This window comes from Chrysemys picta, chromosome 5 (assembly GCF_011386835.1).
Source record: "Chrysemys picta bellii isolate R12L10 chromosome 5, ASM1138683v2, whole genome shotgun sequence".
Taxonomy (NCBI): domain Eukaryota; kingdom Metazoa; phylum Chordata; order Testudines; family Emydidae; genus Chrysemys; species Chrysemys picta.
This window is the reverse complement of record NC_088795.1, coordinates 107,885,594-108,029,772: the sequence shown is the minus strand read 5'-3', so window position 1 is coordinate 108,029,772 and position 144,179 is coordinate 107,885,594. Positions and strand designations below refer to the sequence as shown.

Sequence of the window (144,179 nt, the reverse complement as noted above, 5' to 3'; positions counted from 1 at the left end):
AAGTGATTAGATAAAAATCACAGGATTGACCATTCCTTCAATCTGAAAACTCCTGAAATTCTTAGGATATTTTATAGTAGCTGCAGTCTCTTCACCAAGTACTGCCAGTAGACTTGAATGTTCCATGGAAAAATCGCTTAGCTGTGTTCATTGTGATAATAAACACAGAAATGTTTACATTTTAATTCCACTTAAACTATGGGATGCTTCAGAAAGTACAGGGTTTGTTCCAAAATGAGGTGTGTAGATGACCCTCTGATCATATGATGGGGTAAATTATCAAAGCAAAGCATGGGGATACATAGACAGATCAAATGGTTTTAGAAGGCTTTTGCTTTAAATTATGGCAGGCATCACAGCATTCAAAAGAATAATGGAGAAAATTAGAAAAATACACATTGTATGTGGCCCAAACGACATATTGTATCCTTATGTGGTAGGACTGGATAATTCTTTCCATAAAAATCCTATTACTAGTTCTTCATTATAATGCAAAGTTCTTCAGTTGTTTTCTCTTCAATGTCTTATTTCCTGATGTTTTCAATACACAGTATTTAAATATTTTTTTCTTTAATACAGTGGGACTACTTATATAGTGAATTAGTTAAATTCTTTTTATAGAGAATTGGAAGAACAGTCCCAAATAGCCTAAGTGCAGTGCAATGTGCATGGTGATATTTGGGTTAGAGTGAACATCTGGTTATAGGGAAGTGCCTCTGTTATAAAAAATAGTCCATTATGGACAAACAGGAGAGTTTTACAGGGCATAGTTATGGACTCGTGCTTGGAGGTAATGGGACTTGGTGACTGGCGTGATTAGCCTACCTGTTGATTGTTTGTCTCTGTGTGGCTTGGGTTTCAGGCCCCTGAATGGGACCAGTAAGAGAGTTCTGTTTGTTTGTGTCTCTGTGAGGAATGTGTGGTTTTGACCCTGGGGTCTTTGAACAGACCTAGTTTTTGAAGTCTCTGAATGACTGATCCCTCCTTGACAGCATGGGGGTGGAGCTTAGCAGCAAGATTTAATATACAAATCAGTCACCACGCAACATCGTGAGTGGGCAAACAGGAGTGGCAAACAGGGTTGTTTCTGTATTTGGTCCCAGTGCGACCACCACTGGAATACTATGTTCCCTTCTGGTATCCACAATTTAAAAGGGATGTTGATAAATTGGGAAGGGTGCAGAAAAGAACCACAACAATGAATAAAGGATTGGAAAATATGCCTTATAAGCAATAGACTCAAGGAATTCAATCTGTTTAGCTTATCAAAGAGATGGTAAAGGAGTTACTTGATCAGACTATAAGTACCTAGGTGGGGAGCAGATATATGATAATAGAAGGCTCTTCAATCTAGCAGACAAAGGAATAACATGATCCAACGGCTGTAAATTGAAGCTAGACAAATTCAGACTCAAAATAAGGTACACTTTTTGTATCAGTGAGGGTAATTAACCTTTGGAACAATATATCAAGGGTTGTATGGATTCTCCATCTTTGGAAACTTTTAAATCAAGATTGGAAAATATCCTTAAGGATACACCCTAGTTCAGCAGTTCTCAAACTGTGGGTTGGGACCCCAAAGTGGGTCGTAACCCCATTTTTGGGTTACCAGGGCTGGCTTAGACTTCCTGGGGCCCCAAGCCAAAGCTCAAGCCCCACCGCCCAGGACCAAAGCCCGAAGCTTGAGCCCCACCACCTGTGGTCGAAGTGGAAGCCTGAGGGCTTCAGCTCTGGGTGGCGGGGCTCACGTTACGGCCCCCGGTATGGGACTGAAGCCCTTAGGTCTGGCCCCGCAGTTCAGGGCGGTGGAGCTCAGGCTTTGGCCCCTTCCTCCCCACCCAGAGCGGTGGGGCTCGGGTGGGCTCAGGCTTCAGTCCCCCCTCCTGGAGTTGTGTAGTAATTTTTGTTGTCAGAAGAGGGTCATGGTGCAATGAAGTTTGAGAACCCCTACTCTAGTTTAACCACAGATATTGGACTTCACACAGCAATTAATTTAGAGAAGTTCTATGGCCTGTGTTATGCTGGAGTTCAGACTAGATGATCACAATGGTACCTTCTGGCCTTAAAATATATGAATCTATATTTACACTTTAAGGCCCTTTTAGACTGCCAGAGTGGTTTAAATCAGTGGTTTAAATAGTATAAATGAGAATCAGACCCTATGCTTTTAACACTTCAGTTATATTATGAAGTCTCCTTGATTATCTTCCTTCTCATAGTTTGATTTCATATGTGATAATATCATGAAAACAGGCAGAGTAAAAGCTGCTGCTAGTTCACAATAGTAGATTACATTCCATTATTTGATGTGTAACTTCCTTTGCTGAGGAGGCCAGACTCTAGGTTAACTTTCAGAAGTAACTTTGGAAACTTTCAGGCATAGCTCCAAGAAAAAGAGGCACAAGTTGAGGAACTGACATAATTTTTTAACACCACAACCTGCATATTTCTGCAGGCAAACACAGCCAAAGCCTGTTGCCAAAACCAATATTGATCTAGTCCTTCATCCAATCAACAAATGCCATTGTTTAGGAGATATAACTTTTCTTGGTTAAAGTTCAAAGCTAAACTCCAAGGATTTTCAAAACTATAAAAAAGAAAGGTTTTAGGTTTCCAAAAATCCCTGGCTTGCTTTCAGTCTCAGTGGGTATTGTAAGTCATTAGAAAAAGTGTCCAAATAACCTCTATAGTTTTTAGATCTAACCCAACCCCAGAACAGCAGCAAAGCATATATATATATATATATATATAAATGTAATGTGTTCTACAAAATTTATGTCCCAAAAAGCAACTAAAAGTTTCTGGATCACTGGGATTCCTTTTGAATCTAAGGAAAGAGAATTGTATGGTAGGATTAAATGAAATTTGCAGGATCTCTGAGATACTGATAACTGTCTGCTGTTCCACTCCAGCAGAATAATTCATTGTTGGATGCAGAATTCCATGATCTTATATATGGTAGTTGTAAATCTTTGGAATCACTTCATAAGCATGAGATTTATATAACCTTTTCTTGTACAGTGTGTGTCCAAAGTAACAGGTGTGTGTCACGATAACAATACACAGCCAGAAATAGACAAACCCACAAGATTAAACACAGAGGTGTCAATGGTTTTATTCACTTAAAGGGTCTAAAGAATCTTCCCATTTCAAACCAAGCATAGGATTCTGTATCCAGCCTCCATTTAGGTCAGTGTCAGATGCTAAACAAGCTTTGGACAATGCATTTATTAATCTTCTGGGGCATGAGTAGGGATTTAGGGGGAACTGCTGCTAAAAACAGTTTAGAATGATATTCTATATTCCTAACCTTCTAAAGAAAGTCTCTTTAGAAAGCAGCCATTTCTATTGGCCTGCCTTGGAAGAGCATTACGTAGTTAGGATGCATCTTGCCCACCCAATTGGATTATTTTTTATTGCCTGTTCAACTGCTGGAAATGAGATGCACCATAATGCCAGGAAGTTCAATTTATAACTGATATACGGGCACCTCATTTAAAGACTGCTGCTGCTCTAGGATTTGGGATTTTGCATTGCTTGATGATGAAGTGGTTGGAATCAGCCATCACCTCCAATGTTAATACCAGACACCAGCCTAAATTCATATTTGATGAAGAATCTCTCTACTAGTGGCTGCTTACTGTATTGAGTTGGGATAGTATTTCCATCCAACCGCCATTCTCCTGTTTCAGGGCCAAGATAGTCCCTACAGAATTGAAGCACTTTTTCTCTTTGTGTGTGTGCATGCATGCGCATCCACATGTGACGGGGGGGGGGGGGGGGGGACTTTCCATTTAGTCCATCTACAGAACAATAGTTGGGATTATCCCTCAACAGTACAGGAATCCTAGATCTAACTGGCTGTTTGGATCAAGATGAAACACTCCATGATGTGACCTGTAGTCTCTGTGGGATGCACAATCTGATTAAAAGTATTCAAATCTAATCTATTTTCAGTAAAGTAGATGTGGCCCTTGATGTGGCAAAGTGTGAGCACCACTGCCTTAGATTTACTCCTAACTTCAACCAGATCCAGTTTTCTTGCTTAAAAGACACTTGAGTGACCTACAGTACTTAGTAACCAGGATGAAAATATGAAAAATCTAGTGTATTACTGAATGGGGACCTGGTACAAAGTGTGAAAAGGATATTTGCCTTTTAAAAATATGTTAGAGTCCCTAGTGCCTCTTTTAAGTGGAAAAATGAGAACTTGTGCTGTTTACTGCTGAACACACACACAAACTAGCCCTTCATTTTTCCATAAATTAATCATTATTGTGGTCACGCAGTACGCTGGATTTTAACTTTGGGGTTTTAATAGTTCCAGCATGGAATCTGTGAGACATACATTTCATGCAGTTATTTTTATTATTTATACAACAGAGAACTGATTTCCCTTTAAGTGAGTCTCCAGTCCCTTTGAGGCTCCTGCTGTCTAGCTAAAATCCATCATTTTAGAGTTAGAGGATGATTTCAGGAGCACAATCCTATGAATGTGCAACCAAAATATGAGTGGACACAGAGTAATTTGCTCCTAAGCCTTTTTATGGATTATCTTTCCTTTGTTAGAGGTGACTTGTATTTTATTCACTAGAAAACCAGAGCAAGGGCTGCTCAGTGCTTGTGATCCCTCCAATTCTACTCTGGGTGTCAGCCCTTTCAAAAGGGATGGGGAGGACATGGGGCCATTGACCCAACCTCCTCCACTCTAGCCAGTAGAGTCAGCTATCTATCCATGTCCTTACATGGCATTCGTTTGTGAGCTCTTTGACTAGCTATCAAGTGGAGCACATGGTGTAACTTCTAAAGGGATGGTATGGCAGGTGTGCTCCTCAGGAGTTTCAGGGTGCCACGATTCTCCCAGAATTCCCCATACTCAGGGCAGGCCTCACTGGCACAATTGGGCCCTTGGTGTGTTCATTCTCATCTTTCACTTTGGCAAAGGTTCATTTTTTTATATTTATGCTTAAAAAAATTCATTGAGGGTCTATTCTCTGCACATTGAAATCTAACTCCCATGAAGATGAATGAGTTTAGAAGGTATTTTCATGATGAGACCTCCTCTGTCCCCCACTAAAATGTATATTCTTCGTTTTTTCAGTGGTATCTGAATGAGCTGTATTTTCTATATGCATCAAACACAATAGTGATTTCTATCAAAGGAGAAAAACTTTGTATATGACAGGAGTATCCTGCACATACTGGATCTATCTGTACCAAGTTTTGCAGGTTTTATATATTTAATGTGCATCACTAGCACATTTCATTTCACATTTCTTTGGGACAGAATAGAATTCCATGATATACCCACTGGCCCTCTGCTTAATAGAATGGACGAAATTCATCTCTGGTGTAAGCCGTAGACTTCAGTATTCAGGGATGCATTTGGCCCAATATCTTAAAGGTGAACCAGGTTAATCTATTTTATGTGATTTAGGCTATAAGACTTTTACTGGAAAGCAACACTCCCACTGAATAATATAAGCTCGTCAAGACAGACATAATGTTTTCATATGATTTTGTACAGAGTGTGGCACAGTAGGGCCCGGATCCTGATTATGGCCTCTGGATTCTACTATAATATATTTCATTTTCACCAGCATTAATACATAGAAATGGCACACAAATCTGGCCAAATAAAATATCTATCTAGATACTTATATGGCCCTGTATTTATCCTAATAGTAGCTAAAATATACAGGAGATTTTTTTTCAATATTCCAACATTTACAGATTTGTTTGCACTGGGCATTTGTTGAATAATGTAGAATAGTGAACAAATGTGTAAAAATCAGTCTATGAACAAATGGCTAAGTTTGTCATATAAATTGTTGACTAAAATCCATCTCCCGGCTCTAATCATAATCAGCCCCTCAAAATGCTCAAGCTGTAGCCAGATCAGTGTGGCACGTACCAAAGTAAAAGACTCACAACACTCTTCCACTCCCTCCCGTTCCGGGGAGTAAGCATTGCATTCTGCACCAGCTGGTTTCCAGATGCTCATCAAGGCACCAAGTAGATTGCATGGCAGTAATCTAGCCTGAAAGTGTCCCAGGAGTGTGCATGGTGGGGCCAGGCCTGTACCCTAGAGAAGGCATTGGAGTCGTCTAATGAAATACGCATTTTGTCCTTGTGAGAACTGTGAAGCAGTGATGGATTGGGTACAAACTAGAAGGCACACTTAACTTTGAAAAAAAACGAGGAGTCCTTGTGGCACCTTAGAGACTAACAAATTTATTTGGGCATAAGCTTTTGTGGGCTAGAACCCACTTCATCAGATGTATCATGAGTTTTTTCATGAAGTTGATGGATTTCCACTTCATATGGTTAAATTCAGTGCCTTGCATGGTTTCAGTGATAACTGTGTTAGTCTGTATCAGCAAAAAAACCTGAAAGCTTTCAAAAGCTTATGCCCAAATAAATTTGTTAGTCTCTAAGGTGCCACAAGGACTCCCCATTATTTTTGCTGATACAGACTAACACGGCTACCACTGAAACTTAACTTTGAGTCATCTGTTACAATAACATTTTCTGTTTTGTCTATTTGTTTTTATTTGACCCAAAAAATTCGAATGGGTTTTATGGACATGCTGGATTAGCAATTGCTCTGAATGAGACTTTATACTAGTACATTGGATTCACTGGTGCATCAGCCTTGGAGCCATTGATTCACAATTGCCTAAAGGACTGTTCCTGTACTCCCAAAATTGAAATACATTGTTTTCTTGCAGTCTTTGATTTCTTGCAAAACTTCAAGATTTTTTTAAAATTAAAAGTGGATGCATCTTCAGATTTGTCTTTCCTCAGATGTAACAAGCCATTCTGGAGTGGCTATTCTATTGTGTGATTTATTCCAATCTCCCTTTCAGGGAGAGATTTCACAATATTTGGAATAATAATCTATTGCCAGTAAATACTCATGCTCATTCCCTGTGGAAAGTTTGTTCCCAGAGTTTGCCACAGGTGACATGGACATTTGTGAATGATAAATGTTTCTTTTTGTTGTGATTTTCACATTTTCTTTTTGCTGTTGGCATTTAGACAATTTTTTCTGCTGATATTAGGTGACAATTTCTTCTCTCTGCCAAAACATAACTTGTTGTGCTTGCTTTTACATTGTTCAATTCCCAGTTTTCCTAGATGAATTCTTTGTTAGATCTAATGATTACTAGTTTGAAATTATACCTGGTCATTCTTTCACTCTTATGTCTCATTTCTGTAGTTCCAGCATTCTTGTGTGAGATGACTGAAATGTCACATTTTTGGAAGGTCAGTTTTGTTTTAGTATTTTTAATAGGTTATAGACTCATAGAAATGTAGGGCTGGAAGGGACCTTGATAGGTCATCAAGTCCAGCCCCCTGCACTGAGGCAGGACCAAGTAAACCTAGACCATCCCTGACAGGTGTTTGTCCAACCCGCTCTTAAAAACCTCCAGTGATGGGGATTCCACAACCTCCCTTGGAAGCCTTTTCCAGAACTTAATTATCCTTATAGTTACAAAGTTTTCCCTAATATCTAACCTAAATCTCCCTTCCTGTAGATTAAACCCATTACCCCTTGCCTCTCCTTCAGTGGACATGGAGAACAATTGATCACCATCCTCTTTATAGCAGCCCTTAACATATTTGAAGACTGATATCGTGTCCGCCCCTTCAATCTTCTGTTCTCAGAACTAAACATACCCATTTTTTTAACCTTTCTTCATGAGTCATATTTTCTAAACCTTATATCATTTTTGTTGCTCTCCTCTGGACTTTCTCCAATTTATCAACATCTTTGCTAAAGTGCAGCGCTCAGAATTGGACACAGTACTCCAGCTGAGGCCTGACTAGCTGAGGAGAGTGGGACAGTTACCTCCTCGCATACGACACTCCTGTTAATATACCCCAAAATGATAGTAGCCTTATTTTGCAACTACTTCACATTGTTGACTCATATTCACTTTGTGATCCACTATTACCCCCAGATACTGCCTAGCCAATTATTTCCAATTTCGTGGCTTTTGATTTTTCCTTTCTAAGTGAAGTACTTTGCACTTGTTATTACTGAACTTCATCTTGTGGGTTTCAAACCAATTCTCTAATTTGTCAAGGTTGTTTTGAAATCTAATTCTGTCCTCCAAAGAACTTGCAATCCCTTCCAAGTTGACATCATCTGCAAATTGTATAAATGTACTCTGCCTTCTATTATCAAAGTCATTAATGAAAATATTGGCCCAGGACTGATGCCTGTAGAACCCCACTAGATACGTCCTCCCACTATGACAATGAACAATTGGTAACTACTCTTTGAGTAAGATCTCTCAATCAGTTGTGCACCCCTCTGATAGTAATTTCATCTACACCAGTTTCCCTAGTTTTGAGACTGTCACATGGGCAAAAGCCTTAATGAAAACAAGATGTGTCACATATACTGGTTCCTCCCTATCCACCAGGCCAGTAACCCTGTCAAAAGAGGAAATTAGGTTGGTTTGGCAAGATTTGTTCTTGATAAATACATGTTGGTTATCCCTTATAGCCCTATTGTCCTATAGGTGCTTACAAATGGATTGTTTAATCACTTGTTCCAGTATTTTTCCAGGTATCAAAGTCAGGCTGACTGATCTATCATTCCCTGGGTCCTCTTTGTCCCCTTTTTAAAAAAAATCTTTAGTATAATGTAATATGATATTGGTTTAACTGGTTTTTGTTCACAACATGTCAGATTGCTGTTGATTTACAATTTCCTTTTCCCTTTTGCAATCTGAGTCTATAACATTTTTCATTCAGGTGTGCTTGAAAGTGGATCTGCCTCATGCATTTGTTGCCATTGTTTACATGTTGTTCTGAGACAATATGATTGAAATTTCATTAACAGATTATTAGTTTTTCTACTTTAGTAATCACTCTTAGCTTTTTCTAGTCTCCTCAGTTCTGGTTAGATATGTCTCTTAACATCAGAGTCTGACAGAATTTGACATCTCCTGTTTGTAGCCCTGACATGCTGAATATCTACAGGTTTGAAGGTGCCTTGCCTTCCATTAAGTCTCTGCCTGAGATAAAGTACAAAAGCTGAAAGGATGTACAACATGTGGAAGCCACATAGGTAACAAAAGGATTGTGCTGTTATGGATGCAGAGGACACTTTCCAAAGGAATTTTGGAGCTATCTGTGGAAAAAATAAGAGAGCCTGTTCCAAAAAATAGTCATCCAGTGGGTCTAATTTTGCTGTATGTTATGCCTCTGCAGCCCCTGATGAGGTCAATGGAGTTGCACAGGTGTAACTAAGAGCAGAACTGGTCCAGTAGGGTTTGTGAAACACAATTTCTATATAAACTTGAAAACATGACACCTTCACATTAGGTAGCAAAGAGTGCTACATGAATAACAGGATGTTTCCTGTTGAGGCAGGAAACTATTTTAAAAAACTGTCAAAGCCCACTGCACAATTGTAATTACAAAATAGTGATGGTTTGCTTTTTTTTTTCTGGTGGTCTGGCATAGCATACTGACTACAGGGACTTCCTGTTTTTGAACTCCAGAGAGCCCTAGAATCGAAGATTCTAAAAATATATGTTGTTTTTTTTAAATGCAAGGTGTCAGAAACACAAAGCAGCACTAACAAATACATGCTTGATGAGAGGGTCAAATGTTAGCTTTGCAGAATTTGATATTTCTAAAACTACACTTGGGCTGCCTGGCATATTCTCAAGCTAGAGAGTAATCCCTAACTCAGACAGGTACCAGTGGGAATGTTCTTTCCTTCTCAACACAATTCTATATTGTTCGACTATATAAGCACAGGAAGTTTAAGAATCAGGAAGCTGTGGATTTTTATTTTTGATTATAGATTGATAGGGTACTTATTGATGTAGCACTTAATTATACGCTTAAAAAGCATATGACTACCCTCCTCCCCTTAGATAGTATTAAAAATTACTATGGCTGCCTCCAGAAATGTCTTCAACCATCTTACCATTTTGTCCATGAGAGAGGGCCAGGATCTGACTGGCTAGAAAGAAAGCGGTGCTCTTTCACAGGAGGCCCTATTTAAGCAGAAAAGTCTCTGAGTTATTCATGAGGTCCTTGTTCACCTAAACAAACACAAACCAGCAAAGTCTCTGTCTACATTCCCTTCATGTAACTTAACTATCTGTAAACTCCAAACATAAAAAAAAGGCAGCTCTGGTGTCTCTGGAGCTCTATATTCTGACTTCTGGTCAGCAAATCTCTGCCTCTCAGGCTATAAGAGGAACCCTTAGCTGCACCTGCCTGCTACAGTCCTCAGCTGGGACTCTGAAACTCCTGTTGGGATTTTACTCAAGACCTATGCCACTCTTTGGCTTGATGGGCCTGTTCCTAGGGGCATCACTGGGACAGGCTGTATACCAGGACTATGGAGTGATAGCTTGTACATCCCATCACAGTCAGGAATAAAAACATGCAGCCCAAATCAGACAAATAATACAGCTTACTTCCTGTCTTGAAGCCTACTAGGCTTTGGAATTTGCTTCCCTCCATGGCCTTTCAGAGCCAAAGAGCAGGGAGCTCAACTATGAAAGCCCTGACATTAATCCTACTGATTCTAATTCCAGGAAATGGAAGTGAAACCTACCCAGTTGATCTTAATTGTCATTTTAGGGTAGAGATTGAGATGTTGTTTCTCAGATAATCCTGTCCCAGCACACGCAGAGCATTAACACCAGTACCTTGAGTTGATAAAAAGAGACATGATATGGCCAAACTCAGACAGTGCAAGGAGGTGTGAAATCCTGGCCCCATTGAAATCAAAGAGAGTTTTGCCATTGACTTCAATGGGGACAGGATTTCACCTGAGGTAAAAATCTGTTGATTTCAGTGAGTAAGTGTCCAATTAAATCAGGATTGAATTTTGACCAAAGAACTGAGCATCATCTGAATTATGACTAGATTGATCAGTGTTACCAGCAAACTAGAGAAGACCTGAAGAAGAGCTCTGTGTAAGCTCAAAAGTTTCTCGCTCACACCAACAGAAGATGGTCCAATAAAAGATATTACCTCACCCTTCTTGTTTCTCCAGCAAACTAGGCTGGCATGCAAGAAACATCTCAATTACTAAGTTGAGGTAGTTGTACACATTGTGATTACTAAACGCTATAGCACAATAAACATTGTATGTAGGTATTATAATACTAGACAGACTGGTTCAATTTAACGCTACTTATTTATGGGCATTTTTGTAATGCTTATCTCTGTAGGATCTAAGTGCCTGGTCCATCTAGCCCAGTATCTTATCCCTGAAAGAAGGCAAAACCAGATTCTTTGAAGGTATTGTCATTAAGTTTATATTGCTATAACATTAGAAGGAATTTTGTCCCAACTCCAAAGTTAACAGGTAATCATTTTATTTCTGAACCACACTGGTAGTCCTGTGATCTTATCTGGCAGAATGCAACTGCAGATTCAAATGCAAAGAATTTCAGAATCTAACATCCCTCACTTTAGTGAATCAGCTCTGTCCCTTTGGTACTATATATGAATGTGGGGGAAGAGCATGGGGCTGGCTGTGGAGCAGTAGGAGGGGTGTATGTGTGGAGCAGGGGGAAGAGTGTGGGTCTGGATGCACGTGCAGTGTGAGAGAGCTCAGAACTGGGGGAGCAGCAGGGGATGAGTTCAGGACAGGCTGTGGGGTGATGTGGGTGGGGAGCACAGGGCTGGCTGTGGGGCTCGGAGGCTTCAGGGTTGAGTGCAGTGGGAGAACTCAAAGCTGGGTGCAGAGGCAGCGGGTGGGGTGCAGGTTGGGTGCAGGGGGAGAGTGTAGGGGAGAGGAACTTTGGTCCTCTCCTTAGGAATATTCTGTTTGCGACCCTGGCAGGAGTCATGTGTGGAATGAAGATCAAAGATGGCTTTTCTGAGAAATAATTAACTACACTGGTTCCATTTGCCTACTCTCATAGAAATACCCTGGGATTTGAGAGAACCTCAGATGTTCCTAATATCTCCCTTGATAAATGACCAGGGGAATGAGGATACCCCCCATCCAGTGTTGGCTCATCTGACCCCTTACTTATATTTCTGGTCTGTAAACTCCTATGTCTTGGTGTCTCCATGGACCCAGGTGACCTGAATAGGTGCTGCTATCTGCAGTAGCTCAGATTTGATTCAACTCTCCTCTACTGACAGTTGGGCACACTCTGAATCCATTTATCCAGACACTATCTCTCATTCCAGCTGCTCAGACATAGTATACTCCCTGGGAGCCCCAAACGCCGTAGCCTCAGCAATAGCACATTCCGCCATTGTCATGTTCCATACAGCGTAGAATTTCTTTGTTCCTCTGACAACAAGAAAAACAGAGAATAGAAAAATCTGGCTGAGCATCTTTATTCCTTTTGACTTCCCTTTGCAGTCTTTGAATCCCTTCCTTTCATTTTTCTTTGATCGTTCCTCTGTCTGTCCCATGGAATGTCCCTGGCTGTGGTGGCCTCTCTGGCAGCTCCGCCTACAGGTATTCTCCTGTTTGTTGTACAGCCTTGGCCACTTTTGACAGCTAGTCCCAGCACACCCAAGTCTGCAGGCTCCTAGCCAGAGTTTCTAAATTAACTTCCAATACGATGATGTCCCTTGGTTACTGTCCAGAATTTCAGACGAGCTGGATTTTTAATTTTTAATTTTGGAAAATGGCCTTTAAAAATTGTGCTTTTGTTTGTTTAGTTTTATTGCTTTCTAAGATTATATGGACTCTGTTAAGTAAAGATCCATAATGCTTCTGTCTAAACTTCTGATTCTTGAAACACCAACAAAGTGAATTATCTTAAATAATGGCTTTTCTTGTGCCCACAATGACAGAAGATAAATTTGTATTTTAGATTTTCATATGGAAACTGACATTGCAACAGAATTCAATGTGAAGTAAATTTGTCATAGCACCATTTCTACTGTAGCATTACAACGGCTCTATTTGCGCTTGCTGATTACTGTTTTGTTTAATGGAATGCTGATATTAATGTCTGTGACAATGAGATTTTGCATCTGTTGTACTTCCTGGGACAGAGTTAATGTTGTGGTTGTTCTCAGAGTGCGAGTCGTTGTCTTTGAGAACCTTAGGTCCCAGTTCAGCAAGACGCTTAAGCACATACATATTCTGAGACTTGAAGTCAATTTATGTACTCCAAATTGTATGTGTACTTAAGTAATTTAGTGAGTCAGGGCTTTAACTCTGTACTGGCTAGATTTCTAGCATTTGAGGTTTTATGTAACTCCAACCTTCTTGTACTCAGACCACTGATACATATCTGCAACTTCACCTTACTGATTTGTTTGTGAGTGACAGAATAGATACTATCTAGTTGATACAGCACAGACTTTACTATAAAAGGTCTTGGTCACATGATACAATTTGGGCTGGATCCTGGCCCCTCGTATCACTTTGGCTTCAGTGATGCAAAACAGCCATAATGCTGACTTAGAGTGTTCATTCTGCAATTAAAAACTAAGCCTGTTCACTGAAAATGATCATAATGTGACTCCGGCCCCTACCAGATGTCTGGGGCAACCTGTTTTTCCTTTCCTGGCTATTTCTCTGGTAAGGTGTATAAACAATTAGTAGAACACTTCAGAAGGTCTCTCTCTTATGCTTAAGTAGGACCACCACCGTAGAGGACAGGTACCATTTAGGATGATGAAACCTATTCCACCAGACACATGACTCATTCTGCCTATCATATTGACTTGCATTTGTGTGGTGATGAAGCTGATTGGTGATATGCAGAACTAGTTGCAATAGAGGAGGAAGTGAGGTGCTGAGGACAGAGCTTGATTAAGGCAATCTGGTGTCCTAGGCACACCATGACATGTGGGGGCATGTGGCTCCATCCTGTAATCCGACCCTCTGACATAGCTCCTTCAGTCTCCTTCCTGGTGTGGTTGAGGCAGCAGTGGCAGCAATGGGCCCCCCCAATAACTACCTCAGCAGCTGGGTTTATCTGGGTGGGCCAGGTCCTTTTCACTCTTATGCTCTGGCCACATGGACGCCTCTGATGGATGGTGTGGTGGGACCTTCAGAGCAGTGGGACTAGGACTTAATACATCATTGGCATGCACTGTACAGTTCACACCTCTCAGAACTATTGTTTCAAGCAGTCAGCAGACTCAGGCAGGTATCACTGCTTTGATTACACATATCATGCTTCCAAACTTCTCTTCACCAAGATTTACTTTTTATTTTTAAATGAAAACTGAGATGTGATGTAATCATATGACTCCAGGAGCCATAGTCTTCCTTAAGAGGTCATGGCTTCCAGTCTTGTGCTCAGTCTGTTAATGGAAGTGATGAGTAAGATGGTACGTTAGCCTTTTTCCCACCCTCCATCCTCCTTTCAGTATCATACACATGGTTAGACTCTCTCAGACCTTCTTGCCCTTGCCACTGTACCAATGTGTATAAGGGACCCTAATTTACATCACATCTGAATTTGGCCCAATAAGTAGAGAGGACAATATGGTCTAAAGAGACAAAATAGACATATGGGGATAGTAGAAACTACTGGTGAAAAACAGAAGAGTGCACAGTAAGAAAAACAGAAAATCCACCCTTCTAAAATATCTCATCAACCACAGCACATTGTAACCTAAGGGATACAAGGTGATTACTATGCCTGCTAGTTGGTCAACTGTAAATTTATTAATTAATTACTATTATTATTATTATTGTAAAGTATTGTATCCAAATATTTTGTAGGCTTTGGACACTGAAAGTATTAATTGACAATGGGGGATGTTATACAATATAGTGTTTACCAGCTTTTTCTTTTCTCCAACAATGTCAGTGATGGAGAAATGTGTCTAATTTGCAGATAGCCTGATTATCCATTGCATTGGACTTGTATAAAGGGGAAGTTAATGCTACCATTCTCATTTGGTAGAAGTTAATCTTTATCCAGAGAATGTTATTGAATGAGTAAATTAAACAGAAAGAAGTCCATACTGAGAAATCTGTCGGGGTTTAAACAACATTTGTTTACCTTGTAAGTTGTTTGGAGTGTGGAGTGGATAAATGGCAGAATGCTGTGTAACTGCCAGGACAGATTGGCAATATTGCTTATCACTTCTGTATCTACAAAGCACTGTTCAGCCATTCACTAATTCTTACATATTATTCCCGCTCCCTCTCCATATAACAGATGGGAAAGATGGGATACAGAAAGATTGACTGAGGTTTTTAAAACCACCTAAGGGATATGGGTGTTGTGTCCATATCTTCTAGGCCAATGGTTCTCAACCAGGGGTACATGTACCCCTGGGGGTACTCAGAGGTCTTCCAGGGAGTACATCAACTCATCTAGATATTTGCCTAGCTTTACAAAGGCTACATAAAAAGCACTAGCGTAGTCATTACAAACTAAAATTTCATAGACAATGATTTGTTTATATTGCTCTGTATAGTATACACTGAAATGTAAATACAATGTTTATATTCCAATTGATTTATTTTATAATTATATGGTAAAAATGAGAAAGTCAGCAATTTTTCAGTAATAGTGTGCTATGACACTTGTGTATTTTTATGTCTGATTTTGTAAATTTTTAAGTGAGGTGAAACTGAGGGATACACAAGACAAATCAGACTCTTGAAAGGGTTACAGTAGTCTAGAAAGGTTGAGAGCCACTGTTCTAGGCAGCTTGCAAAAATATTTCATCCAAAGCCACATGGCATATCAGTGGTGGAGCCATGGACAGGATTCAAGACCTCATGGCTCTTGGGCCCATGCACATTCCACAGGTCATGCTGCCCCACGTACTGATGAGATTTTCCCATTTGCTGTTTCTTTACATAATCCTCATCACAAAACCATGCTTTTTACATGTGTACTTTTCACTTATTTTTAAATCTAGCATGCTATAAGATGTTTCTGTAAAAGCCTTCAAACTGTCTGCTTTACTCTATAAGGTAAGAGTAGAGAAAAGTCAGTAAAGTTAGCCTGTTTTCATTTAATTTCTGCAAACTGACTCATACTCTCCAATCCCTTCCCCTTAGGGAAGATACAAGGAAATGATGTAATTCTTTTTGGATTTTTCGTGCCTTGAACTTTTTCTTTTGGCATAAGCTGTACGGGGCCTGTTTTGTAATTAGTCTGTGCTAAACTAAAATGCAGCCCTTTCTCTCCCTCTCTGTGTACACACACACACACACACACAAACACACACACGTACATAAATGAAGCACACAATGTTTGTGATTAAAAAGCATTGATTTTAATGACTTATTGGATCACCCATTCATTGTACGCCCACTTTACAAATCTAACTTTAATAAACTGGCTGCGGCCTACATGTAACATACAGCTATTGTAGGTCTTGCAATTGTGACGTGATTATTGCAGTTTAGAGACATTTTACCCTTTTGTGTTTTGTTGACTAGAGAGAAGCACAAATCAAACTACAGATCCAAACACTCAGCCAGATTGCAGGTATTCCAGATCTGGATCTGAATTTTGCTAACAGCCCCCTTGCCTTTTATTGGGTTGAAGTGAAACAGCAGATCTGCCCCGTGAACCATCTGAAATCCAGATCCAAAGTGTGGCTTGAGGCTGTATCTGGTGTTTGATTCTGGGTGCATGTCAGTGGGTATGGAGGTCTTACATGAACTTTTCTCAATGTTTTTGGACTAGAAATTAGGCTGGGAATGTCAGAAGAACAGGTTTTGGCAGGGAAAGAAATATTCTTCTCTCCTGATCTCTAGGTAATAATAATAAGCCATAAAAGCACATTGGTTCCAATCCTGCTCACAGTGGGATACATGGCCAAGCTCTCAGTGACTTCAATGGGAGCATGTGACTGAGTGCTATCAGCAGCACCCTGATCACTGACATTGCTGCAGCCAGTCAAGGCCAATTATATGCTGTCTGTTGGGGGGGGGTCTGGGATTGTGAGCACCTGGGTGACAATCACAGGGCTAACAAGGTTGTTGGGGAGAATATAAGGGGAAGAAACAGGAAGTAAGGGGGCAGCTCAAGAGGTGCTCACAGGGTGAGCTGGGGAGTGAGGACTGCAGGGAAGCCAGTCCTTGCTGTAAGTCTGTGTTGTTATGTCAGAGGGAAATAAATGCACATCTTGGTGAAGGATAAACAGTCCAGTTAGCATTTGTGACTGTGAAACCATTTGAACTGACCAGGCAGTGAGGTCACTGAATAGCGACAGAGGCGCCCCCTGACATGTGGGGGCTTCTCCAGGATCAGTAAGTCCCTCCGCAGAAGAGGATACATGAGGGGGGACCTGCACGAAGGCAGGAGATCTGGGCTGGCTAGTGGAGCAACAAAAGGAGATTCAGCAGACCCAGCAGGCAGAGAGGCAAGTATTCCTGAGTTGACAGGCAGAGCAACAAATAAATGCTGCAGGAATTCATCGAAGGGCAGGCCCAGGTACAGCAATAGCTCCTGCAGAGGCTGGTGAATGCCAGTGAGGGGACTGGGAATGGAACAATGGGCCTGGAACTATGTAAAACTATGTAAAATGGTGCCGGGGATGACCCTGATGCCTTTTTATTAACTTTTGAGCGGTGGCTACTAGCACCGGATGGCACAAGGGTGAATGGGCACTTCGGCTGGCTCCTTATCTGGCCAGTGAGGCTCAGTCAGCCTATACGGCCCTGAGTGAACATCAGGCGAAAGACTATGATACACCAAAAGCTGCTATTTTGGACAAGGTCAGCCTGTCAGCTGAGAAATGCCGCCAAAAGATCAGGGCGGCCAGATGGGATGACGGGATACGCCCCAGAGCCTTTGTGCAAAAATTGTTGGACTGGGCAACTCGATGGTTGCAGCCAAATAAAGACGACATTGAAACCCCAATGGACTCCATTATTCTGGAGCAGTTTATACAGAGTATTCCCAAGACTACAAGGATCTGGGTTTGGAGGCAGCAGCCAGAATGACTTGGTGTGGCCATGAAATTAATGAAGTATGTGGAGGTGAACTTTCCACGAAAAGAGCTCTGTCCTCTGATGACTATGGGTGGGGGAGAGAGGGCTGAAGAACCCCAGACAGCAAAGTCCAGGAAGGAGATGCAGGGGGCAAAAGAGGGTGCCCCAGCTGCCCAAGTGGTAGTCTGCTACCTGGCAAAGGTCACATAAGGCAGAACTGTCCCTACATGGACTGTGAGTTTGTGGAGTTCTGAGGGTGTAAAAGGGGTGCTAGGGAGAAAAATGATTACGATCTTTAGGAACCCTGACTGGTGGATCCGCTTGAAGGGCCCATGAGTACAGACAGAGCAGTATCAAACTCATTAATGAATCCTTACAACACCTTTGTGAGAACGTTAAGTATGAGTAGCTATAAGAGCTGAGCAAATACTGCAAAACTACTTTTTGTAAACTTGTTTGAATTTTTAAACAAATTCACTTTGGCTGAGTTTTTGCACCCTTTTTGTGTTTGCTGTGTGTAAACATGTGGGCACTCGAGCTTTAAAACCACAAATACTTGTGGAAAGCAAATGTGATGGCCACACCCTGAAGTATTCACTGACACTGAATTTTAAACTTCTTTCCATGAGCAATTGCATTAGAAAACTGTTTGAGTTATGGTCATCCAGTCAGAGAACTTAAATGGCACTTCCTGTCTTGTGTGACCAATCACAATAAAGCTACTCAATTCAAAGAGTAAGCCATCAAGAAGATGAAATTCAGGACAAATTTTTAATACATTAATGAAAGAAAATCAGAATTTATTCAAATACATTCCATGGAGAGAAAGAGGCAAAATGAATTAAATTGTTAATTATTCTCTCCCTTCCTGGAAGCATTAATATCTCTGTTTCTCAGATGGGGGGGACCGAGACATAGAAAATTGAAATAACTTGTCCAAGGCCACAGAGCAACCCATTGGCAAAGCCAGAATAGGCATTCGGGCGTTCCTGATTTCTAGACCCATGCTCAATGCCTGTACTTTCTTTGCCCTGTGCTGTGCTCTCACAGACTGTCACCTAAGTTTCACTTCCTATCAGTCCCTCTTCTCCCCAGCCCTCCTTGCCTCCTGCTTTACCCTTTTCTTCCCATTTTCATTAATCCTCTGCTCACTAAACCCACCCTCCCAATACATAAATACATTTTTAAAAAATTGTAGAACTAACATGATGTTTGCTTCCATACAACTGACTGCTCTGCTTCTGTGTTCTACCCTTCCACGCCACCTTGTGCCTGTCCTAGTTACATTGTAAGCTCTTCGGGGCAGTGACTATTATTGCGTGTTTGTACAGTTCCTAGTACAATGGGGCCCTGCTTTTGGTTGGGCCTTAGGCACTACCATAATAAACACGTTAAATAATAATTTATTAGTGCACACTCTTTTCCAAGCATATGGTACCTGCATTTCTAATAGTACCTGAAATTGCCACTGGTAGAGATGAGTAAAAACAAATGAAGAGTTAACCACACTTTTTTTTTTTTCCTGACTTCAAATTCTGATTTGGGTCGATTCAAATTTTGAATGATGGCTTTGGCTAATTAATATTTTTTTCGGAACCCTTTTGTTGACACATGACACATTTTACACTGTTCAACTTACACTCTTCATGAGCTTTAGAATACCTCAACTTGCTTTTCAGAATCAAACACCAGGCTAAGTTGGTGTATTACAGGAAACGCCCTGTTTTGTTCAGCTTCTAAAATTTGTTTACATGGTGTTTTCATTACTTAAAACCATAAATAAAACCAGAAGCCTGTGATAAAATCTAAGATGTGAAACAGAAACCTTGATCCAAGCAACAAAGAGAACTCTTCATGCAGGTGAATTTTTAAATGTCAACCTCTTATAAAACCCAAGTATTATCATTATTAGAGGTACTTGTGCAGATTTTTTCTGAAGATTGCCCTTCATAGGGCAATAGGTAATAGGTGCAGATTTTCAGCTGATGCAAATTGTCATAGCTCCATAGAAGTCAATAAAGTAGCTGTGGATTCTCCCCATAATTTTTTGCTTCTAAAACTGGCCAAATCAAATTTTATATTTCCCTGAAGAAATAAAAGAAACATCAGACTGAGAGGGGCAAGTGTGTGGTATTTACTGAATTTAACATTCCTTTACTTGAATACTGAAGGTTTTTCATACAAATTGTTTTCATTAAGTTTACATAATATTAGATTTTTTTCTTCTCCTCTCCCTCTGTCTCTTTGAAATCTCATTTTCTGACGAAAGACAGTTATTCACATTTCCTCATTGGCAAACCTTTTTTTTTTTTTTTTTTTTTTTTTTAATTTGGGTAAAACTTCCTCAATCAACACTGCAGTTTCCTCACGAAATAGCTTGATAGGAAAATAGCTTTTTATATTTAATTATATAAGGACCCCACTAGCTACCACTTTATAAAATACAAGTTACTTTTTTAAACTGCCCATTGAAGTACATGTTTAGGACCTCCATGACTATGTGATGATTCAGTATAGATGGTCTAGCTCAGGGGTGAGCAAACTACGGCCCGGGGGCCACATCCGGCCCATCAGGCATTTTAATACGGCCCTCAAGCTCCCGTGGGGGAGCGGGATCTGGGGCTTGACCTGCTCCAGCTGGGGAGCGGGGTCTGGGGCTTGACCCACTCCAGCTGGGGAGCAGGATCGGGGGCTTGCCCCGCTCTGTGCGTGCCATAGATCCGCGTGGCTCCCAAAAGCAGTGGCATGTTCCCCCTCCGGCTCCAATGCATAGGGGCAGCCAGGGGGCTCCGCACACTGCCCCACCCCAAGCGCTGCCCCCGTAACTCCCATTGGCTGGGAACCACAGCCAGTGGGAGAGGCAGGGTCAGCACCTGCGGAGGAGCAGCGCGCAGAGCCGCCTGGCCGCGCCTCCATGTAGGAGCCGGAGGAGGGACATGCCACTGTTTACGGGAGCTGCTTGAGGTAAGCACCGCCCGGAGCCTGCACCCCGACCCCCTCCCACATCCCAACCCCCTGCCCCAGTCCTGATCCCCCCCTGCCCTCTGAACCCCTCAGTCCCAGCCTGGAGCACCCTCCTGCACCCCCAACCCCTCATCCCCAGCCCCATCCCAGAGCCCTCACCCACCCGCATCCCAACCCCCTGCCCCAGCCCAGAGCCCCCTCCCATATCCTGAACTCCTCATTTCTGGCCCCACCCCAGAGTCCACTCCCCCAGTCAGATCCCTCCCCCCACCCCAACCCCCAATTTCGTGAGCATTCATGGCCCACCATACAATTTCCATACCCAGATGTGGCCCACGGGCCAAAAAGTTTGCCCACCCCAGTCTAGCTGGGCCTTGGCAGTCATTAAGTATGAAGAACTTTCCAGAGTTTGCTGGCCGGTAAGGAATACAAGCCAAAAAATAAATTCATGAAAAATTTTTGCAATTTGGAAAAATCAAAACACAAAACAAACAAAAGATAATAAATGCTGATGACTCCAAAATGCCATTATGAAGCCATTCGATAAATACGTGATGCAAAGGAAAACCCCCAAAAGAATCAAAGGTTTTAGCACCTACGTTTTTGAGAAACTTCTCAATAGATTTGTGTTTATCATGTTGACAATTTTTCTGCTCCCCATGCTCCACATAGGTTTATTTTCTTCTCATGAGCAGAAGTGGGTGGCACTCTACATTAATGTAATCATTACATATTAGAGTTACTAACAAGTCAGAAGGACAGGACCTGAAATGCTTGTGGATAAATGTACTAACTGATAAATCACATAACAGAATACTGGTAGAGGTCTGCCATAGCCAAGGCATCAAGATGAGCAAATCCTGAAATATCTATGTACAGTGTGCAGAAAGAAAAAATGCATTTTATTGGGGGATTTCAGTCTGAGGGACATATGCAGAAAGTCTCATGCTGTCACTGGTAAAAATCATTGGAGTTTTTAAAAATGATAGAAAATAACTTTCTAACATTAAAAAGTGTTGCAACCATCTTGGTAACGCTACATTAGATCCTCATTCTGACAAATAAAGATGAACTGATCATTGAAATAAACATTGATGTTACCTAGGTATAAGTGATGACTATGTACTTTAACTTGCTATGTACAAACAGAATATATCCCAAACTAGTTATACATATATAATATGTGGTGCTTTAAAAAGGGTACTTTCCCAAAGCTGAAAACAATCATGAACAAAATTGACTGGGGGGAAATATTTGTCACATTTTTATGTTTAATCAAGAATTTTTTCAGATGCTTTATTAGCTGCCTAAGAAACCACAATCATGAACGAAGGCTTCTTTGATTTAAATAAAATCTTGGTTCAGAGAGGCAAAGGCAGAATTTTTTTAAAATATATGAAACCCCACACCAAATAAAAAAATGGAGAAACTGAAAGAAACAAGTACAAGTACAAATTGACAGGAAATGCAGACATTTGATAAGGGCAGCTACAGGTATCAATGAACACTCTATGGCCAGTATGATTAAGGACAATAAGAAGCATTTCTTTAAATATATCACCAAAATTCTAGCAATGGTATAGTCTCAATACTAGACAAGTATGGTAAAATTATCAATCCAGATGTAGAAAAGGTAGAAACATTCAACAGATTTCTGTTCTGTATTCAGAAAGAACCAGGATGATGAATCCTTATCTTACAGTGACAAAAAAATATGTTCTTACTTCTATCAGTAATTAGGGAGGATGTTAACAGCAGCTATTAAAGTTAAACAGATCGCTTGCATTCTAGAGTATTAAAAGAATTGGCTGAAGAACTCTCTGAACCATTAATGCTGATTTTTTTTAAAGAAATATTGGAATGGTGGGGTGATTCCAGAGGACTGGGGACAGGGGGAGCTAATGTTGTATTAACAGCGGTGGCTCCAGGCACCAGCGCTCCAAGCGTGTGCCTGGGGCGGCAAGCCGCGGGGGGCGGCCTGCCGGTCGCTGTGAGGGCAGCAGTGAGGCAGCCTTCAGCGGCATGCCTACGGGAGGTCTGCCGGTCCCGTGGCTTTGGCGGCAATTTGGCGGTGGGTACGCCGAATTCGCGGGACCGGCGGACCTCCCAGAGGCATGCTGCCGAAGGCAGACTGCCTGCTATGCTTGGGGCAGCAAAAAATCTAGAGCCGCCCCTGTGTACTAATATTTTAAAAGGGTAATTGGGGTGGTCCAGGAAACTATAGGTCAGCTAGCCTGACATCAATCCTGGGCAAAATCACAGAAAAGTTGATACAGGACACAATCACAAAACAATTAAAAGATTGTAGGATGATTAATGCCACTCAACATAGTTTATGGTATTCTAATAGAGGGGTTTCTATAGTGAGGTCCCACAGGGACCTGTTCTCAGCACAGTCCTATTCAATATCTTTACCAATGACCTAGAAAAAATGGGTACCTACCTTTCGTAACTGTTGTTCTTCAAGATGTGTTGCTCATGTCCATTCCATTCTAGGTGTGCATGCGCCTGCATGCACAGGGCCAGATTAACCTTTCGTGGATCCAGCGTCAAACATATCTGTGGGCCCCCATGGAGGCAATGGTGCATAGCATGGGGAGGTTGGTCCCCAGAGTGAGGGGCCAGTCAAGGCAATGGGGCATGACATGGCAGGGCAGCCCCGCTCTGCCAAGCCCAGTGCAGGGTACTATGTACAAACTGGCAGTTGCCAGACGCACAGTGCCCAGCCCGGCCCTGTGCTGCTAGCATGCCCCTTGCCCTTGGGGGCGGGCCCATGCCATGCCACACAGCCCCCTTCTCCCCCCACAACATCCTATCTGTGCCAACTCCATGAGTGCTCTGGGGCTGGAGCACCCACAGAAAAAAAATAGTGTGTGCTGAGCACTCACCAGCAGGCCCACCTATCAGCTCCTCCCCCTTGCCCCCAGCACCTCCTGCCCACTGCTGATCAGCTGTTCAGCGGTGGGCAGGAAATGCTGGATGGGAGGGGGAGGGGAAGGAGCAGGGGCAGGAAGAGGCAGAGCGGGCGGCGCTCGGGGGAGGGTGCAAAAGAGGCGGGGTGGGATTGGGGTGGTAAGAGGCAGGGCGGGGTGGGGTCTTGGGGGACAGGTGGGGTCGGGGCAGGGCCTGGGGCAGGGTGGGGTGGGGCCTTGGGGGAAAGGATGGAGTGGGGGCGGGGCCTGGGACAGAGCAGGGGTCAAGGACACCTGGGGAAATCAGAAAGTTGGAGACTTTTTGCCTTAGCGGTATCCGTAGGGTCAGCTGTAGCACCCTCTTGAGTGCCAGTCCCAGGCGTTGGTATATTAGGCGCTACGCCCTCTCAGTTCCTTTTTGCCAGCAACTCTGACAGAGGGGCAGGAGGGCGGGTAATGGAATGGACATGAGCAACATATCTCGAAGAACAACAGTTATGAAAGGTAGGTAACCATTTTTTCTTCTTCGAGTGCTTGCTCATGTTGATTCCATTCTAGCTGATTCACAAGCAGTATCCCAGGTGGCAGGCTCGGAGTTCAGTCATGTGGCTTGCAACACTGCTCTGCCAAAGCCAGCATCGTCTCGGGCTTACTGGGTGAGCGCATAATGAGACGTAAACATGTGCATAGACGACCAAGTAGGGGCCCTGCAGATAGCCTGAATCAGTACTGGGCAGGATGGCTGCTGATGAAGCCTGCGCCCTAATCAAGTGGGCAGTCATGGTCGCCAGTCGAGGCACTTTTGACAGGTCATAGCAGTATTGGATGCAGACCGTGATCCAGGACGAAATCCTCTGCACAGACACTGGGCGACCTTTCATCCTGTCTGCCACCGCAACGAACAACTGCATTGACTTACGAAACGGCTTGGTCCTGTCAATGTAGAGGGCAAGCACCCTCCTGACATCCAGGGTGTGCAATTTGCATTCCTCTTTTGATTTATGGGGCTTCGGAAAAAAGACAGGTAAGTATATGTCTTGGCCAGTATGAAACTGTAAAACTGCCTTGGGCAGGAACGCTGGATGCAGCCACAGCTGCACCTTGTCCTTCTGGAACACCATATAGGGCGGCTCTAAAGTAAGCGCCCTCATCTCAGAGACCCTACAGGCGGACATTATTGCAACCAGGAAATAAACTTTCCGGGAGAGGAGGAGAAGGGAACAGGAACCTAGAGGCTTGAAGGGAGGACCCAGGAGCCGCGACAGCATGAGATTCAGGTCCCAGAGGGGGACAGGATCCCTGATGTGTGGGTAGAGACGCTCCAGACCTTTCAAAAACTGGACCATCATGTCGTGAGTGAAGACCGACCTACCCTGGAGTGGAGGATTGAAGGCCGAAATAGCGGCCAAGTGGACTTTGATAGATGACAAGGACAAGCCCTGGAGTTTGAGGTGCAGAAGATAGTCCAGGATCACCTGCAGCGAGGCCTGCTCAGCCCAGATACCCCATTCTGAGGCCCAGCACATGAACCTCTTCCACTTGGCCAGGTAGGTTGCTCTGGTGGAGGGCTTTCTGCTACCCAACAAGACCTGTTAGACCCGGGCCAAGCATTCCCATTCTGCATTTAGCCATACAGAAGCCACACTGTCAAGTGCAGCGCCACCAGGTTCAGATACAGAAGACTGCCATGGTTCTGGGACAGCAGGTCCAACCAGAGAGGCAGCTACAGTGGGGCAGCTACTGAAAGGTCCATCAGCATGCTGAACCAGTGCTGCTGAGGCCATGCAGGAGCTATCAGGATCACCTTTGCCTTGTCCTGTTTGATCTTCATAAGGACCTTGTGGATTAGCAGCACTGGCGGGAAGGCATACATCAAAGCTCCCGACCACGGGAGCAGAAAGACGTCTGACAGGGAGCCCCGTCCAATCCCCAGAACGAGCAGACCATGTGGCATTTCCTGTTCTGATGGGACGTGAAAAGGTCCACCTGGGGAGTCCCCCACTTCCAGAAGATCACACTGACCGCCTCCGGGTGGAGCGAGCACTCATGGCAAGATGAGAACATCCTGTTGAGGTGATCTGCTAACACTTTCTTGGCCCCAGGCAGATGTGCGGCCACCAGATGGTTGGCATGCTGCACACAGAAACCCCAAAGGCGGAGAGCTTCTTGGCAAAGGGCCGATGACCTGGCTCTGCCATGCCTGTTTATGTAATACATCTCTGCAGTATTGTCTGTCAGGACTTGCACCACCTTGACCTTCACGTGGGGCAGGAAAGCCTGGCAGGCCAGGCAAACCGCATTGAGCTCCCTGATGTTTATGTGGAGGGACAGATCGTCCCGTGACCAGTGGCCTTCCATGCTGAGCTCACCCAGGTGGGATCCCAACCCAGGACTGAGGCATTGGAAATCAGGGACAGAGCCATGAAGGGAACTACCTCCAATCCAGGGATGATCGGATGTGAACTGGCACCCTAGCCACCTGATCTAGATCAAGTCTGTTGGGGATGTAGACCAACACCAACCATGCTTGCAGTGGCCAGAGATGGAGCCAGGCATGCTGGACCACATATTTACATGCGGCCTAACAACCACAGGCAAGTGTGAGCAGTGGTGAGCAAGTAGTTTTTCACATGGGAGATCAGGTCCGACATGGCCTGGAAATGCGCCTCCAGAAGGAAGGCTCTGGCTTGTGTGGAGTTGAGAACCTCCCCAGTGAACTCTATTTGTTGCACCAGCCTTAAGGTCAATTTCTTTTCATTTATCAACAGGCCCAGGTCATGGCAGATGGAACATACCAGATTGAGGGCCTTTGCACCTGTTCCAGAGATCTGCCCTTGATGAGCCAATCGTCAAGTTACGTGGTGCAGGTGGTGCTGGTAGAGGCCTCTGCTCTCTGGGCGCCAGGAGAGCCTGGGAAAGCGTTGGCACTGCCACCTGTCTGCCACCCGTCTGAGTCCCCTACCACTCCCTGGAGTCGGTGGTGGATCCCTCATGGAGCTTGGGGGCAACATCAGGGGGGCATCCCCATGTGGCTCCAATGTGGGCTGTTGTCTTGAACTGGGTCCTTTTCCCTTCTTGCTCGGTACCGGGGTATCACTCTTCTTCGACCTCTTCTTAGGCACCGGTGACAGGAAGCAGTGATGGGCGGAGCCTGGTGACAGGGATGAGCTGCGCACCGAGGCTGAAGTGCTCGGGGCAGAGTCTGGCAAGGAAGGCTCGGACGCATACTTACTAACTAACTACTGTAAACAAACTATTTACAAGGCCTTAAGGCTCAAAGACTGAAGTAGAAGAACCGCTAGCCCTTGCAAGGCAAGGGAAAGGTGCTCCAACTAGCCGCCACAGGCAGTAAGAAGCAACTGAGAGGCATAGGGCCAGTGGCGCCTAATATACCGACGCATGGGCGTGGCACTCAAAAGGGCGCTACAGCCAACCCTACGGATACCGCTATGGCAAAAAATCTCCGACGGCCGCACGTGTGCGTGTGCGCACACCTAGAATGGAATCAACATGAGCAAGCACTCGAAGAAGAAAAAATATATGCTAAATATACTGGTAAAATTTGCAGATGGCACAAAATGAGGAAAATGGTAGTCTGGTAAAAAATTGGGACAGGTTAGTTATACAGACCACCCTGGATTGCTTGGTAAAGTGAGCTCATTGAACATGTGTTTAACACAGCCAAATGTAAGGTCATATATCTAGGAACAAAGTGTCTACGTAGAAATCATACTTAGAAGATGGCGGGGGGGGGGGGGGGGTATACCCTGCAAAGCAGAAAGCAGTTATTCTGAAAAGGACTTGAGGGATGATGGTGGGTAACCAATTGAACATGGACTCCCAGTGTGATGCTATAGCTAAGAGGATGGATGTGATCCTTGGATGTATATGTGGGGAATATCAAATAGGAGTCAGGAGGTGGTATTACCTCTGTATGGGAATGCCTACACTGCAGCTGGGAGCAAGCCTCCTAGTGCAGGTAGACAGACTCTCGCTAGTGAGGCTTGAGCTAGTGTGCTAAAAATAGCAGCATGGACAATGTGGCTCAGGCTCTCAAGCCCACTCAATCCCCTGAGTCCGAACTCGGGTAGCTGGAGTCCACCAGAGCCTAGATGTGTCCACACTGCTCTTTTCAGTGCCCTAGCTCAAGCCTCACTAATATGAGTGTAGACCAGAGGTCCCCAAATTGTGGGGTGCGCTCCCCTTGGGGGGCATGGAGGAACATTTTGGGTGGCACAGAGGGCCCATGCCAGCCACCAAAGAGGGGCATGGACGGAGCGCTGCCCAGCCCTGCCTGTCCCCAGCTCTGCTCCTGCCCCACCCCCAGCTGCGGCCTGGCCCTAGCACCAGCCTCGGTCATGGGCCCAGCTGCCAGCCCCCAGCCCCTGGCTGCAGCTCCATTCCTGACCCCAGATCCACTCCCAGCTGAGGCCCAAGCCTCAGCCGCCTTACCTCGGCCAAATTTCCTCTTCTGGAGCTGAAGCCCCAGTTCCAGGGTAGGGTGCAGGGGCACAGACGGGGTTGGGGAGGGTGCAACCCTCAAAAGTTTGTGGACCACTGGTGTAGACCCTCCCAGCTGCAGTGTAGACATACCCTATATGGCCCTACTGAGACAATTTCTTGAATATTGATCCCAGCTATAGTATCTACATTTCATGACAAAAAATTTGAGAGGGTTCAGGAAAGAACTACAAGAATGATTTGAAGTCTGGAAAATGTGCCATATAGTAAAGAAGTTCAATCTGTTTAATTTATCTGATAGAAGGTTAATGGCCAACTTGATCACTGTCTGCAACTATCTACATGGTGAAAAGATTTTTGATAGTAGGTGGCTCTTTAATCTAGCAGAAAAAGGCATAACAAGATCCATTGGCTGGAAGCTGAAGTTAGATAAATTCAGGCTAAAAATAAGGTGCACGTTTTTAACAGTGAGGGTAATTATCCATTGAAACAACTTACATAGGGATATGGTGGAGTCTCCATCACTTGAAATCTTTAAATCAAGCTGGATATCTTCTTAAAAGATACATAGCTTAAACAGAAGTTGTGGGCTTTATGCAGAAATTATTAGGTGATGTACTTCATCCTGTGTTATGTAGAAGGTCAGATTAGATGATCGTAATGGCCCCTGTGATCTTAAAGTCTATGAAGTCGTATACTTGTATGAAGCATAACACCCACCAGAAGAACACTGCATCTACAGGTTTCACTGCCTATTGGAACCAGCCCTAAACTGATTTTCAATTTACGGGTTTACATAGCTCTCAACACCATCTTATTGGAGTGCCTCAGAATCAGTAATTAATTTTAATCTCGCCACACCCCTGGGAATTAGGGAAGTATTATCCCTAATATACAGATGAACAGAACCACTGTGAAACTTGCTCAAAAAAACCTATAGCAGAGCCAGGAATTGAACATAAATGACCTGAGTCCCCATCCATTGCCTTAATCCTTTCTCCAAGTGGTATCCTGCTTCACCAGGCCATTTCTTTATTTGCTATATTATCATGGAAGGAGGGTGTGGCAGAATATACCCCTGTGTTCACACCCTGCACACTATTGTAGGTTTTTTTGTATAAAGCATGTCTTGTAAGGTCTCACTTGAAAACTCATAATTTGCAGATCCATATTGCACTGAAAAAATGTGTGGCAACATTGTATGTAATGTTATAGGATTTCCCTGTATCATATTAACACATGTTCCAAACCCCACAGTGCTGCCCAAACAGAAGTCGGGAAACAGGTCAGTCCTAAACAAAGGAATGTGAGCTTCCTGTAATTTGTATTTAAGCAGCAAATAGTCATGAAGCAGGGAGGGAAACAAAGACAGCTCAAACAGGTGAGGAAAAAGCCAGCAGGGAACATCTTTCCATATAGAATCTTTGTTCCCTAGTACCCAGCTAGAAATGTTTTTCAAGAGGGAGACTGAAACTATAAAAAGGAGGGACAAACACCCCAAGGCACCCTCCTTCTCTCCCCGCCTCTAGCATTCACTACATCTGAAGAGACACAAGAAGTAGGTGTTGGACTTTGGGGGAGGGGTCCTGACCTGAGAGTTTGATTAATAATCTGCTGGAGTACATGGTAAGAAACTTTGGTGGAATCTAATATAGTTTGTTAGGCATTGGTAAATATCTCATCTTTATTTTTCTTGTAACTGTTTTCTGACTTTTATACCTTCTTACTTGTTCTCATTTTAAAATCTATCTCACTGTAGTTAAACTTCTTTTACTGTTTCATCTAATCCAGTGTCTTTTAAACTGGTGTGTCTGAATAACTATTTGAGATAATAAACTGGCATATTATTCCCTTAAAGGAATAATGGATTTAAAATATCTGAACTGTCCACGGGAGGGCTGGGCAACACAGGACATACCTTTCTGGGGGGAAATCTAAGACTGGGGGTGTGTTGGGGTGGCCCTGCAGTATAACCAAGGCTGATGAGAGCCAGAGTGTAACCCAAGTGTGGCTGGCAGGCTGCAGTTACACACAAACACTCAGGGTGTGGCTTGCATGCTGGAAGGCTGTTCATGAGTGGCCCACATGGGAGTTCCTTCTGCAAGGCATCATGAGGCACCCAAGGTTGCAGGGCAGGGATGACACAGTCCCCCACTGGTCTGCACTGTACCCTGGTATGTCACAAAGGATGAGTCTATTTTGAATGTCTCAAAGCTGTTTGCAACACTTTGGGGTTCAACCCAGAGCAGTAAGGGGTTGTCACCATCTGCCCTGCAACTCTGGGTGCCTTAAATGGTATGCTGTAGCTCACAGCCCTGACACCAACAGCCAGCCTACAAGAATGCAAGTCACACCCTAGCTTCCAACGTCCAGTTGCTTTTTGCAGGGTGACCCCAACACCCTCCACAAAACTATATCCCTACAACGTCTAGCCCCCTACTGCACACTTATAGAAATTGTAAACGTTGTTGTTCCTTAAAGAAATGATACACTGCAGCCTGTTAACTTAAATGGGATTAACACACACTTTCCTTTAGTCAGTGCACTGAACTGGCTTACAGTAAAAGTAAAACAAGTTTATTTAACAAAAGGACATAGGGTTAAGTGATACCAAGGATAAGGAATAAAGAGAGAAAGGGTTACAAGCAAACAAAAGTAAAAATACATTTCTAAAACCAAAACCTGATTTAACAAATTAGACACTCTTGTGTCTCCTTTACAGTATGGCTGACCAAACTCTCTGGCCATGCCGCTTCACAGATCTCAAAGTGCTTGGTTCCTTTGTCTCTTTAGGTGAAGGAAGCCAAAATGGCTTTTTCTCTCTGCTTATATCTTCCCAAAGTTCATAGACCCTGCTTCAAGAGGCAACAAGGCCTCCTGGGGTTGCAGTCTCCATCCCACATTGAGATTAGGTGGTCATCTTCCCCCCCTTGCTCTTCTGATGGCTTTATTTACCTCACATGTAAATGTGCTTTTCTTTGTCTTTGGGTCACACCTTGCTAAACTTACATTGGCGACAGGCACACAGCTGCATTCACTGCTGTCTGGGAGAGAACAAGTTTCTCCCTTTGTTTGGTCATAGAATATCAGGGTTGGAAGGGACATTAGGAGGTCATCTAGTCCAACCCCCTGCTCAAAGCAGGACCAATCCCGCACTAAATCCCCAAATGCCCCCTCAAGGATTGAACTCACAACCCTGGGTTTAGCAGGCTAATGCTCAAACCACTGAGCTATCCCTCCCCCAAAAAACTGGTCACAAACTTTAAAGCTTAATATCAGTGAATAGCCATAATTCCTCCTATAATGTTAATACACACATTTCACAATGATATTAATCACCAGTGTGTCATCAGTTTTCAAATGATATATTACATGCCACATTTTAGATACAGATAATGACATCAGTGTGTTAGGTGTAGTGAGTATCTCAGGCCTGACAAGAGTTGCTGATACAGAGTTGTGACTAACCAATGGGCTTCTGTATCACAGAAGCAGACTCCTTTGTGTCTTCATAGCCAAGTTCTCCTCTCAACGGCGCCCATGCAGCCCCATTGATTTTAAAGGCGCTTTACTAGTGTAACTCATAGGAGAATTTGGCCTTAATCATACGTGGAAAAATAATCCAACTAAACAGCTGAAACTTGTGGAAAACTTGGCATGCCAATTGTTATGTTTATATTTTAAAAATCTCAACCGTGTGCTCTGGCATTACACAGCATCAGTTTCTGGAGAGTGTTGGGAGGTGGAAAGTTTGCTTCTATGTATTCAGCCAATTCAGACTTGGATAGACATGTACAGCTCCCATTGAAGTAAATGGGTGCATTTCTACTTCTATCTGTTTCTGATTTTTGTTGCAAGCGTCTCTTGACCCCTCCAAGAAGTGCTGAAGGACCTAGTAAAAACTGTAGAAATACAACACTTTATCAAGCAGTATTAACTCCTCTGTGTGCTCTGATCCCATCTTAAAAGGCTCACAGAGCAGAGAGCACCCAGGCAGCCAGTGGCAATATAGCTACTTATCTAGCCATGCTGCTGTAGTTGGTAGAGGAGATGGAGTCCCTCTGGATGGCTTTGCAATGTTGGGGCTTGGTCTATCTGTAATTCCCTGGCCTCTGCTGCTTTTGCTTACCCTGTTGACATTCTGGTCCCCCTTCCTATGACTGGGGAGGGAAGGCGAGAATGAGCCAATTCCATGGCCTTGTTTTCTGTTAGTTTGTTCCTCTCTGCACTTTTCTATGCAGGAGCGGCATATATTGGTCTTTGTGTTTCATAGATTTCTTCAATTATTTCTGCTTCTCTCTGGAACTAGACAATGTGTGCGGCATGCGGCTAGAAGCTGGGAATTCCTACATTCTATTCCTGTCATTGACTCACTATGTGGCCTGGGGTAAGTCACTTAATTGCTTTGTGTTCCTTTTCTCCATGTGTAAAGTGGTGATTATAATACATATTCACCTATGTTGCAGAGGTGCAGTGAGGATGACCGTCTGTAAAGCATTGCATTAAAGGTGAATTTCCTTATTATGATTATTTAATTTTATTAAGTTTAGGGCAATTCTTTTTCTTCTGACTGTGCTCTTTTACTTTGTTTGCTCCCACACTCCCATTTCATCTTCCCCCTCTATTCTTCTCTCTGCCTCTCTCAGGTCTCTTTCATTGTCACATTCTGTTCCCTCAAATGCAGCACACACTTTGTCAATGGTGCTTCTGTCATGGCTTGAAACTAACAAGACAGTGAACTGCTGCTTGCCTGGCAATAAGAGACAGCTTTTTTGTCAGTTTTCAGCTGCTCTGGAGACAGTGTCCGTTAGTTTCTCTCTCTGCTACAGAAAAGACTGGCACATGGTGGGTAACAAATTCTGGCCTGTTTTCAGAGCAGAGACTGGAACCAATTTAATGCTGTCTCCTCAGCCAACCCCCATACTGTTTATTGCAGTGACAGTCTCTCACTCTACCTTTCCACCTCCTTTTCTTTCCTGCCTCTCCATTTCTCTCCTATAACATCTCTTCCCTCTCACTAGATTGTCGCCCCTTCCATCACTGCTGCTCCAAAATAGCCACTGTTTTTGTAGGACTTTAAAAACAATATTTTCTTTTCTTATGCTCCTGCAATAAAATTTAAACAGATGATGAGCAAACTCTATTCCATAGCTGTCTGTGTTCATACTAACAGCAGTTAAAGTGGTGCGTGAATAAGGAAGTAAATAAACTAGTATTGGCGTCTTTTCCATTTTTACATAAAGGGAAAAAGCAAATGTTACAAAACTGATCAAAACAAAACAACTAGAGTTTTTTCCCCAAAAGGATTCTACAAACAATGAAGGATAAAAAATATGGAAAATAAGAGGATAAAACTATGTCAAGGTGTTGATTGGGGAATGGCTGTTTAGTATGTTTAATACTCTACAACCTTTTTTTCCTTCCAGTGTTTTATTTATTTATTTATTTATTTTTAGTATCCTGAAACCCCAGTCACAATGGCGGACTCTTTGGGCCAAGTGTTGTGCAGACATACAAAGTAAGAGGTGGTACCTGTCCTGAAAAGCTTTCCATTTAATTAAGACAAGATGCAACAAGTGGGTATAATAATCAGTTGGGAAGAACAAGCAATAGTAGCACGTGGTTACATATTATACACAAAGTGTGCTCTTAGCTGGTTTTGAATCATTCAGAATTGTCTGTTTTTAAAATTACAAGATATCCATATGATTTTTCATTTGTTTTGTTATTTCAGTATTCCCTACTGGCCATTCACCAAGCCATTACCTGATGGCATTCTTCTGTAGGCATTGTGGTAGAAGTGGGTCTTGCAAAGGGATTTGAAGGACAGGGTAGTGACATTTTGAATTAGTTCAGGGAGGGTGCAAAAGTATTGGCATAAGAGCAGCAAAAGGTGGTTGGGGAAAGAATGTGTGATCAAGGCTGATGCTGGCAAAACAATGAGGCAATACAAATTCCGGGCCAGATTTTCAAAAATGCACAACATGCACACTTTATGCTAGATTTTTTTTAAACGCCTCAGCTCCCATTTAGGTGCCTAAATGAATTGTTTTCAATGGGACTGCTGAGAACTGAGCTCTTTTGAAAATCTGATTACTTCATTTAGGTGCCTATGTGGAGCTCTTCTGAAAATCTATCCCTAGATTTATAAAATGGAGCCCTATCATATGGTTCAGCCACAACATGAAACTTTGTAAGTTATTTTTATTTAGATTCCTTTTAAGAGCAGACAAAGATGAAAGAGAACTTCACTGAAAACCTCATAAAAGAAAAAAATAGAACAGTTTAGCAGGAGTGCACACAAACATCCCCACACACATCTGTGCATGAGCACGCACACATACTTTGTTTATTGTTTGCAGATATTTCAATTTTTATATGTAAAATTATTTTATGAATCCAGAATGCATTCTTGCGTTAGCTTGTTTTGTTAGTTAATTTAGCACTCATGAAGTATTCCTGGATTGTTAAGTCCTACATTTATCTGAAGAACAGGTAACAGTAATCCTTGTTTCCCACAACATTGTCTGTCTGACAAATGTGCCTGAACTCTGTTCAGGAGGCATCACTTATGGGAGTGAGAATGTGATCTGTTCTCCACGCTCATTCAGTCCTTGGCCTCTCCGCTGAGGCTGCCAATAAGAGTGCAAGTGAGTGCCAAATGGGATGATTTCCATGACGTGGACACCTGTCTTCTAGGAACTAGATTGAGAGAACAACAAATAATGTCTCATAGGCTACTGGACAGTTATCAGATGGTCATGACTTTCAGTCTCTCACACTTCGACCAGATTTAGATCACTGACCTAGAGGTGAAAGGCTCTTCCTCCCTTTATCCCATTAGTAGTCCTCTGAAACATCCAGTCTGTCAGCTTTTTGTTGTTGTTGTTTTAATTTAAGGGGCACTCAAATTATTTACACTTTAAATGTTCAGCACTATCATATACAATCTATAAATGAACTACTGTTCTGACTCCATGTAGCTTTTATTTTTAAAATCAGTCCTTATAACATTGATATTTTTTTAAAAACAAATCCTGTCTTTAGCTCTGGCTACTAACATAAAAGCTACATGAATAGAACATGAACTTTGTGGAGCCCAATTCAGGACTGAGATATGCAGGTGCTTCATCGGTGCATCTCCTGAGCTAGTGCCAACGTGCACTGCTTCTGGTGAAATTTTGCAGAGTGGAGTAAGTGCTTCTCCACATTCAGCAAAAGGCTGCAGAACCAGCTTCAGAGCTCCTGCACCATCTGGTGTGTACTACTGCATGTTAAGCCAACTGGGTGGAGCCAGCTACTGCTACATATTATGTTCCAGGCAAAAATAGTGCACAGTGGAAACAGCAGGCACCACCAACCTTATAGCTGTTGCATAGGTGTAACCAGGGCCGGTTCCAGGTACCAGCCCACCAAGCTTGTGCTTGGGGCGGCACCTGGAGGGGGGCGGCGCGGTGCGGTGCTCTGGCTCCGGCCACCGGGGAGAGCGGGGCCACGGCCGGGCTCGCTGCCCTCCCCCCAGGGCTCTGGCCGCCCTCCCCGCCACGCCCTCCCCTGCCGCGCTGGGGTGTGCGGCCGGAGGCTTTTTTGCCTGGGGCGGCAAAAAAGCCAGAGCCGGCCCTGGGTGTAACAGGCGTATGTGGACTTACCTCTGCCAAGGCTCAGGCAGGTGCAGCTAAGGAGGATTCCATCAGTATCTGGCCTGCATGGGTCCAGGCTAACGATTTGCTAACAAGACCATGCAGCTCAGATGAAATGTCAAGGTGGAATGTGAAAAACACTGTGTAGCAACACAAGACAGACTACAACCATTCCCACAGGCAAGGCTGTATATTCTCAAAGGATGGATATGTGGGTGTTATAGTTTTTGTACCGGGGCACTGGAAAGCCCTGTATGTATGTTTTGCAACGATCACCATTATGCTATCTAGTGAGCCATGTTGCCACTCCTGCATCAGAAAGGTTTTTTTTTTAGGTGAAAGTCAGTTTCTCACTGGCTGCCTTTGGGGCTGAAGAACGGTTTAGGCTATGGCTACATTAAAGAGCTTAGAGCAGCACAGCTGCTCAGATGCAGATGCACTGCTGTAAGCACTCTAATGTAGCCGTTCTAAGCCAAAGGGGGGGAGCTCTCCCGTCGGCTTAATTACTCCAGTCCCCATTAGCAGCAATAGCTATGTCGGTGGGTGAAGCTGTCCTACTATGTTGGTGCTTAAGTCGGCATAAATTATGTGTCTCAGGGGAGTGGCTAAATTATGTCGACTTAAGCTGTCGTGTAGCCATAGCCTTAAACTCTTAGATTCCTCAGAAGTACCCTGGTTGAAAAGCCTGACATGAAAAGCAGAGACACCTGGCCAGACTGAGGGGCATCACTCTAACACAAGAGAAGAAGTTATTTGTTTTCCCCCTCAGCCATCTCTGCTTTATGAGACATTTATTACACTCCCTGCTGGAAACCGAACTAAACTCAGCTTGGAAAAGCAGGCGAAAGGAAATTGTTAGTGAGAGCTAAACTCTGAGTTCACTCTGTGCAAAGCAGATTGTAAATTGGGAAGCTCAAAGGATCCTCTAGATAACATGCATTGCCACACAAAAATTCTGTTACTCCATTAGTTACTGGAGCTTGTTAAAGTGTGAAATAAGCAAAAATCCATCTAGTTAGAGACTGTGCACTTAAAGAAAGAGTCACAGATTGAACTATACAGACATACATGCAGATCAATGCACAGAAAGATATAGAGATGCATGAAAAGGTCTCGTTCTTTTTTTTAAATTATGGAGAGCTTTCTGCCCGAGGCATCTTTTTCAAGGTCTCATGTCTCTGAATCCTTTACTATGTCTGACACAAATACACTGCTACGATCACTATTTTTTCAGCTGACTGGTGACAGTTTCACTCCACCCCCATTTGTGTTAGCAGCCTGAAATTACAAAGATGAGATCCCCAGTACGTCTTTTGTGATGCATATCAACTTTTGTTGTGTTCCTTTGTTTGGAATGTGACACAGTATTGTGTTGCCTGTGTCTAGGGAGCAGGTTTGCTTTATTGTTCTTGTAAATATGTACTGCCGGGTGCAGCTCAGTGGTAAGCATTTAGTTTGTGCATGACTGACGCCGACCCGGACAACTGCTCTGACCTCAAGCAGATGGTGGTGCAGGGACTCCAGTGATCTGGAACTAATAGCATGTGCCATTTCTTTTTGTTTTGAGCAGACAGCCAGGCCTTACATTTCCCTCCCCTATGCAGCAACAGCTGTATATACAGTACAAGCTGGCAAAACCCTAACTGTCACTTCAGTGCTCCTCCTCTGTCATTAATCATAGGTCCTAGGGTGATGAAACTTCATCAAAATGAACACTGCATGTACACAGCATGGCTCTTTCTACCATTAATAAAAATGATGTGGGCTGGAGGATAATTCAGACCTCTAGCTGCCCAATTCAATTGAAATTTTCCTGGAAAAAGAAGTAAAATGGGTAATAAATATAAAAATCCTGCATAGGAAATAACACTCTAACTTTCATATATATCCTTAAAAGGACAGAGAAGTGGGTCAGGATTAATTATACCATTTGATTTTTCCAGCATGCAAACAAGAGACACTATGATTTCATTAATTTTTCATCTCCATTTATTGTTGTTTTTGTCAATGGGTCAAAATGAAGGACTATTTTGAAAATGATACATAGAACTGATGAAAGTCTCCAAACTGAAGTTTCTTTCCAGGGCCACAGAGGATTTATTTCTTCCAAATGACAGCAAAGCAGTGGTGTCTGTTTTTATAAATGAGGAGCTGCATTTTATATAAACTAGTGTCATTCATAGTGTGCAGGGCATCTTGTAGGCCTGCAAACAACCTCCCTTCCTCTCCTTCCCCATTCCACATCCCTCCCCACCCCAACAGGTTTATAGCTCATTCAAGGCTTGATAGACAGGGTCCAATTTATGTTTGCCCAATGGTGTAAAGGGGTAATAGTTCTGGTGTAACTGGACACCAGGGAATTCCTCTGGTGTGGGAGGACTCCTGCCTCAGTGTAGGGGTCTGGACTAGATGACTTCTCAAGCTCTTTTCCATCCCTACATTTCTATAATTCTATGACTACCTGGATCATACAGAGAAAGAGTAACCGCTCCCTGCTACTCCCCAATATAAGCAGGTATTTCAGAGAAAGGGTTTATGGCTGAAGTGCAGCTGCACTCTAAATATTCCTGGCTGCCGCAATGTCTCCCTGGGGCCCTTGACAGCCAGGCAGAGGTAAAGCAGATCCTCAAGCTGCTCTAATTTTGCTAGGGGTCTATATAAATATTGTCAAGCCCCAGAATTTGGGAGATGCAAAGGTGATGTGAAGTGACCTTTCCACCCCCTCACGTTGGAGTCAGCCTCAGCTCAGGCAATACTGATGAACTGGATCCTATGGATGACAAAATTAAAAATAAAGAAACCTGTTCCATACTCATAAACAGGGGAAGAAGGTAGCGCAGCTGAAAAGCAGACTAACGTTAAATTCAAGTGATAATGTCCATTTATAGGGAACTATAGACCTTATCCTTAAAGATGCTGAGCACCTGTAACTCCCATTGGAACTGAAAGTGCTCCCCATCTATCAGGATTAGGCCCAAGAGAAATTGTGTGAATGTATCTACATGTGAATGGCAAAGAAAATGATTCTGCTCAGTCTGAACTCCTTCCAGGAAAGGTTTCACAATCTTGACTAAATAAAGGTCGCTAGTGATACCGGGCCCAAACCTGCAGACACTTAACCACGTAAGTAGCTTTACTCCTGAGACTAGTCCCATTAGTTTCAATAGGGTCTACTCACTTGAGTAAAATGATGCATGTGACTTAACTGCTAGCAGGATCTGGGCCAGAAATGAGCAGAAAAGAAAACTGACAATTAAGCAATGAGTAATATGGGTGGCAGTCTACAAGGTGCTGTAGAAAGGAGTATAGCTTGCTAGGCCATTTAAAAACTGAAAAGACAGAGTTAAGTGTAAAGAGCAAATAATGTTAGGTTAATTCTGAAACAAATATTGAGATAAACATTCACTAGAATTTCATTTAAAACTAATCAAAATGAATGACCTTTCCACTCACTTCAGCAATAAATATAAAGTCAGTACCTCAGCCACTAATGTGCTAGACAGTTACCAAATCATATTTCAGTCACTCCCCAAAGGGTTATTTTAATCATGAATGTCATAAACATTGCATAAAAGCAGTAAGATATTCTTATGTGTTTTGGAATTTACTTCCACTAATAGCTATTTCAGAGTCCAGTGGATTATCATTGATACACATTTTGTCGGGATGGGATGTAAGCAAAAGCGATACAGAAAAATAGAGATTCAAAATGAAAAAGTTATGGCATAAAAGTTAGATAGGCCCTGGAAAGGTCAAATTCGTACAACTATCCCTTCCACTACAAATAATCCAAAATGACATTGACTTGGCAGTATCACACACTAACTTTCTTCAGAATGAAGTTTCCTCAACAATGTCTTCAATTTATTCCCTTCTGATTTAAAAAAAAAAAAAAAAAACTTCATTCGGCATGTATAACTTTCCCATTTATTTTTGTTCTAACTATAGAACCAAACTAATAACAAAAATTGTTCTCTTAGACTGGGGACAAGGACAGTTTCTCTTATGTCACTGAGCACATCAGGTTAAATTTGCCCCTGTGCAGAGGACCAGCACAATGCCTCTACATCACATGTGTGACAAAGTAGGGTTTAAGTGGGACTAAAGTGGTTCTTCCACCTTGTCCTGCCTCCCGGCAAAGGGGTGAATGTCCTGGTTCTGCTCTGAAGTCATTATTGGGAAAATTCCTGTGTGCACATGTAACCCACACACCTTCTGGGTGTGGTGTTCTGTCCCATCTAGTAGCACTGAGACCACTTAGAGAGATTGATAAAATGAGTCTGCTCTACAGCCTTAGCTAAGAGCAAGTTGGCTTTTAGCTCATGCACTAAGTTCCAAAGTTCCCCAGTTCAATCCCGCCTGCTGACGACTGGGGTCTGTTGGCATTACACACATACAGTGGTACTAGTTTGTAGAATGGCAGGTTAAGGATTTCTGTTGGTATTTTATTCCATTCCTCATAGTATCTGCTTATGGTTGGGGCCCAGACTTTGCTACTATATAGTAAAATGGGTTGAATTATGTCAGAGTTTCAGCTGTAGTTTTATCAAGGGATTGTATGTGTCTAGTAACTTTTTTATGGGGTAGGTCTGCAGAAGTCTTTGTTGTAATATTTTTATAGCCAGTTTGAAACTCCCTCATGCACTAACTATGAGACCAAAGTATGTACAGTCAAGAGTGTGGTCTGCCTTTCCATCTGTAAAAATCAAATTTGAGTTATGGTTATTTCAGGGCTTTTCCTAGAAAATCGTGATTTTTGAGCTTTTCCATGTTGACCTGCAGACTTCATGTGCTGAAATATGTAAGCATGCATTATTTCAAAGGATGTCTTTAATAGCAAGCATTTTAACTCACTTATTTAGGGACAGTCCTGGGTGTGAGATTTGGTCCAGCATGCAGGTAGGTCACTATTGTACATGATGAAAAGATTAGAGCTGAGGCAGCACCTCTGGTTAACTACTTTTTCCTGCATGAAGGCATCTGTTTTAAGTGTAGTTTATTTTTACCTTATAGGTGATAGATTGGTACATAGATTTAATTGTCATCTGTTTTCACATCAGTTCAAAATTGTAGCTGTTACAGATTCAATCCAGAGTGCAATTTTAATTATAGCAAATGTCTTTTTTCTGGGATGCATTTTTCTATGTTTATTATTAAGCATCCATAAAGATGTAATTCCATTAAAAATAAAATAAAAATGGACCAGTTTAATTTCTGTTGTAACGCCGTTGATTTCAGTTAGGTTAAATCAGAAATGAACTTGCTCCTATTAAACTATTCTCATCATCTCAGAAGCAATCCTATATGTAGAATAAAGAATGGCAAGGAGGGACACAGACAATATATCATCTCACTTTTCTCTAGCATATTTTGAAAGATTGGGGGAGATGCTACGGAATAAAATTCCAGAGGATATTTGTTATTTCTCTTTTCAGTAAATTATTTTGTAATCATATCTAGTGTTTTCTTAATACTAGAACAGGTTGGGTGTGTATTACATATTTACCACTGCATGAAGCAAGTACTCTAGGAGCCACAGCCCCAATAGCTCCCTAAACTCCCACTAACACCAGGGCAGGGCCTTTACAATCTCAAGAGCCCTGAAAACGTCAGCAGTTCTGAACTTTGATTGTTGGGGGTGTGAGAGATGTAATGGGCACCCCATAGATGCACCTTCACAGTACTGGAATTCAATGAGTATGTCTACACTGCAATTAAATACTTGTAGCTAGGTGGTGATGTGGGGGACAAATGGTAATACAGTATGAGGGATTGTGGTTTGATAGGGAATTTTTAAAATGATGCTAAAAAAAAGTAAGTGATTCAGAGCCATCAGGCTGTGCACACTGTTAACCTACATAACCACATGATATTAATACTGTTAACCTCATCCTCCCTCCCCCTCTTCCTTCCTATTGTTTGTTATGCTCACTTGTTGCATTTTGTCTTTAGATTGTAAGCTCTTTGGGCTGGGACTATCAACCTGGTTGGTTTTCTTTTTGCAGTGTGTAGCACAATGCAACCCCAACCTGACTCTAGCTTTTGGGAGCTACCATAATAATAGTAAAATAATATATAGTAAGATATAACCTATTAGCATTAAGCTTTAGACAGATTATAGTTTCTTTTTCTTTTTTCTTTTTTTTTGTCCCAGTGGCCTACTTGAGAATACAATACACAAGTGTAAACTGTTTAATTTCAAAAACATACCTTTTTGAGATTGCTAGTAATAACTATTCTTATTGATTAAAAGGAGATACTGTAATATCTCCTTCTTTTCTTTCAGCTATGCTGAATAAGAACTTCCATTTTAAACAGCAAAGGCACTTCTGAGATCTAGCTGTTATTCAGTTAGCAGTTTAAGTGATAACTTTTGTTGGCGTATACACACAAGCTTAGATGTAAGATATACTCTGTGGGCAACTGTATTTATTTTCTTTCCTAGAAAAGTGGTTAAACCATATTGCACATCCTGTGCTTATAAAATTCCAGAAAGGCTATATCATAGTAAGTACTAGTAGTTTATGTGATTTACATCCAGAAATGTAAACTGAAACATTGTGAGATGAAATGTGAGGTACTGGCATATATGTTGCTTGTTAGGGTGAGTATCTTTTATAAAGCAGCTAGGGCTTAAAAATACAATTATTAACTACTCTTATGTTTATTAAAGCAGTGCCTAAGGACCAACCAAGAATGGGACCCCATTGTACTAGGCACTGTACAAACAGTAGTAGTAGCAGACAGTCGTTGCCACAAAGAGTTTATAAACTAGGTTAAAAACAGTACTTCCTTATTTAGTCACTTTTGAAAATTTTAATCCTACTGTTTTCAGGTGCCCAACTTGACACCTTGAAAGGGGGCTAAATTTTAAAGGACGGGTGATCAGCACTTTCTGAAATCAGTCCCCTTTGTGTCTCAAGTTGGGCTCCCAAAATGTAATCCCTAATACCCGATTTAGAACTCTTTCCATTGAGTTCAATAGGGGCTGGTTAGATACAAGATTGTATACTGGATTGGCACAGACTAGCTAAAGCACTGACTTGTATAACAAATAAATTCAAAGTCCTTACTGCCCTACACTGTATTTAAAGTTATTCTTATTCCTCAAATCTGGTACTGTCTTCCATTAAGGATCAGACGTTAGGGCCCTGTCTCATGAAGTGCTGGGTGCTCTCAACTCCCATTGAAATCAATAGGAATTAAATACTCAGCACTTTGTGAAATAACAAAAAATGGTCAGTACTAGCAATACTTTAAAAAAAATCCATACAAAAATTTAAATTTGTCTGAGGTTTATTTTCTTTCCAGAGACTGCCTTGTCTCCGATTTTATGAGTTGTATTCCTGATTTTTAATTCTGGACTGTGAGGGTGAGTGACCTTTTACGCTACTACAGAATCCTTATAATTTTTAAAAAATAGTTTAATATGTATCCTGGGGTTTTTAAAAATGCATCTGAATCAGTGATAGGAAGCACTTTTCTCAAATTATTAATGATTAATCCTTGGAAACAATATACCTTCTTGGAATCCGATATTTTAAATAAAAATATGTCCTCTTTGGAAAATATTAAAGTGTTGACATATGGTACACAAGAATATTTTTAGATTTTCTAGTTTGATTCAAAACACACACAAAAAAGAAGAGGCCCTACAAAGTGACCATTTACAGACAAACTAGGGCAAAAAATCCAGAAACCATTCTTACTGCAATGGAACTACCATGAACTGAGATCATTCATCAGTCCTGGAAAAAAAGATGTTTTCAGGAAGAGCTTTTTAAAAGGGGATTGTGAGTTACTGCTCCACAAACAATACAGAGGATTTGCAGTATGCATTGTGTTTCAGATGAGGAGCGTGCCTGTAAGGAACCAATCAAAATCCTTTTGGAACTAATGAGGTGGCAGAAATCATGGTGGGAAAAGAGTATTCGTAATGATAACTAACACTAGTTGTTTGTACAACTACAGCAAACTCTGTGGCAAAGCAGTCTTTTAAAATGCACAAGTTTAGTGTAGTTTGTCTAGGAAGGTGTTCTCCATTGCATTTTATTAGCATTAGCAGTACAGAGTGAGCTGAAGCAGACCAAAAATCATATAATGACAGAAAATTCAATCTTTTGTAACCATGTGAGCCAGACCTCCCAAAGTAGAGTGATAAGAATGAAGTAAACTTTAGAATCTCATTCTCATATTGCATTTTTTTTATTAATATGGAGGATTTGAGTGTTAAGCTAGATGAGTTACTGATACCACAGAAGCAGTAAAAGGAAGCTGAAGGGGTGAAAGAAGAGCTAGTAGTGAACTTGCACGCCAGCAGTCTACTTTTCAAATGTAGTCGAAATCTGATGGATTTTCCAGTTCAGGGTCTGGATGTCTTAGTGCAGTTATGCAAATGACCTTTTAGGCTCCTAAATGCCAATTTCAGGGCCCCAAAGCAGGATTTCCCACTTCCTCTTCAATCCCTACTGCCAAGACTATTTTAGACTATAAGTTGGATAGAAAGCTGGCTAGATTGTCAGGCTCAATGGGTAGTGATCAACGGCTCGATGTCTAGTTGGCAGCTGGTATCAAGCGGAGTGTCCCAAGGGTCGGTCCTGGGGCCGGTTTTATTCAACATCTTTATTATTGATCTGGATTATGAGATTAATTGCACCCTCAGCAAATCTGCAGATGACACTAAAATGGGGGGAGAGGTAGATATGCTGGAGGGTAGGGATAAGGTCCAGAGTGACCTAGACAAATTGGAGGATTGGTCAAAAGAAATCTGATGAGGTTCAACAAGGACAAGTGCAGAGTTCTGCACTTAGGAAGGAAGAATCCCATGCACCGCTACAGGCTGGGGACCGACTGGCTAAGCAGCAGTTCTGCAGAAAAGGACCTGGGGATTACAGTGACGAGAAGCTGGATATGAGTCAGCAGTGTGCCCTTGTTGCCAAGAAGGCCAATGGCACATTGGGCTGTATTAGTAGGAGCATTGCCAGTAGATTGAGGGAAGTGATTATTCCCTCTATTTGGCACTGGTGAGGCCACACCTTGAGTATTGCGTCAAGTTTTGGTCCCCCCACTACGGAAAGGATGTGGACAGATTGGAGCGAGTCCAGCGGAGGGCAACAAAAATGATTAGGGGGCTGGGGCACATGACTTCTGAGGAGAGGCTGAGGGAACTGGCTTATTTAGTCTGCAGAAGAGAAGGATGAGAGGGGATTTGATAGCAGCCTTCAACTAGCTGAAGCGGGGTTCCAAAGAGGATGGAGCTCGGCTGTTCTCAGTGGTGGCAGATGACAGAACAAGGCGTAATGGTCTCAAGTTGCAATGGATGGGGGGCGTATCTAGTTTGGATGTTAGGAAAAAACAATTTCACTAGGATGGTGGTGAAGCACTGGAATGGGTTACCTAGGGAGATAGTGAACTCTCCATCCTTGGAGGTTTTTAAGGCCCGACTTGACAAAGCCCTGGCTGGGATGATTTAGTTGGTGTTGGTCCTGCTTTGAGCAGGGGACTGGTCTAGATGACCGCCGGAGGTCTCTTCCAACCCTAATCTTCTATGATTCTAAGAAGTTTGTCCATGTGAAGATCATTTAATATCCTGGTTACTGACATCGCTTCTCTTGCCTGCTCATTCTCGCGTCTACCTTTCCAGTGCAGCCAAAAGGCAGTTGCCAAGTTAACTGTATTGAACGAAGTGAGGCCTATGCTCACCACCAGGGCATTTCTCTACTTATCTGTGTGTAACGGAGCGGGGGAAATGGGGATGTATGCAGAGCCCCTGGCAAGTCGGGGTGCGCTGATAACCCAGCATGGGGGGGGGTGTCCCATGGAGGCCCGGGAGGGGATGGGAGAATGGGGGAGCCTAGTGTGGAGGGAGGAAGGACGCACAGCCACTAGCAGAGGGTGGGTTTCAGCGAGTCCCTGAAATAGAGAGGGATGGAAGGGGACGGGCGGGGAGATTGGTGGGCCGCTAGGACATCAGCGGTTACCCAGCGTGCAATCTCCTACGGCGAGCGGCTGCCCGAGCCGGGCTGGGCCGTCCCGCCCCGCGGAGAGGGAGGCGCTGGAGGGAAGGCCGTGACTGCTCCCGCGACTCCTGCTCCCGCCGCGCCGGCTCCACGCCCCGCAGGAGCGCTCCCAGCCCCGCGGCCGGGCAAGAGGCAGAGAACCGCGCCGCTCCTGCCCTGTGGGAGAGAGCCTGACTGCCTCCCGCACCTCTCCCCCGACTGGTTTGTTCCTCGCCTGCCGCCGGCTCAGGGACAGTCAGAGAAACAAGGACTACAAACGCGCAGCGCGGCAGCGAGAGAATCCCCCACCCTCTCCCTTCACTTTGTTCTCGCGATACTAATCTGGCTTCTCCCTTAGTGCCTGGCAGGCCGCTGCAGGAGTTCTCGCGAGTCTTGGGCAGGTTCCCACGCCTGCTGCCGCTGTTGTGTCTAAGGGGAGAACCCGGGAATGAGGGGGCGGCGCGCTCCCCCATTCTCTCCCCTTCGCGACCGCGTGTGTGTTTCACGGGCCCGCGCACGCGCGCGCTCGGCCAGGGGAGGAGGAGACAGTTCTCGCGAGAGTAGGAGTTTTGGCGAGAGTTTGTGGAAGATGGCGCCTGTTGTGACAGGGTAAGTGCGGGGGGTTCGCAGCGCCGGGCTGGGAGCGATCCCTTTCTATGGGCACTGGGGCCCACCCACCGTCGTCCCCCGGTCCTGCTGCTTCCCCATCCCCCGTCCGGGGAGGCGGGAGCTCCTAGCCGGGCGATCCGGGGGAGGCCCCGAGATACAGTCCCTCAGGGGCTGGGACCCCCCAGGTGGCTGCACTGGAGAAGGCCCCCGGGCGATAGGCCGGGATCCCCAGGTGGATAGTCTGGGGGGCGGGTACAGGGCGGGCCGAGATCCCCAAACCCCAGGCGGGACGGGGGGAGGTGGGCTTAGTGCCGGACACACTCCGTCGCCCCCCCACCCCCAGGAGGTGGGTACCTGTTCGTGGGGTTTCCCAGCCCGGGTCCGGGCGGGGGTCCCCTCAGCCACCGGCCCTGGGGCACCGGACAAATGCTTCTGTCTGGTTGTGGGAAAGCCGACTGGTGCCTTCCTCCTTTCTGGCGGGGCGCAATGAGAGGAAGCAGAACACTCCTTCCCCGCGCGCCGTGCTGCGCTGAATTCACCAGGCTCTAGGTCCCATTCAGTAGGACCAGCCTCCTCCCAAGCAAGACCCCTGCTGCCTTGCAGAAGTGAGTGGAGTTCCCCTTTTCCTGCCTGGTCACCATTCTCTGGGTTACAAATGAATATTCTTAGCTGCCTCTCTCCCAACAGAAGAATAGCAGCCTTCCCACTCCATCTGCTCCACATTGACTCAGCATGAAAACTACTTGCCATCCCCATTAACGCCACTGGGTCATACTGAATAATGGCCTTCTACCTGTAAACTGTGTCATGGTAAACAGTGACATATTCCTAATCAGCTGCTGTTAAGTAATAATGGTAGATTCACTAGTGGTAGGGTGCATCAGCAGCTGTTTTGCACATCTCTACCACATCTTAAGTTACACTGCACGTAGCAGGCACCATGGGTCTTGGGTCACACTGAGTAGTTGCAGCCACTCCACTGAACACACACTTGAGGAATGGTTCTGCGAGTACAATAGCAGGCCTTGTCTGCTCACCACCTGTTCGTTCAAAACAAAATCCTGGTTGGTAAGAATATTGCTGGGTATCTTTACATGGTGGACTTAGTTTGATATTTTCACAGTGACTGTCACAGACACACTAAGTATTCTTTTCCCCGTGAGATTACTCTGTCTCCAGCCATGGCTATGTAGTTAGAGAGACCATCAGCCTGTTTGGGGGGTGGGGTTGGTGGTTGTTGCTTTTGTTCTCTTGGCAAAAGTGGCATTGTTTCATTTTGGCCTCGATGGACGTTCCATTTTTTCTCTTGATTGTTGAAAACAAGATCTAAGCTGCTGCCTGGATGTTGCCTGGTTTCTTTCATGTTCAAATGGAGCTTGCTGCTGTTGCTTGTTTTTCCTATTTAACATTCTTTAAGGCAGCAGGTGTTTGTTTCAGTTTCTAGCTGGAACTATTTAGATTCCTAAGGTTGGGGGAACAAGACAAAAAAGTGCTTTAAAATGTTTGTTTTAAACGTTGCTGTGGGGTTAGTTATAGATTAATTGTATTCCAGTTTATGTTCATTTTGTTTAATTGATCATTTGACAGTTATTTTCTTTGCTTGTTGATTAGCAAACTGCTGTCAATAATGCTCTAGGTCTGTGTCATCCTGTCTCTTCTTAAGAGAGAGATACTACACTTTGACTAATTCATAATTCTAGAAAATTTCTTATGAATGATAAAACTATGCTAACAGTAGGAGAGAAGAAAATATGTTGTGCTTTAACATGAGAACAGAAAAGACTGTGTGTGCTTGAGGATTCTAAAATTGGTTGTATTGGTCAAAACCTGTATAAATGTACTAATTCCTATTAAAGGGGGAGTTCATTGTTACTCCCTAAAACCCTGAATCATAATACTTAATAAAGGTGGGAGTTCATTTGTTACTACCTGAGACCCTGAATCATTTATTATTATGGATAATCACTTCAAACATATTTCTATCACACAGGTAAACTTTAAAGACATGGTAAAATGTATTAACAGGTGTGACTTTATTGTGTTGAGGATTATATGTTAGTATATTGAATGATGGGTCTCTGGACCTGCTATCTGGTAGAACCTTGCTAAATGCAGATGACTAAATTTTGACAGGTGTAGTTTAGTTTGCCATGATTTATAATATTTCATATTATAAAGTGGAATGAGCTGATTGGTTTTTGTGAGAATTATCAGGTTTGTGGGTTAGCAATATTATACTCTAGTTTTGAATTAGCATTGTTATACTAATGTTATGCAATGTTATATCCTGTTTTCATTGGGGATATGTTAAAATTAAAATCTGATGTGTCCTTCAGTAAGTGAAAATTTTTCAGTGGTGGCTTGCAATTTCTATTCACACTGAGATTGCTAGACAAAGTATGTAAGTGATTGTTTTCTAGTCAATGCAAGTTGAATGTCTTTCTATAAAAACAATCTTTCTATGAAAACTGTGAATGCTAAAACTTTAAATTACAGTAAATAAACCTGCAAGCATCCATTCACTTGTGCCAGTAACTTATTCATGAAATAGCGAGGTTAGCACTTCACCACAGAAGTTGTTTTTTCGGTATGGCCAAAACATACCTGGTTTCTTATCTACACAAAGTTATATACTATACCATTTTATTTCAAATAAATTTTTATCGGAAGAGGGAAGTATACATTCATTATTATGATTGAACCTAAATTACTCACTTTAGGGGCAGAGAGAGAGAGAATGAAAAATATTTTGGAAATGTAGCAGACAAGTAACTGAAAATGTCTTATTCCCAGAAATATTTTACTAATGGAAATGGATAATTTATGGACAGAATATGGTAAGCTTTTCTGCATGTGAATGATTGGGAAAACTTTAATCACTTTGAGGCTATGAAGTATTAATGAAAATGTCAACTACTAGAGATGCATAGATTCAGTAGGAAACCTTCATTCTGATCAATTTTGTGTTATGCAAGTACCTAAAGGCCCCAGTTAGGTCAGGAACCCATTGTGATAAGCCTCCTACAAATATATGACATAATGAAAGACAGTTCCTGCACTAAAGAGCTTACAGTTTTGTTTAAAAAAAGATGAAACAGAAGGGTGGTATAAGCAAACAGGGGTGGATGGGGTAACAGTAATATGAACTTGTTTTTTCATAGACTTAGCTGTGTGAATAATGTATGGTTATACAGTTTTTAATTATACTTGTAAAATTATCAGATTTATTATTGTTTGTTACTGTAGTGCTTAGGAGCACTAGTTATTGTACTTGGGTGCTGTACACACACACAACAAAGAGACGGTCCCTGCTTCAAAGAGCTTACATTTTAAATATAAGACAAGATGGCTATAAACAGACAGATGAGACAGTATTGGTCAGCATGATAGGCAGTGATATTAGTACATCAGCAGCATTTCCATTGTCAAGTTTTTTTGTAGGTATCACAAAAACGGTGTGACACAAACACACACACACACACACACACACACTATATGTATTTACAGAGGGAGAGTGTGCACATGACCACGTGTGAGCAAGACAGGCTTTTAAAAAACAAACCAATGCCAAAACAGTAAGTGGCCACTGAGTCAGCAGTGTTCACTATGGGAAGACCTCTGGGGAACCCAACACAAAAAGTGAAGCCATCCTGCACAGCATTAAAGGTACACAGATGGCTGTCCTTGATGCCCTAGTCATGGTCTGTCTTAGCATAGCGAACATGCCACATCTAGACCTATTAAACTGTCTCCAAAGGTGGCATGGGAGCCCAAAGCCAGGTTGCTGTTCATCCAGCCTGGTGGTGATGTGAGATTTACAGGTGGTGGGAGAGGTTCTCTCTTAATTCTGATCACCACGGTGAGCTGAGGATATCATCAGTTGGATAGAGAGTGTGCAGCACTGTCCAGATAAGATTTCTGCTATACATTTGATGATGGGGTACATCCCATATATTCCTGAACAGTGGCAAGTATGGCATTTGCTATATCTTGATGTCTTGATAAAGGTACCTGGCACCCTGATCAGTTTATTGGCTATATTCTGATGCCAGCTGTTAGGTTGAGGATTTTTGGCTAGGATTGGTAACCATACAAGTTTTGTTGCCTTCAGTATGCCTGTAATAATTCTCATGGTATGATTGAGTTGTTTGTCTGATAGTGTAGCACGTGCAGAGCTTAACCAAACTGGCACAACATTCTCCAACTCAGTAGCATATGGTGAGCCCCAAACCACATAGTGCATTGACTCCCCAAGAGAAAACGACTAGTTTGTTCAGAAGACAGTTTCTGCTCTTGATTTTTAGTGAGGTGGCATTTGTATAGAAGTGTGTGACTTAGAGTGACCCCTTCATACACTGGTTTTAGAACATGTGCCAACCTCTGACCATTCAAAAACATATTTAAGCTCAAGTTGGCTCTGAGCATGATGAAAGAGGAAGCATGTTGATGCAGTGTTTCATGTACTTGGTTGGTCTCCATTTCTTACATTAGTCACCTTTGGCAGCAATATCACTGTTCAGGTTCTCTTCAGTCTTTTGGAAGTTACAGTCCTTTGAGCCAAGCAGGTATCATGGGACTACATGAATCTCCTGGAGATGGTGTATGGCAAATTGTTGGTGAATGCATAAAATAAATTTGATTCCAGCATGAAGCCTTTCTAGAGTCTATTCTTCTGGAATCTTCAAGTGCTGGTTTTATGGCCCAGAGCCACTTGCACATGTCTACCTTGGAGCAATAGCTCAGTTGCCGTGGCAACCCATCTAGGAAGAATTTTTGACATCTTGCACAGCAAACCTGTGTGCCAGATGGTGTCATAGGCTGCTGACCAAAAGAGAGTGTAGAGGAGGATGAGTGAGTTTTTGCACATGTTTACAGGGAGTTCCTCTCAAGCATGAGGGACAGCATATGAGAAGGCATCAAAGGTGTTTTAAAAATTGAACAAGTGCGTGATAGTGGCTGGCATCATGGATTGATTGGAGGTAGGAGTTGATGTCTGCGTGGCATATATGAGTTAATAGGTAGGGAGGAGACAGACAATGAAGGGCCTTGAAAGTGAAGACAAGCAGCTAATGTTTGATTCAGTAGAGAAGATGCATCCGAAGAAGTGGGCTGTAGTCCACGAAAGCTTATGCTCTAATAAATTTGTTAGTCTCTAAGGTGCCACAAGTACTCATGTTCTTCTTTTTAGTAAAGAAGAAGAGAGCCTGTTGAGGAATGCAGAGAGAGGGGTGACATGGTCGAAGTGCCGTGCTAGGAGAATGGTCTTTGCAGCAACATTCTGAATTAATATGAGTGGGGCAAAATTGCATTTGTCAAGGCCAGAGAGTAGGATAATGCAGTAATTGGGATGCTGGATGAAAGTTTTAGCTCTGTGGATGAATAGAATAGATTATATCTTAGAGATCTTATGCAGAAGCAATCAGCAAGATTTAGACATAACCTGGAGGTCAAAGACGACAGGTTATGAGCCTGAGCGACAGGCAGGATGGTGGTGGTGTCCATTGTAGCTAGGAAAGAAAGTAGCAGGGGGACTGTTGGAAGAGACTAGAAGCTTTGTTTTAGCCATGTTGAGGCTGCGGAGATGTTAGCGAGAGAGGCTGAGATTTTAGTGTAGGCAAAAGGCATTTAGGGGAGAAAGAGAGGAGTAGAGAAGAAGCTGTGTGAATTGTCAGCATGGAGATGGTAGTGAATTTGTGTTTGTGAATGAGATTACCCAGAGACAAGATGTAGAAGGAAAAGAGAAGGGGGGGACCAAGAACAGAGCTCCGGGGAACTGCCATTGAAAGTTGGAGGGTGGATAAGGATATGGAAAAGGAGTGATTAGAGAAGTAGCAGAGCTAGCAGAGGACAGTCATGGAAACCAAGGGAGAACAATATTTCAATTAAGAGCATGTCAAAGGCAGCTGACAGGTCAAGGAGTACTGGTTCTGAGTTTTAGCTAGGAAGAGGTCATTAAAGACTTTGGCAAGAGCAATTTCAATGGAGTGTAAGGCACAGAAGACGGACTAGAGGGGGTCTAGGAAGGAATTGGAGGAAAGCAACTCCAGACAGCAATTGTAAACAGCTATGCAATGAGCTTAGTGATGAAAGGGAGGAGGGAGATGTGCCTATCACTCTAGGTTTAAACTTTATGGTTAAGATTTGAGAATAGTAAAACTATGGATGTTTATACTGTATGCACACATATACATAGTCTAGAAAGTTGTTTTTATAAGATCACACAAGCAGGAAGTATTAACATATAAATCATTAGCAAGGAGTATTACTGTTCTAAATTTGGCTATTGAGAAACCTTTTGGGAATCCTTGAAAATCTTTGAGATAGTTCTAAACATTTTTTTTTCATGGTTTTATTAAGGATTGTTGTATGAAAATATTATCTTTGATTTTTAGTGTGTTTGCATTTGCTCCTTATTCATTACCCTAAGTCCTCTATGACTGTTATTTAATTGCTGCGTAAAGGACTGCAGTGTCCAATGCAGGAGTAGAGTGACTTAAAAACAAATATTTTGTTTTTATTCAGATTATGGTTCTATGTAGAACTTCACTAATCTGTACATATTTTATTTGACACACACCAAAAAAATTTGCTCTCTCCATTTCTTAGCAAAATATTTTAGAATATTATAATGAAGTCTTAGAGATATGACTTATTTTTACAAAATATACTGTAGTACATTACGAAGTATAATAAATTATTTAAAGGAAATTGCACTTGTCAAAATAAGAACAGAGTACTTTTTTCAAATTAGCAATAGAACAATTAATTCACTATAGTGTTCTTCTACATTAGTAAAAATTAACAAGATGCTATTGTACTAAAAAGAGAAATATGGAAAGAAGGAGAAATGTCTCTAGCTGGGTTGGCTTACAAAGATATTGGGTCTTCATGGTCAAAGTTTTAGTACTAAACTATATAGTCAATAATAATTAACTTTTACTCTTCTTTGGTAGAGAGCAGGGATTGAAGGGGGAAGAAAGAAAGAAGCTGTGCTTTTAGATGTCCTAAGATGTAAATTATATAAACATCATAAATATTTTGGTTTATACAATACATTCTTATATCTCTGGGGGTGTAATTTACCCAGTACATAATTTTGATTTCATCTTTAGTAGAAAACTGTGCGAAGCAGAACTTTATGTAGGCTTTTATCAGTAAATGTCAATTTCATTGTACATACACACAAACTGATGAAAAAATATTTACATTGATGATTATCAAAATTTACATATAGGCAAAGTAAGAAAACTGCTGCTTGAGAACTTATTAGTGTGTGATTTCAAGGATATTTACTCTGTATATTTTGACATGTAATGTTGACTGTTTGTTTTTAATGTTTGTAAAGCTTTAATTTTTTTTAATCTGTGTCTACAGTCACTTAATAATTGTCAGCCCCCAAATAATTTCCCACAACTTTGAAAATTTAAATAGATTAAAAATAGAAAAAAAAAGCTTAAAAATAAACATTGATATTATCTGTCTTAAAAAAAAAAATCAGATTTTCCAAGCCTAACTCTATGGTTGCAGTACGCTGTTACTCTGTTACAGTACTCTTCATCCCAAGTCTTTTGAAATTAATTATAAGCACTTCATTAATTGACCTACATGTTACTATAATATATTAAATTGTTGGCTCCCAAGAAGCATTTTACAGGAAAGGCATAGTTGAACATGCAAGTGGGTTTTTAATTAAAAAAAAATACTTTGATTACATTAGCTGAATAAAAGGAACAGTTGTAATGTTTATTAACTTAAATATAACTAGTGCAAGTGTTTATATTCTAATAAAGCTGTACATTTTTCCAACATAAAATTGACCTCTTACTTGAATTTGTTGAGTGATTGATGTTCCACTGTGGAAGGTCATCATACAATAATAAGAAATTCACAGTAAGGTTTCATATGTGTACCAAGACATGGCTAATATTGATTCTTACACATAATTTCAATAAGTGAGTTTATATGATGCTGGGGAGTAGGCTATAAAATAGGCTAGCAACAAAAGAGCACCTGTCCAACAGCTTATCCATTTATTTAAGGAGGAAATTGAGAGTAGCAGTTCAAAAATCATTATACTGTTATTGAATCTAAGAACAGTAAATTTCAAACCTAGATCTGTAAATTTCAAACCTGGTTTTGTCAAAAAATAAGCAGAAAGGGATCGAAATACACACAAGATGACAAATCTGTAATTATTTAAGGTGATATCATACCATTTCATACGAACACACAAGGCGTGCATTAACAGTAAACTAGCTTGCTGCACACTAAGTCTCTGTGTGGACCCTACTGCTGGGCACTAAAAGTTCCATAGTGTACTTTGACCTCCTGCTATTTGGAACGAAAGTTCTACTAAATTTTTAGTGAAAGGCAGTAGGTCAGCTTAGTGCATGGAAGGCTAGTGTGATGAACTGTTACAACCTGACTTGCCTTTTGCTAAGTCTCTATGTAGACAAGCCTAAGTTTACACCTGTGCTACAACTCCTGTGTGCAGCAATTTTGCAGACGATGAACATCAAACTCAGAATGAAATTTGACAAAAGCCTAGTCAGTTTTATATACCCACCTTAAGTTTGGGAAAAGGCACTGCATAAAATGGGGAGGGGTAACTGGCAAGCTGGGGGACACATTTGGCTTGCCAAATCATTTTATTTGGTCTGCCCAGAGGCAGCTGGTGAAAATATTCTTGTGCGTGGGAGGCTGAGCAGGGTTGAGCCCCAGCCTACCCAATTAGCTCCTAGGCTCACCCAATCTGAGAACCAGACACAGTGCTTAAAGTACGGGGTGTGGTGGAGCAGAGCTTAGAACTGGGAGCAGGAGCCCAGGCACTCGGTTGCAGTGCCGCTCACTGGCCCAACCACCACAGTTTCACGCATACAGGGAAGGGGCTTCTCTCCAAGCCACCTGGCTCTAACTGCTTCTCATTGGCTCCCAGCTCCCACGGCCAGTCTGATTGGGGCCAGCCTATCTCCCCCTACTCTCCAGGCTGTGGATGAGTTGGGGCATATGTCTGCCAATGGGGAAGCAGTAACCAGAATTGGGTAGTGTAATGGCAAATATCTTCCTGGTTGGTATGTTGGAGGAGTGTTTGGGCCAGATTTGAATGGTGTGACCTCACACATGGCATTCTGCTTCACTCTGCTGCACCATGCTACACAGCTCTGGTTACTTCCTTCCCATTGATGGGTGGATGGGGAAATGTGGTTCTCATTTCCTAACAGTCAGCCAATGGGGCGGTAACTGGAGCTGGATGGCATGGGGTAAAGTCGGAGCCTGTGCTGTTGGGGAAATGGAGCGTAGCGATATGAGGCAGCAGCAGCTTTTCTAAAAGACTGTGCCCCTTAGCTACCTGGTGCAATCTTTTTGAAAAACAAACAAACAAAAAACCCTATATGGCTGCCAAAGGGGTTTAGTGGATTTTGTGGCCTAGTCTACGTTAAAGTTGCTCATCTGTGGCATAGAAAATTGCTCAGCAGGGCACTGTGTGAAACTTACTAAACATGTCAATTTCTCTCTGGTGGGCAGCTGCTTCTACTTTTGGGTAGTTCTAATATGTACTAATTTTGTTATCTGCAGGGAACTTTAAAATGGGGGTTGGAGAACGGAGGGGATATTTTCAAGCCCACTCTGAATTTATGCCATTGTATGTAAGTTCCAAGATCTGCACTAACAGAATATATAATACTTGGCTCTTATTCAGTGATTCTCAGCCATAGATCTGAAAGCACTTTTGATACATGGGGAAATTGAGGCAGAGAGAGGTTGAAAATTCCCCAAGGTCATGCAGAGTCAGTGGGTCTCCTGATTCTCTGAACTGTGTTCTAACTGCTGGGCCATGCTCCCTTTCAGGTGTTCTGTTATTGACAAGTGGAAGCAGGATTTTATCTCACCTACCAGAAATGTGTTAGAATCATAATACTGAGGGAAGACATCAGAATTACGTAGTTTTTTGTCTTGGTCAGTGATAAACAATGTGGAAAGAAAAACCAAAAAGTAGTAATCATTTGATGGTTAGTCAGTTTTAATAGCTTTAATTGCTATTGGCGTGGAACTACAGTGGCAACAGAAGGGATGCTACTCCCCTCATGTAAGTTCTTAAGGGGCAGAACAATCAGACAGATATGGTGTCAAGAAAAGTGCAATTGTAGAGCTCTCAGCAGAGCAGGCATGAAACCTTCCAGGGCCATCTCTTTATTTCTCTATACAAGTTAACCTGCATAGATGATTCGGTTTTTCTTTTATGTAACACTTCTTTCCAGCTTACCAAACAAAAGTAAGAGAACTGTAGTGAGCTGGAGGAATGAAAATAGGGCAAAATCAGTTATATCGGGGGGACAGATTTTTCCCCTTCTACTTTTTGATAGATAGATCAACTAGTCAATCCTTTATATATGTTGTGATGTCTTCCAATGATAAGTTCTGATACTTCTTCCTCCTTTGACCAAATCTCCTGTGGCCAACTGCTTTCTGAGCCAAAAAAATTTTTCTTCCATGATGTTGAGCACTTCTGCCAACATTTAGTCTTTTTGCATTCAAGATTTTTTCTAACATTCTATGGTTGGTGAAGGTGAACTGGGAATTCTCCAGCTAACTTTTTTGGGTGTGTACTCAAATAACTTTCCTAATCACAACTCTGCTTTTAAAAGCAAACTGTATTTTATCTCAGGACTGTAGAGAGGTAGTAGAGTAGTTAACCAAAATAATTAATTGGGACCATGACTCTCTGTGTGTGAAATTAATTTACAAATATTTTCCAGCCATTTCATATGAATGATTAAGATATTAACCAGCTATTTCTCCCCGCCACACACACTCTTCTGGAGTTTCACAGTCACTGCTGATAGCTACCTAGCAAAGCAGATACACGTTCTTTAGCATACAGATCTTTCTCAGCTTTAAGTTCCAAACACAACTGATAAGTTTTTTTTAACAGAGATTTTTTTTCTATTTACACCAACTCTTAAACAATTGTAACTGTTTTTATAGAATATAAAGGAGATAATTACATCCCTGCCTTGTTCGAGTATTTATAATGTTGACAAGTTCAGGATATGTTTAGGGCCATATGTATTCTATGATTCTGTAGCTGAAGAGTTGCACTGCAGAACTTAACCTTCTAGCCCTTGTGGGATGAAAGAAAATCTTCTAAATATGAATCTGTCCATTGTCTTCCTGATACTACAGTGAGCCAGTGACAAGTTTGAGACATGGTCTGTCTCAGTTCAGCTCAAGTGATCATATCTGTGCATCCCAATGACTTAACTGATATTTAGCTCTATATAACACCTCCAGAGATTCAATACACTTTACAAAGGAGGCCATAAATGCTAATATTAATACTATCATTGCTGATTGTTAACAGAAACTTATAGCTTACTATGCTTATCTTACTGGATGAGATGAAAAAAATACTTGGGATAGGTGACAGTGGGACAGTTGGTTACTGTAAATTACTCTTGGGGATGGTGTGATCAGGCCTGGGGTCTGTCGCCCAGTGGTTATGGTCTATGGCAGTTCCCCTGCCCCCAGTGGTTACGGTCTATGGCAGTTCCCCCTGCCTAATGGTTACAGTTGAAAAACTAGGGGAATGTGGGCTTCCCGCTCCACCGAGTTCTGACCTATGTCCCTGTGAGGCACGCCCACCAGTCTTCCTTTGGATTGCCTCGAGTCAGCCTCCCTGGGCCACTTCCTACCTCCATCTCATCTTCTGCAGTCTGTCCTGGTGAATGCTGTCCTGGTGGCTGCCTATGCCCTCTCTGTCCCGCAAAGGCTGCTGCTCTCCAACATGCCTTCACTCAATTTGTATCTGGCTGCCTTCTGCTCTGGAGCTCCCAGAGTCAATCCTCCTCCCTGCTCTGTCCACCCTTAATTGAACATCTCCCTTGTAGATCATGCCTCCAAGCGGAGCATGCTCGGCATGGGCCCTCCTCTGCCCAGATCTATTCTTTAACTCCTTGCTGTCTAGTGATGGGTTTATACACCGTGTCACAGATGGCAAGCTAGGAATTTAATTTCAAGTAACCTTTGACCCTGCCCATAAGGGTCTTCAAAAAGGGAAAATTTAAAAACTATATAGAATGTTGTTGTAATGTAAAAATATTGTACTGACTAAACTGAATATATAAGGGACTAATACAATAAAATCTCCATTGAAGCAGAGTCATGTTTGCTGCGCTCTTCTTGAGATGGAGAATGGCATTTAACACTGACAACACTAGTTTAAACAAATGTCAGAGTTGCTCTGTAACACAAGTCTCCTATGTTTTGCCTATTAAACTATGGTAATGCGCAAGTATTTTCTTTCTGAATGTAATTTGAACGTTCTTGCTAGCTATATTAAGATTGAGAGTTCCCATTATAAAATCCTTATTTTGTTTGAACAAGTTTACCCATGTCTACTAACCTGGATGAAAAATACCTGTGCTACTGTACCACCTTCCTTTCCCTTCATTTCTTAAGCTATGTCTACATTACAGATCTTACAGCAGCATAGATGTACTGCTGCAGCTGCGTAGCTGTTCTATGCTGACAGCTCTTCCATCGGCATAATTAAACCACCCCCAATGAGCGGCAGTAGCTATTTTGGCGGAAGAGCATCTCCAGCAGATATAGTGCTGTGCACACTGGTGCTTTTGTCAGTGAAACTTATGTCGGTCAGGGGTGTGGTTTTTTTCACACCCGTGACCAAAGAAAGTTTTACTGACAAAAATGCTAGTATAGACATAGCCTAAGAAACACCCATTGCAGTCTGAGGGAAGAAAACAGTTCCGCATTGTTTGTTGTGCTCTGTACTTAATTATAGCATTGTTGATCAGCTGTCTATTTAATTTAAAATGTTATAATCTTCCTGTGGTTTTGATTATGCTTCCTTTCCTTTCTGACTTCATTGCACACTTTTTCTGCTTTTCTGTCATAGGTCCTGGCTAAGGCTAATTATTTTTTGTCATGACAAAAAAGTTTAAAAATGAAGAAAAGGGTTAGTCTCAGAAAAATGCAGAAGTCACAAGTTTATAGAGAAGTGCAAAAGTAATGGTCCACATTTTTTTTTTTTAGAAAATTAGCCCTTTTACAATAAGTATTTAAAATTATTTATTTAATAAATAGCATTTAAACATCCTCATTCTGATATATTGGACACAGAGATACATTTGCAAAAAACAATGGAAGAGTGTTGGTGAGTAGTAGGTAGACTGGAGTGACGAGCACAGCTTTCTGTTGTAACTCGTGTGGAAACTGCCTCCACATAAGGTACACTAGGCTGCTGGAAAGTAGAGGATGAATCTTGGGTTATGGCTACACTACAGCTTAAGTCAATATAAGTTATGTCACTCAGGGGTGTGAATTAACCCTACATAATTATGGCAACTTAAGTGTCAATAAAGGGGGCTGGAGTAATTAAAACAATGGGAGAGCTCTCTCCCGTTAGCTTACAGCAGCTTACTGCACTGCTGTAAGCTCTCTAATGTAGCCATAGCCTTTGTTTCCTTTTTTCTTCTTCTTTTTTTTGGAAGGGTGCAGGAAGTGGAGTCATCCTTCCTTGACTGAATAGCTCTGGTGCCTGTCTCTAGTGCAGGGGTGGCCAACCTGAGCCTGAGAAGGAGCCAGAATTTACCAATGTACATTGCCAAAGAACCACAGTAATACGTTAGCAGCCCCCCAGCAGTTCCCCCACCCCGCTCCCAGTGTCTCCCACCCACCGGCAGCCTTGCCCATCAGCACCCCCCCTCCCACCCTGCACTTCCCGATCAGCTGTTTCGTGGTGTGCAAGAGGCTCTGGGGGGGAAGGGGAGGAGCGAGGGCACTGCAGGCTGAGGGGAGGGCACGGGGAGAAGTGGAGTGGGGGGCAGGACCTGTGGCAGAGCCAGGAGTTGAGCAGTGAGCACCCCCCGGCACTTTGGAAAGTTGGCGCCTGTAGCTTCAGCCCCAGAGTTGGTGCCTATACAAGGAGCCGCATATTAACTTCTGAAGAGCCACATGTGGGACCCTACCATCTTACAGGGTCCTAGAGCCCGGATGACAGCCTGAGCCCTGTGAGTCTGAGTCAGCTGGCATAGGGCAGCCGGGGTTTTTTAACTGCAATGTAGACGTACCCTCAGTTACTTAAGCTGTCCTTCAGACTTTTAAAACTAGTTGATCTCATCCCCTCCCTTCTTGTTTTTATTCATAGGCTGGAAAAGAAAGACAAGTTTTCCTGCTTTTTCAGGTCCCAGTCGATTTCTCAACTTCGGATGATTTAGTCCAAAAATAAAGTAAATATTCTTTCTGTATCTGCAAAAAAGGCTCCTGCTGTCAAAAGCTGATTTGCACTTCAACAAACTCTGGTCGCAGGTGCTTAGCCAGTGACTTCTACTGGTTCAGTGATGTGACTTTTTCTAAAACATCAGCAAACTTTGAATGGTTTGCCTCCAGCTCTGAAATTTATTATGGTTGGCATGATTTATGGGTGACTACCAGATGCCCATGTGATAGCAGCATCTTCTTAAGCAGTTAGGCATCTAGCCTGGTACTTTGGGATGAGAATATTGCCAAGAAAATGAGGTGGAGTCAGTGCTTGATCCATCTGCCTGCAATTTAACTTTGTTGTTGGCTATTTCTTTTTTCAGTGTCTCTTGGTGTTCTTTCCAAATTTCAACAGGATTAGCAATACAGCTGCAATATTCTGCAGTTTGTCCAAGACTATGGAAATAGGCTTCAGGATATTCAGCATATCTTCTACATTTCTGTTTAGTCTGATGTTGACTACTTTGGCTGTGAAAGTTCCACCTCTTTTGTCTTTGGCTAAAAGATGCATCGAATGAGCACTGCGCCCATATGTTACAAGTTAGAGGTTCCCTTCATTATCTTCTTCTAAATTTTTTTCATCTTTGCTACATTTGCTCCATTATCTATGACATAGCTATGCACATAACACTTGAATTTCTGTTCAGAGTTTGTAATAGCTTTTACTGCTGCTACTTTTAAGTATTCTGCTGTTTGGGCATTTTCGGATGTCTGTTTTACAGAAACAATTGATAGAACCCCATCTTTTGTTGTCACATAAGCACATATTACTGGATTATTGTGTACTTTGCTCCATCCATATCTTGCCAATGTTTTTTGGACACTGTTCGGTTTGCTTCTCAAATACTCTGTCCAGCAACTTTCTAGTGATGTCTGTTCTGCTAGGTGGAGCATAGCCTGATCATAATGATTGAACCATGTCAATGAAATATTTATTCTGAATGACGTGAAAGAGAGAATTTTGTGTGATAAAAGAAATAAGCAATCTTTTTATCTTGCTGGAATTTGCTAGTCCTGATTGTGAACTCATACATGGCTTTATTGGATGATGAAGAATGTTCTTTTTTGATACAGGTAATTTACTGTCTGAAGTATATTTAGTTGCAGCATTGTTGGTATCAGTAAATGACTGAAGTTGTAGACACAGTAGATGATGGACATTCATAACCCCTTATGTCTAAAGTGGACCCTGACATAAAATGGTAAAAATGTCACTCTCGCTCACTATTACTCAGTGCATTTCTGCTTTAAAAAAAATGAGATTGGAAATGAAAGGTTCCTCCTACTGTAGCTGTTTGTACCACTGTTGAAATGGTATAATTTATTCTAAGTAAAAGAAGCGGTGAGAGACAAAAAGGCATCCTTTAAAAAGTGGAAGTTAAATTCTAGTGAAGAAAATAGAAAGGAGCATAAACTCTGGCAAATGAAGTGTAAAAATATAATTAAAAAGGCCAAAAAATAATTTGAAGAATAACTAGCCAAAGACTCAAAAGAAATAGCAATTTTTTTTTTAAGTACATCAGAAGCAGGAAGCCTGCTAAACAACCAGTGGGGCCACTGGATGACTGAGATGCTAAAAGAGCACTCAAGGACAATAAGGCCATTGTGGAGAAACTAAATGAATTCTTTGTATCAGTCTTCACGGCTAAGGATGTGAGGGAGATTCCCAAACCTGAGCCATTCTTTTTAGGTGACAAATCTGAGAAACTGTCCCAGATTGAGGTATCATTAGAGGAGGTTTTAGAACAAATCGATAAACTAAACAGTAATAAGTCACCAGGACCAGATGGTATTCACCCAAGAGTTCTGAAGGAACTCAGATGTGTAATTGCAGAACTACTAATTGCAATTTGTAACCTATCATTTAAATCCGCTTCTGTACCAAATGACTGGAGGATAGCTAATGTGATGCCAATTTTTAAAAAGAGTTCCAGAGGTGATCCTGGCAATTACAGGCCGGTAAGCCTGCCTTCAGTACTGGGCAAACTTGTTGAAACTATAGTAAAGAACAAAATTGTCAGACACATAGATGAACATAATTTATTGGGGGAAAGTCAACATGGTTTTTGTAAAGGGAAATCATGCCTCACCAATCTACTAGAATTCTTTGAAGGGGGGTCAACAAGCATGTGGACAAGGAGGATCCAGTGAATATAGTGTACTTAGGTTTTCAGAAAGCCTTTGACAAGGCCCCTCACCAAAGGCTCTTAAGCAATGTAAGCTGCCATAGGATAAGAGGGAAGGTCTTCTCATGGATTGTTAACTGGTTAAAAGATAGGAAACAAAGGGTAGGTATAAATGGTCAGTTTTCAGAATGGAGAGAGGTAAATAGTGATGTCCTCCAGGAGTCTGTACTGAGACCAGTCCTATTCAGTATGTTCATAAATGATCTGGAATAAGGAGCAAACATTGAGGTGGCAAAATTTGCAGATGATTCAAAACAACTCAAGATAGTTAAGTCCCAGGCAGACTGCGAAGAGCTACACAGGGATTTCACAAAACTGGGTGACTGGACAACAAAATGGCAGATGATGCACATTGGAAAACATAATCCCAACTATACATATGAAATGATGGTGTCTAAATTAGCTGTTACCACGCAAAAAAAAGATCTTGAAGTCATTGTGGATAGTTCTCTGAACATCCACTTAATGTACAGCGGCAGTCAAAAAAGTGAACAGAATGTTGGGAATCCTTAAGAAAGGGATAGATAATAAGACCGAAAATATCATATTGCCTCTCTATAAATCCATGGTATGCCCACATCTTGAACACTGTGTGTAGATGTGGTTGCACCATCTCAAAAAAGATATATTGGAATTGGTTCAGAAAAGGGCAACAAAAATGATTAGGGGTATGGAACAGCTTCCATATGAGGAGAGATTAATAAGACTGGGATTTTCAGCTTGAGACGACTAAGGGGGAATATGATAAAGGTCTATAAAATCATGAATCGTGTGGAGAAAGTAAATAAGGAAGTGTTATTTACTCCTTCTCATAACACAAAATCTAGGGGTCACCAAAGGAAATTAATAGGCAGCAGGCTTAAAAGAAACAAAGGGAAGTATTTCTTCACACAATGCACAGTCAACCTGTGGAACTCTTTGTCAGAGGACATTGTGAAGGCCAAGACTGTAACAGGGTTCAAAAAAGAATTAGATAAGTTCGTGGAGGATAGGTCCATAAATGGATATTAGCCAGGATGGGCAAGCATAGTGTCCCTCTCCTGTTTGCCAGATGCTGGGAATGGGCGACAGGGGATGGGTCACTTGAGGATTACCTATTCTGTTCATTCCCTCTGGGGCACTTGGCATTGGCCACTGTCCGAAGACAGGATACAGGTCTAGATAGACCTTTGGTCTGACGCAGTATGGCCATTCTTATTTTCTAAAACCAGTTTCATAAGGAAAATAATAAATCATACGGTTAGCTAAATCAATTTAAATCATGATTTCTAGCAACATACCAAACATTTTGGGAGGGAAAATGTTAAAATTAATAATGCCTAATAAAATTTTACTTTTTAAACAGGAAATCCTCACCTAGTCTGTTTGATTGTATTGGGCAATAAAAAAATCATTTCAGAAGTCCAACAGTAACAGTAAAAATTTAATTGATAAGTACTCCAACAACAAACTAACATACCAATTATTTTGAACATTTTGAAATTCATAAGTAATCCACATGGTAGGCAGTCCATAAGAATGGTACAAAAAAAAGTTTACTAACCAGTTGATCCAAGTTGTTCAGGCATATGTCCACAGCCACATCTTCCTAGTCATTGACTTCTGAGGAACATTTTTTCATAATTTTTCATTTTGACAACCAGGTTTTGCATCTTTGTTGCCCTGTTTACATTGGGATGTGTTCCTTTGTTTTACCTGAGATACAGAAATTTCTTGAAAATACTCCCAAAGAGGGTCTGTTTTGTAACCTGCAGACATGGTAGGATTTTTTCCCTTCAGTTCCCCGGTGTTAAAATCAACAGTAGAGACTGCTCTCTGAAGAATGTTGTCCCTTCTTCCAAGTGTCTTGCTTTGACACCAGAGTTGCTTCTTTCTGGTTGCACACTCTGCTCCTTCTCCCTTGTAACATAACTTCTTTGCCGCACCCCACCCCCTACTAATGGTCCAAGACTTCTGCTTGTGTAACCCACATGCCTTTTGCACTGTAATATTTTATTTTTTTGGAGAGAGAAGGAGGAGGTTGAGAAATTAATTGATTTCTGTGTGTTTGTATCTCTATGCACACATGCAAGAAAAATAGAGCAAGACCATTTACTTGAAGTGCCCAGGACCATCCAGAAACAGGCTGGTAGTTACTGGGCAGGTAAGTGTTTTCCTGTGAGCCAGCGAGTATACATGGTGGGTGGAGTCATAAATAGTCATGATTTAAGAACTGAGCCAATTGGAGCTCAGGTATTGAGAAGCTGTAAAGTAGGAGTAAAATACCCCTCAGGTGGGCTTAATGAATGATCCTGATGAGATAAATAATGGTGTCTCCTGGAGTCAGGGGCCTTGTCCCAACATTTGTGATGACTTTGCCAGTTTCCTGCAGTCATTAGCAGAACCCCTGGGTCCCCCACAGTATCAAACCCTCAATACAGTACATGACCTACTGTGCCATATTTATAAAGCCTGACCTCAAAAGTTTAGATGTTTTCCCCCCAATTGTTTCTTTATATAGAAAAACTCAGTTTTTGATAGAGACTCATGGATTCAGCATATTTATTTTTTATTTAAGTGTTTTAAGTGGTTCTCAACCTTTCCAGACTACTGTTCCCCTTTCAGGAGGCTGATTTGTCTTGCATACCCCCAAGTTTCACCTCACTTAAAAAGTAGTAGCTTACAAAATCAGATATAAAAATACAAAAGTGTCACAGCACACTTTTGCTGAAAAATTGCTTACTATCTCATTTTTGCCATATAATTATAAAACAAATCATGACCCCCTGGTTGAGAAACACTGATATAGTATATAGAACGATATAAAGAAATCATTGTATGAACTTTTAGTTTGTACTGACTTCGCTAGTGCTTTTCATGTAGACTGTTGTAAAACTAGGCAAATATCTAGATGAGTTGATGTATCACCTGGAAGACCTCTGCGTGCCCCAGAGGTATGCGTACCCCTGGTTGAGAACCCCTGTTTTAAGAGATTATTATAAGGTTAGGCCAATAACATTTTTTGTATTTAATTCAGATTTCATTGTAAACCGGTTTCATTTTAAAAAGAAAACCTTGTTATTTAAATAAAATCAAAGATCGATTTAAATGAGAAAAAAATCCAATTTAAATAAAAAGTCTGTTTCCCTCCCCCCTCCCCCCCCCCCCCCAAAAAAATCATTGACATTTAGCCATTCCTGTTTTGAGTAAGTCAGATTAGAGTGGTGGGAGATTCCAAATACCCTTTGGGGAAGAAAAAAAGATGAGACTGAAATAAAGAGAAGGGAATGAAAGAGAGCTAAAAATTCAGGGTGCAGCTAGTTGAGGGAAGGGAAATGGGCAGGAGAGGAACAGAGAGTAAGAGCTTCATTATAGGGGAATTTTTCTTTCTTAGTTTCTTTTGGCTTTCTCTCTCCCCTCAAATTTTGTTGTTCTTTCGTAGTTTTAAAAGTGTGTGGGAAGCTATGGCTGTCTAATGAGTTGAGTGCTTAACTGTCGTTTGTGCCTTTGAAACACCCCCCACCCTGATACCTTGTTTGTTTTTAGTCCATTGAGTTTGTGAACCAGCTAGGAAGAACTTATTTTCATTTTTTAAAATGTATGTAAAATAGAATTCTTTACAGTATATAAGTAAGTGTAGTGTGACTGACTGGCACTATAAACTATTTTTAAAAAAATATTTTCACTACATTTTCTACTCTGCAGGATACTAATTACTAGGTTAGGACACAGTTGCATAGCTGTTGTAGGTCTTCTGTTGCGCAAGCATTCACAGTAAATGCTTGTGGTTTTATAGAGACCCTATTAGAATAAAGACTGTAAAAAAAACAGCAGGACATCTTCTTAAACTTTTTTTATAGTGGCACGTTTACAAGGGAATGAAACTTTTCTGGAGGAGGGAGGATTAAGATAGTGTTTTGACCTGCTGAAAATAAAAAAAACAGCATTTCTGAATGCTGAAATTTATAGCTAATTAGTGCCTAAAATAAAATACCTGACTTAAATTTTAAAATCATTTACTATGCAGAAGGAGTTTTCTTGTGACTGTATCTGTGGTTAGGACAGCATTGAAAACCTGCTATGTAAAACCATAATGGTTCTTTTGTTACATTAAACTTTTGAACATGTGCTATTCCAGCCACAATATGAAAAAATATTGCATTCTTGTTACATTAACTTTTTGAATATGAGCTATTCTAGCCACAGTATGAAAGAATTAATTTGTTGCAGTGCTTTGATATGATATCTTCTCTTTCTGATAGAATCCACTTCCATTATTGTAAGTGTCATACATTTGTCATGTATGACACTTATTTCTAAAAGTTAACTCCGGGAAGATAGTCCTATAAGTGTGTGACACAATAGTGCTACTTCCTTGGAAATTGATGCCCAGCTGCCTCTGTTTACCCTCTGTGGTCGTGCTGTTAATTTAGACCTTTGATTTAAATTAAGAAAATTCATCTTCTGTGGTATACAAAAATCCAAAACAAACAATAGCTCCATAAAGAAGCCAGTCTTTGTCCTCTTTGGGTCAAAACGGTTTTTCAAGGGTCTGAGCAATCTTGCTCACACCCGGTATTGGAAGCCCAGACCCCGGGCTCTGGAAAAGAAAGCTAGCACTTAGTTTACATCACCAGTTCTTTAAGTTCCCTTTGTCCATAGCCTTTTTCTTTACTCTGTTAGTCTCAGCTTTGCTCCTGGGACTTGACTGCTTTTGGATATTTAGCTTAAAATCATTTCTGTCCTCCCCAGTTCCCCTACCTTCCCCTGCTCCCTCCCCCCCCCCGACCCCCAAGGTTTGTAACAGAGTCCGTAGAATTTTCTTCTCTCTTGGGTTCCTTACTCTTTGTCCACCTCCTCTTTGCCTCCTAGGCTAGCTTCCCTGTCATCTCCTTAGTCCTTCTATGTTTCCTCCACAGGAGAACCTCTTCCCTCAGGTGTCTCCAAAGAACATGAGGAACATAAAACATAAGAATGGCCATACTGGGTCAGACCAAAAGTCCATCCAGCCCAGTATACTGTCTACCGACAGTGGCCAATGCCAGGTGCCCCAGAGGGAGTGGACCTAACAGGTAATGATCAAGTGATCTCTGTCCTGCCGTCCATCTCCACGGCTGGTGCTTCATCATCATAGGTACTACAGAATTGGCATTCTGTTAGTGTCCTTGCAGACAGTCAGGTGTGCAAACCTGGAAAATTTTTAACTCTCCTTTATTTAAATTCTCATTCTTATGTTTGCATTAGGAAGTTGGTCTTCCCTCCCACAGAGGGAATTTCCTGTGTACATGAAAAAGTACAAAACAGAAGTGAAAAGTACCTCAAGCTTCCGAACCTGTCCCCCACCTCCCACTTCCCCCATCACAGACAGTCTTGCAGCTCTTTCTACACCCCCACACAGTGACATCATCTACTCAAAGAGTAGTACCTATAAATTAATAACAGCATCTTGAAAATCACTAGGGAAAGACAAAATTAAATATCTCTCTCACACACACAAAATATTTCCCTGTGTATTATTAAATTGCCAGTTTTCTATTAGACATTCTCCAGATTAGTATGCAGTTGGTCCCTGCCCTAAGAAACTTTAAGATAAAGTTAGTATTCATCCCATAATTTTTTTTCTTCAATTTGTATGAGTCCATTTGAGGCAGGGACTCTAGAATTGTGTGTAATTTTAGAATTAAGTTGTGATATGTACTTAATAACTTAGAATTCTGGAAAATCCTCTATTTATAACCCTACGGTTGGACAAGGAATTGCCCTTAGTTAGGCGTGGGTGAGCAGTATATGTTCATATTATGAGAGAGATACCATGTATATCATGGCAAACTGAAAAGCCATGTAAGATGAAGCCTTGATGTTATATCCAACTACATATCCTTGTTTTCTTACAAAAGGGGTTTAAAATTGCCAAGATTCACCTAAATAAAGGTTTCAGAGGAGCGGCCGTGTTAGTCTGAATCCACAAAAAGAACAGGAGTACTTGTGGCACCTTAGAGACTAACAAATTTATTAGAGCATAAGCTTTCATGGACTACAGCCCACTTCTTCGGATGCATATGATAAATTTGTTAGTCTCTAAGGTGCCACAAGTACTCCTGTTCTTTTCACCTAAATAAAGAAAATCAGAGGGATAAATACGAGAGAGAGGGAGAGAGAGAGAGAGAGAGAGGAGATATTTAAATTCAGCACCAGTGTAGACACAAGAACAAGTGACTATAAACTGGCGATCAATAAGTGTTGGCCAGTGAAATTAGGCAAAGGTTTCTAACCATCAGAGAAGTAAAGTTCTGGAACAGCCTTCCAAGGGGAGCAGTGGGGGTTAAAAACCTAACTGGCTGAGCTTGATAAGTTTATGGAAGGGATGGTATGATGAGATTGCCTACACTGGTATGTGGTCCATTGTCGACTGCCAGTAGCATAAATCCCCAACTGCTGGAGACAGGACACTAGATGGGGAGGTACCTGAGTTACTACAGAGAATCTTTGCTAGGTATCTTGCGCACATGCTCAGGGTATAACTCATCATAAGAATGGCCCTACTGGGTCAGACCAAAGGTCCATGTAGCCCAGTATCCTGTCTTCCGACAGTGGCCAGTGCCAGGTGCCCCAGAGGGAATGAACAAAACAGGTAATTATCAAGTGATCCATCCCCCCTGTCTCTCATTCCCAGCTTCTGGCAAACAGAGGCTAGGGACATATTCCTGTCCATCCTGACTAATAGCCGTTGATGGACCTATCGTCCATGAATTTAGTTCTTTTTTTAACCCTGTTATGGTCTTGGCCTTTACAACACACTCTGGCAAAGAGTTCCACAGGTTGACTGTGTGTTGTGTGAAGAAATACTTCCTTTTATTTGATCGCCATATTTGGGGTCAGGAAGGAATTTTCCCCAGGGACAGATTGGCAGAGATCCAAGGGGGTTTTTGCCTTCTTTTGTAGCATGGGACACGAGTCACTTGCAGGTTTAAACTAGTGTAAATGGTGAATTCTTTGTAACTTGAAGTTCTTAAATCATGATTTGAGGACTTCTGTAACTCAGCCAGAGGCTTGGGGTCTGTTTCAGGAGTGGATGAGGTTCTGTGGCCGGCAATATGCAGGAGGCCAGACTAGATCACAATGATCCTTTCTGACCTTAAAGTCTATGAGTCTAATTAAAACCGTTTAAAATGGACATTCTGAATTCTTTTTCATCATCAATCTAGAGAGTAATTTTTCAGCATTACTTATTGACTACAGAGGGTTTCCCTTGTGATTTAGATAAGACAGTCTTTTCTTGGTGTAACCATGGCTCTTCTTCATGCCATTATCATAGTGTAACGCTGACAGACCCCGGTTGTCGGCAGACCGGATCAAACCTGGGACCTCTGGAGCTTAGTGCATGAGCCTCTACCACATGAGCTAAAAGCAAACTGTTAGCTAAGGCTGTAGAGCATACTCATTTTATCTCTTTCTTTAAGTGGTCTTGGTGCCACTAGATGAGACAGAACAACGCACCCAGAAGGTTTGTGGGTTACAATAGCACACATCACATTATCCATATTTCCAATGAAAGATTGATACCCTGAAGGAAGACACTAGAATCTAATATCTGAACTTTAATTTCTCAGATAAACTGATTATCCCCTGATGTTTAAGTTGTGACTATTTCTGTCCATCTATCTTAGCTCTAGAAGAATCTTTGCGGCAACTCCACACTTTTTTCATGGACGATCTAAGGTCTCCCACCTGGTAAGCTGTGTTGTTGGCTCCAGTTCAGTGCATCTGTTGAAGTTGCCTTCTTCAATGCTGTTTCTTGGAGAGACCATCTACTCTCTATCATCATGTGGGAAGTGGCAATTCCAGAATTCTTTCCCAATGAATCCTTGTATCAGCCATGTACCATAGCTTCTTCTGACCCTGTATGTTCAGCAATCCTTAATAAGTGGTTAATAAAACATCTAGCATCAGATGTTCAACTTTAAAAATCTTTTTGCTATTTAGAAAATGTAAATGTCTGATTTTCTCCACAAAAATAATTGATAACACAAATTATATGTCAGTTGTTGCTAACCCTTTTCTGCAGAGGGCAGACTCAATTCTATGAAGTGATTTCACTTAGGAAATAGCCAGAGTAGAAAGCAATGGCTTAGTTTTGTCTGGAGATTAATTTAACAAAATAATGAAACTTTTAAACCATTTTAAATTGTTCATAAAATTATGACCTTTTAAAACATAAAAATTACTTGGCTGCCATAATACACAGGAAAAAGTTGGTAACTCTCTTCTCAATTTTCAACATCATCTTTTTTCCAACATGTGTATGCATTGCTGATGTTTGTATATTCATGGGATGGTGTGTTGTTGGGTATATTGTCTCATAGTACTGCTTATTTAAGATTAATTCTAGGCCATGACACTCAATTGAATGTTTTGTAACCACGTATGTCATGGGTGATGTAATTGATCACATTGAAATCTAAGACACCCTGTAGTTTTGTAAAACTTACTGTTACTAAATATGATTTCATTAAAACACACAGAAAGCAGACTGGCAAAACTTGTGCATTCACACATTTCCTCACATTGCTTTTGTCTAGTGAAGAAGAAAATGCTTTTAGGGAAGTTAGGAAATGGCCCCAATGAATAACTACCAACGAGTTTATTATGGCTTGATTTCATCCTCTGCCTAAATACTGTTGATGGTTATAATCTGTCATTTTCTGAATTCAGGACCAACAGGTGGCACACTCTCTCCCTTGGAACATCTTTTATCACGCCAGCGATCCATTCTTACTGCATTAATGGCCTTAATAAGTAGTAGAGGTAGCTGCAACCATTCCTTGGTGGAAGGGAAGTTTAATGTGATGTCCTTGAAGGGGGAGACCTGAAGTAAAAGGGAGAGGGAGATATAAACATCGTACACCCACTTGCATCAAGAAGCTTCTCAAACACAAAATGAAGAGTATGACTCTCTTGCCCAAAAATTGTGTGGTGGGGTAGGGAGTAGAGAGGTTACAAACAGAATTGAAAGAAAACACATTTTTTGAATGTCCTCTTCCCCTCTGTTGTTGGTTATGCACACAGCCTCATGTGGTACACAGAAGCTTTCTTTTGTAATAGAGTTTTCCTCACTGGTATCTGATTATTTTACTACATGGTTTCAAGGGCTTGCCTTTCAAGCACACCCACATAGTACCAGACAGGTTGATTTTGGAGTGTCAGATTTTTTTTCTTGTGTCAGTTTGTCAGGGAAATAGAAAAGATTGGGATAAGGCTGAAGTCTTTCTTCAGGATAATTTTCTGAGTAAACCCACTCCTCACATGTTGGTTATCAATGGTAGTAAGATTTTTATTTCTGCTGGGAAGTGTTTTTTCTGTTTTATGTCCTTATCTACAGCATGGTAGGGGAGGGTAAGAGGGTTCCAAAAGTTACTTAGGGCAATGATTCTAAAACGGTTATAATAACCCTCCCAAACACCATCTTCTTGGTCCTTCCACTGAAACTTTAGAAAATTATATGTAAATAGAGTAGCCTGTTCAAATTTCATTTTTTTATTTTTAAAGAGGTGTTTTGGTCCTAGCTATTTCGATTTGGGAAAAGCAGAATTATTGATTGACTACTAAATTGAAGTTAATTATTTTATTAAATGGTTCTACTTTTGAAGAATTCTAGGTAGAAAGAATGTCATGTCCCTTTTGCTTTCACTTGCAGAGGGTTTGGTGTCCTTTCACATATGGTTATAGTCAGAAGAGTGACAGTGTATGAAAATGACACCTTCATATTCAACGGTTGTGTTCTCTTAGTGTAGTCAGTCTCTCTATCTATTTTATCTTGGTGACAAAAATATTTGAAACTATTTACCACACCTATAGGGGAATGATCTAGATTCTGCTTTGGCTCATGCATCATAAACAGAATTGTTAATTAAATTCCAGCTGCAAGATCTTTATTAAATTTAATGATGGATGAGCCAGAAGGAACACAGCTTGTCTTTGAAATTTCAGTTTGAGTTTGCAGTACTGACTCTTGCAAGGGGGTGGGGAGGAACTCTCTCAGGAAGTTACTGTAAAAAATAGAGTTGTATTTCCACCTTGATAGTTTAACTTTACCTCCGTCACAGAGAGAATTTAAGACTTCACTATACTTGCAAGGGTAATCAGTTATATAATCATATTTTCACATATTCTCAAGTTTTCTAGATATTATACCTGGGATGTCACTGCCCTTTTTTGAGGTTGTCTTTAGTAGACTAGTTCTGCCTTCTTTAAAGTGCAGAACTTTATTTGTTATTGTTTTAGTATTTCAATACAAATGCAAGATAGACAAATGATACTTTAGCTCCAAGTTATATTCAAACAATGTAACGTTATTACACTATGTGTAAATATCACAAGGGTTAACACATTTCACTGCCACATAGCTTTGTGTTCTGTAATCCCCATATATTTTAAATGTCTATCCAAAGTTGGGAGGAAAGCAGCAAAACAGAGTCTAGTCAGGCAAGTCACCAACACACTGAAACAATACAGCTAAAGTACTCCTAACTTCTAGCAGAATAAAACTTTATTATCCAGATTTTACTCCTACAAGACACTTGCTTAAAAGCTGCAGATTCATTGTCCTTGTTAATCTTAGACCTGGCCTACACTTACTGTTAGGCTGACCATAGCTACAGCACTCAAATGTGAAAAATTCACATGTTCAGCTGACCTAACTCCTGATGTGTTCTTCCATTGACCTAGTTACTGCCTCATGGGGAGGTGGATTACCTAAATCTGTGGAAAACCCCCTTCCATTGCTATAGCAAGTATCTGCATTACAGCGCTACAGCGACATAGCTGTGGTGCTATAGCAGTGCTGCTGAAGCACCCATAGAAATGGCCTTAGTTAACAATTGATCATTTTTTTTGTTTTTTGTTTTTTTGCAACACCAATCTAAGATTTATAGCAAACTTGTAGCTACTTTCTTCTTGGAAAGCTCTCCCTCACCTTCTCCAGCTCTGTTGTGAGAGACTGTGTGGAAATATCGAACACATTTTTTGTTTCCTTCAAATGTTAAGTCTCTCTTTTGAGATGCTGCTAAGATTCTCTGTCTTCTCTTTCTTTGAAATTGTAGCAATAACTGTATTTTATTTTGTTTGCTGTAACTGATCCGTTGGTAGGGAAGTAGTGGTTGCAGTAGTGGTGATGAAATTCCCTGTTGTGGGGCGTAGGTAAGCATAAGAGCACAAAAGAATGATCACCCTTTCCTACTTAGTTGAGCAGTGGGTAGAAGTCTCTCAAAAGTGGATTGTGAGCATCCTGATCCAGAGCCTAAAAGATTGTTTAAGAGGGTCAGAAATGCTCAGGAAAAAAAAAAAATGTCCTTTTAAGGTTAGCAAGATTGGTTTAGTCTTGCAAAAGCCTTCCTCCTTGGTAATGACACTATTGCAAGCTCAGTTTAGTCCTTTACCACTTCCTTGTTGGGTCATTCATAGTTTCTCTTTATAGTGTGTAGTGCTGGCATTGCATGGAATGATGGCAGTTAAAAGAAATTCATTATGGCTCAGGATTTTGTGTGATTCGTACGAGACACCTTCCATGTGAGTATAAGATTAAAGTCTATTACTGTCTTCCACTTCAGGGATGGAAGGTATAGTTAAGAACAGGAACCTCTGTCCTGTGAAAACAGGAGTGGTTCGGACATTGAAAACAAGATAGAACAAAACCTCATATTACACTGTAGAGAACAACCAATCCCACACTGGCAGGAAAGTTGCCTAAATAGCCTAATAGTAGGTCTCTTTCATTTCTAACTTCTGTCAGTTTATGACTCTTTAGTATAGCAACAGAAGCAAACACATAATATATTGAGAAGGTTTATTTAATTTAAATCAACTCCTACTGCAATTTAGAAATTGCTGCTATAGTCTGAACTCCACTATGCAGTTTTGGTCAGAAAACGACTGTAAAAAATGGTCCTTCTGACTCCGTCTGTCTGCTTCTTCTTTATGTTCACAGTTTTATCGTCTGAAAAATAAGTTTTTTTCTCCAGCTAGCACTGTAGAGTTAGTACAGCTTTGGGAGAGTGAGCAGGATTATTTTCCGAGAAATAACTAAATTCAGTTGCAAAATCTCTTATTGATTGTGATATGTGGATCAGGCCATATCTACATTATAGGTGGTACAGTAGCACTGCTATTCCACTTAGGTGCTGTAGTATAGACTGTTCCTACAGCGATGGAAGGGGTTTTTCGACCTCTCCAAGTAGCTAGGTTAATGGAAGCATTCTTCTATTGATCTATCTGCACTGATGATTAGGTCAGCATAGCTACAGCGTTCAGGAGTGTAAATTTTTCACACCCCTGAGTACTGTAACTATGTCAACCTAACTTTTAAATGTGGACCAGGCCTCAAGAGAGAACAGAATATGACTTTGAGGTCCCAGAGGAAGTTTACAGGGCTGGCAGTTAGAAAAAACATCAACTTGTAAGTTGAGCAAATTAGGTAGCAGTCATTGAGATCCATTAAATACGTAACACTATGATATCACTCCAGAGTATGACCACCTGTTAAATTCACTGATCATTTCAATGGCTAATTTTCTGAACTATTTGTATACATTTTACCTCTTGCTATTTCTATTTCGTCCCTTTTTTGGTGGATAAAGATATTTCAGACTAGAGCCTTACATTGAACATTCCCAGTGTAATCACAATAGCTGAGCCAAATTATATTGTGTTTTAGGGACTGAGATTCTGTTGGCATGCTGATTTTTCAAGCTGATATCTCTTTCAGTTGCTGAGGTAAGTGTCTGAAAGTCTGCAGTTTGCACTGAGCTTTTCAGTCAGCCTTATTAATTCATGAGGGGTTAATACAAAATGCAGTAGCATTTCTGATAAAAAGGTATCTTTAAAAATTACTCCTTTTATAGCGTGTTAGAATAAACATGTTAAATTCTGGTTTTCATTGCATTCTGTTTTTTTGTATTTATATTCATTTTATATTAACCTTTCATAGATTTGAGATAATTAGAATAGTGCAGCCTATAACAGCAGAAAACTACGGTACGATTTGAATACATGAAAAGTATCTTCAGATTTATGGTCAGGCACATTGTTGTCCTTAGACAAGTTATCATACTGGCTTTCTTGGTTTCTTTATTTATCCTTGAGGCAGAATTGCATGAGTTTTAGTTGGATTAAAATGCTAACCGCTTTAGGTTGGAGTGTAGCTTGTGTTCCTTGGAATTAGGTAGCAAAGTTGTGATAACTTACTAGCTGAGTTTTTCTTCCAAATGCAAAATGACACTTTTGTATAAGTGAGCTTGTTTACTCTTGTAAACTGTTTAAAAGTTAACCTACTTATTAAAACAGAACAACAATGCAGCATTGCAACTGTGGCTGCCTCTGTTTTCTTTCTGTGGGGATTGGAAAAGAGAGAAGACAGCGATGAAAGAACGGTGGGAGGATGAAAGAGGGTAAGAAAAGGGAGAGAGAGAGTTTCTAATTGAACAAGTGATTTCCAGTGAGAGGGCGTGACTAAGTGAACCAGCGCTCTCCTCTTGTATTTATGTGAGCTTTATTTGGTATAGTGCCAAAAGTGTGTATAGTGCTGTACAATAGGAGACTTGTTTCAAACAAGTAGCACGTTCTCTGTTTTGAGGACTTGCCGTCTGTGAACATAGTCTGGTATACTACAGGACCATGCCATACAAAGATATAATGGTGCATGGTCAGTGGAATTCATCATGGAACAGGTGGGTTTTTAAGAAAGTTTTGAAGGACAGTTGAGGAATTTTCTGTATATTGATTTGGGGGGGAGGGGGGACTGTTTTATTCTTTTACTTCTGGACTTCCCAAAGAATCATGTTGAAGTTAGGCCGTCCAGCACTCCTCCTCCAAAGGGGGAAGAGCAGCTGAAGTGACATTGGAGCATAGGGGTAGGAGATGTCATGCCTTTATTCACTTTCAGTTACTCAGATACCATTAGGTTGGTGCAGTTTTTTAATTCTTGTATCTGTTTCTGTAGCTTGGGCAGCAAAGAGTGTATTTCAGGTCAGCAGTAATGAAGCAATCTAGCTGCAGTATGAGCGTGGGTGCAGATGTTGCAGTTCATTTTAAAAGTGGCTGAGGCTAACTAATGACGTGCCTTTGACATTGTCTGTATTTGTTATCGTTTGTCTTGACTGTTGCTAAATGTGTTTATATGACTACTAGAGCAGTGGGGCCCCAATCCAGATCGCAGCCTCTAAATGCTTGCAGCATATAAATAATAAATGTCTGCAGTGTCATGGTGGCTGAAAGCGATTTTATCAGGGTATGCGCATACCTTGCATGGGTTGAGGCAGGAGGGGTGACCTTGTGAACTCTTAGATTTGTGTTGACTGACAGACCCAGACCCTAAAGGCTGTGCTTATGATATAATTGTACTGGCAGGGGCTAGGGCAGCAAGATCATTTTTTCCAAGAACAGTGCCAATTCTTCAGATGCAAAGTACCTTTGCAACACCGTTTATTTTATCAGGCTGTCTGTCAGCATAAGCAGGCATTTTGTGAAAAGAAAACTTTTCATTTTGCAGAGACTCTACCGAGTATTTTAAACAAATGAGCCCTTTTAAAAATATTCATTACTGTGGTACAGTGGATCTGCATAATTTTCTGTGGTTTCTGCATAGAACTGAGCTGCTGCTCCAGCAGCATTTTTATTGAGGAAATGACACAGAGACAACTTTTGAAGCCATATTTAAGTGAGAGGAAGCAGCAAAGGGCATCCTAAAATGTTTAGGATGTGAGCAAGCTGAGGAATTTTAAGATTCCTTTCCCTCAGAGGTTACCTAGACTAATAAGCAGGAGTTGGAAACTTTCACAGCTTTTATTAACTTAGGCTGCAATGGCCTCTAAAGTGCTGATAATCAGTAAAAGTTAACTTAAGAGGGAAGGTTGGGGATGAGAGCAGCCAGTGCACTTAAATTCTAAAGAATTTATTTATGGAATCATAGAAATTAGAGAGAAAAGACCCATCAAATAATCTAGTCTCTCTCTTTCTCAGTGCAGGATTGTTCCCTACAGTAATACATGTTTCTGGTATTTTGTCCAGTTTAGCATCAGATGTCCCTATCAATGTAGCTTCCACCATATCCCTTAGGGAAGCTCCTCTATAGTATAATAATATTAAAAATTTTCTGGTTATTCAACTTACATTTTCCTTTTTAGAAACTAGGATTTTTCTATTGAAGGTGCCTTCTATTCCCTGAATTTTAGAAAATTCTAACAAATTGTAATACCAATGAACATTTAATTGAGTGTCAAAGCACTTGATTGTCAATTATCCTTTTGCTCCATTTCTCATGCAACATTTGGAATAATAAAGTATGAAATGCCTTAATATTTCAATTAAAAAAATTCAAAATATGCATGTTGGGGCATATGGCATCTTAATAGGTTTTGTTTATTTGCATATTAAGTGACAACAAATCTCAAATATCAACTGGCTCCCTAGTTCCTGGGATAACTTCTAAAAAATAACCTGCTTCCATTTTTTTAACTGCGTTGGTGGCAGTTTGTTTGTTTTTAAGCCTGAAGTGCATGGCTTTTGTGTGTGATAGATTTTTAGCTTTGGGAAACAGCAGAATGCTACCTGCTCAAATACAGATCTCAAATCAGGGTCTCAACAGCACATTGCATGTTATTTGATGTTTCTTGACACCTGGGTCAGGTGTCTAGTCTAAAATCTAGTCTAGTACAAACCAAATACCCAATTCAATCAACATCATCTGACAACAATCAAATATTGAAAACTGTGAGTCAACAACTCAGGTTAAATACACAATTGTGACACTGAGTTTCATAGAAATGATTGTGGTGTTATACAAAAGGTCAGACTTGATGATCACAATGGTTTTAAATCCATGAAAATCATTCATGAATATGCACCCACAGAATGGAAAAAAATCATGAATGGATAAGGTTGTCTCTTAGGCGATTTTGTTTTTGTTTCTGAGGACATCACTACATGGGAGGATTATAGTTGTTTTGGTGATGTGCAGACAGCAATGTTACCAGTGTTTACGGTCACGTAGATCTTCACAGCCTTAAACAACATAGGAAAATATATACTTTACAAATTATTAATTTAATTACAGCATAGAGAAATCCCAGATGCTTAAGATTCATGTTTCTATCTTTGGTTCCTGTCACCATGGTTCCCTAGCACCTAAGTCACTGATGTGTTAAGTACCAGTATATGCACATCTGTAAATACAGAACTAGTATACTATATACTATATATCTATATAGTGTGTATATCTATATATACTATATAGATATTAAGCTGCTGAAGCCTGGGTCATACTCCATATTTAAGGTTTTTACATATTGCTTCCAAGTTCTTATGAAAAGTATAACCAAGGGAACATAGGAGGATGGCAGAGTTATGGTCATTACACTATACATTGGCATTTACAAATTTAAGATGTCGACAACTATATATGCAAACCTCTTAGAGCCCTTAAAGTCCTTGATCCAAAATGAAACAACTTAGGGGGCCTCATCTGCATACCATTGGCATTGGCTATGCAAACTTCTGCAGTATCAGGCCCTAACTGTGAACTATAGTAAAAAAAAGATTTGAGGCTGATGTCTCTATAGGGTTAGAGTTAAGGTTATTTTAGTTTTGCAGACAGTTTTTTTCACTCAGGATATATGTAAAGTTTGATTTAATTAAAAGTCTTGTTAAGCAGAAATTGGTTTTTAATATTTGCTTTTTCAGTGATGTGTGTTGAGTGATGTGTTCGGTGTGGAATTGCAAGTAGAAAAACTTGACTACAAGTTAAACTTTTTCTGCATTATACCATTTGTCTATCCTTGCTAGTGTTTGCAACCCCTCCCAATTTTGTATAACCAGGAATGTAATGAGTATACTCCTGTTTTCAGAAGTACTAATATTTTAATAACTAGCTGAACTCTGATGGCAAAACATAGTCCCCTCTCTAACACCTCCATTCCTTTTCAGTTTGATTCATTGCGCTTTATTATTAGCCAGTTTTAATTCCACATGATGATGTCACATCCAGACCAATTTGAATATATTTTCAGGATTTCATGGGACTCTGTCCTTTATTAAAATCCATATATATTACATCTGTTGCATTCCCATATTCAGTAATTCTGTAATTATATATTTTTATTAAAAAAATGGCACTCCTCTTACTCAGTGATAATTAAATTTTACCTGAGAGAGACCAGAAGAAAGACAAAATATGTAAAGGAGAAGTAGAGTCCCAATATGGCTGTTTGAAAAATAAAGATTCCAGCAGATGCTGTTTTTGCTCAAGGCAATTATTTGGTGAAAAAAATATTACTTCCCATACAAGTTTCATAAATATAATACTGACTAGGCAACTGTGAATTTCATTCTCTGCATTTCTTTTTAATTGAACCTTGTGCCAGTAGCAGTACTTTAAGCAAAATTTATAAAAATACTATTAGTAAAGTGAATTTTACCATTGCAAATGTGAATATGTAGGGTACAAGGGTCATCAATAGACAAGAATAGGACTCAGAACAACATAGCAACACAATATATACTTTTTAAAAATATGTTTTGTTTATATTGTGGTAGCGCTGGTAGGTCCAAGTCAGGATCAAGGCCTCATTGTGCTAGGTGCTGTACAAACATACAAGAAGACATGATGCCTGTCCAAAGAGCTTACAATCTAAAAAAACCCACAAGTGACTTATAAAATGTTGTGGGGAGAGAGAAAACATGAAAGTACAGTGGTCAGACTGATTTAGTTCCTTTAAAAAAGTAATAATAGAAACTTCCCTCCAACTGCTCTCAACTAAGCTGAAGTTATTTATTATTGTTTCACTTTTTCAAATTTAACTGTTACAATGTTTGTGTCATATGGTTTATAAAATAATCACATCTGTCAGCTGAGAAACTTGGTTTTTAAATGAAGGATTAAAAGTCATCTTGTATACTAAAGCAGTAACCGGAACGTCACCCAAAGTTCATTGGAATGCCAGTCCCCATAGTTTCCCTTTAAGTTTCCCTCAGTGTACTACCCATTTGCAGAAATGAGCAAAAAATGCTCTATTTTCATGCTCCCAAGTCTGCGAAGTTGCCTTCCTGCTTACCCTTGCTGCTCTGGTAGATGCCAGAAATTCTATTACTTCCTTCTTTGTTGATCCCCCATAGAGTGTATCAAAACTCCTCCACTAATTTTTATGAAAATCTAGAATCCTGTTCAAGGTTCTCTGTCTTTCAAGCGTTACTCTCCTCTAGCAGTTAAAACCAATACCTTCTTTATCCCTATGTCCTCCACGTAGGGTCTAGTTCTTTTAGCTGCCTTGCTCCAGTAATGAGCACACACTTCACAGGGCTCACCTTCTGTAACTCCTGAGTAGAGTGGAATCAGTCCCCTACTCCATGCACTTGATTGACATCTAAAAGAGTGAGAATCCTCACTTGATAAACACATTTAGGAATTGTCATATTGGATCATTTAAGTCTAGTATCTTATTTCTGACAGTCACCAGTGCCAAATGCTTTAGAAGGTGCAAGAAACCTTGCACTAGGCAACAGGATAACCTTTCTCAAGGGAAGTTTCCTCCTAACCCCAAATCTGAAGGTTAATGCCGTCTCTAAGCATCTGTCTGAAATATTGCAAAAATCTCTCTTTGGCTCATGAAAAGTTGTTTGAACCCTCTAAAGATGTTCTGTAGTATAGACAATCCCTGCAATACTAGCCACGTTTTAATGCGTCGGTGGTTTGAGATTTTTACAGTTAAAACAAGAGTTCATTTCACTATTCAGTGGCTTATATAGTGAAGTGAAATGTGTTTTTGATTGAACCTAATTTGTCCCTAATTTGATCTGATTTGTGCCTGAAGTTTAATTGCTAGTGCAAAATTTTCTGCTGTTCAATTTTGTGGATGAAAATTTTGTGGGCAGATATTGTACCAGTCATATTCTGTGCCTTTTTGAACATCTGCTTCATGCTTTCTGTGTAGAGCTGATTGCACATTTTTCATCAGCATGTTTTTTTCTTACAAAAATGTCATTTTTGTAGAAAATTTCAATTTTGCCAAAAATTTCAGGGTTTTTTTTTCATTGGAGAAAATCAAAATTACTGCCTGCCTGGAAGACTCTCATTAATTTCACATTCTGCAAGTGAAATTGACAAAAGCTGTCCCTCAGGGCTGGTGTGGCAGAGACCCCAGTGCTCTGCCTCCACCCATGAAATTGATGAGAGCACACACACACACCCTTGTTAAGATAGTTGAATTTTCCAGGCAGGTGGCCAAAAAAAATAGTTTTGGTTCTCCCAAAATGGATTTAAAAAAAAAAATTCCAGTGAGTAATTCTGCTTTTTTGACATTTTGTACTAGTTTAGGGCAATTTTTTTCTTTAGAAAAAAACCAAATTTTTCATGGAATGGGATTTCCATGTTTTGGCCAGCTTTACTTCTGGGAAGGAAGCAGGGCTTTTTCCTTTTGAATTCTCTTCACAAGGATATTCAGAGATTTTTACAGCCACTAGAAAATATTTGCATAATCTGGTTTGCTCTCTTTAATAACACAGGCCAAAGAAATTAGTAACCCAGTAATTTCTGCATCAAGCCCCTTAACTTTGTTCGACCTACAGCATATCTTTTAGAAAGAGGTCTAGATATTTGCTATAATATGTTTCTGGCTCCTTTGTGGGAAGACAAGACATTTTGTTCTATTTTACTTCAGAGTTTCTGCATTGTTATATTTTGTGTTGTTTTGTTTTTCCCAGTAAGATGGGCTGTTTTCTCATTTTTAACTGTGCCTTTATCAGACATTTATTGGGGCTTATTAGCTTAGTAGGCTGCATGTGTGAATTTTGTTTTGTGGTTTCTACCATGCAACTTCCTACACATTATAATATTTAAAATATAAAGTGACAGTATATTTCAGCCCGTGTTCATCAGCAGGAAACTTTATGGGAGTCGTTCTTTGTGTCTTGAACTGGGAAGACATAGCAAGTTGTTTGTTCGAAATTTGTCTTAGTCTCTCAGGAAGTCTTACTGTATCTATGTATTGGAGAACTAGGACTTGTACATGTGAGGGTCCAAGGAATTCTGGATATGCTAAAACAAGTGAAAATAGATGTTGGTAATGGTATCTCATCACTGGGGTACTGTTCCAGCTCTGTGACATGAAAGTGAGTATAAACCATAAAGAATAGCAGGAATGGGAACAAAAAAAGCAGTTAAGTATTGGTGTTCACGTTTTTGTTACGTCCAGATTGCCCTCGATAAGCTACTAATTTGTGGTACCATTATAATTAGGAATCTTGTTGGAATTCATACATGTGACAAAATTTATTTTCTGTAGTATATCAAAGTTACATGGGGGAATGTAATTACAACATACCCATTTAATTTTTTATTCATTTTAATTCTTAAACCTGGAGCAGTATAAATGAATAAATTAAATATTGGTTTAAGGACAATTAATGTTGCACTTTGAAGAAGATATGTTTACAATAACATTTCAAATTCCTGAAATCCTCATTTAGTATAATTTAAGGAAAAGTGTAAATATACTGGGGTTATTTCAATACTGAGCTAACTTTCATAGCAGTGTAGGACACATGCCATTACTGGTAAGAGGGGGGCGTGGGAGGAAAATTTTGGGTACCACTGGTCCAAAGGGGGTAGGAAACTTTGCCAGTAGGTTTCACAGATAGTTGCGGACAGCATAGGGGGAATGGTGAGAATCAAGAATCTTGGGTTCCATTCCAGGCTCTGGAGACAAGTGTATTCTAGTGTGCATGGTCTCTTCTGCCCATTCCCCCCAAGCATTACCACATCTGTCGTGTCCCCTTCAACCTGACCCTGTCCCAGTTCTGCCTTCTCCCCATCCTGACTCCTAGTTCCATTCATGTTCTCCTCACCTAGCCAGTCTTAGTCATCTCTCTTCAGGATTCTGATCCCAAACTTAGTGTCCTTGTTCAGCAAGTCCTAGTCTTACCCCTCCAGACTCCCAGTCCCAGTTTTCTTGCCCACCAGTCCCAGTCTGACCCCCCAACCACCCAGTTCCTTCTTCCTCCCCCTCACTCACAAGGGAGTTGCCTTACCAAGTGGGGGGTCAGTACTAGCATTTTCCCATCTTTTCATGTGCTGTGTATTTATACCTGCCTACTGTATTTTCCATTCCATGCATCTGATAAAGTAGGTTTTAGCCCACGAAAAGCTTATGCCCAAATATATTTGTTAGTCTCAAGTACTCCTCGGTTGTTGTTTTTAGAGATGGGTTAAGGCAATCTTTGAGGCTCTAAGCACACAGCACAGGATAACCCACCAATAACTATTGCATCTGCACCAGTAACCCCAACACCCACTGGAGTGTCAGTGGCACAGAGCCCCCCTTAGAAGTGTGACAGCAGCGGGGGCCCATAAGGGGTGGAGCTTTACCTAGCTATCATACACTGTCTCCAGAAGCTGAGTGGTGTTTGTATAGGGATTCTCAACATTCAGCCTTATTGGGGAACTTTTGCCCTTATCTAGAGATCCCAAAGAAGATGTTACTTCACATCAGCTACACATTATGAAAAATCAGCAAATTAATATAATTAATATTGCAATGCAGTTATGTGTTACCTGCTGTGGAATTGAAGAGTACCTGCAGCAGAATTTGGGTCCATTGTGCTGCTGAGTGCATGGAGCCCTTTATGTTGTTCACTGAACACCAACAGTCTGCTAAGCAGCATATGTGTCCTTGCTACCAGTTAGATACAAACAGTATTTGTTCACATTGCTTTCCATGCATAAGGCATCCCAAAAGATGTTGCAGACAGTAAATTATATATTAATATTGCTGTGACTGTGACCATTTGTGCATACAAAGCTTTGGACTTTAGAACCTGTTTGTAGTGAGAAAAATATTGGTCAGGACGTAGAGGATAGCATCCTCTTTTCCATTTGAAAAATGCCATATGACATTCACCTGTCCATGGACTTCAGGGGACTGAGAACACAGTTGTAGAAAAAGCAACTCGATTTAATATAGGCAGTCACAATTTGGGCTTACAGTAAACAAACATGCACCTACAACCCCAAAAAGTATTTGTATTTTAAAAAGATAGCAGCTTAGAGAGTTAATAGTTTGTTCTCTCAGGCTTGATTTTAGCTTTATGTGCTTAGAAAAAGTTCCTTTAAGTAGAGGCAGTACCTGTACAAGGTCACACATCTGTTTCAACAAAATCTGTAACTTTCATCGGGAAGTGTACAAAGTGAGGATGGTTTGGGGATTGACTCGGAATATTGGGGATCAATTCCTGGCTCTACCTCAGACCTGTGTGGCCTTGGGCAACTCACTTAATCTCTCTGTGCTTCAGTTCGCTATCTGTAAAATGTGGATGATAATACTTTTTGTCTTATCTAATTATGCCCTGTTTAGACAAGAAAATTATACCAATTTAAATAGGTTGAGAAACTTAGTTAAATCAGTGGAACTACCTGGTGTGGACACTCCAATATAAGGTGTGTCTTGGAAAGTTCTTCCCCATATTATTATATCATCTGTGTACACTTGTGTGCCATATATATTTTCAAAAATATTTTGTATTGCTTTGTGAAATGCCTCTGGAGCTGAACATAATCCAAAAGGTGATCTTTTAAAACAGTAACATCCAAAAGATGTATTAAATGTGAATAGCAATTGACTTTCTTACTCCAGTACTATTTGCCAAAATCTATTCAAAGCATCTAAAGAAGAAAAATACAGTATTTTGTTCCTGATATTTGTCCAAATATTTCTTCCCTGGTAGATATTTTAAAATGTTCCCTTTTAACATATTAATTTAAGTCTTTGGAATCTAAACATAACCATCAGAATCCATCTTTGTTTTCTACTATTACTAATGAATTCGCCCACTCAGCTGGCTCTCACACTCTTTTAATTATATTTAAATTAACTAACCTTTACAATTCCTTGTGTACCCTATTTCTTAAAGCTAAGGGTATTTTTCTAGTTGCATGTATGATTGGTTTCTTTGTTTCATTTAACTCTATTTTATGCATTGTGTCTAATTTACCAATGCTAGTGAATAACTCTGTAAATTGATATTATATTTCCAATGTTTCAGAATCCTGAATAGTTTGAATTCTACCAATTAGATTTAGTGCTAAACATGTTTCTAAACCTAAAATAAAAATAACTAGTCCCTTAACTACTACAAAAAACTTATATTTTCTAAATTATCTTTAACTACGACTTGTAATTCACAAATACCCATAACAAGAATTTTTTCGCCACTGTAAGTTTGCAAATAAATGTGTAGTTCATTTAATACAGGTTTTTACTTTTAGATATTTTATAATTTCTTCTGAAGTTATATTAGCTAGTGCACCTGTATCTGTTACATGTGAAATAAATGTACCATTAGTAGATAGTGTACTGTCCAATCCTTCTTGTAGTTCACAGAACGACGCTGTTTCAAAATACCCAGAAACAAATTGTCTTCATGTGTACTATAAACTCTGTATTCCTTATTCAGCATCTTCACTGAGACTTTTGAATTTTGAACTAAGTGTATATTTCTATTTTTTTTCGACTTTTATGTTTACAAACTTTTGCAAAAGAATTTTGTTTCTTGCAGATATGACAGGTTTGACCATATGCTGGATATTGTTTAGGTTGGTGTCTTCTTCCATATCTAGAACATTCTTTCATATGCTCATATTTTTCAACTTTAATATTTTCACTGTTTTCCTCCATAGACTTTTTCTTATTAAGTGTATATTCACATCAGTTTGTTTTCTTTCTAAAATGTGAAATTATTGTTGATTAGGTTCAGCAGTTTGGCAAATTCTCACTGCTTTTTCCAGATTTAGATCTGACTCTTCTAACAGTCTTTTTCTTACACTGGTATCTGTTATACCCATCACAATTTGACTGCTTATCATTGACTCATATAGATTCTTGGAAATTACGTTTCTGACTTCTTATCTTTAGATCTGTTAAAAGTGATGCAGAAGTCTCTTCCTACTTTTGATTTCTTGAGTGAAATTGAAATCTTTCGAATGTTTCATTTCTTTTTGGTAAATGGTATTCCTAACATTTTTTAAGACAAACTCATAGTGAGCTCGTTCTTTAACATTAAGCTCAAATGAATTATATAATGAAATTCTTTCAGTACCTGTAATATTCAAAAAGATGGCAGTCTTTTGTTCATCTTCTTTATGATTAGATCCCTATGTCCTCAAAAATCCATCAAATACTTGTGGAAACCTTTTCCAGTTTTCCACAGCATTTCTCGACATTTTTAGAAATGTGGGAATTCTTAATTGATCCATCTTAGTTCAATCAAACTTGTTTTTCAATTCTCTAACTTTTACTGTAGGTGGTTTTTTAACATCTTTCATTGCTAGCACCTTAACTATTCTTTTTATTAGCTACACAGCTAACATATATACAAAGCATCTTAACTCAGGTCCATCTATCTGTCTAACCTAAAACCAACTTCTTCCTCCCACTGTCAGCTCCCACACGCTGGAGATTCTATTCGTTCTCTTAAAGCCACAGTAACACCACATAAGACTCTCTTAAACTGAAATAAGAGAGTCTCTGCAAGGGAGTTGCACTGATTTAACTCAGAAAAAACTTGTGTGTGTGTGTATAGAGAAGGCCTTAGATTGTGATTAGTTAGGGGCAGGAACTTTTCCTTTCTTTGAATAGTACAGCCTCTTGTACAATAAGATCCTGATCAAGATTGCAGTCTGCAAGTGCTACTGTAATATAAATAAGTAAATGAAAGTTTAATAACTGATCTGGTCAGAATATAAATAAATATAAAAATTCGAAATCCACTTTTCTCACCCAGCATTGGACCCTAATCAGGTGATCTTAGTGAGTTGCACTATATAGGTAGCATTGCAACAGAGAACAGACTTCTCCACAATGTCATACTGCTTACTCAACTTTCAGGTTCTGCTTCTGTTGGTCAGATGGCATTGGCTAGAGATCGTTCACTACCTGGTCAGTGAGAGTCTCAGGCAGGTGAATCTTCAGGTTTTTTTTCACCCTATTTATTCTTTAAATATAACTATTCTCATAAGACTCCAAAGGAGTAAATAGATGTTAGTGCAGCTTATATTCTTGTTAAAATTACACACCCACCCACCCACACACACACACTTTTACATTCCAGATAGAAGCATATAAGTTCTTATAACATTCAAAGGCCAAACAGTTCAGCATTGCACTAACACATAGGAAATAAAGTGAAAGCAGCTACATACTGATCATAAAAATAAGTGAAATTGAGCAATCTGCATTCATTATTCAAGCTGAGAAGAAGGTAAACAAGAAACAAAGCATAAATAATGACAAGTAAAATCAATTTTTACACACTTTTTAGGTTTTAGGCCAACACTCAGAAAAATGACAAGTAATGTTGGGTACTTCAATTTTGGGGTGCCCAAATTGAGACACTTTAAAGAGACCTGATTTTCAGAGAGTGGATGGTTGTCATCTGCTCAGAGCTAAATGCAAAATCCTTCACTCACGCTTGTGGATTCATTTAAAACAGACATGTCATCCAAAACACTAAGGTCTGATCTACACAGAAACTTGAACTGGTTTAATATTTCAGGTGTGTTTTTAAATTGATTTAATCACCTTAAATCAATGCTGCTGCCTGTCCCCTATAGTTTTTCTCTTTTGGTGGTCTCCTAAGCAGGATGGTATTCCTCTGTTACAATGCAAATTAAATTATATGCATTAATTGTATATTTTCACTTTGTGGTGCATTTCTGGAATTACTTAAATAAAATTTAAGTGTATTGAATAATTGTATAATCAGTTGTATTTGCTTTGCTACAAAGTTCAGTGCAGATCTGCTCCATAAATTAGGGGATCTCTTGTCATGTAATTTTAGGTCTCATGCTCCTTATTGCAATAGGGAGCCTCAAATATTGTACAGCGCTATTATAGATGGATTTTTCATTGTTCATGAAGCATAAAGGGAAAGATATATCTGTTTGATATACTGTACCAAGAACATTGCCATTCTGAAGTGTATTTTCCGCTAATGGCTGTGTATTCGTTGCATGGTTGACTTCCCTGTCTCATATAATTTATTTTTAGGTAGAAGGGTGTTGAGCTAGCTGCTACATGTTTCTTGTTCTCATTTTAGCTTGTGATTGTACTTCCTTTAAGAGATTGAACATAGGAACAGACGTGTTGTGAGGCAGAGGAGCAATATCCTCGCCTTCCGTTTCTCAAATCTTCTTGACAATTCTGACTTAATCTTTTTGGTTTGCTTTGTATTACTGAAGAGGATGTTTCTATACAACTGCATGTGCGCATCTTCTTACATACTTTAACATTTTTAGGAAGATTTAGCTTAAAGTTTGTGGTGAGGTAGTATTACCTCACAATGCTAATGGATTATTAGATGTTTTTGAATCACCCTCTCTCTACCTACGTGTTCAGTTGAGAACCTAATTTTCCTTGAGTCTCGAGACCATTGTATATAATAATCTTCGTCAAGCCTACTGTAAGAAGTTACTGAGGGGGGAAAACCCCCAGTTTCTTAGAAAAGTGATTCTAAGGTGCAGTATTTATAGTGCAATGTATTTGCCAACTCAGAATCAGACAACTGATGGTCACAATATTAGTAATGTTGTTGTCATTGTGTTGATGGTAACAGTTCTTACTGGCACTTCTAGTAGCTGGTAATAGCAGATAATCTCTGATTTTTGATGTAGTTAAGAAACTTGGACTTTTAAAGTAAACTTCAGAAAAATGAGGCAAATGTGACCTTTTTCAGAAGGCATAGTAAACAAAGACATTAGTAGGAATTGTACTACATTTTCCCCCCTAACTGGACAATAATGAATGATTTCATTTGCCAGGCCTTTTGGTACATGAAGAACAATTTCACAGTGAAGGGCTTTTTTTCATTTTAGTTAAAATTTGAATAACATATGTAATTTTTCTGATTTATTTGAGTAAGAAATGTCTTTAGTATTTCAGAAAAACTCTGTAAAGGAGTGGTTTGCTTTAAAAAAATAGAAATGGAACATACACCTCTACCCTGATATAACGCGACCCGATATAACACGAATTTGGATATAACGCGTTAAAGTAGCGCTATGGGGGGGTGGGGCGGGGCTGCACGCTCTAGCGGATCAAAGCAAGTTCGATATAACGCAGTTTCACCTATAACACAGTAAGATTTTTTGACTCCCGAGGACAGCGTTATATCGGGGTAGAGGTGTACTAAATTGAAAACATTCTGAATCATAAATGAGTTATCAGTACTTGTACTGTGTTTTTAAATATATGTGTGTGTGTGTGTGTGTGTGTGTGTGTGTGTGTAAAATATACACACATGCTTTATTATGTCAGCATAAAAAAATAAAGAAAAATAATCAAGGAAATAAGATACAGCAAATTCTAATATTTAAGTGTAAAAATCTATCACAGAATGTTTGTTTTAAATTACTGGTTTCTTGTTTGTTTACAGGAAATTTGGTGAGCGACCTCAACCTAAACGTCTTACCAGGTAAGCATAGAATAGTTTATCATTTTATCTAAACTTATTTTTTCCTTTAAAAAATTTCAAAGATAAATAACAAATTGTAGCTTGTCAGCCTTTAATTTCAGTGCTGAAGGATAATCATTTGGCAGAGAGTCATAGTACATTTCGAAATGTTGGTTTAAAATCTTTTCCCAAAAATGGAAAGCTTTAACAAACACTTTATCAACCAGAAATAATACTCTGAACATTGAGCTTTCATTTCATTTCTCTGTTTAATCTGAAATTCAAAATTCTTTGCAGAAATCGCTTGGCTTTTATGTAGTCAAATGTTTATTATTTGTAGAGCATTGTAGTAGGTATTAATCTGCTCAGGTCTAAGTTTCCAGAGATGACTTCAAACGTCTCCTCATTGACAAGTATATATATTCTATCCCTATATTCTGTATTCATTGATAAGTGTGACTAATGAAATCACGTCAAATGCCAAAGCTCTTTTACTGGCAGAATTTAAATATTGTATTTGAGGGCTTTTGCGCTGCAATGTATATCACAATCAAGAATGCTGTCAGGGATCGATCTTAACCTAAAAGTTTTGTGAATAGTACCACATTCTCAAGGGAAGCTGTTCATGAAAGGCTGTGAGAAGGGCTGTAAAATATTATATCTGAGTTATTCCTGTTCCGTTTTGGAATAACTTACTGTAGAATCCATAAAATAGTCACCATTTGCCAATTGTTACCACACAGTTACTATAAATACTGATTATTCTGTGGAGAGGGGAAAACTGTAGTAATGGATACTGTTGTGTGGCAACTGTAGGCAAATGTTTACTTAATTGATGGCCACTGTGTTTGCCTGATGTGCACAAAAACTGCACTTTTTTAATAGCGCTGTGTGTGAACAATAGTATTTGGGGGCATAACACACCCACTGTTACCCTGGCCTACTTCCTTTTACGTGAGGGAGCAGGATGCTTTATGCAAAACAAGAAGAAACATGTTTTATGTCATGTCAGGTTTGGGGTACCTTTCAGCAGGAATGCATTTTCAGATATACTCTAGCTTTGTGATCAACTTGCTGCATATTTAGGCTATGAGTACTTATAACTCAGACCAGAGTTTATCCCACAATAGTTTTAAATAAGCTCAACAAGTACTTTTCCATTTTCCCATATGACTTGTACAATTATTATCTATACCTATTTGTGGATTTTTTTTTTTAAAGGTTAGGTTTAAAATCATGAAGTATTTTCCCCTCTTGGAAGTTAATCACTTTTGGAATTTTCTGCTTCTGAAGTTATTGGTAGAATCCACCTTCCTGAGATTAATTAAAAATAGAAAATTGAATGAACATCCTGTAGTATATCAGGGCATAAACTGTATTATTGTATGCTTAACTTTGATGAATCTAGGTTTCATGCACAGGGTTCAGCTATTTGGTTAGTAAAGTATCTTCCTCCTGGGATATTGACAGGGATCCTGGGAACCATTTCCCATGTGTGAGAGTGGGTGGTTCTAATTATTTTTTACATACCAAGACCTCATGTTCTGAAAATGTAGTAAAATGTTTAAGAACTTCCATCCCATAAAATCTAGACAAACCAATGCCCTCCCCTATCCCCTACCTACCAAGACTTCCCAATGCCTCTTGTGGTCTTGACCTCTATATTGAGAATCCATGCTTAAAGAATTGAGTAGAGAACATCTTTTAGGATCTTGTAGATGTATCCCAGAAGATAGATTTCTTGTGAGTATAGGAGGGCAAAGAGGGTGAAACTGGTGAATTGGAGTCCTTTCTTATATCTCTTTTCCCTTTGAATTAGCAATCCTATACTGAATACATAATAGATTATGTAAGTAAGAATATGATCCATTCAGATAGTCTGAAGAATATACCATTATGTTAAAATTCAAATGCTCTTTTAACTAAATTATTTTCTATATATGAAAAGTCCTATATGACTAATAGAATATCAGGGTTGAAAGGGACCTCAGGAGGTCTTCTAGTCCAACCCCCTGCTCAAAGCAGGACCAATCCCCAACTAAATCATCCCAGCCAGGGGGCTTTGTCAAGCCTGACCGTAAAAACCTCTAAGGAAGGAGATTCCACCACTTCCCTAAATAACCCATTCCAGTGCTTCACCACCCTCCTAGTGAAAAAGTTTTTCTTAATACCCAATCTAAACCTCCCCCACTGCAACTTGAGACCATTACTCCTTGTTCTGTCATCTGGTACCACTGAGAACAGTTCCATCCTCTTTGGAACCCCCTTTCAGGTAGTTGAAAGCAGCTATCAAATCCCCCCTCATTCTTCTCTTCTGCAGACTAAATAATCCCAGTTCCCTCAGCCTCTCCTCATAAGTCATGTGCTCGAGCCCCCTAATCATTTTTGTTGCCCTCCGCTGGACTCTTTCCAATTTTTCCACATCCTTCTTGTAGCGTGGGGCCCAAAACTGGACACAGTACTCCAGATGAGGCCTCGCCAATGCTGAATAGAGGGGAATGATCACATCCCTCTATCTTCTGGCAATGCCCCTACTTATACAGCCCAAAATGCCATTAGCCTTCTTGGCAACAAGGGCACACTGTCGACTCTCATCCAGTTTCTCGTCCACTGTAACCCCTAGGTCCTTTTCTGCAGAATTGCTGCCTAGCCACTTGGTCCCTAGTCAGTAGCAGTGCATGGGATTCTTCCATCCTAAGTGCAGGACTCTGCACTTGTCCTTGTTGAACCTCATCGGATTTCTGTTGGCCCAATTCTCTGGTTTGTCTAGGTATCCTATCCCTACCCTCCAGCGTATCTACCGCTCCTCCCAGTTTAGTGTCATCTGCAAACTTGCTGAGGGTGCAGTCCACGCCATCCTCCAGATCACTAATGAAGATATTGAACAAAAGCGGCCCCAGGACTGACCCTTGGGGCACTCTGCTTGATACCGGCTGCCAACTAGACATGGAGCCATTGATCACTACCCGTTGAGCCCGATGATCTAGCCATCTTTCTATCCACCTTATAATCCATTCATCCAGCCCATACTTCTTTAATTTGCTGGCAAGAATACTGTGGGAGACCGTGTCAAAAGCTTTGCTAAAGTCAAGGAATAACACGTCCACTGCTTTCCCTGCATCCACAGAGCCAGTTATCTCCTCATAGAAGGCAATTAGGTTTGCAAGGCATGACTTGCCCTTGGTGAATCCATGCTGACTGTTCTTGATCACTTTCCTCTCCTCTAAGTGATTCCTTGAGGACCTGTTTCATGATTTTTCCAGGGACTGAGGTGAGGCTGACTGGCCTGTAGTTCCCTGGATCCTCCTTCTTCCCTTTTTTAAAGATGGTCACTACATTAGCTTTTTTCCAGTCATCCGGGACCTCCCCGATCGCCATGAGTTTTCAAAGATAATGGCCAATGGCTCTGCAATCACATCCGCCAACTCCTTTAGCACCCTCGGATGCAGCTTATCCATCCCCATGGACTTGTGCTCGTCCAGCTTTTCTAAATAGACCTGAACCACTTCTTTCTCCACAGAGGGCTGGTCACTTCCTCGCCATGCTGTGCTGTCCAGTGCAGCAGTCTGGGAGCTGATCTTGTTCGTGAAGACAGGCAAAAAAAGCATTGAGTACATTAGCTTTTTCCACATCGTCTGTCATGAGGTTGCCTCCCCCATTCTGTAAGGGGCCCACACTTTCACTGAACTTCTTCTTGTTGCTAACATACCTGTAGAAACCCTGTTGCACCTGCTTGCCATCTCCAGTTGGAAAATAACTTTTTTTTTCAGATACATGTTCTTCAGCAATTCTGAAACATTCTTTTCCTCTTCATTGCTTAAGTTCTTTGAAGGAATAAAAATATCTCTCAGCAACTTCTATTCTATTGTGCTACTTGCTTTTGCAGTTATATATAAAATGTAATATATAGTTGTGATGGGTAATGGTCCTTAAAGTGCTTTGAGATCTACTGATCAAAATGGCTATGTAAGAGGTAGGTATTCTTGTTCCTATTGAAAATTTTCTTGATAAGCCATAGAGAAAGAAGGATAGTCTTTCTATTCTTAGGAGGTTAGGTCTATGTGGCAACTGTGATTTTATGAATACAGCCTTTAGAGCAGAAGAAAGAGGCAGAGATAATTTGATCCTGACACAATGCTTAATATACACTAGAATTGACAGCACATGGGCATTCTTTACTATATTTGTAACAGTCTCTTTGAGAAATTGTTTAACATGAGTACTGTAGATATTCATGGGCATTACATAATGCACTCTGCAACTTGAACATATGTTTGACTAAGTTAAATGAAGCTAAAATGGAGAATTTTGTGTCGTACTGAAATACATAAATATAATTCATTGAGAAAATATTAATCTTTGGTTTGGTAGTTATAAAGTACTGAACATCTGAATACCTATATAAACAGTCTCAGTATATGTAAATATACTTGAGAGAAACAGTTTTTTATTGTCTATACTTTATGCCTTATTGTTTATACTTTATGCCTATATGCAGCATAGTATTAGTGTTACTGATTATTAGCCAAATTTAGCGAGATCAAGGTAATGCACATTTAAAATTGTAATTTGGCCCATATTTCTGTATTGGTGTATCATCTACTTATATACATATTTCTGGTGCACAGTTACCATGATATCTATGTGCCAAGTACAAGAATTTAAACTGAAATGTCATCACAGTTGGATTATATTCTGTCCCCCACTCTCTTGGGTGAGTTTGTAGTCCATAGGCTCTCTTTATCTGAGGGGTCTTTCTATTTATTGGAAACAGATCTTGTCAATGAAGAATATTGTTTCCTTAGTTGAGTAAAGTTCTGGGTCAACAAATGTCTTGGTGCCATTAAAGAACTATCCCAATGTTGGTTGAGTTTGATCTCCTGGATGGCTGCCTTTAGGTGGATGGCCTTCACCAAAAATGTCCTGAAAACCTTTCCATAGAGTTTTAGCTCTACTTCTGTCAGTTTCAGTAGGTAGTTTTCAGTATTTGTACTTACCTAGTTATGGGCTTTGAAAGTAAGGACCAGGGGACCTTGAATTGGTTTTAGTAATTTATGGAGGGCTGGTGTAATATGCAGAAGACCAGTAAAATGTCATCCTCTACCTATTCAACTCAAGAGATGGTTGTCTTTGTTTTTAAGCAAAACAGCTTCTGTCTGGCTTCTGTTGTCATTGTATGGTTGAATGTTAGAAAACCAACATGGACCATGTATGTCATGTAAGCACATCAGTGTGGAAAACTCAGATAAAACTAAGGAAGGAGACCTTGAATTAACTAAATGTGTTTGAACAAATATGGGTAGCAAGATATTGTACAAGACCTCAAAACATCCCTCCTGGTGTGAATGAATGTATTGAAATAAATACTGTCCTTCTACAGCACCCCAAAGTTTCCCTGTGGTGGAAAACTTTGTGATGATAGTATAACTTACAGTTGTGAGGTGCAAATTGAATACTGTTTTTTTGCCCCCAAAATTATCTTTTAAAATATCTCGTATAAACCCAACTCTATATTGTTAATGTGCTGCATATCCCCCTATTTTATCGTCTTTTCACATCAGCTGTATTTTTTTCTTAAAGTTCTATTTGAATTATTATAACTACAAAGCTTAAAAAAACCTTTCAAAACTTATTTTCTCTTTACATTTAATTTTTAGGGAAGCTATGCGGAATTATCTAAAGGAGCGGGGTGATCAAACAGTACTAATTCTCCATGCAAAAGTTGCACAGAAGTCCTATGGAAATGAAAAAAGGTAAGCTCTCTCTCTCTCTTTCTTCCCTCCCTCCCTCCTTCTCCCCCCCTACCCAATCGAGGGGAAAAAAATCATTATCTGGCGTGTCGTTAATTTTAGCATAGTACCTAACAAAATTGCCTTAAATTAAAAACACCGTAATCTGACTCTAAATAAATGTATTAATGAAATATATCAAGTGTATTGCCAACATCAAGACAGGTGTTTGTATAGTGAATGTTGGAAAACTGCTGCTTTTAGTACATAGATGTTTGCGTCTGTTTCTGCTGGTAGTTTCAGTCCCCAGGTCACTTCACCCTGGGATTTCTTTCTTTTATCTAGCTCACGTGGTTGGGAGAGCAGTGAGGTTCTATAGATCCTCATGTCCTTTGCGGGTGTTCTCCCCTGCACAGTTTGATTTCTGTGGGGAGAGGGATATCCTTAGCCTGGGCATCACTTCTCCTCACCCCAATAACGTTGTTGTATCTGCTGCAGCTGCTTCTGTGTCTCTTCATGCCAGCTGAGTTAACTAGTTCTCCAGTTACTTGTGGAGCATTCTCAAGTAGACAATATTTCAATGTTTAATTTAAAAAAAAGCAACCAAGTAGAATGAGAACCTTTACCGAAATAAAAAGTGACATAAACCCTCTTTTGGTCACTTTTAAGGGGATCAGCAATTGAGATTATAGTGAAAATTAGCCGTAGAAAAATGGGAGAAAGTCTTAGTAAGACTTTCCTATTAGTATAAATTATTTTTCCATGGTAAAGTGTCTGTTTAAAGTATTTTGTTTGGAATGAAGTGGTGGTGGTGGGAAGGTTAGCTCTTTTCTTTCAGTAATTTTAAATAAAGATATACATGGCCCCAATTCAGGACAGCACTTAAGCATGTGCTGTCCTGAATCAGGCCTGTAATTGCAATAAGAAGTATCAAGATGTATCATTAAAATTAGTATAAAGTATGTCTTGTTATATCAACTTCTTGCCAAAGATAGCATCTTACTACTTATATATTGACCTATCTATTTGATCCTATTTGTATAGATTTTTATACTGCAGCTATCAACAACATATCTGATCACTGCATTTCCAGGCAATTGTAGTACGCTTCAGGTAGTTTTTAAGGCACGAGGCTGCAGAAGAAGCATTTTGGGAAGGCTTGTTAGTGAATATGTTTTATGAATAAGTTGTGTGTAGCCTCTTCCGCACTGTTCTGCTGGTGCACTTAAATTCTGACTTGCAGCACCAATCAGAAAAAGCTCTCTTATGTCTAGATTTCTAATTATCTTATAATGCACAACTGTTACTGTAAGATGTACATAACAAATTTCAAAAGTTAAATTGTTGAGCTAAAAATATTGGACTAGAGCAGATGAGGTTTCAGACACAGATGTTATCTATATGCAGTAGCCACAAAACAGCCACAGGTTCTGCATGTATTGTTACCTTTGATGCTTAATATTTCTTTCTCTACCTCGGTCCACATCCTGTTGTATCATATTGCTTGTAAAATTTCCTGAGGTTTGAGATATTAAACATATCAATGTACAAAAATTATTCAAAATCAGAGTCCACCAGAAAATTGCCTGCAGAGTTCTGAGATGTAATCCACTAATACAAATGGATTTATTTCCTATCGTTGGGCCTCTGTTGTTCATGAAAAGGCCACAGTTGGCTGTTCTTCACACTTCTGTGTATAGTTACTGGTACATCAGTGCATTTCCACTCTCCTGAGAAGACCTGCACAGCTTGCAGTCTTTGCTAAGCTTCTCTTCTGGGCAGTTTCCAGGTTCAGAAGTTCCATTGAATTGTTAAGGATTTTTTAGATCTGTTTAGAGCCTTGCATTTCTTATTGAGAATCAAATAGGAAACTCAATGAGGGGGACAAAAGGACACAAGTGAACAAGTGCACTGTGTGTATATGATGCAACTATGCAGCCCTCTGTTGCCGACTGCAACATTTTTAGACACATAGCAAGGGGGTTACAATTCAAGGCAGAGTAGCAGTAAGCAGTACCTGCTGCTTCACAAAGGAGGATTTTACAGCCATCAAGATTCATCATGACTGAACAGCAGGAACACATGGTTAACTTCCCAGATCACATCCTATTCAAAAATAACGTGGTTAAGGAGTACAGCGTACTGAATTAATTTAACCCCTTTGTATGCCTCCATCGGTAGGAAAGCACATTTCTAAAGAGCTTTCCTCTGTCAGACAGAAATCTGTTCCTTCTCTTGGGCCCAAAGTACTTCAGGAGTAGGAGTCGTCCACCATCCAAACCTTTTAGGGATAGATTTACTCTTTTCCTGTTTGGATTGCAGTAAAGGAAGGGGGGAGGGCTCATTTTATTTGAAGATTAAAACTCATCATTTGTGTTAGGAAAATGTGTGAAGTCCCCCCCCTTCCTCCCCAAAATGACCCTGAGAAATGTGAGGTGATACTTTCAAGGTGGATCTTTGTTCCTAGTAATTTCCAAATATTCCCATGTGCCTTTGAAAGGTAATATTTCCCTAAACAATTCCTTGGATAAAATACAGAGTAGAGCTTCAGGCATTCTTGATGTGGCTTGCTGATTTTCATGAGTATATATTACTAATGTTAGTAAAACCACTATGGCATGCATACAAGTATGCTTTCCCAACTCCTGAGAATGCTGTCCTTATGCCAACTAGTAATCACAAGATGCAATCAGAATGACATTAATACTGCATAAATACAAAATGCCAAATGTTAAAACACCGGAGCTCTTCTGAGGGGGCACTGTTTTGGGGTGTTTTTTACTGGGTCCTCGTCATCTGGTACCAAAAATTTTACATCACTTTTCAGGGATGTCATGGCCACCATTAGTGGCTCAGAAACTGAACTGTAATCAGATATTGATTAAAATAGATACATATATTTTTGCATAGCATGTTCCTCCACCACTCTATAGACATTGTGGAGGTAGGTCCATCCTCTATTGAGTATAGTTGGAGTTTTTCTTCACACCAGTTACTTTGAATTCTTGTCCTAGTGATAGACTTACTAAATGATTACAGATTTCTTTTTAGTCCTTCAGAGTTTCAGGAAGAGAGAGCTCAAGGGTGACAGTGGCTGGGAGTTTAGTATAAGATTATAGCATCATTTCCAAACTGATTTAATACTGATTTAGTTATTACAAGAAAAATTGTTTAATATTTAAACAAAATGTATAGTTCTAAATATTCCAATCTAATTTTTATTCTCCTTCTCAAACCGGTATTTAAACCAGCGCAGAAGATGCATTACAGTATTACACGAGACTTCCAAACTTCTGGCGTCACAAATAATAACTATTATGATTATTATTTATTAACTAAATTGCTGGTATCAACAGAAGGCTCAGAAGTGCCAGTTTTAGTTAAATCTTTGGATTCCCTTCTGCCCCACATACTTTGTGCAAATGAGTGCAGATTTAGGTCCTTGATTTTCAAGTTCATTTTACTTTACTCATAGTGAGACATGCCTTATTCCTTTCTTATTGCTGGGCTAAGCAAAGTTAACAAAGTTTTTAAGGCTATTTTATTATAATGATTAACCAAGTTCATGGGACATTAGTTTTATCCATTTTTTTCTTGCATTTCCAAAGAGAGAGGTTTTTAATTGAACCATTACTGATTGTGCCTACGGTTACATTGTATTTTAAACTTCATGGAAGGATCTCTCCATGTTTTTTTTGTCCTGGACTTTAGTGTGATAAGGAAGTATCTTGGCTCACTTTAGATGTGTAGAGAATAATCCATCTTTACTTGACAGGCTTCTAAATTTTCAGAAATTGGGGCTCCTTTTGTAATTCCACTTTCCAATCATAGACACTGTGTAATCTAGAGGCTACAGAAACTCCTCATTTCCGTTCCCAGTTGTCTCTTGGTTTGCTATGAGGCCTTGGGGGAAAAAAATTAACCTTTCTGTGTGCAGTTTATCCATCTGTAAATGAGGGTAATAATTACCTTGCAGGTGTTTTGATGAGGCTTAATCAATAGTATGACATTCTTGGTGGAAAGGAACCATATGATGTGCAAATGTTGTGTAGTGTGGTTTTGTTTAAAAATCTTAGGAAGAGGCTTAGTCCCCAAGTACCTGGCAATGTCTTTGTTACTTGTCTGTACACTGATCTTTGGGGTTCCTAGATGTTGATGTAATAGAAATAATAATAGACAGGTCTGTTGCTCTTCTAAGATGAGAGCATATTTAGTAATAATAGCCTTTGGAATGGCAAGGGTGATAGAAATTTAACCGAAGAAATTTGCAGGTGAACCATTTGGCAGTGGCATGTGTACATTAGTTATTGTTTACATTCTCAGATGTTGCATTCAGCATAGTTGTCTGGGTTCCTTCTGGGGACTTTAATTGTAGATTAGATTTGTGCTAGTTATGTTTCTGTAAAGATACTATCCACCAGGATTTTCACTCCTGGTTCTCAGCTTCCTGGCATGAGACACGCACAGCTCCCCAAGCTATTGAAGTTTTTTCGGTCTCAAAAGATGCTTACTAATGGGACTATGAGCCAGCCCCCCTACTAGTGGTCACATACTACTATCTGAGTTTGTTCAGTATCCTTGGAATGTTCTAGTTAGCAATTTCTTGACAGCTGTTAGTGAAAGAACTCTTTGCAGAAGCTGCACCTCACAGTTATTGCTCAGACTTTTCTCTGCAATGTATTGTTGAGTATGCTCTACTATGTGCCTACTAGGTCCTGGTTGTTATTGCTGAAATTGTTTTGTCATTGAGTGCTTTGCCTTGTTCAAGGCTTGCCACGTGGCTCCAATGCCTATTTTTAGCACTCTGGCGCCTAATTATTTTTCATGTTTTTTTTTTTTTCTTGTTGCATTGTATTCTTCAGTGGATGTTGTCAGTTTCTTCAGCCCCTAAGAAGGAAAGAAGACTGCTGAGTGGTTTCATGCTCAGAACAATGTGGGTAATTGACAAACATATCTTCTGCCTTGACTGTCTCCAAGTCGACCACCAGGTACAAGGGGAAATATTGTCACGCAAATGTCACCTCGAACGGTGGTGTATTTCTCCAAACCCACATCAAGGGAACCTATGAAGACTTCTTTGAGACCAGCACAGGGCTAGGCCAGAGTGTTTCAAAAGGTAAATCCTTGAAGCAGAAGCCAGAGTTGAACAAGAGTGCTGAGTGCCAGGACTCAGTAGCGTTGGCACAAACCCATTTTTCCCTGGTAAGCTTAGTTAGGATAGTTTCACCACTGAAGCACCATGTTTTCCCAAATTCATTGGCCTTAGTGGTGCCATACCTACAGGGGCTAGGAGTGCACATGTACTCTTACTTGGGGAATTGGCTGGTCAAGGACACCGCTATGGAGGGAGTCAAAAAGCAGTCTGTTCGCTTTTCCATGTCATCACAAGGGTTTTGGAGTCAGTAAGATTCGAAGTCTCTACATTTCCACCGCAGACATTTGGAGTTGTATGTGAGTTCTGCTAGGCATGGATCTGCTTGGTCTTTCTGCTGCAGAACAGGATTCAACACATGACCAATCTGATGGAGAGGATTTGTCAGATCAGATGGATGATAGCATAGGCCATACTATGAATACATTTGAGTTTTGATGGCCTCAACTGAATTAGGAGTACCATGGCTTTTCTTCTCATGAGACCAACTCAGTGGACCTTGAGATCACAGTGGAAGCAAGCACTATAGGGGGACTCGCATTTCTTCTGGATGATGGACAACCTCTGGGCTTTTCTGTCTAAGTGCCAGTCCAAAGTTGAACTTGAATTAGGGATTTAGTTCAAACTCCAGCCATTCAAATTGTAGTGACCACAGATTCGTCCAACATGACATGAGGTACATACAGAGAAGGTGCCCCCACCTCACCCCACTCAAGGAATTTAGTCTTTCTATAGGAGCAACAACAGAACATTTTATGTACAGCAGATGAGTGGTTCTAAATACAAGTACCTTCAGAGACCTGATATGCCAAAAGGTGGCCCTGCTTCACACATACAATAGGGTCACTGTGCTTGTACATCAAGAAGCAGGAAGGGACCAAATTTTGCATCTTACGTTGCAAAGCTTGGCAAATATGGGAATGAGCTTTCCCAGAAGACACTTCTGATCGCCATATATTTAGCAGGGAAGAAGAACTAACAGAAAGAGCTGATCCATGACAGATCTTCACAAGTGGTCTCTGGAGCAAGTAGTGGCATACCTACTTCACAGAGGAACATTGGAGGTAAATTTCTCCATCCCTTACTTGAAAAAGAAGGTACCAATCTTCTGCTCATAGCATAGCGGAAAAAAATTAACAACGGAATACCTTATGTATCAAATGGATAAAGGGACTCCTGTATGCCTTTTCACTAGTACCTCTTATAGTCAGTGTTCTAGCAAAGGTTTGGACGATCAGAGGCAATAGTTTTTTTTTTTTTTTTTTTTTTATCATTTTGTTTTTTTGTTGGTCAGATTACTTCTTTGGGAACTTCCACCTCCCACCCAATTAGAAGCTTATGGCCTTGTGGTTAATATAGAGGACTAGAAGTTAGAAAACCCTATAAATTGAAGATGAATGGGAAAGCAGTTTTCTTTGTTCCATAGCATCTAGTCCCACTCTATTTCTAATTGTGAACTCTGGAAATTGTTTCAAACTAAAAATAGTCGAAGGAATTTTTTTTCTCTTTTCATATGTAGCTGAAAATCAGCCCATCACCAAAACTTAGAAATTCTCATTTATTACTTTAACCCATTTCTTCCAAATGCTTTTTCTCCAAGTTATTTTAAACTAATCAAAGACTGGGGCTTCTTTTGTCCCATGTTAAATGAGAAATAACTGCATCAGTGGTGTACATGCGCACTTTACTGTACATACAATAGAACCTCAGAGTTACAAACACCAGAGTTACAAATGGACCAGTCAACCACACACCTCATTTGGAACCGGAAGTATGCAATCAGGCAGCAGCAGAGACCAAAAAAAGCCAACAACCCCAAATACAGTACAGTGCTGTGTTAAACGTAAACTACTAAAAAAATAGAGGGAAAGCAGCATTTTTCTTCTACATAGTAAAGTTTCAAAGCTGTATTAAGTCAATGTTCAGTTGTAAACTTTTGAAAGAACAACCATAACGTTTTGTTCAGAGTTACGAACAACCTCTGTTCCCGAGGTGTTCATAACTCTGAGGTTCTACTGTATTTTACGCAATATAGTTGAACTCTTCTTTACAGGAGATCATGGGATTGTCTGTATAGAGTTAGAAATTGAAAAACCAATACTTGCCTCCATCTGGAGGTAGAGGCTAACTCTTAAGTCTAGACCAATAAGGGAACCAGTCAAGCAGGTCTAATAATTACGATTATTTCTCTTTTACTTGTTTGCAGTGTTGTAGCCTTGATGGTCCCACAAAATGAGAGAGACAAGGTGGGGTCAGGTAATCGGTATTGCCGTTTATTGGACCAACTTCTTTTTGTGGAAGACACACACTTTTGAGCTCCACAGAGCTCAGACCTGAGAATAGCTCTGTAAAGCTCAAAAGCTTCTCTCTTTCACCAACAGAAGTTGGTCCAGTAAAAGATATTACTTCACCCACCTTGTCTCTCTCTCTTTGATTTGACAGTTTGAAATCAGTTTTTTAAAACTTAGTAAGCCAAGAGTCTGTATATGATTTTGATTTACAATATAATTCAGTATTTTTGATGCCCTTATCGTAAGTTTTAGTTTAAAAGAAAGTTGAATTGCTGCAGCCAGTTTGTTCTTAAAATGGGTTATAACTTGTTTTCTGGTGGACTTTATCGCCTCCTAGTGTCCTTTGGCAAAAGTTTTTCTGTACAACATAACTGGAAGTACTTGCATTTGGAAATATGTGAACACCAGCATTTGCTCAGTTGTAAAGACTGAAAATATAGATATACTTAATGCAGTGCATGACATTGTAACATATTTTCAAAGCTTGAATTGAGTTAAAGATGCTTTCGCCCTGTTTCTGTATATAATTTAGAAAGCAGTACTCTTTTAAGTCATTACAATTTGAGGGCTCACTGGGGTAGCCTATTATTTGTATTTATTTAAATGATTTTAATAAAATATAGTAAGTTTTGTCATAATTTCAAATTTAATTTTACACAGGTTTATTTTAAAAAAGAAAGAAATATTTAATTTAGATTTTAAAAAATCTGATATAAAAATATTTTTGAAGAAAATCAGATTTTTATCCACATTGTCAGAAAACAAGTCTTGTCTTCATTTGTCATTGATGAAAGGATGTAAATATAACAGTAAATACTAAATTAATATTTTAGAGTGGTTTCTCTGAAAGGCTTATGTTTTTATTATTTTATCTGTCAGTCAAAGCTCTTAGTATCTCTACACTAACTTTACTGTCCTTAGAGCAGTAGTAGGCAGCCTGCGGCCCATCGGGGTAATCTGATTGCGGGCTGCGAGACATTTTGCTGATGTTGACCGTCCTCAGGCACGGCCCCCCTGCAGCTCCCGGTGGCCGCGGTTTGCTGTTCCCAGGAAGCTACACACACAAAGATGACAGTTCCCAGCATAAATTGCTTAAAGGAACCATGTTTGTTTAATTTTGATTCATAAACTAACAGATTCACTTGAGAAAATCCTTAAAATTCAGTTTAGTCACAGATTATATGCTGTAAATTTGGAGGAAGATACAATATACTTTTTATGCAAAACAGAGTTTGCATCCTGGCTTAAAGTGAAACTCTCAGCACAACCTTAACTGAGGGGTTGCAGTCGTGTGTGTGTGTGTGTGTGTGTGTGTGTGTGTGTGAAATATATGTAACCTACGAACACCCACTCAGTGTCATTTTAAGTACTTACCAGTGCTCTATTTAAAAGCTCTGAATATCTCCTTTCCAAGAGTGTAAAGCTCCTGATTTTGCTCTGTAAGTTTGCAAGATGCCAAATCTTTAACCTGTTTCCCTCTTTATGCTGCAATGGAGGGCTTTTGTTCCAGTATCAAATGCTAATTTGGCTAGGAAGACTTTGTATTTGCCAGGACAAGACTCAGTTTTGTCGCTTGTATGCAAAGATTTTTATAAAAGCTGTATGTAATCTGTAAATTGTTCATTTTCAGGTTTTTTTGTCCCCCTCCATGTGTGTACCTTATGGGCAGTGGATGGAAGAAAAAAAAAGAACAAATGGAACGGGATGGTTGCTCTGAACAAGAGTCACAACCATGTGCTTTCATTGGAATAGGAAACAGCGACCAAGAAATGCAACAGCTGAATTTGGAAGGAAAGGTAGAGCCCATATAATAATTACTCTTGCAATTTACAGCATGGGACATTCTAACCACTACTGTCTCTTTCAGCAAATACGTTCATGTTGTTTTTATTTTCTGATCACTAACTAGTTATTGTGGCCCATAAGACATTAGGGTGGGGAAGGTTTGTCAATTGGCAAAGAGAATGAAATGATCAAGTTTCTAAGCAGGTATAACAAATGTTTAAAAGGAGGGAATAAAAATACTTTTAAAAGAATTGATATAGTATTTTGCTAAATGTAGAGATATGTTTTACAATAATGCAGATTATTATGGGATGTTTTTTGTGCCATCAATGAACTAAGATCGCTAGACTAAAACTGACCATGCATAGGTTTCTGTTGTTTGTAGGTGTTGCAAGCACTATTTCAGTTACCTTGTATTTGCAATGTAGTTCCTTCACTGATGCTATAAATATCTATTTTACAAGGTTCTTCACAATGTATGCTTTAAATAATTGGAGCAGAACGTTGTGTTTTCAGGGAATTGGTAAAGAAAAACATTTGGGTAGGCGTTTTTAAAGATGAATCCCGCCCATGTCATATTTTCTGATTATTTAATGTGGTAAGTGTTTCTGCTATCTTCAACTAAAAGTTTATTTGAAAAAGAAACAATAGTTTATTCTAATCTACAGAACTATTGCACAGCCAAAACATTGTACATCTCTGACTCAGACAAGAGAAAGCACTTCATGTTATCAGTAAAAATGTTCTATGGCAATAGTGACGACATCGGTGTGTTCCTCAGTAAACGGATCAAAGTCATCTCCAAACCTTCTAAAAAGAAACAGTCACTGAAAAATGCAGACTGTAAGTATTTAGTGTGCAGGTCTTTACTTTATGTGGTGATATGTTGGACCTCGTATGACTTTCTTCTTGTATGTTTGAGGTTTGATTGCAACTAAAAATAAATACAGTGCAATTTTCCAGATTTACTGTAATGTATTTAAGACCTCTGTACACTGATGTATTTTGCAATATTCTCCTTTATTTACCTGGTTATGCTCTAAGTGAATTGAATATGGTTAGCATTCACAATATAGATTGATAGGGTTAAAAAAATTCCTTCAGCAGATTTCCAATCATGGGTCTGTATACTTATACACAGGCTCGTCAAGACCTTCCTTATCTCAGAGTTCTAAGCTGTTGATTCTAGCGGGTGAGGACCCTTCCTGCTGAGGTACTTAAGCTACCTCCACTAGTCAACAGCAAAGACATTGCTTTAGGAACATTAGTGATTTAGCTCCATATCACCCCAACCAACTCTGCACTTCTCTGCATCACTCTCAATCTCTCACTATCTTTTCTCTCATTGACGTCAGTTTTATTTATAAATTTATTTTGTGAGATTATCTTCAAGGTATTGACTTTTATTGGAGTTTGGGACTCTTCATGTTGTTGATCTCAGGCTTTAAGCTCAATTTGTTTGCTCATTCTGGAACACCTGTTTTTTGTTTTTTAGCTCTAGAATTCTTGGGTACTGAAGCACTCCAAGCTTTAATCACCCTTGCTTCTTCCCCTTAGAGTTTTGCTTATCCACAATTGATGCACGTCAGGCATTGTGTGTTCCTTTTTTCTTGATCCATGAGATTCTATCGTATTCAGATATTGTAGTCTAATCTTCTCCAATCTCAGAATCCTGCACTGGGATTTCCAGACTAGTTTATTGGGGCGCAAGGCTCAGGAGAGGGAATCGATGTAAGTGGGGAAAGCTGAAAGACCCCAGTCCCCAGAACCGACTTGCAAATGTGCAGTTAAAGTAGCAGATGACTTCTTGAAAACTCCCTACCTTCCCTCTTGGTTGTCTTTGTGGCCTAGTGTAGTTGGAGGAGCAGTTCATAAGTAGAGATCTGCAGATGAAGGCAGTTGTTTGCCAGCCTAAGTGTCTCTTCTCTGCTCATGTGGAACTCATCTTAGTCTTAGATGCACCAGTGGACATCCCTCAATACTAAAAGCATTCACTTTTCTGATAAGTGGGGGAATGGAGAAGGTTAATTGAGCTGTCAGAAAGGAAAACAAAAGAGGTTGCTGGATGAGAGGAAAAGTGCAAAAAACATACAGAAGAACAAAAAAAAGGAATTGCGGGGGGGGGGGGCGGAGAACAAAACATACAGGAAAGGGAGGAAAAGAAATGAAGAGAAGTAAGGGGAAAGGGAGAAATCGTAGACTCTGTGTCAGAGCATTGTGGAAAGGAGCATGAAGATGGAAGGTGCCCACTGCTCCCAACAACAAAAATGGGTCTACAACAACAAAAATGACTGGAAATGACTACTATAATCATTTCTCAGCACATAAGTCAACACATGAGGTTGCACTGTGTTTTTCTTTTTTTTCCATTCCCTTTTTTGCTCAAACGTGGAGAAGTGACCCAGTAGCTTTAAAAAATACTCTGAAATGCAATTTGATTGCTGCACTAATGGGGAGGCACAGCTACTTTTCTGTGCCTTGATAGGACTGTGATTTATGGCTCCAGAGACCATCACAAGCCAGAGGTACCAGAATGTTTACCTTATAGCCCTCTTGGTCCTTTCCAACAGTTCTATTGTGATTGTCTATTGTCTGTTGTGAAACTGGGCTAGGAAGCCTTAAATGATATGTCTACACCGCAATTAAAAACCTGCAGCTGGCCCATGCCAGTTGCCTTGGGCCTGTGGGGCTTGGGCTAAGGGGCTGCTTAATTGTGGGGCAGATGTTTGGGCTTGGGCAGGAGCCCGGGCTCTAGGACCCTGCAAGGTGGGTCTACACCGCAATTAAACATCCCTACAGCCCAAGTCCCGCAAGCCCAAATCAGCAGGCACGGGACAACTGCAGGTGTCTAACTGCAGTGTAGACATACCCAAAGACTTCAGCCCCAAGAGGCAGGGTTGACACCAGTCTTGGCTCAAGGCCCCTATAGTTCAACCTGCACGCTAACAAAACATTAATCTAGGCCAGCTGTGTTGTTCTGGTGCCCATTACACTGTTGAGTTGGGACCCATCATCTGGACCCTCAAGTGCAATTAGAAATAGCCTTGTTGTTGTGAGAGTCTCACCAATGGGCTAACAATATGCATTGTTGACTTATGTTCTTGTAGTCAGTCTTGCAATTCTGGCAGCTTGTATTGAGCTTTCTTTGATGGCAAATACTGTGTAGAACAGGGGTGGGCAAACTATGGCCCACACCATGTGGGGCACTGGGTCGGGGGCCAAATCACACGGCTTGGCTCCTCTCCAGCCAGGGCGCAGGGTTGGGGCCCCACCACACGGCTCCCAGAAGCTGCGGCATGGCCCCGCTCCAGCTCCTACGTGCTCCAATGGGAGCTGCAGGGGCAGTGCCTGCAGAGGGGGAGCGTGCAGAGCCGCCTGGCCACGCCTCCGCATAGGATCCGGAGAAGGGACATGCCACTGTTTCCGGGAGCCACTTGAGGGAAGCGCCGCTTGGAGTCTGCACCCTCTGAGCCGGTCCCCATGCCCCAACCTCCTGCCCCAGCCCTGATCCCCCTTCTGCTCTCCAAACCCCTCGATCTCAGCCCAGAGCACCCTCCTGCACTCCAAACCTCTCATCCCCAACGCCACCCCAGAGTCTGCACCCCCAGCCGGAACCTGCACCCCATCCTGCACCCCTGCCCCAGTCCTGATCCCCCTCCTGCCCTCCAAACCCATCAGTCCCAACCCAGAACACCCTCCGACACCCCAAACTCCTCAGCCCCACCCCAGAGTCCGCACCCCCTCCCACACCTCAACCCCAATTTTGTGAGCATTCATGGCCCACCATACAATTTCTATTCCCTGATGTGGCCCTTGTGCCAGAAATTTTGCCCACCCCTGGTGTAGAAGAAAGATTGCATTTACGTGGACTTTGGCCTCAAAGAAATCTGAAGAGTTCAGTAAGCAGGTTTGTGAGGGATTATACTCTGCCAGACTCTCTGAACCTTTTGTACTTTCAAGAGAGAGAGATCTGAGCAAATCAGAGGGTTGAAGTTTCTGTAATTTTGGACGGTTTTCTTTTTCTTCCTTTTTTTAACTGGTCATTACAGGAACATCTTTTCCTTATTCTTGAAAGGAACTGGGCACTCAGAGTAGCCTAAGTATTTCAATGGGGTGGGGCAATGCAGCCTCTGAGTCCAGTGGTTTAGAACTATGAGCTAAGGGACTTCCCACTCAAAGACAGATGCACTTGTCCAAGAGTGGCAAACTGACAAGAATTTATAGTATCTTCAGAGAACAGCAATTACAGATAAACAATTAACTTTTGTAACTGTGACTGTTTTCCCGAGTGCCACAAATGTGTTCAGTTTACAAACCACGTAATTACAGATTGATGAGGGAATTACTGTCTGAACCAGTCTATTATGCATCTGTTTGTTGATTTTATTAATGTTGCATTATTAAAAAACATTTTTACAATATTAAGTAAGTCTTTATGTTTTCTTGCAGTATGTATTGCGTCAGGAACAAAAGTGGCACTATTTAATAGACTTCGATCCCAAACAGTTAGCACCAGATACTTGCACGTAGAAGGAGGTAATTTCCATGCCAGTTCACAACAGTGGGGAGCATTTTACATTCATCTCTGTAAGTAAAAATAACAAAAAAACAAAAACACCCCCCAAAATACAAACCTCCAGTTTTATTCCCTTTTAATCAATTTTCAAAGTAAAGATTCAGTCTTAGTGCGTGTATATATTTGTGTGTAATACAGTACCATTTTATGCCCTTGCCATCAAGAGAGAAATGAGTTCAACAATTTAACATAGAACTTTGTCTGCTTTATGCAGTGGATGATGATGAATCAGAGGGAGAGGAATTCACAGTGCGAGATGGCTACATTCATTATGGACAGACTGTCAAACTTGTGTGTTCAGTTACTGGCATGGCACTCCCAAGACTGGTACAGTTTAACTTCTCCAATGCTATAGCTAATTTGTAATACACTAATTAGAGTACCTGGATTGTTTTAAATGCAAGTTCATGTGTTGATTAGCACTTATTTGTTTTTAGAAGAACTGCCAAATTGGCTTTGACTTTTAAAAACTTTAAAAATGCTATTCATTTTAATGATATTTTATCTTTATTTCTGTTTTGCTGTAGAATTATTCTTTTAGTTAAGGATAAGGTGTGTAAGTATAAACTAAACAGAAGGCATGATTCACAGATCAATCAAAATGCTAAATGTAGGTTACCCTGTGAGCTTTTCAAAAAGATAGATCGAGCTTAGCAATGACAACAAAGGCACCAGGGTATTAAAGCACGTAAGCTTGTGATTAATTTCAAGCATGCGAGTAGTCTCATTCAATCCAGTGGCACTTCTGTTGTGCTTAAAGCTTTGCTAGAATCGGATCTAAAATCATTCTGTATACTTATGTGCCCTCTTACAGGCAAGTAGAATATCAGTATACTATACAAAGTAATTTTGGATGATTACTGGCACTGAACTTATTTAAGTATATATAACAATAAAAATGCATATAATAAAAAATTGCACATCATCATTACTTTGTGCCTATAAACAAAAGGAAAATTGTGTTTTGGTTCTGTAAGCTTACATGATAGTAATCAATTCTGCCTCAGTGATTGAGAAAGGTATTGTAACTATTTAGGACTTTTTTAACAGGCTAATTATAGATATATGTGCACTGAATGCCCCCAAATAGCCAGCCTGGCAGGCATTAGTACCTAACTGATTATAAACCTTCCCTTTATTTAAGTGTCCTAAAACCATTAATCATTAGCCTATTAGAGACTTCACTATTACCAGTCTCTTTTATCTGTAATCTACTCAGATACGATGATGGTGACAGCATAAAACTCTGACAGATTTAATTCCTGCCCTATAAGATATCCCAGCATGACTATGTTGAGAATTTCTCTCTACAACCAAATTCAGTTGGAGGATGGAAATGGTCTGCTGAGGGCAAAACTTTTGTTTATTTTATCTACTGAAATGGTATAAAATAATAAAACCCCACTTTGTTAAGCTGTTGTATCAATTAATAGAAAATTCCATCATTTACCGAGTTTCTAGGGATTTGATCCAGTATACATGGAAATCAGGGAAAGATTCCCTTTGACCCTAATGGGTTCCATATTGAGATATGACATCATCAGTAGTGTGATTGCTGGGCCAGGCACCAGTTGGAAAGGCGCCATCATCTGCAATTCCAGAGACCTCTAACGGGGAAGGGGAAGTAAATTTGCATTTAGCATGACATTTTATTTTTTACCCTTGCAGTTGGGAACATTCAGGATACACCCTTACAACTGTTTTTATAAAATATGTTTGCAGGTCACCTTTAATTTTATTATATTGGCTGTAGGATTTTAGGCGAGAAACTACATTTTTTTCATAAAATTTCTGAAGAAAAATGTAAACCTTGAAAATAATGTTGCTAATAATTCCATTTATCATCGTTAGAAATCCCAGAGGACATGGTTGGCTTTCTGATTCGTGGCTTAGAAATCTTCAAGCACTATGGCTGCTGCTTCTGCTGATGTTGCATAAAATGAAGTACTAAACTTTTTTTCTAGAAGTTGAGTTAAAATTCCAAGCTTCAGATTTTCATCGTCTGTAAGGGAATAATTATATCTTTTTTTTTTTTTTTAATTTTTAAAAATCAAATACTATAACTCTTTAGAATTACAACACTAAGTATTTTTATGCTGGATTGTCAAATGTAGGAAACAGCTATCCTTTACAGGTGTACTGTACAGTCATGTCTTAACTAATATTCATCATGGCTAGCTGTCAAGAGATACACTATTATAGTGTTGCATTTGCAAAACTATAGATAAGGATGTGTTAATACTTTTACCATAAATCCCTGTTTTTAAAGGTTTAAATTCAGTAAGTGGCCCATTATGCTGCAGTTGGCTATATGAGTTGTCAAACCTGGAGGCATTTGCCTCTGTAAAATTGTATATTGATACTTGACCAGCTGCTCTTTTGCATCAGGAGACCAAACAAAAGAAATCAGATTTTGCTGGTTTCTGATCCTTTTTTCCTCTCTTCTAGCAAAAAAGTTGAAATATGTGCATGCAGCACGCACTCACTTAGGATTCTGAAAAGTAGAGAAGCCTTCATATCTATCCTTGTTTTAGAAATTGCAGGGAGTTTTTAATCAAATGTTTAAAATTAAACTTGCAAATGTGTGTGTTAAAATGTCTCTTGTTACAGTACCGTTCATGTAAATTGCCAGAAGTAAATGTATAATCTCTGATGTAAATAAAACATAGATTCCATTGTTCTAAGTGTATTTCTTTGTGCATTTTTTACCATAGATCATTCGAAAAGTGGATAAACAGACAGCGTTACTGGATGCAGATGATCCAGTATCGCAGCTCCATAAATGTGCATTCTACCTTAAAGATACTGAAAGAATGTACTTGTGCCTTTCCCAGGAGAGAATAATCCAGTTTCAAGTGAGTTATTTAAACAGATTGTATTAAATGAGAAATGTAATCATCAAGTTTGTTTCAAAAATATCTGGGAACAACATTTTTGGCCTCAGCAGTCTGTTTTTAAAAGAAACTGCTGTAGGAAGTACCAAACTTTACTCTTCCCAATCTGTTAAATTTTCTTTTCTTTCTCCAGTCTTCTGTATCAGACTAGACTCTTGAGCTTTCGTTCCTCCCGGTCAACAAATGGAAACAGAACATTAAGACTGTAGATTATGTCATACTTTCACATATAGGTGTCTACCATCTCTGTCTTCAATTATTCATTTCTCCAGTAGGTGGAGAAAATTATTCCTAGCAAGCTTCTGCACCACGAGTGAAAAAGCAGACATTGGAGGCCTAACAGGAGCCTGGTTACATACCATGTGTGCAGCTGATCAGGCAGCACAAATGACACACTGACATGATCCCTCAATCTCTTCCGATATGGTGGACCACTCTTAGCAGGCATTTAGTGTGGCTGTCCCCTTCAAGGGAACAAGATTGGGGCCAAATTTCAACTCAGCTGAACATTTCTGGACCTGAGCCCAAACTCAGAGGTGATGAGCAGAAAAAAGTGTCCCTCCGTGGAGCTTGGTCAAAGTAGGGGTCACCATATAGAGCCCTCTATTTCATGGGTTTGCCCTATTTGGGCAAGACAGGATCCAGGGCTCCTCCCCAGGATAAGGAAGATGGGAGTAGAGGACGAGCCAAGGCGTGCCTCTACCATGCCTTGGACAAAAACTTCCTTCCAGTATAAGGAGGGAGCAAGAAGATTCAGTCCTGGCTTTGCCTCAGTGAAGGCTTGATCCTTGCCCTGAAGAGAGACAGTGGTCCCAGGAAAGAACCTAAAGTAGCTGGGAGAAGCCCCCTCGAGTGTCTGGAAGCATCCCCAGCACGAACTATGGCTCAACCTTAAAATGTGTCCGCTAGGCAGGAACAGTCGTAACCTCAGATCTTATCCATTAGGAAAACACATCCTCCATCAGGGAACAGAAAGCCAAGAAACACCAGGAATGCTTAAGCACCAGCAGCTCTGAGAATCAGCTACCTGATTGTAACTCCCCTCGCAGAGCAGCCTGGGGAGTCGAGAGAAAAAGCAGGTCCTGCTGCTCTGGAAGTTGCTTTAGAGTGCTGTACATTCAGCCTCCCTGAAAAATGCTTGTGGGGACTCCAAGGTACTCTACCACTGTAACTATTCTTGCAGCACTCATCAAGCCCAGTCAGATCAGAGCCAGCTCTTCGCAGGGGTAGGAACAAGATTAAAGAACAAAACCATCAACTCTTCTAATTTCTCCCTGAAGAATGGAGGGGGAGAACAAAGGAAAGGCTGCCATCTGCTTCCCCTCCCCACTGATTAAATCCAGCTCAGGCTGCACATGGGCCTCTTCCCACTTTCATAAGAACATAGACTCATAGACTCTAAGGTCAGAAGGGACCATTATGATCATCTGGTCTGACCCCCTGCATGCTGCAGGCCATAAAACCGTCCCTACCCCTTCCCTGGACTCTGCTGCTGAAGTCCCCAATCCTGTTATTAGTGACTTCAATCGGCAGAGACCCTCCTGCTAGAGATCCCTGCCCCATGCTGCGGAGGAAGGCGAAAAACCTCCAGAGGCTCAGCCAATCTGCCCTGGAGGAAAATTCCTTCCCGACCCCAAATATAAACATAAAGGCTGTCATACTGGGTCAGACCATGGTCCATCTTGCCCAGTATCCTGTCTTTGACAGTGGCCTGTACCAGAGCTTCAGGGGGGATGTACAGAACAGGGCAGTTATGGAGTGTTCCTCCCTTGTCTTTCACTCCCAACTTCTGATAGTCAGAGGTATGGGGTTGTGTTCCTGCCCATCTTGGCTAATGGCCATGGGTGGATCTATCCTCCATGAACTTATCCAGTTCTTATTTGAACCCAGTTATACTTGTGGCCATCACAACATATGATGGCAATGAGTTCTGCAGGTGTTAGATATGTGAAAAAGTACATTCACTAGTTTGTATTAAACCTGCTATCTATTAATTTCATTAAGTGACCCCTGGTTTTTGTACTGTCTAAAAGGGTCAATAACACTTATCTGTTTTCTTTCTCCACACTATTCATGATTTTGCAGACCTCTATCAGATCCCCGCCGCCTTTAGGCATCTCTTTTCTAATCTGAACAGCCCTAATCTTTTTAGTCTCTCCTCATATGGAAGCCATTCTTTACCCTTGATCATCTTTGTTGCCTTTCTCTGAACCTTTTCCAGCTCCCTCTATCCCTTCTGAAATGTGACCAGAACTGGACGCAGTATTCATGTGGGCCCACCATGTCTTTATATAGTGGTACTATGATCCTTTCTATCCCTTGTCTAATAGTTCTTAACATACTGTCAGACCTTTTGACTGCTGCTGTGCATTGAGTGGAAGTTTTCCTAGCACTATCTACAGTGTCTCTCAGATCTCTTTCCTAGGTGGTAAAAGCTAATTTAGACCCCATCATTGTAAGTGGATAGTTGGGTTTATTTTTTGCACTTATCAGGGTTGAACTTCATCTGGCATTTTGTTGTTCAGTCACCCAATTTAATGAGATCTCTCTGTTACTCTTTGCAGTCTGCTCCGGGCTTTACTATCTTGAACAATTTTGTATCATCTGCAAACTTTGCCACTTCACTGTCCACCCCCTTTTCCAGATTATTTGTGGAACAGCACACTATCTTCTTGCGGACAAAGGCTCTGTGGAAAAGAAGCTTCTACATTTATTGCTAGAGGCAGAGTCTCATCTTCACCTGCTTCTTCCTACACAATCAAGCGTGCGTACAAGGCTGCTTATTCCAGAACTACAACCCAGATTCTATGGAGTCTTTGGAACTCTACCTTCTATAGTTTAAGAACAAGCAGAGATGAAGGGAACATCTTAGCTCCTTCTACCTGCCCATTACAGAGGGGAAATCACTGAGCATGTGCTTTTGAATACCCATCAGTGGACATCAGCCTATCCAAACACCGGCCAGCATATAAGATCCCACCTGAGGAAGAGGGCAACTAGCGGCAGAGTGAAGATAGCCAGGAGGAGAAAGAGAGAGAGGACAAAGGAAAGGAGACTATGGAAAATTAGCAGATCAGTCTGGATCCCTAAGCGCAAGAGAAGGGTGAACTTTGCATATTTAAGCAGGACCTGCCAATGCTCTTAATGAGGATGGCACATACTCTGGAGCTGCAGGAACTGTTGGCTAGAACTTCTTCCAGGGAATTTTCCTAATCTAATAGGACCCTGCAGCTGCTGACCATCCACCCCTATTTCAGAAAGAAGACTGACAATCCGCGGACCCTAAGCATGGCATTAAAGGCTCTCTGTCCTCTCTAACGTTAACATACATTGCATGTATTGCAGGCAAGGCAGAGGCCTTTTATTTGGCTGAGAGGCCAAAGCCGAAGCCCAAGGGCTTCAGCCCCAGGCAGGGGGCCTGTAACCTGAGCCCTACTGCCTAGAGCTGAAGCCCTTGGGCTTGGGCTCCAGGCTCCAACAAATCTAAGCCAGCCCTGGGGACCCCATTTTAAAATGGGGTCGCAACCTACTTTGGGGTCCCAACCCACAGTTTGAGAACCACTGCCCTACGAGTTCTAGGATTACAGTCCAACAGTAACAAATACAGCACAACTAATACCTATAATTAGGGCCCTACCAAATTCATGATCAGTTTGGGTCAATTTCATGGTCATAGGATTTTAAAAATTGTAAATGTCATGATTTCAGCTATTTAAATCTGAAATGTCATAGTGTGGTAATTGTAGGGGTCCTGACCCAAAAAAGGAGTTGCGGGGAGGGGTTGCAGTACTGCTATCCTTACTTCTGTGCTTCTGCTGGTGGTGGCGCTGCCTTCAGAGCTGGGCTCCGGGTCAGCAGCAGCTGATGGCAGCAGCACTGATGGCAGCAGCACAGAAATAAGGGTGACACGGTACGGTACATCTGCGCTGCGGCTGGTGGGGCACTGCCTTCCGAGTTTGGTGCCCGGCCAACAACCATCACTCTCAGGCTGCCCAACTCTGAAGGCAGTGCAGAAGTAAGCGATCCCCCTAAAATAATCTTGTGACCCTTCTGTGACTCCCTTTTGGGTCAGGACCTCCAATTTGAGAAATGCTGGTCTCCCCTGTGAAATCTGTATAGTGTAGGGTAAAATCATACAAAACACCAGATTTCAAGGGGGGAGACCAGATTTCACAGTCCATGACGTGTTTTTCATAGCCATGAATTTGATAGGGCCCTACCTATAATTCAGGAAAAGGGAGGCAGAATCACAGTAAAAAGATAGGCTTGAACCAGAGAAGAAGTAACAAACATCACGGGTAGGCCCTTCAGGTTTTGAGCAGTCAGGCTGAAGATGCAAGGACTGGACACAGAATCCCAGGGAAGAAAGCCGAGGAGCTACTACTATACCTGGGACTGACCAATATTTCTAGGTTCTTGAAGGCAGCAGATAAAGTGAGATTTGTAGTTAGCCTCATGGTTCTTATCTAAGACTTGAAACTAGTGCTAACTAACCATTTTGAACCTTCTGAGAAGTATTTTGATGAGACTTCTGTTTTTAAGTCCTGTTCTTGATAAAAGCATGGTTATATCATGCCTCACACAATGGGGTTCTGATCTGGTTAAGACTCTGAGCGCTAACCTTAATAATAATAATAGGAGCAAGAGGAGTTGGGGAGTTCTAGGCCTTTTCTGCAAGCAGTCATATGATTTTTCACCTGGGTGTGGTCATGCTGACAACTCTGCCTGAATTCAGGCTCAAGACATCATCAGTCTTTCACCTGAATTGGGAAATCACTCTACCACATTTGGCCCTAGAATCATAAAGAGGGAAGGCTACATTGGCTGGGCTCTCTAGACTCAATAGAAAGAATAACAAAATTTAAGCAGTAATAAAAGTGTTTCGTCCCACACCAAAATGTAAAGGTCATCATGTACCTCTGAATTCCTCATCAGATGATGGATTAGGGAATTGGTCGGAGTGTCTTTATGTTGCAGCAGGAAAAAAAAAAACACTAGAATCTTTTAAAGCTCTCTTTATCTGGTCAGTAGAATCTTCATGGGCAGAAAGGTGGAATCTCCTTCCTTAAAGGTTTTTAAGATCAGGCTTGACAAAGCCCTGGCTGGAATGATTTAGTTGGGGATTGGTCCTGCTTTGAGCAGGGGGTTGGACTAGATGACCTCCTGAGGTCTCTTCTAACCCTGATAGTCTGTGATTCTATGAAAGAGCCAAAGCCTCTTTAATAGAGATTTGCAAGGCTGCCTCAGGGCTTCTGCACACATCTTTGTTTAAACATTGGAGAATAAGATTGCATTCAGAGCCTTTGTTACAAGGTTGTTGCTGGCACTAGTAGTTTAATGATAGTCCCATCCATACTAAAATGATGAACTGCTTTGGAAAGTTCCAAGCTCCTGGACTGGTACAGAAGATCATAGAAGGGGAAATTTTATTATCTTTTTGGAATCTTCTAGATCAGTTCAGCCCCCACCTCCCTTGCTTGGCCGTCTACCTCATTACTGAGAGGTTTAATGCCATTACTGAGTCAATCCCATGTTAAGATTGCTTCTTCTACTTACTGAACTTGTTTGTTAATGGTTATTGAATAACATCAATCCGATTTTTTGTCTGTACTTCTTTCAATGAATTCAAGAGGAGGTTGACAAACTGTCAAATCTTGTATGTCACGGGTGTGATATCAAAAGTTTTAATGTTCTGTCTCCATCTGTTGGTTGGGAGGAACCAAGGCTCTAAAGTGGATCAAATAAAGTAAATTTACAGATTAGTAAAATTTCTCCTTTTGTCACATCTTTTGGATGTCTTGCATTGAACCTGACACTGCAATGCAGCCACCTCCCCCCGCCCACTCACGCACACAAATTAACAAAGCATTAACACAGAACACTTAAGCATATGAACTGACATTTTTCAGCTCTGCATTTCATTCAGTAATTGTCCTTGTTCTAGTGCAGTGGTTATCAATCTTTTCCATACCATGACCCCATGTCATAAGAGGGGAAAAAAATCAAGATTTTCCTTCCTATTCAATCATTAAAAATAGTGAAGGGTGTTCCTCCTGGACCTGTTCACATTTCCCATATTTAGAACCCATCTTTCTGTCTGAATATTTTTGTTGTTTATTTTGTGTCTTGTATGCCTTGTAAGGCTTTTGATGACTATTTTAGCACAGGAGGATGTGTTGCAAATTTCAATCCATTCCGCATTGTACAAGGGGTTGTTCCTTGAGTACATTCTGTTATAGGAAGAGCCACAGGGAAACTAAGTTGCATAACTTTGAAATGAGACATTGTGACCCACTTCCTCTTACCAATTCTAATTACTCGTTATTCTGGTGTGAATATCAAACCAATATACAGATCAAACTTCTAACCATTCTTTCTTAAAGGCCACTCCATGCCCAAAAGAACCAAATAAAGAGATGATTAATGATGGAGCTTCTTGGACAATCATTAGTACAGATAAGGCAGAATATACATTTTATGAGGGGATGGGACCAGTCCATGCTCCAGTAACACCTGTGCCTGTTGTAGAAAGTCTTCAAGTAAGTCAGTTGTTTACTTTTTCTGTTCTTGTTAATAAACTTTGCACTTACTATAGGGCTTCTCATCTGAGCAGCTTTAAATACTTCATAGTCTTTAATTAAACTTCCTAGTACTCCTGTGAGATGCTGTAGGTAAGTATTATGTAACCAGTTTTATAGATGGGTAAACTGAGTCAAAGAGAACTTTAATAATTTGCCCAAGGTCACTCGTGAGTCAGTGGCAGAGTTGGGAGTAAAAGCAAAGAGTTCTGATTCCCAGTCTCTCCCTCTCTGATCAATAGACTGCGTTCTCACACTTAGAAAGCGTCTTACAAACTCTCTTAAGCAGAACAATTCTGAACTAGTCCTACATTATATATCTGCATCCACAAGGGAGTGTTTTGCTAAGTTAAGTAAAAATACTGTTTATATTTCCATAAAATTTTAGCTACATTTTTCAACTGTTATGCAAGACAAGAACACATGCTCGATAAAGAGAACATGGAGTTTGTGTATTTCTTAAGAATTGTTGAACTTCTTAAAATTGCCCTCTGTAATAAATCCTCGAAGATCTTTATTTTTGTTTATTTAGAAATTTATATTGACTCCTTATCAATAACAACTAATTACCAATTAACACCCTATGACCGAACCCTTCCTTGTTAACAACAACCCTCGTTCTGTTTGAAAGAGGACTCAAAAGGTTGGCTACACAAAAGGTCATATCCTGTGTCCTGAAGTTCTTACTACTTGGGCTTTGGTGAACTACCAAATGGTGAAGACAGTGCAGGCTCTTTACTCATAGATGCCTGCTTGCTGGCTATTTATATTTTGTGAAATAAATGGTCTTTCTTCAAGCATTGCCATTCACTTCAGAACACCAAACCATTGGGAGCTATCTATCATGTGATGTCTTTTATGGAGTTAAATTTGTTTGCTGCTTTTATCAATTAGAAAAGAAGTAATAAACCAGTATTTATGGTACTCATATGTACTACAAGAGTAATTCCTTCTGATTTTGTATGTCTGGTTTATTTTCTCTCTAGTTAAATGGTGGTGGAGATGTAGCAATGCTGGAACTTACAGGTCAGAATTTCACTCCAAATTTACGTGTCTGGTTTGGGGACGTGGAAGCTGAAACCATGTACAGGTGCAGTATTATTTTCTACTTCTTTTTTTGGTGGGTGGAGTTCTGTTTACAGTTGGTGTTGAAGTTCTGGCAAGTGTAAATTGATTTTTGTTGTTTGTTACATATCTTTTCGTTTTCTGAGTTACTACCTTTTTTTACTGAATACCTGCTTGGTAGCTAACGTGTATCCTTTCTCTTGTCAGATGTGCAGAAAGTATGCTGTGTGTTGTTCCAGACATTTCTGCATTCCGAGAGGGTTGGAGGTGGGTCCGTCAGCCAGTCCAGGTTCCAGTAACTTTGGTCCGTAATGATGGCATAATCTACTCCACTAGCCTTACCTTTACATATACACCGGAGCCAGGCCCACGACCACACTGCAGTGCTGCGGGAGCAATTCTCAGAGCCAACTCAAGCCTCATGGCTTCCAGTGAAACAAATACAAACAGCGAGGGAAGTTACACAAATGTCAGCACAAATCCAACCAATGTCACATCATCTACAGCAACAGTAGTTTCCTAACTACAGTGTTTGCTTGGACTTTAACAGACTTTCAAGTGCTGCAGACAAGACAACTGAACAATTTTGTGGTTTCATGGGAAAACACCTTTCCATTCTAAGTGATATTATTTGAACCTTGTTACCTGCAAGTGCTGATCTTAAAAATAGAAGCCACAATAAAAAAAAAATCCAAAATGTATAAACTTTATTAAAATCTATTTTTCAGCTGTTTTTTTTTAAATGGGCAAGAAATTGAAATGTGGCTGGGATACAAGTTAAGCAAACTAGAAAACATGAACGTGACATAATTTTTACGGACCAAGGAACTTGTATAAGCTTTAGTATAAAAGGTACATTTTCACCATACCTTTTTTGTATCACAACATATAGTACACTTTTGTTACCAAATAGTTTCTATTTTTTTTCCTCTGAGCTTTTGCTCTGAAGTATATTCAGGTTCCAAGCCTGACCATGCTTGTATAATCTAATTACCATACTCTTCCAGTTTTAAAAAATATATATATTTTTGGTCTGTGGCTGGAACTGTTCCTTTTTTTAAACTGAAGTCTTATGACTTTTTATGAACTGAAATTGTTTTTATTTCAGCAAGTAGAACCTTGTAAAGGCCAGCATATTTTTTTTTAAGATTATATGAAGTCTGTGCAAAAGCTTTAAAATAAAATGCCTCTGCCTTGCCTGCAATACATGCAATGTATGTTAACGTTAGTGCTCTGTTTTCAGTCATTGTTAATAGTTATTTCTATGTTTTCCTTTTTTAAAAATATGTATTTATAGTGATAATTCATGAGGGTCTAACATTACATGAGTTTAAAATATGTGACATCTCAAACAGTCATGTTTATGATTGGTCATGTCACAGGAATACGTTGGTGTTTTGAAGGGTGGTTTTTGCCCCCTTCCCTCCTAAAAGTCAGAAATGTATCATAAAGTGTTTCAGGATCCATTCAGGTTTTTTCTAATCTTGTACATAATTTGTATGAAGTGTAACTTAAACATTTTATTTCAAAAGTGGAATGTTCCCAATGACTTCATTTGTCAGCATGTCTTCTGTCTTGTTGGCATGTGACTAAGATATTATGAGAAGTATTTGCTACAAATGGGATTGGTAGGTGATGCCCATCATTATACAATGAGAGAAATCACAAAAAGCATGGGTTTTTTTCCTACTGTTCAGTAAATTAGGCCAAATGTTGGTGTAATCCTTGTATTGAGATGTGCTTTCATTGTGAAGTGATCATACCATAATAGTTAGAAATAAATTTTAGTACTTAGAAATGGGCAATTATAAGATTACAAAAGCACTGTAATGAAGTCAACTCCCATCTCTATTTCCAGGGGGTTTTCTCTTTCCCTGCGAACAATTAGTGCAATGTTCAAGCCTTCTCTCCACCATAAATTTAAGGCTCAGTTTTACTCAGTTGATTTGTGTTACTCTCATTCTGAACTTGCCTTTTTTTATCCCTCTCTATGTAATTGATCGCTTCAACTATATTTGAAAATATATCCCAGTGGTTCATTTGCAATCTCAGAACCAGGGATAGGCTTATAGGATGTAGTGTAACCTTACCCTTCAAGGACAAGAATATAAGCTCTATGAATTGCTCAACCTTTACCATCCCATGAAACAAGAGCCACAACTACTGTGTACATGTGAACCTGTAGTTTACTACAGAGCATGGCCTGCAGGCTTACCCATTGACTATTTGAATAGATTTCTATTGACCACTTTACAAGTTTCCAATTTCAGCACCAGCACCATTTTAAAGCATGGCTTCTCTGCAATATGTTTGTCTTCTCTGATGCTCTGTTCTATGTGTTTGCCTCAGCTGCTTGATGAACATGTTGGTTTTGCATTCATTGAAGATTGAAGACAATGTGGTTAAGGGAAGAAATCAGTTGTAAAACATATTCAGTTAGTTGTTAAACCAGTGCCACTGTCCTTTTAAAATGTGCTTGTATTCTACCACAGGCCTTCTTATTTGCCATTTTATACTATGTAACCTTCCCTTTAACATTGTTACAAATACTGCCTCATCTCTATTTCAGTGGCCAAGGGCAGACTTCATTGTGGCCTTATCTCTGTTTTAAGCTGTTTACTGGCATTTATTTGCAAATCTGTTTACTTGTCTGTGTGCTATTTAATTTTCTCTTGGTTGTGTTGACAGAAATAATTTCACAATGTTTTTGCTAGAAGTATGTTTTATACAGTACTGTTTAACTTATGGGCCTCAGGTTTTCTTCACTTATTAGCTTGAGGATTAAAGGAAGTGGTTAGTAATGGATTTACTATACTATTAAAGAACAAACCATTACATACACAGCAGATAAAACCATAACAAGCTTTTTAACTTTCAAGGAATATTTTTAAATAGCTTTTCAAACCATAAGAGGCACCTGCTTTTATATACATTATTTTAAAATGTTTTTACATGTAAATGCAATAGACTTTTGTATTCAGTTTCTTTCCTTGCAATAAGTTTGCCCAATGGAGTATACACAATATTCCTGGACTTTTAAAGAATCTAACAAACATGATGCATTTGGCCTAATTTCTGCCACTCTACATACCACAGGCTAGTGGGTGAAAAAGTACATTAAATTCCATTTCAGCAGTATCTGCTCATGTACAATTTTAAAGCTCTTTTTTGTTGGCTTTTTCCTGGACTTGTGGCTCCATTGTCTTTAGTAGATAATTAGTAACACAGGAATTGTCTTCCAGATCCACACTGTCACTAAGAAAGATGCTCAGTTGTAATTTAAGTTTGAGTAACTAATTTTCTTGAACTCTTTCCTGTGAGTGGCTTTGTTACTTTTAATGGCATCAAGAGCTGTTGATCATCTTTCATGATACTAATAATATCCCAAGAATGCTAAAAATTTCTGTTAAACTACTTATAGAATGTTTCAATATGAAACTATAGAACTGTTCTACTGTAGCTGTTAAGTCTTGTCTTATCTTATTATTTCTAAAAGTATACATAGAAATTGAGTCTGTTCAGAATGTTTTTATAGTTCCAACTAATAGGATGAGAAAGCAAGTTAAATGCTCAAAGCTACCTATGTTCTGTTTTTGTTTAGAACCGCACTTCAGAATTCAACACTAGTATAATATAACCTGCTGCTGACATTTTCCTAATTTTATCTGAAGGCTCCCTGCATCTGTCTTTTTGTTAATTCTGATATACACTATTTCACTTCTGTCTTCATTGCACAGACTTATAAGGTATCATACTGGTTACCTGAAAAGACATGAACCTAAAGTAATAAAACCATAAAAACCCCTAATACAAATCAGACACAAATGAAACAAGTGAGTTACCCACTTTAGACCAAATGACTATAGAGGTGTCAATTTTGAAACAAAATGCTCTGTAATTATTAACCATGTTATTTACGTTTTACTTTCAAAAGCAGCTGTGTTTATGACGAGTACTGAAAAAATGTGTGTACTTTCCTGTGCCAGACGGTTGACTTTGTTTTCAAGCACTGTACTGTGGGGTTGAGTGGCAGCTTTGTTAGAAACAGTAATATATTAGGGTTTCTACCTAACCCTTTTAGGACTGAACTGTTTCCTCCCTTCGTAAAGTTACAAAATGGATGAATAGTTCCAACTTTGTAAACATTTGCCTACAGTCAGTACTGCATTTGTCCAGCTGTAGGTGCTATGCTTAGTTTTAGTTTGTTTCTTGAATCTTGCAGCAAGAGTATGGATTCAGTCCTTTAAGGGTTATATTTTACAAACTGTGCACCTGTAAAATTTCTTAGCAATAAGGTAGAAAATTGAGCAAGTTTTTACCATAATTTTGTAGAAAATTTGAATTGCTCAGTTCCATATTTCATCAAAAAAATCTGCAATATGGGCAGTTTCAAGGAATAAATAAAAATGAAATGTAAACTACATAAGTGTTTTGTCCAGTGTGTGTAAGCGCATATAATATTTCGTTTCAAGTTTTTTTCTATAAGGTTTTAGTCATGGTGAAATGTCATGTTACTACTCCTGTGACAAACTTATTTTAACAGCTGTATGATACTATATAGGGAGTAATATAATTTAATCACCATTTGTTGAAAATTGCTACATTTTTGCTGACAATGTTAAACAAGAAATCAGGTTTTTTTGGCTTGTAAACAGCGAGGTCATCTGTGGAACCAGAGAAGCAGAAGACCAAGCCCAGGAGAGGAAAAGTCATCAGTAGATCTGAGAGCAGGCACCCTGGCCTCCACTTAAACTGGATACGGAAAGTCCGCGTTAAAAAAAACTTGTTTCAAACCTAAACCTGTTTCTCTACAGCTTGTATAATTGCTGAAGTTAGACAAGTGACAGTTGTTTTTCCAGTAATGTAAAATAAGAACCGGTTCACTTTTTTGATATTATTTATTAAATAAGAAAAAAATGAACTGTGTTTAATTGTTTAAATGTAGCAGCCTTACTACTATAATTACTTAACCTGTTTTATTTTTCATCCCAGTCTGTAGTTGCATTCTGTCTGAGTGAACATTTTTCAGATGTTGGTTAATAGCTAGGCTCCGTTTTCATCCTTGAATATATAACAAGCTAGTTTGTGCCTTGGTTTTAGGGAGAACATGAACCACCAAGTCCAAATGCTACAGCTGATTGAGGTTATCTCCTGTTTGGGCTGCCATCACACAGGATTAATTCCATTATATACATAAAGATACAAAACTCTTGAAAGGAGATGGGGAATAGATGTGGCATACTGGAAAATGGTTAGGAATGGCAGGAGTGGCAGATATTGCACTCATTAACAATAGTGAGATTCTGGGATGCACAGGAAAGTGGAGGCTATTGCTAGATAAGCAAAGCACTACTAGGACAAAGACATAAACTGGAGTAAGTTGATAGAGGATTTTAACCATAGGAATTATTTTAGACCTTTGAAAGATAGGTACAATTGAGTGGTATCCATGTAAAAGTGCTAGTTCAAAGTATAAGATGAACAAAATGGAGAAAGTTGATAACTAAAACTTGAACTTTGCTGGTCCTTACAGGTAATGGGCCCACCAATAGAAACAGGGTTTTTTTTATTAAGGTAGAAGAAGACTCATGATGTGAAGGAATCATGTCTGCATAAATTGAGGTATGATTCCTGGTACATTGCAGCTGCACAGAGAGGAAGGAGAAGGAAGAGAGAGGGGAAGAATGTGGCCTTAAGAATAGTCAAAGTAAATGGCCCTCTTAAGGCACCACATCTCAGGGACTGTTGTTGGAACTACACTGGAACCACTGACTGCTCATCAAGGGTCTGATTCTCATTTATACTAAGATCCTTTAGGATGGTCTGGAAGTATAAATAGACTCCAAAGTGGATGTAAGTTACACTTAAATCCACTTTAAAGCCCCTTTCCACTTCCATTGCTGCATTGCAGTTGATTATGGGGCATTTGGGGACCGCAGAAATGGGGAAATTCTTTTGGACGCGGCATTGACAGAGATAAGACTGGTGGTACAGTAGGAAATCATCTAATCTATATTACACAGTCTATGGGACTTTGTGGCACCCCAGCTGTTAAGCTTTTGCCATGATAAATATTGATCACTTATTACTAAGGCTGTGATTTAGTCACGGAATCCGTGACTTCCAAAGACCAATGTGGGTTCAGACAGTGCCAGCTGGAAGCTGCAGGGCCCCTTGCCGCCTGCGGAGGCAGGGATCTGCGGGGTATCTCTGCCCTCCCAGGTGGTAGGGGGGACCTCCTCTGCTCCCATCCACTATGGGTGGCAGGGGGGACCCACGGAGCTCCTGGCAACCCCAGGCCGCAGGGGGGACCCGCGCTACTCTCCGCTGCCATGGGCAGCAAAAGGGACTCCCATCCACTGCGGGTGGCGGGGGGGCCCACGGTGCTCCCAGCCGCCCGCAGCTGCCCAGGATCCCCATTTTGTCATGGATATATTTGGTAAAAGTCAGCGACAGTTCACTGGCTTCCATGAATTTTTCATTATTGCCTGTGACTTGTTACTAAAAAATATCCCTGACAAAGTGTGTCTCATGCCATGACTTAGTTTCTACAGTAGCCTCCTGTGAGAGATTTTGTCAGTTGCCTTTTGAAAGTGTAAATAAATTATATCAACTGGTTCTCCTTTAGTCACTGTTTCTTTGATATATTCAAAGAAATGTAATACATTGGCAAGGTATGCTTTTCCTTTGCAGAAACTCTGTTGTTTAGACCCTAGTGTATGATCTTCAAGGAGTTTTATAATTCTGTTTTAAATTAACATTTCAACGAATTACCCGGGTAAGAAGTAAGGCTTACTAGTCTGAAATTCCTTGGACCATATCTACTGCTTTTATTTAAATAGGGATACATCATTTACTACCCTCCAATCCTCTGAGAGAGGAGTTGATTTTAATGTGTGCCTATTTAAAAAATATTGGGTAAATACTATCTGTGCTTGGTGATGTTTTGCTTCCCCCTGCCCCATGAACCACTTTGTTCTAGCATCCCTCTCTTTTTAAACCCTCCGTCTCTGATAGTATCTCATCTAGTACATCTAGAGCTAGTAGATGTACTGTTACTAGCCTAAGTATCTACACAACATCCTGTGTGGTAAAGACTTATTCAAAGAAAGCATTTTTCTTCCTTGGGTCATGTCTACACTACAAACTTTGGTTGAGGCAAGTTAAGTCGGCATAAAACTGCCGCAGTTAGTATATTGGTTGTACATGTGCATACTTGGCTCCGTGTGGCGGTGCTGTGCATACTTACCAGGAGCACTTGTCTTGATGCACTGTGTGGTGTGCCATGGGTAAGTATCCCATTTTGCAACCGCTGCTGTGCAGTGCAGTCCTTTTGGAAGTTTTGGCAATGCATGGTGGGGGCAGAAACAAGTTGCAATGGGTGACTGGGAGCAAGGGGTCAGCTTCCCAGCATGCATCTGTCTCCATCCCATAACTTTTGTGCCATTTTTTAAAAAACCCATGAACCTGCATGACCCTTCTTGCTATACATCATCTGTGACAGAAGCATGGAGCCTTCACGGCTCTGCACTATTGTTATAAGCATTGCAAGCACAAGGCACACCATATTTCCGTATTTGCAGAGCGGTAAGAGGAATCAAATCAGTGTGGAACATGACAGTTTTTTGGAGGACAGCTTGCTGTGTGGGACACAGTGAGAACCAATTCAAGGTTGTTGGTAGCGTTCACGTAACAGCTGCAGGTGTGAGCATCATTTCTGGGCCCAAGAAACAAACACTGACTGGTGGGATCACATTGTAATGTAGGCATGGTATGATGAGCAATGGTTGCAGAATTTTCAACCGGGCGAGGCAACATTCCTGGATCTGAGTGCTGAGCTCTCCCTAGCCCTTCAGGACAGGGACACTAAAATGAGAGCTACACTGACAGTGGAGAAGCAAGTGGTGATCGCACTGTAGAAACTTGCAACACTGGACTGCTTGTGGGCAATGGGAAATCATTCTGGAGTTGGAAAATCCACTGGGGGGGTGGGGGTTGTTGTCATGTAAGTGTGCAGGGCCATTAATCATCTGTTAGGCAGGATTGTGGCTCTCAGCAATGTTCATGCAGGACATAGTGGATGGATTTACAGCAATGGAGCAACCCAAACAGCAGTGGAGCAATAGAGTGCTCACCCATCCCTGTTTTGGCACCAGCGCACCTTGCCACAGAGTACATTGACAGAAAGGGCAACTTTTCTATAGTTATTCAAGCATTGGTGGATAACTGGGGACACTTCACCAATATTAGTGTTCACTGCTTGGGGATGGTGTATCATGCTCGCATATTAAGAACACAGGACTGTTAAGAAAGCTACAAGCAGGGACTTTCCCGAATGGCAGATTAGCATTGGGAATATTGAAATGCCAATAGTGATCCTGGGGGATCCAGCCTACTCCTTGCTCCGTACTCCATGAAGCCGTACACTGGGCACCTTGACAGCACCAAGAAAAGATTTAACTACTGGCTCAGCACGTGCAGAATGACAGCTGAATGTGCTTTCGATAGATTGAAGGGATGCTGGTGGTGTTTATTCACAAGACTGGATCTCAGTGAAAATAATTCCACTGATTATAGCTGTCTGCTCTTTCCTGCGTAGTATCTGTGAAACAAAGGGAGGAAAACTTGCTGCCAGGGTGCAGTGGAGTGGCTGTCTGCTGATTTGAACAAACATAGACATAAGGGCTATTAGAAGAGCTCAATGCCAAGCTATATGGTTCAGGAAGGCTTTGAAAAGAGCACTTTAACAGTCAGTCACACTAATGCATTGTGGAGTACTGTATTCTGCCTGGCCCTGCTGCTTTGGGGCCTGTTAGGAATGCTGTGGTGCTTGGCATACATTTATGCCATCTGTCAATGCACCTTTTAATTTTGTGGTACTTGCTGTATCCTTGATTATTACACTGTTTGTAACCCTGTGAGCTGTGTCACACAATACAGTACCAAGTGGGTTCTTTCAGAACTGCTATGCATGCTGCAGCATATATTGTGAACTAAAAGAATTATTATTTTCCAGATACAGTAATAGAATTTTATTCAGTAACAAAATCTGTGCAATTTAAAAACTTAATATATTAATGGAACAGAACTTAATAAGGAGAAAGAATGTTCATTTTACCTATACATACATACAGCTGAGGCAAGCTGTATACAAGCTTTTGTGAGGCCCTGGGCCAGAACAAGTAGAGGCCCCACCCCATCATTCTGCCTGCAGTCCACCCCACCCCCTTACGCCCCTACTGGAGAGCAGGGTTAGGGCACGGGGGCTTCCCCTGCTTCCCGGAGTGCCGGGCAGGCGGAGTGGGTCAAGCCCCCACATCCCAAGCCTGCTCCCCAGCAGAAGCGCTGTGTGGGTGGTGCATTGGGGGTGCCCATTTTGGGGGCCCCCAATTGGTTGGGGCCCCTAGACATGGGCCCTGTTGGCCCAATGGCTAATCTGCCACTGAATGGGAGTGGGGGAGTAGGGCCACATAGGGACAGAGAGGAGAGGGAGTGCAGGCCACATGGGGACAAGGGGAGTGGAGGTGGCTGAGTAGCAGTGCGGGGACACATGGGGACAGCAGGGTGCCTGAATGGAGGTGCAGGGATGCATGGGAACAGAGGCAGCTATGCCTGGCTGAATGGAGATGCAGGAACACGTGCAGATATGCCTGGCTGAATGGGGAGGGGGCTGCAGGGACACACGAGGACAGGAGCAGATGTTTCTGACTGAACAGAAAAGGCTAGGGGGTCAGCCAGGGCCTGCAGTGGGGAGGCTTCCCAACTCCCTAACAATCCCTCACCACCAAAAAAATCTGTTCCATACTTCTCCCACCCACACCCAGCAGCCCTCCAGATTCACTCCCAGGTTCCTTCCCAGCATTATTTCCCTCTCTCTCAGCTCCTCCATTATCCCTGACTCCACCAAGCCTTTGCACTGCTTCTGAGGGCTGCGGGAAAATGGTTCTTTATTGTAGTTTAAATGAATTATTACTCAAAGTTCTGTATTAATATGTCTAGTAAGGAATCTATTTGTCAAAAAAAATTCCTAAATTTTTGTTGTTGTCTGTATTGTTACGGACCAACTTCCTGACAAGTATTTTGAAAGAAATAAAAAAAAATTGAAACAGGTGTCAATATATTGTGCTATTTTGACAAAATATGCAGAATTTTAAAATATTGTGTACAGAATTTTTAATTTTTTGGCACAGGATTTCCCTAGGAATAAATTATGTTCTAAAAAGCATTAACACCAATGGGCAAATTTGAGGAACTTCAGAGTTGTTTTTCCTGCTTAATTTCTTAATGTTAAAGCCACAATTTCTTTTTAAAGGGTTTGCGGGGTTGTTTTTTGTTTTTGTTTGGGTGTGTTTTCTTTTTTGCACTGAATGAAATGCGTTTAAAATATCTGAGAAATAGTCCTTGAAGTTTCACTTTTTGTATTGCTATGAATGGAAAGAAGCCCATTCTCGCATTTATAAGTTAGATATTTTATATATATTTTTAAAATAGATTTTCAACAGTTTGTCAGGTAAATGTAGTCATGTTTGAACTCGTTTCTTTATTTTACTGGCTATCCATATTTAAGAATTTTGCTGATTCTCCCCATGTCCCCAAGAATAGATAGCCTTCAGAAAATGGAAATCCAACCTTCATGAAGCCAATACAAAGGGGTATAAATTACAGCAGGCACTACACAAGAAAATTATGGGGACTGAAATGGAATTTGAAGAGCAAATACCTTATAGCATAAAAACAAATAAGAGTTTCTTTAACTAAAGCAGAAACAGGAAACCTGCAAGAGGATTGGGGGGGAGGCAAGGAGGAACTTAGGGCTGGTCTATACTACAAAGTTAGTGAGCCCCCTTGCGTCAACCTAGTTGTGCATGTGTCTGCACTTAAACGTGTCTCCCACCCATGTAAGTGCCTGTTACATCAGCAAAGTAACACCAGCTCTTTGAGCAGCGTTGAGCCACAGGTGATGTCCTGAAGTTGATCCAACGCGAGTGTAGACACTGTGTTACTTATGTCAACCTTAACAGTCCTCCAGCAGCTGTCCCACAATGCCCAATACTAACTACTCTGGTCACAGTTGTGAACTCCACTGCCCAAAGGGCACAGAGACTAGAAGTCCCCTCTCCCTATTAAAGCCCTCTGGAATTTCTGAAATGCCTTTTCCTGATTGCCCAGTTTGGTGAGGACATCTAGCAGCTCTCCATTGTTGTGTGCAATTGCCCAGCTGACTACATGCTCCCAGACAGGCTTGCTTGCTTGCTTCTCTTGCAGTCCATGGAGAAATCCTTTACAGCACCTCCCTACACATTCCACATGATTTTAGGAGCTGCATCTCTATCCCTACCACTCCACGCTGGGGAATATTAAGGATAACCACAGCTTCACATGCACTGACTTGTGAAAGCCATGGTTGCTGTATGCAGTGGCGGATTAGCCACTTGGCCAGTGGAGCCAATTGGGGGGCCCTGGAAAAATGGGTGCCCCTGTACGCTGACCCACTCCACCCATCTGGCACTCCTGCCGGGGAGCGGGGTCCGGACATGGGGACTTGCCCCACTCTGCCCACCCAGTGCTTTTACCAGAGATCAGGGAAGTCCCAGTGCCCTGACCCTGCTCCCCAGCAGGAGTGTGAGGGGGCAGGGGGACTGCAGGCAGAGGGGGTGTGGAGGGCCCCCCACTTGCTCTGGCCCAGGGCCTCACAAAAGCGTAATCCACCTCTGCTCCCATTCAGCCCTTGGCTCAATGTTGTCACCCCACTAGCTCCTGTGTCCCAGCCCCAGACTGTCCCCCACACTAGCCCATCTGAGCCCCAGTTCTGTGACCTGCCCTCAGCAGCCCTGTGTGCCCCGCTCTCTCCATCCTCCCTCATATCCTGTGCCTCTTCACCTGGCCCCCTCCCTCAGGGTGCTGTGAGGAAGGCACCCCTCTCCCTTGCTACAGCTGGCTGCTCCAGCCCCTGAGCCCACTGCCTCTTCTCTGGCAACAGCTGGTGAGCAAAAAGTGTTATTGCAGCTTCCTGCCCATGCCCATGCAGATTCTGATGAGAGGGTGTTGCTGTTTTGATGTGTAAGTTCCTTGAGTAGGGCACATGTTTTGTCAGTGGCCCTGGTCCTACAATTAATTCCATGTGGCCATAGAGGTTTAACCACATGGAACACATTGCAGGATTGGGGCCTATATTTTTAAAGCACTTTGTAAATGTATGGTTAGCTATTAATTTGAACAATCTGCCATATAATACATAGGTTTTGTTCCAAATGTTTTTTTTTCATTTTTGTATAATTTTATGAGATGACAGTAGTAGTGCACTATTCTATTGACATATAATATGAAAATAATAGCTGAAATATTCCTTTTTTTTAAGAACTGCTACTTAATACTAATTGAAAGGTTTTTATCAAAGTGTCTCCTTTTTGTCTTTTAATGAGACAGTTTGACTTTTGATCTAAAAGAGGTGTTCCAATCAATACTAAAGTAGCAGCTGCCCTTAATGATTTTTAAAATAAATCAGAATTTTAACTGTTATGTCATAATATGACATGTCAGTAATAGTGGAATACTATTCCATGTATGAACTCCTACCATTCACATGTAATGAAATACTGTAAAATATTTTAAAAATGAGAAAACCCATCAAATAAAACATTCAAAACATTTCAAAATTCCAATATGTAATTCAAAGTTTTCCAAACAATTTTCCAAAATGTAATTTTTCATTTTGATTTTTTTTTTCTGCAGGATTTTTTGGTGAAATCTAAATGATTTCATGAAAAAAAAGCTGACATTGTCAAAACAGCTTTTTCACTGAAAATGTTTTGATGAAAATGTTCTGAGCAGTTCTACTTTTATAGATCTAAGAGATTTAAAAATCAACCCAAGTCAGAAGAACAGTATAGTCTCTACTATAACTTATATGTAAGGTTTATGAAGTTCTATTTGATGCTATGTATTTAATTACTTGACAAATCACTTATGCTGGCATACAGGTAAATATGAGAGAAACAGACATAACGATAGGGGTCCAGAGTTAATGCTGATCTTTCAAATATAATGTTGCACTGCCTACTAAGTGCTTCATTTTTCAGTATAACATCTTTTGCTGTGTATTATTAATCTCAGGAATACTTCTACCATGGAAAGCTGGAAAAAACTATCAATGCAGCTTGTAAATTCTTTTTAGGGTATCATTTGCCTTTCCATTTGAGCAATCTTGACTAACTGACCTATCCTAAACAGACATCCATAATCTTAAGACTTCTGAACCAGTCTGCCTTAAAGCCTGGGCCATTTTAAAATTCTAAAGTTTAGATACATCAATAAAAGTTGGTAGCAAACATTTAGATTTGTGCAAAACTTTCTGTGCTCTCAGCTTACAGGTGATTTAAAACAAAAAAGCTTGAACTAATTGAAATGGGTTTTTCTGACATAAGGACATGTTAAAAAAACACTCCTTCAAATAAGAAATTTTGTGCATACACAATTTGAACATCTAAAAGCTTCAAACTTGCCTGGTTTATAGATCATACTGAGACATAAAGAACAATTTAAGTTTGAAGGACAGCTTTTGAGAAGTTTAGTTCCTGAGGGTTTTAATTTGGAGATGCAATTGTAACCTTTGGGTGGGCTAGAATTCCCTTCATTGCCCTTCTCCAGTGCCTTACAAAAATGCAGTTCCTATAGAAAAGCAGATGGACACCCAGAATTCAGTCTCTAAGGGTTTTCAGAAAGGATTGCACAGGGTCAACCTCCCCACATTCAAATCCCCCAAAGAACAAAAGGAATGAACTTAATTACGTATCATCTTTATATGTCTTATAAAGAAACATAATAAATAACAGTAACTTAATTTTTACAACATAACATGGCTATTTTATAATCCACAGACATTATCTGCACAGTTGTACATAAACATACATAAAGAAAACAAATTAAATCTAACCAAGTCAGTTCCCACAGAAACACAGTGAAAAGAAACTCAGAGGTCCCAAAAGCTTAGGTTGAGTTCATCTACGGTAGGAGCTGTCCGTTAAGTGAAAGCTTAGACTCTGGAGTAGAATTATGCAGCAAAGGGTGGATTCTGCAGCTGCAGAATCATAGAACACAAGTTTTTGCTGATCACTGATGGAAACCCTGTTTTTTTCCTTATCCATATCTAATTCTCTCCTGCCGGCGTATGGTCTTTTGGGCCATTCTAATCCGGTTTATTCTACCAACCTTACTCATGCAACATCGTCATTGGTGATGATGTGGGTTTTGCCTGAGTGTGGATTGCAGAATTAAGCCATAAATTTGCTGCAGTTGCTTTTACTGGGGTTGGAGGGAGCAAAAGTTACCGGGTCTTTGGCTATTGCAGAGGAGTATTTGAACAGGGTTCTTGATTTACTTTCTCATTTAATTGGGAATAGTACCAAGTCTGTTCTTTGGCTTGTATTTTAATAAAAAGTGTTTAAAAGATTAGCTTTGGGATTGGGTCTAGCAGATAGGCTGTTCATATACAGTATGTGGTTCAGTCTTATCTAGTACAATTTATGATGAATGATCTTTCTTCACTTTTTTTCTAGATTGTCTCCAGCCAAGAGAGACCAGCTTATCATCCACACCAGCTGATTGTCTCACAGTGGGTATGAGCATAAATTTGGTCAAGTTGGTATTATAGAAACCTGATGGGATGATTCCCATGATTGGAATGTTAAAATAAATGGTTATAACCTATTTTAAAAGGATCAAGTGGGCAAAAGGGGAGGAGAATGGCACTCCATCAAAAATGGCATCACCTATTTCTGAATCCCTGATAACTCAGAAGAAAGTGATCCTGAATGCACATGGATCAATGTCTTAACAGATAAAGCAACAAGATGGGGTATTAGTTGGTGTCTGCTACAGATGATAAAGTGGCATTAAGGAACTGGATGACCAGCTCGTTACATACCTGTCTATAAAGTGTTGGGGGGGGGGAAGTTGTATGATCATGGGGGGCTTCAATTTGCGTGACATATGTTGAAGGGCTCATGTTGCCAGTACTAAAACATCCTTGAAATCTTGAAATATCATAGATGACAATTCAAAGTGTTGAAGTCAACAAGAGGAAATTCTGTATTAGGCCATGTCTTGACAGATAAAAAGAAATTGATCACAGAACTAAACATTAGTGGTCGCTTGGGTACAAGTGATCATGACTTGATCACATCTATAATGTGCAAATAGAATAAATAATAATACATATTACTTGGTGCTTTAGAAGGACCAATGTCACAAATCTGAAAACAATTATGAGCCAAATCAACCAGGAGGAAGAATTTAATCAGAAAAATGTAAATGATAATTGGGAATTGGGATAATTGGGAACTCTATTAGATGCCCAAAAAGCTACAATCAAGAAATAAGGAAGGCCATATTGGTTAAAAAACTGACTTGGGGAAGTAAAGGCAGCTATAAAAAATTTAAAAATGGAAAGGTAATAGAAATGTAAATAAATCAGAAGCTAGGAATTGTAGAAAATTGATAAGGAAAGCAAAGGGACACAAGGAAAAATCAATGGCCAGCAGAATTAAGGACAACAAGGAGGAGTTAAATATTAGGAACAAAAAGAATCCTAACAATGGTATTGGTCCATCACTAGATGAAAATGGTAGAATTATCAATAAAGATGCAGAAAAGGCAGATGTGTTCAATAAATATTTCTGTTCTGTATTTGGAGAAGAAACAGATGATGCAGTCATAGCATATGGTAACACTTTTTCCAGCTTATTAGTATCTCAGGAGGATGTTAAACAGCAGTTACTAAAGTTAGACACTTTTAAATCAGGATAACTTGCATCCAAGAGTTTTAAAAGAGCTGGCTGAGGAGCTTGCTGGACAGCTAATTCTGATTTTCAGTAGGTCTTGGAACACCAGGAAAGTTCCAGAAGACTGGAAAAAAGCTAATGTGTGCCAATATTTTTAAAAGATTAATGTGGTACCCTGGATAATTATATGCCTCTCAGTCTGACACAAATCCTGGTGAAGACAATGGAGCAGCTTATCAGGGATTCAATTAATAGAGAATTAAAGAATGACAATATAATTAATGCCAATCAAAATGGGTTCATGGAAAATAAATCCTATCATACTAACTTGATATATTTTTTTATGAGATTAAAAGTTTGGTTAATAAAGGCAGTAGTGTTGTCATAATATACTTAAACTCCTGTAAGGCATTTGACTTGGTGCCATACAACATTTGATGAAAAAAACTAAAATGATATAAAATGAACATGGCACATATTAAATGGATTAAAAGTTGACTAACAGATAAGTTTCAGGTGTAATTGTAAATGGGGAATCATCAATTAACAGGTATGTTTCTTCTGGCGACCCTCATGGAAAGTTCTTGGCCCTACACTATTTGATGTTTTTATTAATGACTTGGAAAAAAACATAAAATCATGACTGATGGAGTTTACAGATGACACACAAATTGGGGGATGGTAAATAATGAAGAGGACAGGTCACTGATTCAGAGCGATTGTTTGACAAGCTGGGTATGAGCAAACAATATGTGTTTTAATATGGTTAAATGTAAATACATACATCTAGGAACATGTAGGTCATATTTACATGTTGGGGGATTCTATTCTGGGAATTAGTGACTCTGAAAAAGCTTTGGGGGGTCATGATGGATAATCCACTGAACATGAACCGCCCAAGCGATGCTGTGGCCAAAAGTGCTAATGTGATCCTTGGATGCATAAAGAGGGGATTTCTAAGTAGGAATAGAGGGGTTATATTATCTCTGTATTTAGCACTGGTTCGACTACACTGCTAGAATACTAGTTGTCAAGGCTGTATCCCCACTTTGAACTTTAGGGTACAAATGTAGGGGCCTGCATGAAAACTTTTAAGCTTAACTACCAGCTTAGCTCTGGTCCGCTGCCACCATCCCAAGGCTAGTTCCCTTCCCTGGGAAGCCTTGAGAAACCTTTCACCAATTCCCTGGTGAATACAGATCCAACCCCCTTGGATCTAAAAACAAGGAAAAATCAATCAGGTTCTTAAAAAGAAGGCTTTTAATTAAAGAAAAAGGTAAAAATCATCTCTGTAAAATCAGTATGGAAAATAACTTTATAGGGTAATCAAACTTAAAGAGCTCAGAGGACTCCCCTCTAGTCTTAGGTTCAAAGTACAGCAAACAAAGATAAACACTCTAGTAAAAGGTACATTTACAAGTTGAGAAAACAAAGTAAAACTAAGACGCCTTGCCTGGCTATTTACTTACAAGTTTGAAATAGGAGAGACTTGTTTAGAAAGATGTGGAGAACCTGGATTGATGTCTGGTCCTTCTCCGTCCCAAGAGCAAACGAACTCCCAAACAAAGAGCACAAACAAAAGCCTTCCCTCCCCCCCCAAGATTTGAAAGTCTCTTGTCCCCTTATTGGTCCTTTGGATCAGATGTCAGCCAGGTTACCTGAGCTTCTTAACCCTTTACAGGGAAAAGGATTTTGGAGTCTCTGGCCAGGAGGTATTTTATAGTACTGTACACAGGACAGCTGTTACCCTTCCCTTTATAGATATGACACTAGTCCAGTTGTGGTGTCCACTATTCAAGAAGGACTCAGAGAAGAGCAATGAGAATAAGGATTCAAAAATCTGCCTTATAATGATAGACACAGGCTCAGTGTATTTCTCCTAACAAAGAGAAGTTTAAGGGAACAATTACCTACATGGAGTCTGTAAGTACCTACTGTGACAGACCTAGACCAGTGGGGTACAGGAGTCTGGTAGAGGGCAAATATACTGGTCACTGGATGAGTAGTTTTCTGTTCCCTGAGTGACCAGAGCAGGGGCTGCACTAGAGTAATCAGGAACCTGCTAGAACCAGTTCAGGCAGGCAGGCTAATTAAGACACCTGGAGCCAATTAAGAAGAAGCTGCTAGAATCAATTAAGGCAGGCTAATCAGGGCACCTGCGTTTTAAAAGGAGCTCACTTCAGTTTGTGGGGGGGAGTGTGAGGAGCTGGGAGCAAGAGGTGTAAGGAGCTGAGAGTGAAAGGGTGCGCTGCTGGAGGACTGAGGAGCACAAGCGTTATCAGACACCAGGAGGAAGGTGTTTGGAGGAGGCCATGAGGAAGTAGCCCAGGGAGTTGTAGCTGTCATGCAGCTGTTACAGGAGGCACTATAAACAGCTGCAGTCCACAGGGTCCTGGGCTGGAATGTGGAGTAGAGGGCGGGCCTGGGTTCCCCCCAAACCTCCCCCTTGACCTGGACTGTGGGTTCTTCCAGAAGGGAAGGTCTCTGGGCTGTTCCCCAACCCACATGGTGAATCTCTGAGGCAAGAAAATCCGCCAATAAGTGCAGGACCCACCAAGATAGAGGAGGAACTTTGTCACACTACATGGAGAACAAATATTTAATAATGGCTCTTCAGAGTGGGCTGTAGTCCACGAAAGCTTATGCTCTAATAAATTTGTTAGTCTCTAAGGTGCCACAAGTACTCCTGTTCTTCTTTCAACCTAACAGAGAAAATTATAACATGATCCAATGGCTGGAAATTGAGGCTAGACATATTAGGACTGGAAATGAGGCATACATTTTTAACAGTGAGAGTAATTAAGCATTCAAACAACTTCCCGGGTGTCTTGTTGGGTTATCCATCACTGACAATTTTTTCTAAATGATCTGCTCTAGGAATTATTTTGGGGAAGTTCTATGGCCTGTATTATACAGGAGGCCAGACTAGATGATCACAATGGTTCCTTATGGCCTTGGACGCTAAGAATCTATGAGCGGGGATAGCCGGGTTAGTCTGTATCCACAAAAACAACAAGGAGTCCGGTAGCACCTTAAAGACTAACCGATTTATTTGGACATAAGCTTTTGTGGGTTAAAAAACCCACTTCTTCAAATGCATGGAGTGAAAATTACAAATGCAGGCAAATTTGTTAGTCTTTAAGGTGCCACCTGACTCCTTGTTGTTTTTATGAATCTATGAGTTTGTGAAATGGTAAATATAGAACAAATGAGCTTCATGGTAAGAGAGAAGTGTTACTACCATTATGCAAAGCACTGGTGAGATCTCTTCTGGAATACAGTGCGCAATTCAGGTATCCCATGTTGAAGAAGGATGAATTCAAACTGGAACAGCTGCAGAGAAAGGCTACTAGGATGATCAGAGGAATGGAAAACCTACCTTATGAAAGGAGACTTAAGGAGCTTGCCTTGTAACCAAATGAAGACTGAGGGGACTTATGACTGCTCTCTATAAATACGTCAGAGAAATAAATACCAGGGAGGGAGAGGCATTATTTAAGTTAAGTGCCAATGTGGACACAAGGACAAATGGATATAAACTGGCCATCAACAAGTTTAGGCTTGAAATTAGCTGAAGGTTTCCAACCATCAGAGGAGTGAAGTTCTGGAACAGCTTTCCAAGGGGAGCAATGAGGGCAAAAAACCTAATTTGGACTTGAATAGTGACTGGGAGTGGTTGGCTCACTACAAAAACAACTTTCCCTCTCCTGGTATTGACACCTTCTCATCAATTTTTGGGAGTGAACCACATTCACCCTGACTGAATTGGCCCTGTCAACACTGGTTCTCTATTTGTAAGGTAAGTCCATTCTCTTCATGTGTCAGTACAATAATGCCTGCATCTGTAATTTTCACTCCATGCATCTGAAGAAGTGGGTTTTTTGCCCACAAAAACTTATGCCCAAATAAATCTGTTAGTTTTAGAGGTAGATTTACTGACTCCATTCACTGCAGAGAAATACAAAGTTGGTGGAGCTCAGGGTTCCTGTTGCAAGTAACTGATTTTACAGTAGTTTTGTTTTGAAAACATTTTTGAAAGCCTTAGAAAAGAGTATCCATCTTGATAACAAACCTCAGCTGCAATGGAAATCCAGACATGGCAGTAAGGCAGGGTTGAGACTTCCACAAATCTGACCAAAAAAGGCAGAGGAAGTAAGTAAAATAGCAATTGTTTTAGTCAGGTAAACTTGCTGAAACTAGAGTTCTGTTTCTATACAGCAAGGCCCTTGAGTCATGTGTAGTAATATTAAACATTTCCCCCTATTTAATGTACTCTGTGTGGAAAAGGAGAGAAATCCAAGTAAGAAATGCCTTGTGTTATTATAAGCTAATTACAGTGAGTAACTTTAGATGCAAGAAACAGAGTAAAGAGAATTTAAGCCTGCTATGGAATATCTAATGTATAAAATAGATAGGCAAGAAGCTACTTAGTTGTATTAAAAAGCAGGTGTTTCCAAATGAGCAGGTGAAGAAATGTATAATTTACTAGCCTGATACTTTCTTCAAAAACCCACCCGACTTTTATCTGAGATAATGGATCTCACAGGTGGAGAGAATCTCACACATGCTGAAAGGTCTTGAAAAAGCACACACACAAATATGCCTCTCCACTGAGGACAAGGACAAATGTAAGCAAATAAGAACAATTTTTGGCTCAGACTGAAGTAAAACAGTCTTTTTTGAGCCAATAAGCAGATGGAAGCAAATACTGTAGTTCTTCATTTTCTTTTTTGTGGTGAGAGATGAGACAAAATTGTTCAAGGATAATTCAGAGTAATTGCAGGTATATTACATAGTCACTCAGTGACTATGTGTAGTCACATAGTGTAGTTAAAGGCAGAGGCCGCAACTTTATTAAAACCTTTAACCAACTGGGACTGTTCCTCCATAAAGTACCCAGTGGGGCTGTTCCTGTGTGGATTTCAACTGGGCATCAATGGCCTCAGGTTGTACAATGTCCACTCTACACTCCAAGGCCTGCCCAGAGTCCCATCCTGCTCCCCTCCTCGATGCAGGAGGTAGGAGAGATGAAGTTCCATGCTTTGCGAGACGTGAAAACATACTCACTCACCAGGCAATGTGGTGCTCAGAAAGTAGCCCACTGGGTTACAAAGACCTCGCCTCAGACCCCTTTTAACCCACAAATTGCACTGGAACCTGTCAAGGTTGCAAGAGTGTAATTTAAGTGTCCCAAACCAGACCTCAGAGATGCTGGAAGGAAGGTGAAAAAACCCTCTCAGCCTTCCAGACTCCAAATAAAGTTTGGCTTCAGACCAGCATGGCAAAAGATCTCGCTCCCTAGATAAGGGTGGGTGGGGCAAGGGGGAACAGCACCAATCTGGGAACTCACTAATAGAAACAAAAGTGCTCAAAATGGCTACTTCCAGCCATAAAACCAAGTAGAAGCCACACACACCCTTCCACTTGCCCCAGCAGGTGAGAGCCAGTCAGCCAGCCCCTCATGGCTCCATATGCAATGGCAGTGGGGGTAGGTCAAGCTCCCTTATCTGGCAGCCATGTGGGATAGTCCCTATTGCGAGGGGAGAGAGTAAGGGAGGGAAGAACAACATCCTCCCCATACATTCATGCTGCAGGGATGGAGAACCAGGAAGAACATAGGCAAACCTGCCCCAGCACTCCTGCTTGGATCTTACCCTCGTTTTGGGAGGAAGGTGATGTGTGTAAGGGGGTGTTCCCATTGCCTCCCAACCTATCAAAGTTGCACCCCTGCAAGCTAAGTGAATACTGTCTCCAGAGGCAACTCTCCGCAGGCGAGCATCTGTTGAGATAGAAAGAGAAACTGCTCTGTTTGACTAGGAGCTTAGGCGTTGTCTACACTATCCCATATAGCTATACCAGCAAACCCTAATTTGTTCAGGGAGCTGGTGTAAATTATATTGGCAACATAACTCTTTTGCCAGATTAAGCTGAGTCTACTTTCTGAAAGCATCCACATAGCTCTGCGCTTTTTCAAAAGAACTGCACAGCATCCTGGGCAGACATCCCAGGATGCAATGTTCTGCCACTAGGCTCTATGCATTGTAGGTATTTTCTCATGGCACATGGTGGGTTGCCTACCTGAACCTGCTAGAATTCTGGTATTTAAGGTAAAACTAAACTCCTCCCATAATTCCTCTCCGGGCATCCCATAATTCATCTGTGTTTTGCAAGTCAGTGCCATTTTCTAACTGCTGTTAAGTGCTGAGAAAACACTGCTGAGTGCTGCAATCCAGACCATCATTAATATGGACAGGCTGCACCATATGCCTGGGCTATCACTGAGCCAGATGACTTTGGAAGGGTTGTGAGACAGCCCTGGCAATGCCACAGCAATGCCAAGATAAGTAGAGGAGAAGGGTGAAACCAAGTAGTTATTTCTCCAGGGTGCATTCCTAGACTAGCTTCACTTGGTGGAGTGCCACTGCTGGAAACACACACTAGAAATGACTGGTAGGACAGGCTAATGCTGCAGCCATGGGATGATCAGCAGTGACAGCAGAAGTTCAGGCTGACACAGACCACTTTCCTAGTGATCTGTACAGAGCTCACCTCACAGCTGCAGCAACGGAACACCGACATGAGAGTTCCCTTAAGTAGGAAGAAATCATGTGGCCATTGCTATCTGGAATCTCCCCATTCCTGATTGCTACCAGTCAGTAGCTAACCCGTATGGTGTGGGTAGGGGTAGATCCGCTGTTGGGGCTGTTCTCACAGAGATGTGCACTACTACTGACAGCATGCTATAGGCCAGGTCATAAAGCCAGGCAATGCACAGGTGGGTATTGATGGGCTTGCATGGTTGGGTTTTGCTAATTGTACTGAGGCTATTGATGGGACCAGTGTGCCTATTCTTTGCTCTTCATCCCAGGCCTCAGAGTACATTAACAGAAAGGGGTATTTCTCCATGGTGCTGCAAGGGCTGGTTGATCACCACGCAAGGTTCATCAGCATGAATGTGGGGTGGTCTGGAAAGGTCCGTGATGTCTGGATCTTTAAAAACCCTGATCTCTTAACTGCAATGAGAAAGGGAACTTCTGCTCCCAAGACCACTACACATGTTAATGGTGTTGCAACTCTTCCTGACATCCTGGGAGACACAATTCATCCTCTCCTTTCCTGGCTTATGAAGCCTTTTACTGCATACTTGGACAGGAGAAAGGAGCTCTTTATGCCCTGGGCAGCTGCGGAATGTCAGTGGAATGTGTGTTAACAATATCTGCCTTACATGATAGGTGCTGTGAGAACAAGGGGGAGTTAGAGGCGGAAAGACTTTGTGGGTGTTACGACCAGCAAAAGAGGGTGCCTCTATGAAGTGCCCCAAGAGGTTAGGGAAGCAGGGTCAGGGATGTGTTGTGCTGCTACTTTGAGGCCAGAGTGTAGAGGATAGAAAATGAATATGCTGTAACCAAGGAAATGTGCTTGTGCAAACACTGTATGATTTATTGGTGTTCCTGGGGGCAGGGAGCTGAACCTCAACGAAATTTCTCAGCCAAGTTTTTCGTGATAAAAACATCTGCTGAAATGCAGTGAAGAGATCAGCAAGCAGCTCCTCCCATGTCCTCTTTTGCTTCACTTGGAGATTTCTCAGATGCTCAGCAACTGATAAGGCCCCTGTCCGTCAGGGTCATGGCATTTCAGATGCTAGAGGAAGAAAAAAAACAGCACAAGTAGCTATTTTCCCAAGAGTGTTCTCCATGCCAACAATGATGAAAAGATGCTTTCTTTTTCTCAATTTTGGAATGCCATTGCCATCAGCTCTTCCCAGAGTGCAGTGTGCTCAGAGATAGTAAGGTTTTTCCCCACCTTACTTTCCCTTTCTATAGGCCGCTTGTACCAATGTTGGCTGGAGGTGGGAGACGTAACATGGGCAGGGTAGTGGCTGCATGTGCACCTCTGTCCTATACTGGAGGATGTTACCCTTGGGTGTGTCCCCGTGT

The 144,179-nt window shown here is 40.7% G+C and overlaps 1 protein-coding gene across 9 annotated transcripts; it reads left to right on the top strand.

Annotated features, from left to right (window-relative positions):
• The first annotated feature begins 45,904 nt into the window (after window positions 1–45,904).
• On the top strand, window positions 45,905–124,884 carry RBPJ (recombination signal binding protein for immunoglobulin kappa J region). Of its 9 annotated transcripts, none has more exons than XM_008166253.4 (11): window positions 45,905–46,462; window positions 90,376–90,414; window positions 96,051–96,146; window positions 105,196–105,361; window positions 106,019–106,193; window positions 109,800–109,886; window positions 110,141–110,253; window positions 112,641–112,781; window positions 119,204–119,359; window positions 120,385–120,488; window positions 120,671–124,884. In XM_008166253.4, the coding sequence occupies exons 1-11, from the start codon at window positions 46,302–46,304 to the stop codon at window positions 120,984–120,986; spliced, it is 1,554 nt and encodes a 517-aa protein (XP_008164475.1). In that variant the 5' UTR covers window positions 45,905–46,301; the 3' UTR covers window positions 120,987–124,884. The 9 variants fall into 9 exon arrangements, with proteins under 9 accessions (XP_008164475.1, XP_042711345.1, XP_008164474.1 ...); XM_042855411.2 differs by having other exon boundaries at window positions 45,909–47,067; window positions 109,800–109,937; XM_008166252.4 differs by having other exon boundaries at window positions 45,910–46,462; window positions 109,800–109,937.
• Window positions 124,885–144,179: the final 19,295 nt, after the last annotated feature.

Coding starts and splice junctions, on each gene's coding strand:
- RBPJ (XM_008166252.4), top strand. CDS start 46,302: ATGAGGGGGCGGCGCGCTCCCCCATTCTCTCCCCTTCGCGACCGCGTG. Junction 46,463..90,375: donor ATGGCGCCTGTTGTGACAGG/GTAAGTGCGGGG, acceptor GTTTGTTTACAG/GAAATTTGGTGAGCGACCTC. Junction 96,147..105,195: donor TCCTATGGAAATGAAAAAAG/GTAAGCTCTCTC, acceptor GTTCATTTTCAG/GTTTTTTTGTCCCCCTCCAT.